At 53.2% G+C, this 135,630-nt stretch overlaps 9 protein-coding genes and 3 long non-coding RNA genes across 17 annotated transcripts; 3 read left to right on the top strand and 9 right to left on the bottom strand.

Annotated features, from left to right (window-relative positions):
- Positions 1–7,454: 7,454 nt before the first annotated feature.
- On the bottom strand, positions 7,455–21,961 carry LOC118165709. 2 transcript variants are annotated; one of them, XR_004750187.1, is made up of 4 exons: positions 21,382–21,961; positions 19,747–20,058; positions 9,694–9,770; positions 7,455–8,297 (listed from the first exon to the last, which is right to left on the bottom strand). It is a non-coding gene; the product is annotated as an uncharacterized LOC118165709 (long non-coding RNA). The 2 variants fall into 2 exon arrangements; XR_004750188.1 differs by lacking the exons at positions 19,747–20,058; positions 21,382–21,961 and adding an exon at positions 19,057–19,160.
- A 3,634-nt stretch (positions 21,962–25,595) lies between these two features.
- CNGA2 (cyclic nucleotide gated channel subunit alpha 2) lies at positions 25,596–36,572 on the bottom strand. The gene is made up of 7 exons (XM_035323924.1): positions 36,261–36,572; positions 35,950–36,060; positions 35,250–35,420; positions 32,801–32,908; positions 32,260–32,366; positions 26,141–31,572; positions 25,596–25,691 (listed from the first exon to the last, which is right to left on the bottom strand). The coding sequence occupies exons 1-6, from the start codon at positions 36,365–36,367 to the stop codon at positions 30,185–30,187; spliced, it is 1,992 nt and encodes a 663-aa protein (XP_035179815.1). The 5' UTR covers positions 36,368–36,572; the 3' UTR covers positions 25,596–25,691; positions 26,141–30,184.
- Positions 36,573–38,646: 2,074 nt separating this feature from the next.
- On the bottom strand, positions 38,647–47,256 carry FATE1 (fetal and adult testis expressed 1). 4 transcript variants are annotated; one of them, XM_035323932.1, is made up of 7 exons: positions 47,137–47,256; positions 45,136–45,391; positions 44,556–44,722; positions 43,830–43,921; positions 42,798–42,959; positions 40,492–40,570; positions 38,647–40,058 (listed from the first exon to the last, which is right to left on the bottom strand). In XM_035323932.1, exons 2-7 carry the CDS (start codon positions 45,323–45,325, stop codon positions 39,927–39,929), a joined length of 822 nt encoding a protein of 273 aa, XP_035179823.1. In that variant the 5' UTR covers positions 45,326–45,391; positions 47,137–47,256; the 3' UTR covers positions 38,647–39,926. The 4 variants fall into 4 exon arrangements, with proteins under 4 accessions (XP_035179823.1, XP_035179824.1, XP_035179825.1 ...); XM_035323933.1 differs by having other exon boundaries at positions 43,830–43,918; XM_035323934.1 differs by lacking the exon at positions 42,798–42,959.
- Positions 47,257–49,593: 2,337 nt separating this feature from the next.
- On the bottom strand, positions 49,594–55,915 carry PRRG3 (proline rich and Gla domain 3). Its single transcript, XM_035323937.1, has 4 exons — positions 55,848–55,915; positions 54,389–54,430; positions 50,718–50,878; positions 49,594–50,501 (listed from the first exon to the last, which is right to left on the bottom strand). The coding sequence occupies exons 2-4, from the start codon at positions 54,393–54,395 to the stop codon at positions 49,971–49,973; spliced, it is 699 nt and encodes a 232-aa protein (XP_035179828.1). The 5' UTR covers positions 54,396–54,430; positions 55,848–55,915; the 3' UTR covers positions 49,594–49,970.
- Positions 55,916–56,261: 346 nt separating this feature from the next.
- On the bottom strand, positions 56,262–57,616 carry RIPPLY1 (ripply transcriptional repressor 1). The gene is made up of 3 exons (XM_035323939.1): positions 57,443–57,616; positions 56,701–56,783; positions 56,262–56,615 (listed from the first exon to the last, which is right to left on the bottom strand). The coding sequence occupies exons 1-3, from the start codon at positions 57,605–57,607 to the stop codon at positions 56,351–56,353; spliced, it is 513 nt and encodes a 170-aa protein (XP_035179830.1). The 5' UTR covers positions 57,608–57,616; the 3' UTR covers positions 56,262–56,350.
- Positions 57,617–60,373: 2,757 nt separating this feature from the next.
- On the top strand, positions 60,374–61,427 carry CLDN2 (claudin 2). The gene is made up of 2 exons (XM_035323938.1): positions 60,374–60,391; positions 60,506–61,427. Exon 2 carries the CDS (start codon positions 60,626–60,628, stop codon positions 61,319–61,321), a length of 696 nt encoding a protein of 231 aa, XP_035179829.1. The 5' UTR covers positions 60,374–60,391; positions 60,506–60,625; the 3' UTR covers positions 61,322–61,427.
- Positions 61,428–68,761: 7,334 nt separating this feature from the next.
- MORC4 (MORC family CW-type zinc finger 4) lies at positions 68,762–84,102 on the bottom strand. Its single transcript, XM_035324219.1, has 16 exons — positions 83,829–84,102; positions 83,312–83,444; positions 81,958–82,175; positions 81,043–81,190; positions 80,407–80,569; positions 80,111–80,239; positions 78,498–78,617; positions 77,739–77,830; positions 76,605–76,703; positions 76,120–76,248; positions 74,477–74,551; positions 74,197–74,257; positions 72,579–72,760; positions 69,925–70,624; positions 69,425–69,708; positions 68,762–68,980 (listed from the first exon to the last, which is right to left on the bottom strand). Exons 1-16 carry the CDS (start codon positions 84,046–84,048, stop codon positions 68,827–68,829), a joined length of 2,907 nt encoding a protein of 968 aa, XP_035180110.1. The 5' UTR covers positions 84,049–84,102; the 3' UTR covers positions 68,762–68,826.
- A 67-nt stretch (positions 84,103–84,169) lies between these two features.
- On the bottom strand, positions 84,170–89,768 carry RBM41 (RNA binding motif protein 41). Its single transcript, XM_035325884.1, has 7 exons — positions 89,688–89,768; positions 89,465–89,581; positions 89,147–89,339; positions 87,140–87,344; positions 85,680–86,053; positions 85,081–85,228; positions 84,170–84,760 (listed from the first exon to the last, which is right to left on the bottom strand). Exons 1-7 carry the CDS (start codon positions 89,693–89,695, stop codon positions 84,603–84,605), a joined length of 1,203 nt encoding a protein of 400 aa, XP_035181775.1. The 5' UTR covers positions 89,696–89,768; the 3' UTR covers positions 84,170–84,602.
- Positions 89,769–90,662: 894 nt separating this feature from the next.
- Positions 90,663–101,395, bottom strand: NUP62CL (nucleoporin 62 C-terminal like). Of its 2 annotated transcripts, XM_035325670.1 has the most exons (13): positions 101,022–101,395; positions 100,172–100,314; positions 99,911–99,994; positions 99,090–99,209; positions 98,515–98,643; positions 97,350–97,445; positions 96,112–96,214; positions 95,827–95,971; positions 95,448–95,497; positions 95,190–95,324; positions 94,403–94,514; positions 93,531–93,597; positions 90,663–90,873 (listed from the first exon to the last, which is right to left on the bottom strand). In XM_035325670.1, the coding sequence occupies exons 1-13, from the start codon at positions 101,300–101,302 to the stop codon at positions 90,782–90,784; spliced, it is 1,557 nt and encodes a 518-aa protein (XP_035181561.1). In that variant the 5' UTR covers positions 101,303–101,395; the 3' UTR covers positions 90,663–90,781. The 2 variants fall into 2 exon arrangements, with proteins under 2 accessions (XP_035181561.1, XP_035181560.1); XM_035325669.1 differs by having other exon boundaries at positions 99,911–100,314.
- A 349-nt stretch (positions 101,396–101,744) lies between these two features.
- DNAAF6 (dynein axonemal assembly factor 6) lies at positions 101,745–111,307 on the top strand. Its single transcript, XM_035325671.1, has 6 exons — positions 101,745–102,014; positions 103,732–103,795; positions 105,247–105,352; positions 107,230–107,326; positions 108,094–108,179; positions 110,528–111,307. The coding sequence occupies exons 1-6, from the start codon at positions 101,919–101,921 to the stop codon at positions 110,655–110,657; spliced, it is 579 nt and encodes a 192-aa protein (XP_035181562.1). The 5' UTR covers positions 101,745–101,918; the 3' UTR covers positions 110,658–111,307.
- A 1,326-nt stretch (positions 111,308–112,633) lies between these two features.
- On the bottom strand, positions 112,634–115,705 carry LOC118166627. The gene is made up of 2 exons (XR_004750637.1): positions 115,306–115,705; positions 112,634–113,159 (listed from the first exon to the last, which is right to left on the bottom strand). It is a non-coding gene; the product is annotated as an uncharacterized LOC118166627 (long non-coding RNA).
- Positions 115,706–130,974: 15,269 nt separating this feature from the next.
- LOC118166774 lies at positions 130,975–133,600 on the top strand. Its single transcript, XR_004750726.1, has 2 exons — positions 130,975–131,021; positions 133,197–133,600. It is a non-coding gene; the product is annotated as an uncharacterized LOC118166774 (long non-coding RNA).
- The last annotated feature ends 2,030 nt before the right edge of the window (positions 133,601–135,630 follow it).

Here is a 135,630-nt window from a genome sequence, read left to right as displayed (position 1 = left end):
CACCACGGCACCAGAGGCAGGCACACCGCAGGCCGCTGTGGTGCCGAGGCAGCCATGTCAGTGCTCCCCAGAGACCTGCACAGGATCCCACAGAAGGGCCGGGGCCAGGCAGGGAGGTGAGCCCACATCTAAGTCAGTGATTTTCCTGTCTGGGAGAGGTCTGCTCATAAACAGAGCACTGGCACTTTCACCGATGGCATCAGCAAGCTAGGTCATTTTGCAAGGTTCCAGACAAAGATGAGGGAAAGTTAGGGAAGAAACAAGGGAGCGGGGAGCAGGCTGTGCTTCCCAGGTTGGTGGAAAAGGGGTGGGGGGCTAACAAAGAAACCAGAGCCTTGCTTTAATTCCCTGCCAGCCACCACGTCCACAAGCCTTTCTCTCCCAGCACAGAAAAGGCTGCTCACACTTAATCCTCCCCACACGTATTCACACCCCTCCCCTCTGAGCCTGGAGCCTGACTTGGAGAAGTGAAAACAGCCGCTGCAAAGTCAAAACTAAGTGGCAGCTTCCCATTTAACCAGCTCTAATTGCCAGCTGAGCAGACGGTTAATCTCCGAGAACGTGCTGTGGTATGGGTGTTGCTGAGTCCCCGTAATTGCTTAAGAGCAGCCATTGAGGACGCCGGGAATCGGCCAATTATTCTGCCTGGTTTTTTTTTGTTGTTGTTATTTTTTTTGTTGTTGTTATTTTTTTTGTTATTTTTCCCAGTGTTGTGAATTAGCAAAGAAGTTTCTTTGCCCAAAAGCAGCCAGCACAGGATCTCTCAGCAATTCAGTGGGGATGAAGAGATTATATCTGGGCTAATCCTGCGTGGGCAGGAAATGGGGGCAGCAGAGACCCCACTCTCAGCTGTACCCACCACGGGGAAGGGGGGTCCGCTGTGAAACCCTTCCATACTATTACTCTGGAAGGGAAGGGGAGGGAAGGCGGCAGTCACAGAGGTGACTCCCTGAACAGAATTCATCCCAGCAAGCCACTGCTGGCCCTGAGTACAAATCACATCCAATTTCCAGTTCCTCAATGGCTCTATTGAGCAATAAATCAGCTCAGCGTCCAAGCTGGCTGAAACACTCGAGCTTGCGCAGTTATCTTATTCAGCACTGAGAAGCTAAAGCCTTCTTTCTTGCCAAGGCCAGCAGGCTGGGGAGAGTCAACCATCCAAATCCCTTCAGAGCTCACCAATAAAAAATAAAACAAAATAAAACAAGCCAAAAAAAAAGACAGAAAGCAAGTCCCTGAACTGCAGATCACCTGCACATCTCCATTTGCTCAGCTATTCTTCTCCACACCAGAAGAAGAGATATGTTTGCCAACCCCTTTCCCAGCAGCAGCAGCCAGTGTGACTTTCCTGTTTCTGCCGTGAGCAGAGTGGTACAGACACGTGGCACTCAGCTGCCCAGGGCGCCCTTTGCCTGTCCCTGTACAGATGTACAATTCAGAATCAAGTGATTTTCTCCACATCCTGCAAGGGTCTCACAGTGAACTCCAGGCACACGTCCTAACCCAGCTGCAAGCCACAGCAACCACAGCATCTGCAGCTGTACCACCTCACATCTGTATGTGGTTCTCCTTCTTGCAGACCATCCCCCCTGTTCTTTCTGCCTTGAAGACACCAAGTGGAATCTGTGTAGGGAATCTCTTGGTGTCCCCTCTCAGCTGGGATGGAACTAGGGAGCTAACACTGACCCCCAGAACACAAATCCACCCCACCCTAGTCATGGCAGGCTGGAAGGCTCCCTGAGAGCTGAAACAAGAGAGGATGTGGGATGTCAGCAAAGGAAAAAACAGGGCAGAGCAGAAAAGATGACTTAAAATCCCCCAGTGCACCTTCAACTCAAGGAATGCCAGCTACAGTCCTAAAGCCATTATCACAGCAAATCGAGGAAGGCACCTTCGGTAGCACGTCAGATCTCTAAGCAACATCAAAACATGCCCTACAGATGCTGCCGAACCTTCAAGGCAGAGATGGGGGAGGTCCACCCTGCCAGGGCTGGGCTCTGCTCGTACCCACCAGCCAGCCCCCAGCAGGGACTCTGGGGAGCACGGCTGCCCTGGGGATGGGTCTGTGAGTGACCAGGGCTCGCGAGCAGCCACAAGCACATCTCCATCCCGCCTTGCATATGGATGCAGCAGAGACAGCATCAAATGATGGACCATGAGCACAACAGCAAGTGACAGCCTTCCTACGGGAGGATTTTGTGCTTAGCCAGCAAGGCCTCTGTTGTGTTGGAAAGTGACAGTCCTGGGGCTCCCCAGAAGCTCTCTGAGGACAGGAGAGAAACCAGGGGAACACAAGTGCAAAGGTCTGGAGGGCTCCCATCCCAAATAAAAGCGTCTCTTTACCCACAGCATGCCCCTAATCTCTGCATCCCCTCCTGGGCAGCCCTCTCCTCCTCCTGCATGTCCCTGGCACCCACCTGGCTCTGGGGCTGCTCACTTCACCCTGCAGACACAATGCTCCAAGAGCCATAATCAGCCCTGAGACACCTCGTGCATCCAAACCCAGTGCAAGGAGGAGGGAAATCATACATTAAAGAAATTAAATAACAGAGGGCTGGTTTTCCATCTGAAGTCAAATTGATCCCATCTGTTAAGTCTCTCCCCTCCTGGGGGAGAGCCGAGGGGAACCAGCCCAGGGCATGTGCTTGCCCTCCCTCCCCTCCAAAGCCACACAGCCTCAGGAGCAGTGGCTTCTCCTTTCTCCACTGCACACATTTATAATTTTCATGCTGACACAGGGACTAAGCACCCTTGCAGGTGAAGGTCCCAGCCCCACTAGTTACTCTGCGGTCTGTGCAATAGCCTTGGGATGTCTTCCACTTCACACCTCCCCTTGGCTCCAGAGAAACAAAGGGCAAGCTGTTCAGGCAGTGCTGAAAAGATCACAGAGCTTTCATTTCGCACAAACACGAAGCTGAGCCCAGCAGTAAAGCCTCCTCCTCCCCCTGCCCTGCCCAGCCCCGTGCCCATGCCACCTTGCTGCCAGCCTCCTCCCCAGAGGCAGCTGCACTCCAACACCGTCGCTCCTGGGCAAAAGGGGGGAGCCACGCTGGGGCTGCAGCAGTGCTTCCACAAGCTGCCCCTGCCCTCTTGCTGCCTCCTCTTGCCAGCTGTCCAGCTGTGGATATCACATTTGGCTGTCCAGGGGGAGAACCACTAAGCCTTCTCACAGCTGCTCCTCGTGCAGAAACCTTTGCACGGGGCAGCGTTAAGGCAGGCGACCATATGCTCCAGCACGGGGACAACGAGCCACTCGCTGCGATTAGCATCGCCGTGATGAACCGTTGTCATGACTGATGGCACGAGTACTCTGGGGGAGCGGGGAAGGAGCAGATTTTCACAGCAGATAAGGCCTAATGAGCAGAGAAATAACCTCAGCGTGCTGTGGGAGATTTACAGAGCTCCGACAGACATGTCCACCCTTGCAAGGAAGGAAACAATTGCAAGCAATAGCTGGGGCAGCACCCAGACGGCATTACAGAGGGGAAACCAAGACACGGAGAGATACAAAGCCAAGCAGTCACCCCTCCAGGGCACAGCACTCTTGTGCTGGGGAAAAAGGAAACTTCAAACCTCAATATTGGCCTTTGCGCCTTGCGAGCCCGTTCCCAACAGGAACCTCCGTTGCCCGATACTGGCTCAAGCGCACGGCACAGCCGTCCCCACTGCCTCGGGGGAGCTTCGCCATGGGAACTGCTGCCGAGCCACCTTGGATTAGAAGTTACTACAGCTCTGCCAGGAAGCCTGCCCGGTGCTTTCTATTTTTAGCTGCAGGCAGACCTATTCATATCAGTCACTGCTGAAACACGGGTCTTTACGCACACATTTGGTGCAGTAATTCAGGGCCGTGAAGTCAGTTCCTCGGCTCTGAACACGGCTCACCGAGATAAATAATAAACCTACGAGCCGAGCGCTCCCCAGCCCGGCGGCGATGCAGAGGGGGAGCAGGGCTGCACATCGCTGAAGGTGCTCCCATCACACACATTTCTTCCACGGGATCACACCACTGCTTACGTGCGGAGTGAGGCACAGGTCTGAATGTGATTTACCAGCTCAGGGCCGTAAACTGCAAGGGAAGCAGGAGAAATGGGATGAGAGACAGGAAGAGTCCTGAGGGAAGCATAAAGAGATTCACAAGGCTCCAAACTGGTGGTTGTTTTCCTGCTTTTTAATTATTTCATCTTAAAATGCTTTTAGAAGGGAAGTGCTTCATTTGTGCTTATCACAGGACAAGTGAAAAAGATGTCTCCTTTTACAGCTATTCCCTGTAAAAATATGCAGAGCAAATCTCAGAGGCCTGCAATAAGTCAAAATTTCTTGAGTAAACCAAGGCAGGGAGAAGATGTACACGCTTGGTGCTGGAGCTCCCAGTCAGCCAGCCCTCGTTCTGATGATGCTTTATTGTGCTTCCTCCCTTCACATGCATGAGAGCACTTGCCAAATCTAGGCAGGTAACATGATTTTAAAAACTTCAGAAGCCTTCAGCAGTGAGACTGCACACCTCCTTTCCAGGAACACTGCCTCTGCCCTCCATCACCCTACCCTCTGCCAGTGGAGGGGCTGCAGAGCCCCCAGAAAGCCGTGGCACCCACATCCCTCCACTGAGGGGGCACTCCCCAAAAACTGTCCCTATTTCTCCCTATGCTGCCTGCTGCTTCTGCTCCTTCTTGCCACCCTGCGTGGGACATCTCACCCTCTGAGCCCCTGGGCACATCGCCACAGGGAGGCAGTCACGGCAGGAGCACCGGGTTAAGCAGCATGGCACCCCACACCTCCCAGGGCAGGGCCCTCAAGTCAGGGAGCCTCTGGGTGAAAAGCTACAGATATTCATAATTAACATCCTTAATTCACAATTAACGTGCTGAAACTCTCAACAGGTCTAAAAGCCAGAGCAGAGCCATGCTCCTGCGCTGGGGGAAATGCGAGAAGCCCCATGAAGGGGAATGGGGCAACACCAACTCCAAATCCCCGTATTTACGGTGCTGACTTCTCTGTAGCTGTGTTGCAGCTGGTAACAAGATGCTGGTTAGCAGCGTTCCTCCTTCCCCAATTGTTTTCTGAGTGACAGACCAGAACATGTAAGTGCTCCCATGAGCTCCTAACTATAACTCCGTACTTGGGGAGATTTAATCAAGAAATCTTCTGTCTGATTTGATTCAATTTTTGCAGAAAATATTACCTGGAGCTTGCTAGCTATTTTGGGACTGAAATGGGCTTTCTTGTTACACTTTTACAAAGGAAACCTGAGCACATTGCTCAGCCCAGAGAGAGATCTTCGCCCTGCAGTGCCCTGGGAGGAGGAGAGCCCCAGCCAGAAACTGCCCATCGCCCAGCTGGCAGGCATTTGCCTTGTCCACCCCTGTGGATCTAACCCCACCACTTTCCACAGGAAGGAAATGCTGCCTAGAACAGCTCGCTGGGACTCATCCTACCCAGCCATGCTGCCGGCTCGCTGCTGGCCATAGCAGGCAAGAGCCCGAGGCACTTTGCTGCGGGGTCCTGCAGTCAGAGAGGTGTCAGGAGGGGGTCCCTGCTTGCACAGCCAGCCCAGTCCCCACCGGGACCCCGGGTCACTCAGCATGGGAATCGCTGCCAGCAGCCCCAGCCCTGCTGACCCGAGGTGTGAGCAGAGCAGATGGGACAAACGGACAAACTCTCCTCCCATCCGCGCATTTTCCAGGAGGAACACTGGCAAATAAATGGACAAAAAAAGCCCCAGAGCAAAACAACAAGGAGTGCAAGCGTATTAAGTCTTTTTCCATCCCCAGTTTATGCTTCAGCTGCTACCTTGAGACCGGCACAGAAAGCGACGTGCCGTTTGCTTCACGCAGCTCCTGGGACCTGCGTGGCACACTTTCTGCTTGGGTACCTTCACTTCTGGAGGCCATTAGGCAGGGTAATTTCACCAGTTCCTGAGCAAATGCCTGGAGGGATCTTTGCAACGCCAGTTCAGCACAGCTGAAATATGGAGGAAATGTTCGTTTGAATCCTAAAGAGAAATGTAATGACTGCTTTGTAGTAAAGCGCATTGAAATCAGGCCCATTTTGGCTGATCGAGGCATGATCTCATCAGCACTCTCCAAGAAGAAATACTTCTGATCCAGCGAGTGAGCTTAACACCTTTACAGAAGAGTTTTCATCAACTGACAACACCCAATTTGGGAAGAATTAGCTCACAGCATCGCTCAATCTCAGACTATAAAAACAAGTGCGTTTAATCTTTTTTTCTTTTTTGTTTGGTTTGGTTTTGGGGGAGGTACTTGCAGTTTGATGGGCTCTCCGCTGAGATGCCATCTGGCTGAACACCCCAGCAGAGGTTTGCCCTGCCGATTCGCTTCGCGGGGGGCTGTGACCCGCTTGCTCACTGGCACGTCGGTGCAAACAACTTCTGGTGCAGGTGCTGAGTCCTGAGCAGGGTGGCCAGGAGTGAAATGAGACCTTGGTAACACTGCCTGGGGAGCTGGAATGAGCCCCTGGAAGGGCAGCAGCAAGGCTCTGGGGCACCCAAGCCCACCAATACACCACAGAGAGCAAAGACAGAGCTAACTGTTTTGGAGAACAAGAACCAGGGCAAAAGGTGCCACCAGATCCGCAGCGCCACAATGAGGAACTCAAGGGAATCACTGGGCGCTGAGGAGAGAAATAGCAGTGGGGTATTTGTAGTGAGGTCCCCAGAAGGATGGAGAGGCTACAGGCTGTCTCCTTCAGCTCATCTCCTTCATACCAAGCACTCACAAAGGCTTCCTTCCTCTTGCCCCATCTCATTTCAGACCACAGCAGTGCCACCTGTGCCGAAAGAAAACATTGTAGGGAGGAGAGGGTAGCAGACTGTTAGAAGCTGGTTTTGCAACATGCAGACTTGTGAATACCCAACTGCATTTTGTTAGGGTCTGGCGGCCTTATAGCATTAATTAAAAGGAGGGAGACAGGACCTGCACCAGGACAAGCACGCAAAAGGTGTTTGTGGAGTGGGCCGATGTTATACAGCATGTGTCAGCAAAGGGAAGGAAACAGCAAACTGTCAGCCCTCCCCAGCACTGCTGGATGCAGGCACAGACTCAGCCTTGGCAGCTGCAAGCACTTGCCTGTGCTCATCTGTGGTTGTGTTCCTGTGTGGGATGGTATAGAGATGTTAGGCTATCAAGGGATTATGTATTAGCAAGCATTTGCCCTGAAACATGCTTGTGCTCCTGCAGAAACATATGCTGGCAGAGCAAGAAACAAACCCCAAGAAATGCAGCTCCCTCTGGCCATGTGATGGAGCACGGGGCCGGCTCCTGAGGGGCTCTCCCTGGTGCTGGAGGCTCTCCCTGGGCAGAGCACCCCTGTGCATGCCATCAGCATGGCAAGGAGGAGCTGGAGCAGGGGTCCCTGTGGATGAGCCTGTTCAGATGGCAGGCACGGTGCCAGCTGATGCCTCCAAACAAGGGGGTCCCAGCAAGGCGAACCCAGTCTGTGAGGTCAGGTGAAACGCAAAAACCCAGCTGTTTCCCTCCAGGAAGGAGGTTTCTTCACTGTCTGCCCCAGGCTGATCCTAAGCAAGCCCAATATTTGCCAGTGAGGAGTAAATGAGGAAAAAGAACTTGGTCCCTGGCATCTGCCTCCTCTCCCAGGTACCAGTGCCGTGCCGCAGCCACCCACCATTTCAGGGTCCCGACAGGGAGGGGGTGCTGCTATAGGGATATATTCTGCTCCCACATGCTGCTCCAAACAGCGCTGCAGCTGATTTCCCCTCAGTGATTCCCACCTGCTGTCCCCTGGTGTTCAGGGACAGGGGCTGCTTCATCTGCGTGGGACTTCTTCATCCCTAGCACTGACAATCCTCTGATACTGCTTGGGTTTCGTTCCTGTTGCTGTTGTTTTCAAACTAATCAGAGCCCTGGTGTTGTTTCTCATATCAAAAGCTCCCAGTCAATCTGATTTTCAGAAAACATAGCGTGTCTGGGGAGAAACCTGTAAAATATGGAGCACGCTCTCCATTTGCATCCAAATGTTGAAAAACCTCGTTGCTCCTCTATGATACATCATATCAGCGCTACTCCTGCCATGAAATATTCATGGCCATTTATTATGATGTGCTTTATTATCCCTGTAAAACTCTCCAGTGATCAGTGTCTCTGTTTGCCCAGCCTCCAGCCTGGATCGGTGCTCCTGTCCCTCCCTCGGTGCCAGCAGGGGCTGAATTCATCCCGTCCCCATCAGCACTGAGGCCGGTCCCGCTGCGCGCCGGGGGCTCGGGGCATCCCGGGCTGCTTCCCTCCCTGTGGCATCAGGAGGGAGACCAGGACACGCTCTGCCTGCAGTAAGTTGAAGGAAAGGAATGAAATTAAAACCAAGATTGACATCCCGAGCCCAGGGTGACAGGACACGGAGCAGGGAATTAAATGGTTTTACAGCTCCCGCCTGCGTTGGGCTGGCAGCGGGGAGGGCAGCAGGTCTCGCTACCCCTGCACCCACCATGCAATGCTAAAAAAATAAAAAATAAAGGGAAACGTTCCATCAGGACAGTTCTCAAATGTTTTATGGCAACTGCTAGACTCATTTTATCATGACCTACTAGGTGCTTTTCAAATGGGTGTCTCTCCATTTCCTCCCACGCCCCTCCAGGGTCTGGTGCCGGGAGAGCAGCCCTGAATTGCTCACACCCACCAAGCTGCTCCCAGCAATAAAGCAGAGGCAAAGGCTGAACCCAGAGGGAAAGTAGGAGAAAGGCAGGGACAGTTTCTGGAGCAGATGCAGTTTCTGATTCAGAGCAGTCCTTTATAGCAGGACACTTTATAAGAGTCCCATTCTGCAAACCTTTTATTCTTCCTGCAAGAGCTTGCTAGACCTGCCTTTTACGTGCAGAGGGGAGTAAAAAAGATCTACGAGGACGCTGAGAGTTCTGCTTTCATAGAGGCTGCAAAGCTGAATCTCAGTGGGGTGACCTTGATACAACCTCTTGCTTCAAACACAGCAAACAGTTCTGCGTCGAACAAACTGCTGCAGGAGGACTCGGGCTCCTCGCTTGCCAACGTCCTGGCACTGCTTTTCCCCAGAGCAGCGCCTTCCAAAAGCAAACTGCATCAGCCTCAGAAAAATAAATAAATCTACTTTCCACATCATTTCATCTTCTGATAACAGTAATGAACTCAGTCCAAGGCATTACTGGGAATTAATGACTGGCTGCCTCCTGACTCACCAGCTCTTCCCATGCTCGCATAAATTCCGAGGAGCCGTTATGAACCACGCATCAAAGAGGAAGCCAAAAATAAAGCAATTGTGCAAAGCCCTGGGATAGATACACAACATGCCAGTCCCACCTGGAAGCTTAGAGATGGGCTCCGAGAGGCACGTGCTCGCTCTGCCCACATGGGGACGGGACCCCAGCAGCAGCTGCAGGGCAGCTGGGGCTCCCATGCGACACACATCCAAGCTGCGACACTTTTCCAAAATAAGTTGAAAGCAGCAGACATCACCCTTAGAGAACTGCTCCTCTGGATAATTAAACTCACATTGCATGCTTTGCCTTTAACCTTTCTTTGTGGCCAACTCTCCAGTTTCACTGCGCTGTTGTCTAAGAGATTAAAGAGCCTCCCAGAAGCTCCCCCTGGATGTGGGTACTTCTGGACCATTATCACATCACCTCTGACCTTCTCTTAATAAACTAAAAGAAGATGCCTCATTACTGAAATTAAGCTTTGCAGCTCGTACCTGCTTGGCAATTAGAAAGCTGGGTACCTCCTGCACGCAAGGTCACTCGGACTTGTCCTTCCACCTCACACTGCTCTCTGCGGGGAGAAGAAGGGTTAAAAAAATTGACAAATGCTTGTTTAAATATCTAGATTTCTTGCTCTCCCAGTTGCAAATGTAAATTTGGATGTCACTAGCTCCAGTAATTAGATTTAATGAGTAAAGAGCATTCAGAGATTATGCAATACATGAAGTTCTCCATCAGAAAGGACAGATTAGATTTGCTGCACTTTTTGAAAAAAATATGAATTATTGTCATCATCTGTGTGTTGAACATGCCTATCCTGGCTGCTTGTCTCAAGAAAATTAACAAAATTAATATGTCATTTTGTTACCATTTTTTAAGCACAGTCCATGTGCAGGTTTTTATGTACCGGCGCATTCAGCTGGCTGAAGAGGCCGGCAGAGGTAAGGCTGATAATAGAATACATTTTAATTTGGAAAAAAATACAGCTGTTACATTAAACCAAAAGTCTGAGCAGATCCACTCCAGCCCACAGCCGCATTCATTTACTGTTGGGGCTCACTTCTGCTGGAGTCACACATCCAAACTACTCAGGCTCCAAGGACAATCACTGTAAAATACAGCCCAGTGCGGGAAAGAGACTTGTCTCATGATAGATTATCCCCAGGCGGAACTAGCACGACGCTCCAGGTGCTTGAGAAGACAAGCCCTGAAAAACAATCCTGCACTACAAACGCGTCCTTCTTCTCCGCCAGGCACCGGTCCTGCCCTTGGGACCCTTGGGGCAGAGTGGGACACCTGGGGGGCAGGGACAGCAGTCATCCCGCGTTGGGAGCCAGGCCACAGATGCTGCAGAGGCATCTCTCGCTAGCCCAGTAGCTGTGTCCCTCCAGGTCTTTAATTAAGGCAGCTTGGGCTTCCCAAGCGGTAGGGTGTGAAAGCAGCACCTCGTAAAAACGTCCCAGCCCCAATAACACTTCTAAATCAGCTTCTTGGGACGCAGCCGTAACAAGCCACATGGAGAAGCCACAGCAGCAAGGGGAAAGTTTTACTGGCTCTTAATTACGAGGTTTGGCACAAGTGTCTGCAGCTGGTGCTCTGGAAAACAGCGAGGAGGAGTGCTCCAGCACCGTGCCGCCGCCTGCGGCTGCTCCCCACGCCCCTGCACCTTCCCCACGGCAGACCTGGAAGGAAGGGCAGAGGGCCCAGGTCCCCAGGAATTTGGGTGGTACAGACGTGCACCCACCTCTGGGGCAGACGGGCTCTGTTACACCACAGAGCACACATCTGAGGCTCTGTGCACCCTCACACAGCTATGCGTGTTGGCACGGCTAGGGCTGCACACTACAGAGATGGGGACCAGAGGTGTCCCTGAGAAGCTGGATGAAACCCGTCCCAGCACACAGCCATCCTGCTCTGCCTTGTTCCCTCCAGAAACTCACTCCCTCATACCCAGGGTAACACATGGGCGCAGACACTGCAACACCAGCATCCCGTTGTTAGCTCTCCAAAGACCCACAAGCCAGCAGCGTCGGCTTTTTCTCTTTAGCAGATCTCTGATATTTTCCTGGTGGTGACCTGTGTATAATTAACTGAAACCTCCTGACATGCCAGCTTCTCCCAGGTTCCTCGCTGAGACCCTCTGAGAAAGGCCCCGCAGGTCAGCAGACTAAAAGCTGCTGATGTGAACAAGTCCCCAGACGGCGAACCTCACGATTAAGAGCTCTTTAACCCAGCTGAATCCCTGCCTGCAGGATCAAAGGCTGCAGCTGGAAGGCTGGATGCGTTCAGAAAGACATGGTTAATTGTGAGAGCAATTAGCCTCTGCGAGAATTCACCAAGTACGTGACGATTCTCTGTGCCTGGAAGTGTTTAATCCTCAGAGGAGATCCTTCCGAAAGATACGTCTGTGTTCAGCCGGGGTGGAAGGGCCTGATGCTGAAACGGCCCACTTTGTGCAAGAAGCCAGAAGAGATGAACAAAATGGTCCTTTGAGGTGGAAAATCTCTAAAATCTATGAAACTATTAATAGAGTGAGACATTTCCAGTGGGTTTGACAGCTAGATGACAAATCTGTGTTAAATTCCACAGGATCCAAAGAAACTCTACTCGGCCTCATTTTCTGATATCCTCCAAGGGCTTTCCCAATGGGGATTTTAGTTTTCTATTTTTTAGCCTCAAAATGTTTTTTCTGAACTGGAAAACTTCTGCAGCTCCACTCCGCTTACCTCCCTCTGCTCCTCCATCTTCTCCTGTGTCCCGGCAAATATGTGGGTGACCCCCCGGAGAGGTGGCAGCAAGGAGCTGTGGCAGTCCTTCCTTCCTATGGCATGGTCCTCCCAGGAGTTCACCTTGGCCACTCTTTCATCTCTGATTTTATTTTGTTCTTGTGGATGTCACAGAGGAAAGCCCCAGGAGCTCTGTTGTGCTGCCCACCAGCTGTGGAGCCACCCACCGCGTCAGCCCCTCTGCGTTTCCCCTTGCAGGTGGTGTTGCCCACCCCAGCCACCAACAGACCTGTGCTGCTCACCTCTGTGGTTTCTGCAAGCCACCATCACACCTCAACGTCCAGATCAGTCAAATCTGACTGGAGAAGGAGGTCTGAAGGACATCAACCTCCCACCTGTGTGATGAACATGGGTGGCTGGGCAGAGGGAGGAGAGACCCCACCTTGCACTTTTCCCACCTCAGAGCCAGGGCACAACCACATTCGCAGACACTGGAGAATCCCCCTGGCTTGCACATGTTCTGCTGCTCCCAGAGTAGCTTGGTTTAGCATCCCTTTTAACTCTGCCGTGCAGCTTTATCCTCCCAAATTCAGCGGGGGGCTGCAGCTCTCGGTGTCTGCTGCTGGGGCTGTGCTTCTCACGCTGCCTGCTCCTTCATCCGCCTCGAACAGTACAAGCAGTCGTGAGGCACGGTACATGATGCAAATGATTAAGAATTAATAACTGCTTCTTAGACCAATCATTTCAGCCAAGACTACTGAGAGTTTATTATTTTATATGTATGTTTTGAGCAAGATGACAGGTAATTGAAAATGTAGTATTACTCCCAGTTGTTCATCATCTTCAGTGAACTTACACACACACCCCCAAACATAAAAAACTCATTTCAGAATGCTGCATCCTCCCCTCGCCTTGCTTTGCCGTGCTTGCTTAGCAGGGAAATTCTTCAGGGAAGTCTGACTTACAAGTTTGTGCTGTGCCAAGATAACAGCCAAAAGGCGTAACAGGAACGAGCCTGACAATGCCTTGTTTGCTGGCAAGGAGATTGCACTCGTGTGCGATCACACCTGCTCTTCAGCACGAGGGGAAAGCAAAAACAAACCAAACACCATCCCTGTATGAACAGGTATAACCGTAAGTATACGAGCACTAGAAACGAGAGTACGCCTGAAGCATGGTGAGGCTGGCAGGGCCGTGCAGAGAAGAATGAGCTGTGGGTAAGTGAGAGAGGTGCCAGCCGCTGGCTGGGAAAAGGAAACCACAGAGCAAACACTCGGAGGGACCCCTCAGAGGTTAGTGGGGTGCTGCGGGTCTGCGGGGGGCCACAGATCAGGAGGCAGGGGTCTTCCCTGTGGGTATTTCTTCAGTGGGAAGCAGCAACTGAAAATGGAAGAAATGAGTGAAAAGCTGGGCAGGTCCACCAATAGTAATAACAACAACAACAATAATAAAGTTTAGGATGTGGAAAGTAAAAGCAGACAGACTCTGAATTCTGGTAGGACTTCCTGACGGGCGTGAAAACAGTACCCTGCACTATGGAAACCTGCTCCCTTATGAGGCTGCCAGGCCTTCAGAAAGCAAAGAGGTTAACAAAATAGAGGCAGGAGAGATTAAAAGGTTTTCTGTGCTTTTGCATCATTTAAATGTGTGCAGGGGACTGCATTCTTCCAGAAGTCCCACTTGGCAGAAGGAAAATAAAAACCATTTGGAGGATTTAACCCAGCAGTCCCCAATTTAATGCATATTTATAATGTGAAGTTTGTATAAGGCTGTAGAAAGCTTGGGGAAAAAAAATACAAACAGCAACCAATTTACTGGAAGAGGAGTAATTGGCAGAAGGATCCCAGGCTTGTTTTCCCTGGACATGCCTTTTGAAGATCTCACTCTTCCTCCTCACAAAAGGGACTTCCCCTCGTGATCACCCTCCGTGCCCAATTCAACGCGTCACACGGCGGGCAATGATGGCAAGGGGCTCTCTGCGGCACAGGGCAGGATTTCAAAAGCGTGCTGGCAAGGAAGATGCAATCTGGTGCCTGAGGACTGGCAAAATCTGAGAAATCTCCAAGCAGCTTCAGGGCTCCATGTTCTCAGACGGGTCTGACCACTGCCTGGGAGAGCAATCAGCACCTGCAGTTCTCTGTTCCCAGCCATCCTCGTGATGCTCCAAAGCCTTTGGAGAAGAGGACCTCTGCTAGTCCTAGGGTTTTTCCCAGTGCCTTCTCTGTGCAGATAGTCACGACCCAGAGGGGACTGTCAGTCCCCATCTCTTCCTACCAGCACTTGCAGATGGCAAAGCACGGAGCTGCCAGGCAGAAGCTTGCCTTGCCTACTAGCCAAGCCAGTGGTGCTGCCTCCTGAAACCTTGCCTTCCTCCTGCAGGAGATGTGTTTTTTTGGAGTTTCTCTCCTTTATTTCATCAGTTCCTGCCCCAGTGAAGAGCAGAGAGGAGAGCTGAGCACCAAGACACAGTGGTCCAGGAATGAGAAAACCACACACACACACACAGCTCCCTGCATGCTCAGACTGCAGCTGAGATGCTGGTTGTTCCTTGCTAACACATTGTCCCCTCTTGCCACTTGATTTCCTCACCCTGATAGCCCCTGCAAGATGTCCAGGGCCCAGGTGTGTGGTTCCCAGACCCTAGAAAGTGCAAACACCCTTCCTTTCCTCTCTTTTCCACTTGTACCTCCTTCTCATGGCTCCTACATGGCACTGAGCAAACCAGGAGTCTGCAGGAGGGGCCAGGCTGCAGCTGGTACAAATCAAAGCAGCATCCCTGATTCAGAGTGACCGAGCATCTGATACGAATCCTCCCACATCAGCGACACATTCCTGGGGACTCCAGGCCCTGCAGAGGAGGAGGCTGCTCAGAAGGACCCTACTGTCCCATTCGATCTCTCAGCCCTCTCCGTGCGACGCGCGCCCCAGAGCCCCAGCGGCAGCCAGCCTTGCCCACCGCTCCCAGCCACCTTGAGGACAGGGTCTGATCGGGCAGAGGGAGAGGCAGAGGTGGCACCCTGCCCTGGCAGAAGCACGGCACCCTGTCCCAAAGGCAGCAAGAGATCTGGGACCAAAGGAGCCTGGAGAAAACCATGGTGAAGGCTGCGTCCCTCCACCCATAGCTGTGCTCTTTCTTGTCCATCTGCCCGTCTGCTCTCCCCCTGGGCCATCAGCTGTGAGCAGCCAGTGCTGAGCTTGCAGGAAAAACATGTGAAATCTCAGGTGTGCTAAGTGACACCCGTAACCCAGGGCTTTCCCCAGCAGGTCCTCCTTGTCCTTCTCCTCCTGCAGGAACAAGGGGGGTGGTGGAGGTCAGGCCTTTCAAGCCAGAGGGCGGTAAATCCATGTAGCACTCACTCCATTGTCCAAAGATTCATGGCTTTGTTCTCTGAAGGTCAGCTCCGTTTGTTCTAGTCAATTAAGGATAATCTATGGCTTCTCCCTCTGCTCCCTCCCTGTCCGTATGCTCCTTGTCAGCAGGAGACCATTGGTCACAGGAAAGCCGGAGGTGCTCAGAGTCCCAGAGAGCCACAGCGGGAGGAGCAGGGGGAGGCAGATAGCTTTTCATCTCACGAGGGACTCCTGGGGACCCCAGAAAGGCTGGGGGCTGGTGGAGAGGAAAATCCCATGATGTAAATGCCCAGGAACCATCTGCAGCCCAGGAACAGAAGAGGGATCAGGAACCAGGGCACGTTCTCCATCCACGTTTTCCACGGCACAAGGAGAAGGTGGAAGAGTTCCTTTCCTCCCAGGCCCTGGTTGTCCTTGCTTCCTTTGTTAGCCGGCTTTGTTTGTCTGCTTTGTTTCTGAGCAGCCCTTGGGGCTGTGTTTTGGAGAGAGGGTTTCATCAGGCAAAAGTAAGGTACAAAGATGAGTTAATGAGAACGATTATTCAGTGACAGCTGCTGCCGCTCACCTCCTAACAAGTGTAAGGCACAGCCTGGCAAAAACAAGGCTTTCTCTGATGATTATGTGCAGGGGGATTAACTTAGGAAAGTTTGCTTAAGACCTGCAGTGATCTTATTGAAAATCTCGTCAATGAGCAGACAACTACAGGGGAAAAAATACCTTGTTTGGAGTGCAGCTGCTGGGAGCAGAGAGCCTGAGGCTGGGCTCGAGGCAGACCGGAGATGCGCGGTCCTTGTGCTGCCGTCCCTGGTTTGCACACCCTCATCCCCAGCACACCCCCACTGAAGGCAATGGCCCACCTGGGGCTCAGCAAGGCAGAGTCCATTTCCAGAAGCATTTTCTCCCCCGACTGCTGCAGCTCACAGATCAAACCCTCCGTCTCACACCCAAACCTCCCGTGCCACGAGCTCCCGCGATGAACACCGGCTGTTCCTCACCGCAGACAGTCTCCTCGATGACTACAGTCAGCTCCTCTAATGATTATAGATGTGTTCATACCCGAGAACTACTCTTCATCAGCTTCTCCACACAGGCATGAAATGCCCAAGCCTGGCACATAGCGCCTGCCATTTAGCGTCCCCATCAAGCCACAGGGGAACCAAATGGACTGGAAAACTGGCCCAGGATCCACACTTTCCTTCCAAACTGGCACCCCCTGAACACGGGACTCCTCTTCTCCTCCTGCTTTCCCCTCCAGCCCCCTGCCCAAGCTGGGCAAGCAGCAGTGCTTGGCATGGGTGCCTCTACCTGTGCAGCCAAGGCGCTGTGCACGGAGCAGGATCTGGTCCCCGCGGTCTCTGCCCTGGCAGCCCCGGTGCCAGCCTCAGCTCTGGCCGGACCCAGCGTGTCAGCCCATCAGACAGATGGCGAGCAAGCCCTGCTCCATCTCCCGGGGCTGTTTGGCCACTACAGAGAGCTGCCCTGGCCAAGCCGAGTTTGGCTGGCAGGTGTCTGTGCCCCAGACAGAAACGTTCTGGCAGGATGGGGAGGGAGAGGCCGTGAGCCGAGTGGATGAGACCGCGGTCCCCATCCAGGCCAGGGAGGAAGGCTTCCCCCCCACAGCTCTGGGCCTTCCTCACCTGGACACACCAACCCCAGTGCCCAGCAGCTCTTCCCTCTCTGGCTCCCATCCCTGCTGCATTTCAGGCATCGGTGACCCCACGCTCGCCACCAGCGCTGGCCCTGCTCCCTGGGCAGCATCCCCAAAATAACAGCCACAGCTCTCTGTGTTCTCCCCACTGTTCCCTCTGTGAAGCCCTCCTGCTTGATTCAGGCTTGTTCCACCTCCCCTGCTGACCCCTCAGCTCCGGGGTCATTAGCAGCCAGTGCTAATCAGCTCCTGCCACCGTCCCTTCCTCCTAATGCTCGCACGGCAGCTGCTCCGTGTCAGCCCCATCAGCAACGCTGATTTTCCAAAGCTGGCTCTTAGGGGCCTGCAGGGGTCTTAGGGCCACCTCTAAACACTGGTCTCTGCAAACCACCATCAGACTCTTCCCTTACACAAACCTGGAATACATCCTCGGCCATAAAACCCCCATACTCGTCCATGTTGCTCTGCTTCCCGGAGAAAGGCAGGAGCAGGATTACCGTCCTCTCAGGGGATGGGGAAACCACTGTGGGCTCCTGCACAAAGCCCAACCCAACCTTTATCAGCCCGCATTGAGGGCCAGAGGTCTGCAGAAATCAATGCTCTTAAAATGAAATAAGAAGCCTTGACAAACTTTATTTGCCGTCTCCGCTCACAGGCAATTAGAGGAGTAGAACACAAGGTCTGGTTTTATGTGATGTTTTTTTTTCCCTTTCTTTCTTTTTGCAGTTTGTAGCTCTTGTAGCACAGAGATGCGTCTTGCATGATAACTATATACAGGAAGAACCCTCACAGCACAAGAAGTCCAATCAATACCACCGGGCAGCTGGAGCCAAAAACATGACAGAAACGAGCTGGGAATTGGAAGAAAGTATCAGATACCATTCAAACCCCCAGGGAGCGATGAAGGGCCAAAGCGTGCCCTGCCCGGCTGAGCAGCCCCAGCGTGATGGGACTTGTGAGATCGGTGCCTGGGAGAGGAGAACTCGTGGCCACCAGGCACCACGTTGTGGGGGAGCGATGGGCAACAGCAGGGGGAATCGCCTGGGCACTGCATTGCTCCTGCAGAGTTTGTGCTGTCACTGGAGAAACGAGAGGAAGGGAGATGCCAGGTGATGGAGGGCGAGAGCAGAAACTGCAGGTGGAAACGGGGGCAATCTCGGGGGGATGGGGGTGGTGGGAGCCAGGGAGCTGGGGAGGCCCCCGCCGCCGCAGACAGAGCCGGGCGCTGTGTGGGTGATGGCAGCAGCCCGCCCCAACAAGGAGATGGGAAGGATTTATGAGCACAGCTATAATGAAAGCCAGTTATCCGTGACCATCTTAAATCTTGTCAGAGGGAGGATGAGAGGGGCCATCTCCGGTGTGCAGGCGGGAAGATTTAACGCTGTTGTTCTGCAGCATGGGCACGGAACAAGCCCCCCGCACAGGCTGCTGCTCGCGCTCCCGGAGCTGCTCGGGGCCGAGCAATGGGTGCTGAGCTCCAGCCCAGCTCCCACAGCCCTCACTAACTGCGGCATTGCCAGCCTGTGCTGCTGCTCATCCCGGCCACGGGAAGGAGAAAAGCTCTTGTCCCTGCCCTGCCCTGCAGCCAGCTCCCCTCGGCAGCACGAGGGGCATGAAGCAGCTGCCCCCCTGGCATCACGCACACAGCAGGAGCAAAGCCAGCACCAGGGGGCTCGCTCCCTGCACGGACCATCCCCGCTGCCCCAGTCCTTGCAGCTCCACCAGCTCCAGCCAGGGGTTGGTGTTTCAGCCGGGGGCACCAGGGCACAAGGGGACAGGGGAAGAGCAGCAGGGACAGCGCAGCCTCCGTGTGCCCAGCGTCCAGCTGCAGGAGCTGCCCGCGTCCCCCTCTGCCTAGCAGCCGAGCTGCGCTCTCCCGGCAGGGAAGGAAATCAGGTAAGCCATGTCTACGAGCACATATGGAGGGGCTGGGACGCTGCCCAAGCTTCAGCTCAAAAAAAAAGTGCACATCTTATGGTATAAATATTTTGGTTTGCCTCCTCCTCTCCAGCCCACAAGCTCCAGCACAGAAACCACAACAGCAGCCCTCAGCGCAGCCGTCTTGGCACTCGCTTCCCTCCGATCCCCACAGCCACCAACGTCTGCCGTGACAAAAGCCTGTGCAGTCTCACCTGGGTGTGTGCTATCACCCCAGCCCCGTGAGTGACCCCTTGCTGCAGAGGTGCTCCTGGCAGCATGGACGGCTGGGGGGCACCTCCTGGCCCCAGGCAGGTGCTGCTTGCCCTAAGGACCACGGCAATTTGCAGAGTCAGGGCCACGGAGATGGCAGGCTGCCTTGCAGCTCACGGAGCTCTTTGGCTCTTTTCATCCCCTCCTGAGCAGAAAAGAGCCGGGCCCTCTCCCTTTCCTGTTAGGATGGGAGCTGTCTTCATTAACAATCAGAGCATCTGCGGCTGTGTCCTGCCCTGGCTGAAGGTGACGAGGCACCAGATGCCACCTCCCAGCAATTGCTCCTCTGTGCCAGCCACAAAAGTTTCTGTAAAGGCTCAGGGAGGCGGGATAGGAATTTGGTGGTTTGGGAATATACTGATTTGATTCAGATGGCAAGGAGAGGACTTCCCGCAGGGGCTTTCTCCACTGATTCCTCGTGGAACAAGAGAAAGAGAAGGAGCATCTCTAATTAAATATATATATATATATATATTAAAAGCAATTTTTCACCAGCTTAATGGTTTTTTATTCTTGAGCCGGCAGGGGAATGAGTTGAGCTTTGTTGTGAATGCGCCCAGGCGGTGCCTCCCTCCCTGTACAGCCCAAAGCCACACACCCAGTGCACAACCTGAGCTGGGCTCTGCACTTACCTGGGCAAACATTTGTTTTGTGCTCTAATAGCAAGGCAGATGCGCTACTCCCCTGTGTAAACATCCACTCTCCAGACATAAGCACTTCCGAGCTGTGCAGCACTCCTCTGTTCAAACAGCCGCTTTCGAGGTGAAATCTGCTGCATTCTCCTGTGGCAACAGAGCCTGCCTGGGGCCGTCCCGGTCTCCTCTAGCCCACCTGTTTTCTTGGACGGGAGCACTCCAAGGGCGGCTGTTTATCCGTGCAAACACATCCTCTGCACGGGCATCCTGTGGGGTGCTCTGCTCCTTGCACCCTCTCAGCATACGGGGCTGCAAAACAGGAGGAGGAAGAAAAGGACAGTGAGCAGCATGGATATAAAATAATAATAATAAAAAAGTTAAAATACATACTGGGTATATATTTTTATATATGCAACAGATTGCAGAGGCGGCATCGCACAAGGTCCCAGCTGCAGTTGTTTTGCCCTGGAAAACTTTTTGCCCATGGCTTTTGCCCCCGTTTAAGGTCTATGGCAGGACCCGGGATGGGCAGCGTGAGTCGTTCAGCCTCCCCTGGGTGCTCGTTTGGACTGCTGAGGTGTTCTGTGGCTGCCTGCAAGGGGCTGGGGCAGGATTCGTGTTCCTGTTGAGATGTACATTCACAGAATACTGAATGAGCCCCCCAAAAGTATCAGCACTGGGAAGGAGAAGGCTCCTACACCTGCTATAGCACCTAGCCCACCCCGTGCCACAGGATGGGGCCACTGCTCTCTCTGTACACGTAGGGAAACTGAGGCAGGAAAGGTGACATGAATTGCCCAAGGTCACTCACCGTGGTGGCTCAGCCAGAGGGCTTCCTGAACTAAGGAGGGATAACGAGCAGAGACGGGCTGCTGGAGGCAGTACAGAACAGAGCTCGCTTAGCCTAGATGAAGCAAACTGGCAGTGATGTGATTTTTTTTTCTCTATAAATACATCTGGAGGGTAAACATCAGGGAGGGGAAAAAAGCTATTTAGGCTGAAGGACAATAGTGGCATAGGAAAACATCCATATTAATGTTTAAAGGAGCAAAAGAGCAGGTTATGGAGAGAAGGAAGGGAGGGACGCATGGCCTGAAGTAAGGGCAGAGGAGATGCAGGCTGTGCCCGCCGCATCCTGCCTGAGGGGACCCCACCAAGCTGGGGTCCACGCGATCCCCACGGGACAAGGTTACTTGGGAAGGCAAAGTTAGGCAGTCTTCAGCACCAGGTGGGCGGGAGGAAGGGGTGGCTGCTGTCCTGCTCCCCAGGAAAGTGCCTGGTCCCACACGGCTGATCCCTCCTGTCCCTGTCCCCCCAGGCCTCCCAGACGCACTGGCAGGCTCTGCAGAGAGCCAGGAGACCCCAGAGCCACGCAGGGACCCCACGATTTCACCCACCAGCACGGCAGCACCAGCGGATCCCTCGCGCCCTGCTACCTGCTTGGCTCAGAGCACGGAGCCAGACATTGCTTCCTCCCAGGAGCGAGCTGGGATTTCCATAACTGTCAAAAACAAGCCTTTGTTATTAGCCCTGTGAATTATTTATCCTATCATAATTAATGCAGGACTGTTAGCGACCGTGGCAGAGCTCCTTGGCTCGCCTGCCTGCAAACACCGCTCCACTTCTGCTTACCGTTTCAGCATTAAATATGCATCAGGACTGATGAACGGCTCCGGATCGCCGTGAGCCCGCCGGACAAAGTGCCCCGAGCACAGACACCTCCCTGGGGAAGGGCCACGCCGGGGGCATTTCCAGGCAGGGCAGGCTCACCCCCGGCATGCCCCCAGCTCCAGGTGGGGACACCTTCCAGCCCCCCTGCGCTGCCCCGGGTGCATGAAGAGGGAGCTGGAGTTCAGTTCCCTTCAGTGGTTTCGTGGGGTTTAAACCAATGCCCGGAGAGAAGGAGGGAGATGGGGAGGGAGTGTATCACCTAATTAACGAGAGGAAATGAATAGCTGCTCTGGAGCTGCTGAGCTCTTTCGCTCCTCTGCCACACCAGCCCTTAGGAAAAGAGATGAAGCAATACCAGAGCACGAGGCTGCCTCAGACTCGGATGTTTCCTTTAGGTACAGAGCCATGCTCAAAAATATCTGGGGAGCAGGATCCCATGCGGACAGGCATTATAGGATGCCTCCAGGACTCCCTGCCAAGCTCACCAGCCATTAGATTGGTGACAAACAACCAAATCCAGCCAATTCCAGGCTTGGTGCAATAAATGCCTGAATTCTTTCTGTCCCTGCAGGCTGTTTGCAGCCCAGCTCCACGAGATCCCTCCGAGCAGCCTTTCGGGGGCACTCGGGACCATGGCAGCATCCCAGCGTGGAAAAGATCATTCCGCAGGTGCGACGGGCTGGCGCTGAGACGGAGGGCTGAAAGGGGGCTGCTGTGCTGCTCCTGTCCTGCCACTCCGGGGGGTTAAAATGGGGAGAGAAAAAAGGAAGCATTAGCCGCGTATTGTGTGGGCTAATCCTGGCCCGGCAGTGAAGTGCACTTAGAGTGACCCTTCTCAAAGCCTCGGCTCTCTCATTCCATGTCTCTCTGATTCGAGGATCTTTCCGGCTGCAGCATCTACTTCTCTGTCAACAGCCCTCGGTGCATCTCACCTGCTATCTTTAGTCTCGGTTTATCGATCCCTCATTCCTATCTATCCATCTCATCCTTTTGTGCTTATTTCTGCCTGCCACTCCATTTACCGCAGTACACCTGTGCTGCTTTACAACGGGCAGCTCACGTCGGCTCCTGGGCAGGGGCTGGGAGCTGAGCAGCCCGCTGGATGCTCAGCTTCTCGTGGAGAACCCCCCTCGGCAGACAGCGCCGCAGCCCCTGGCTGTGCCCGGGCAGGGGATAAGCACGGATCAGGCAGCAGCAGCGGCGTCGGACCCTCTGCCCTGCTGTGGCACGCCTTATCGGAGGAGATTAGTCAGAGCCTTGATCCTAATGCCGGCTCCGAATCCGAAAGGCAAGCCATACCCTTGCAGATAAGGGCATCCTTGACAGCAGCAGCAGCTCTCAGCGCTGCCTGGATCGGGGCGCAGCAGGGCACAGCAGGGAGCAGGGAGAGGTGGATGGGAGAAGAAGGGCTGAGAGAAGGGGGAGGATGGAGGTGTGCCCGCAGAGCTGCTCTTTGATTTTCACCTTTCGTATCTGGAAAGGTGAACTGGGAAAAAGGGAGGCCAAGAACAAAGCCCTGTCGCTTACCCCGGGCTCGTTAAATCATTGCCATTAATGCAGGCTGTGGTCCACGAGTGGAACGGGGGGAAGGAGAAGGGTTCCATGAAGATTCATGCCTCCAACAAAAACCGTCCCCACGTTGTAGCCCCAGCACTTCCGAGCACCGAGGGAGCAGCCCAGCCCCGGGGTGTGCCAACGTCCCCACAAACTGTGGTTTTGAGGCCTTCTTGAGCTGCACGAATCGTTTTACATTCTGCTGTCATCCTACAGGGACCATGGCTGGTTTATGACCGCCAAAGTCCAGGGCTTTAGGAGCAGGACAATTCGGGGACCCAAACACTCACCCCCACTCCTGAGAGAACAGCAGCAGAGAAAGGGGGAGCGGGGCAGTAATTCAGCCTTAATTAGCCTCATCAAATATTTATCTGGTAATTTCCCTGAATTTGCAGAGAAAATTAACATCAATACGATTCATTGACTCTTCAAAGATCCCACAGCACAAAGCCCATCCCCTCCAAAAAGGGAGACCAGCCGAGCATGGAGAACTTGGGCAACGGGAGGTCCTTGGCATTTGCTCCAGCAAAGCCTCCAGAGATGCTGGGCTCATGCAGCAGGTGGGGTTCCCCTCCCCTGCACCCCAGGTTTTTGGGGACGTGGGGCTGGGAGGGCACGGTGGCACGAGCAGAAACCAACCCCCAGTGTCCCTCGCTGGAGCACGAGGAAAGCTCAGCGGGTCGATGCACAGCAGCACGGCAGCTTGCGTAGCTCAGTGGAGCTCTTGAAGGTCCTGGCCAGGGCTGGGTTTGGAGGCTGCGGCTGAGAGAAAAGGGTTTGCAGCCCAGCACTGCTGGGAGGGCTGGGAAATGCCAGCCCTGGGTTTTACAGCTCAGGTTCAGAGCAATTTGGGATGATCATATTCCCAAATTCCATGTAGAACTTGCCCTCAAAAACTCAGGATGCCGGATCCACACAGGATTTTACCAGGAAAAGGCTGAAAAAAAATATATTAAAAAAAAAAAAAAAAAGGGGGGGAAAGGGAAAAGGAATAAAAGCCAAGCACTTTGTGCAAACGGGTCCCTAAGCCTGAGCTCTCACGGACAGCACTCGCTTTGCCCTTCGTGTCTGACAGAAAGCAATCAAGCCAAGGCCAGCTCGCAGGGAACCTTTGCCATTGCTTTGCAGTAGAGAGATTTCCATAAACTGCTGGTTGGTTTGTTTTTTGGTGCTTTTTTTTTTAATTCTCCCATGAGACATTTTCCCTCAATTTGTCTTTCACTAAAGGTCACTTTTAAAGACAGCAGCCCACTGGCGCCCATCACTCAGAGGCTCTGACAAGCCAAAGGAACTGTCAGGCCACATTTTGCCTCCCAGCCACATTCAAGGTTTTGCATTCAATGTGTTTTTTTATTATTCTCCTAATGGAGTTCCCCCTCCAAGGCCGCTGTGCTATTGGAAGCCCAAGAGCATCAGCACCAGGCAGGACTTCACGTGGGAGAAGCCTTACAATTAAATTTATTCCCAGCGAGAAGCTACAGTAGCCGTGGGAAATCTCAAGGCTGGCATTTTCCAGGCAGCAGGACACAGGTGCTCAGGAGAGCATCCAGACAGTGGTGAGGCTGGCAGGGACCACGCGGGGCTGAACAGGAAGATCTGTGTTGTCCCAGGCGGGACAGGGGAGAGATTCGGGAAATGGTCGGACTCTGGAAGCCTTTTCTGGAGGAGGGAAGGTCTCCGTGTTCCTGCTGGCTGGGGACAAGGTCTCCATGTCCCTGTTATGTGTCACCTTATGTGCGGGGTCCTCCTCCATTGGTGGCGCAGGGACACCTGCCTGGGACAGCCATCAGTCGTGGAGCAGAGAGCAGGGAGGAAGGAGAAGGGATATTGCTGCAAGGCAAGGCAAGAGGATAACAATCACACCAGAGCCGTGGTCCAGGTGGCTGAGCCACGTCCCTAATGCAGCCTGGATCTGAGGCGGCAGAGGGAGGCTTTAAACATCTGCTAGGGACGAGCCTGCCCACGGAAAAGCGCCTCTGTCCCCATGCAGACAGCAGCAGTGTCACTGGTTTGGATCAGCCCCTACGAGCATTACACCACGCTGAGCCCCTGCAGCAGCAGGGCCCTTTGGTCCCGTACACAGCGATCAGCAGGATCCCTTTTTGGGGCAGAGAACATCCCCCGTGGCTGCTGGGGCTTCCCACCTGCAGACAGCACGGCTCCAGCCTCAGCATTACCCCAGCTCTGAGCAGGGCTGGAAGGATGCTGCGGGGCCAGGATTAGGCTCCCCCAGCTCCTCTGCTGTCCCCCAGCCCTTTGTGCTGCCCCCAGCCCCTGTCCCCAGACCTTGGCAGCCCCCTGTCCCCCTGGGGCAAGCAGCAGCGCCTGCTCGCAGCCCGTCCCGGGGAACCGTTCACCACAACATGCTGGCTTTTAATTTGCTTACCCGAGCAATAAAGCGGAAATGAGGAATGGCAGCTAATTAAAAGTATCGATTCATGTGGCATTCAAAGCTACCAGAGAGGGCCAGGAGGGATGAGGAGCCTGCGAGCAGGAGAGGGGACAGGAGGGCTGCAGTGCCCCGCGGGCTGCCCCTTTGCTCCCTGTGACTATTTACCGTGGGGAACACTCTTGTCCTCCAGCAATCCTGCTCTGTGGGGCAATTCTCCAGAACACCAGGTCTCTTCTTTGCCAGAGAAGCCCCCAGGATTGCCATTCCCCTAGCTCCGTACCAACACTCACCAAGCTCAGTGCGCCCTGCGTATTTCTAAGATTAGCTAAGGAAAGGTGGGCAAAATTCCTGAAATGGGGAAAGGCAGAGCTGGGCAGCGGCACGGCTCGCTCAAAGGTTACCGCGTGCAGTCCCCTCCGACCTTCACGTCTGCAAATTCAGCCAAAGGCAGCGGTACAGTGGCTGGGGAGGAGCTGCTGGGAGGCCAGTGCCGGCCTGTGCTGGCCTGTCTGGAGAGCAGGGTGCCTGCTGGAGCCTCGCCTCTCAATGGGAGCAGACTGTGTGTCTTAATTACGAGACAAGCGGAGTGCCTTGACAGCTCTCTGCCAGTGACGGAGCTATGAATAGACTCGGGAACACCTGCAGTCGCCATGAGGTGAGAAACAGCCGCGCTCTTGCTCCTCGTTACCCATGCCAGCACCTCCCCACCCCTGCATCCCGAGCAGCTTCCAACAGCTGGCCTCACGCGGTGGGAAAAGAGCCGACAACCAGGACTGGAAGCTCCCGGCCCCTCTGATCCCACACACCGAGCAGGTGCCGCACAGAGCAGGGCACCCAAGTGCAACACCACAGGACTCAGGAGGGTGATCCTGCGGGCAAGGACTTCTGTTGGAGATGCCCTTACAGCTCCTCCGAGGAGTGCTGGAGTTCCTCCCAAACTTCGTACCTTGGGAACCTTCTTTTCCCCGGCCAGCAGCATGCGGTGGGCCGAGGGGAGGAGTGTGTCGGGGAGGCATCCCGGGGCTTAACCTCCACTCCGGTGCCTTCACCTCCTGCTCACCCTGAGCTGCTGTCATGGCAACACAGACTCCGATTCGGGGAGGAACGGGTACTTCTGCTTGTTTAACCGAGGAGGCGGCAGCACCCCGGTGTTTGAGCAGGGAAGAAGCAGGGGAGAAAGCACAACAAAGGGCAGACCCAACCTCAGCGAAACAAGACTCACCAAAACATCTCAGGAAGTTTTCTCTCTTTTAAAAGCCTGCAGACACCCATCAGGGGCTGCAAACAACACACCCACTGCCCAGCACCACCAGAGACCCTTGGGCAGAGCTCGCAGCTTCAGGGGACTCCAGTTCAGCTGCGCCCCTAGCAGGCACAGCTCTTCATGAGCTGCTTAAGAAAGGCAAAAAGCAGGTGGACAGGAGGCAGGAGTCATCACTGCTGTGTCCTGCCAAGATGGCTCCATTTCCCTCAGCTCTGAAACGTGTCCTTACATTTCCCAGAGGCCCACCAGAGAGCTTTTTCTGGGTATCATCCAGTGATGATTGCTTTCCTAGAAGTGGTGCTCAGAGAGGAGGAGGGAAGCCCAGTGCCACACAGAGCATTTACGGTTGATTCACCTGAAAATCCCAGTCTTTTTCCTGCATCTCTGGTTGAGGCAGGCTAGGGCTGAAGATACACCCTCCTTTGGGAGCAGATTTGCAGAAAGCTGCAGCAGAAGGCAGGGGGCTCCCCGGGCTCGATGGCACTGGAAGGGGCAGCTGCCTGGCGAGGCACCCCCACTTCCCCTCAAGTCTGCCTTTTCTCGAGGCAAAACTGCAGAATTTGCTCCGTATTTGATGTCTCCCACCCACAGTGCACAACTGAGAAAGCCTCCATTGTACAGGGGATTATTTTTTGCAATGAGAGAGATCTAGAAAAAAATACATATTGATAATATAAAGCCAAGGCAGCTTAATGCACCACGGTGCAGGGGCAGAACTCTGCAGGGCTCTGAGCAGACCCTTGCACCCTCCGCTTGTCCCCCCAGGTGCCAGCCCGCAGGAGCAGCCTTTGGCAGCTCCTGTTCCCCATCTCCCGGCGAGCCTCACGCAGCAGAGGCTCGTGCTGAAGCCACCTGTAAAACGGGCAGCCCCAGAGCTGCATCTGCCGTGCCCCGTGTCCACCGCGCTGGGAATGCAGGCAGCCCAGAAGCGCAGCTGTGCCATTGTGTGCTTCTCGCCGGCATCTGCCTGTCCTGCTCACTGGAAAAATCATGGAGCTGCTGCTAATTTCATTAGCAGGCCCATCAAGCGGTTCATCAATCTACGATTTCCTGGCTTGCCGCCACGAGGAAAACAAGCGGGATCTGCTCTGCATTTGCAAAGCCATCGTCTGGGGTAATTGGTCTGAAGGCTTCGAGTTTCCCGAGTGGATTATTATCTCGGATTAAACCTGGGGAAGGAAGAGTTTTTTTGCCCTTTATTTATTTTTTCTCTCCCCTCCCACCGCCTCAGAAGAAGCCGGGACATCCCCCGAGCTGCCAGCAGCTCCCCAGGCCGGGGGCAGGAGCTGGGCACCCAGCCGGGGCTGGCTGCGCCCCCCAGCAGACCCTCCTCCCCTGCAGCAGAGGAGCAAAACCCCGGGTGTTTGTGCCCGCAGCCGGTGGCAGGGCAATGCCTGGGAGCTGCTGCCGGTTCCGCGGTTCACAGCTCCCTCTCCCGGCCCCGTGCCGGCATCCTCGGGCTGCAGCCCCGCGGCCAGCCCGGCAGCGCCGGGACACGGCACGGGGAGATCCCGGTGTCAAGAGAGGGAAAAGGCAGAGCAGGAGCCGGTTCGTCTCCAGCCCAACCCGCCTGGGTACCAATTAAACGGAAAAGCCTGACATTTCGGTGACGGGCAGCAAAGGAGTTTTGATCCCGCTCCACCTTCTAATGCTGGTAATTTAACCTTCCCTCGCCCAGCGATCCCAAAAGCAAGGGCGTTTCATTTTAAACAGAAAATCCTCACCCATAACTAAGAAAGGCAGTCTCATTTTGGAGGGAAAAGAAAGGACAAGGCAAATACTCACAGTTTTCCACCATGGGCCTTTCGGGGTTGATATGCTCCCACACCACCCCATTGTTTTAGCCAAACTATGGGCTGAGTATGGCCCAGAGCACGAATTTCCCCCAGATACCCTTCTGCATTGAACTTCCTTCTCCTTGTAAACCAGCCCACCCCATGGACCCAGCGGGCAGGAGCAGGAGGTCCCAGAGGTGTGCATGCAGTCACGGTGAGCAAGCAGGGAGGTTGCATCCCCCAGTCCCAGCACCTGCACAGCACCCATTAGGGCATAGGCACAGGGAGAATTAATGCTAAGGATGCTGTGCAAGGGAGTTTGCAGGGATTTGGTGGCCCTTCCTGCAGTGCGCTCTTGCCAACAAGTTGCTTGCACCACGGAGCCCATGGGGCTTTGCCTGGCAGAGCTTTGCCAGTGGCTGTGATGGTGCCAGGTTTTCACCCTTACAGGCACGTCCCCATAACTCTACCCTTCATTTCTCCTACAGTCAGCAACTGGCCTGCAAGGCCCCAAAACTCCCACCGAGTTCAAGAAAACCTCCTGCCGAAGGAAATAAATGTGTTCTGCGCTCTTTCCGAGCTACCAACGGTAAAGCAAATACGGGCACAGTTGGGTCCCATCACTGCTTTGTTCCTAAAGAGCGTGTCATTTCAGCCAAACCCTTCCTGGCACATCTAGCCGTCATTAGAGAGATGAGAGAGACAGTTACTGTCTTCCTTCTGCACATGGCGTAACAGACATCGTCGTTCAGCAAGGAGAGGTCTCTACCTCCGTATTGTACTTGTCATCTGAGTCCTCCACAGTCCAAAAGGAAATCACCCCAGCTCTGCAGCAGGAGGGCTCAGGAATGCTGTCCCCCAGGAAAGCGTGGTGCAGAGTACCCAGCTGCTCGTGCCAGGGCAATTGGACAGCTCAAGCACTGAATATAGCAGAAGGGAGAAGAGTGGTGGGCAGAGCAGCTGCCTGCCCTTCCAGCTGGATATCCATCCTCGGAGTAGGAGGTGGAGATGACCTATGGAGTCACGGTGACCCAGACAAGCTTCCTCATTTGCAGATGTAAGAGGCACAGATTGGGCTTTCTTAGCTAAGTTTGGGTGTCCTGCGGGTACGGAGTCACTCCGTGCGGACCGGGTGTCTGCCGGCACTCAGTGGAGATGCTGTATTTACATGAAGTGAGTTATAAAAGCCAGACCTAAAATGCCTTTGTAAATATTTGGCCTGTGATTTGGTCTCTCTCGGTGGGGTGGTTTTGTTATCTGCAGGGAATGCAGTATCTAGACTGCCTCCCCTGCCCTGGTGCAGACAAGTGGGTGGCACGTGGCAGGCTGTGTGTGCCGTGATTCTGATCTCCCTGACACACACGGGAGGGCAGCACATCCAGGTACACCCCCAGCAAAGGTCACGTCCCACCTCCTGTTAAGGCAAGTGGTAAGAGGGAATTGAGCTGGGCAGAGGCCATTTGCTAAGCTGGGAGGAAGTGGTAGCAGTGACATTAGCCATTCCCCTCTTTGTACTGATCCAAGCCCAAGGTCTCACATCAAGGCAATGAAAACAGAGACAGGCCTGAGGAGGAGCTAGGACAGACACCGGATTTGGAGCCACCTTCTGAGCTGCCACTGAGGCAGTGGCAGCAGCAGCGCTAAGGACCTGAGGGAAGTCCAGGCAACGCAGCCAGAGGCACTGCCATGTGAAATAACGTCTCACACAGGGCGAGACATCACCTAGCTGGCCTCTGCGCCCCTGCACTGCATCCCACCAGGTGTAGCTTCTTCCTTAGCCTAAGGCAGACTGTCTGAGCTATCCGAGAAGAAGTCCTCCAGATCCTGCTGCCTCAGCTGGGACTCCAGAACAGTGATGCGTTGCTTGAGCTTCATCTGGGCATCATTGTACTCTGTCAGAAGCCGGCCGAAGCGGGTGTGAAGAGTGTCCAGGTTCAAGGCCAGCCTGTCCAGCTTCTCTTCCACGCTCTTCCCTTCCATGCTTGCCTCTGCAGCTGACTCATCCAGCAGCCCTTCCTTGGTCAGGATCTCCCGGCCCCGCTCCTCCAAGACCTTTTTAGCATCAGGATACTCTGTGACTGCTTCCATCAGATCTTCCTTTGACAGGCAGAAAAGATCAGAGTAGCCCAAGCTACGGATGTTGGCTGTGCGCCTGTTGCCCATTTTGCTCCCTTTAATGTTGAGGATGCTGATCTCGCCAAAGCAGCCTCCCGCAGTGAGCAAAGCATATTGTGTTGTTCCATCATCCGCCACCACAGCCAGCTTCCCCTCCTTGATGATGTACATCTCTTTCCCGATATCTCCTTTACGGCAAATGTAATCCCCTGGGCTGAACACCTGAGGGCGAAGCTTCAGCACCAGCTCCACCAGTAGACCTGCCTCACAGTCCTGGAAAATCCTCACCTTTTTCAGTGTCTCCAGGTGAACGTTGATGGCAATCTCTGCCCTTAACTTATCAGGGAGATTCTTGAGGACTTCTCGTTCATCTACCGCCTTCTTGTTTGTCCACAGGTAGTCAAACCACTTGATGACTTTAGTTTCCATGTCTTTGCTCACCTTGCGGAACTGCATGTAGTGTTTAATGGCATCAATTTTTGCCTGGAACTCTGCCCTGGTGGCGTTCATATTGGATATCATGGATCCCACGTTCCCCACAATGGTGGCGAAGATGAGGACACCAATGAGGAAATCAAAGATCACAAAAAGGTATTCTTCATCACGCACAGGGGGCGGGGTTTCTCCAATGGTAGTCAAAGTCAGCGTAGACCAGTAGAGACAGTAGACATACTCCCGGGTGAGATACCCGTATTCGGGGTCTGTGACATTGGGATAGACCCAGCTGTCCTCCCCAAAGCCTATGGCCTTGGAGATGGCATAATAAATGCAGGCATTCCAGTGGATGATGACTAGGATGTAAAGAACCAAGTTGCAGATGCGGAAGATGTTGGGGTAGCTGGTTCTGGTCTCCGTCCTGTCAAAGAACTCAAACATGCGGGAGAAGTGCAGCAGCCTGTTGAATCGCAGTTCAGGACGATGCAACCCCACAGCAAAGTAGGCCAGGTCTGTGGGCAGGATGGAGAGAACATCCAGCTTGAACTGTAAGGTGTGGATGTAGTTATCCCGTAACTTCTTCGGGTCCTTAACCAGGAGGCCCTGTTCCAAGAAGCCTACCAGAAAAGAAAATAATAGAATGATCTTGGCTTATGTTCAACTCCTCTACTGGCTTTGTAAGTGCTTCTGATAAATATTTCAGGATATGCCATGCATATTTGTGCATGTATACAGTTATCCAAACATTACCAGTTGCAGTTGATCTACTCTATTTACAAGCTTTTGCTATCACACAAGCTCCTCATCTGGCAGAAGCCATGTAAAGCTATCACTTAAGGATTTACTCTGTTGCCATGAAGTAATAGGGACACAAAGGTTTCTTTCCTCCAGTCATGAATTACCGCTGTTCTGGACAGAAAGCACAGCCACCTGCCCCATTCCGAGAACATTAAATTCTACCATTTTTCCATGTAGATAATTCATTAGCTGAACTTGTGCAAAATCAGAGATACAGAGCTTCAACTATGCCTGAATACTAATAGTAATGTGGGTAATTTTGTACAATTATTCAAAGGTGAAGTTGAAAGCTAGGATGATTAATCTTTCATTCTGAAACTTACTCAATTTCTCAGATCTCTTAATTAGATTATTTCTCTGGAGTCTGCTTCATACAAGCGAGAGCCAAGGTAGACAAAACCCTCCTTCTAATGGAGCTGTAGATTAGGTCCCTCCCTTGCAGCTCACCTCCACCTTTAGGGCACTAAAGCAAAGCAATGGCAGGCCAGGAGGCTCTTCCTGCTTACCTGTGCGCAGGCGGATCACTATGTCCCCTATGTAGATAGTGTCTGAGATGTAGTCCAACACCAGCCAGAGGACAATGTAGGTCTTCTGTAGGTCACTGAAGCAAGCCCTGGAAGAGGACCATACAATGGGGCAGTGAGACCAATAAGTTTCTGTTACAGCTGAATATAGGCTGATGCTGGGGCTCATAACTCTGCAACAGAGCTTGGCCCCTTGTCCTTCTATTCAGAGAAGTTAAAACCGTCTTCTCTGAAGAATCTGCCACCCCTTGACCTGCATAAAGCAATGTCTTGAAACCGAATCCCAAAAGCTCTGCAAGCAACTTCACCCCAAGATGAGAGTCCTTTCCCGACAGGGACAGGTGAGGGATGCTCTGCGTTTACACACCGCAGTCACTGTGAGACTGAAGGTCCCTTTCCTTTAGGCACCCCCAGGTCCTCTCCCCCCTCACCAGCACCAGTTGTCTGATCCTTGCTTGAGCCACAACAGTCAGGTGATTAGGAGCATTAGAGGAGACAGGAACCCTACAATCTCCCAGCTCACCTGGCCACCAGCAAGCACCAGTTATAGAGGACAGGAACAGCAATGACAGCCAGCCAGCGGTAATACCAGTCCCCCGCAGGGTCTACCACAAAGATCTGCCATTTCTTCCTGGAAGCAGAGAGAAGGCAGAGCTGTCAACGTGTGAATAAAGGGCTAAACACAGAAAACAGGTTTGGAAGGAACCATCTGAGTCATCTCCTTCATCCTTTGCACTAGACTGGATCAAACATAGCTGCAGCTTGAGTGCCAGTCTGTAAGTTAAAACCTGTCCCAGGAGTGCTGTGCAAAAACGTCCGGCACTGTTTAAGTTCCTTTATCCCCAAAACAGTGCTTATTAACATACCAGAAGAGAAACTGCAGCATGGCAAGACAAGGCAGGTGGCCTACATGCACCTCAGAGACAGAGCCAGACAGATGTATGAAAGAGGGTGACTAGAAAACTTCTTGTTAGATGGCATCACCTCTCCCAAATGAGGTATGGATTGGTGCCAGACAGATCTGAGAGAAGAAGATTAATTAGAGCAGGAAGGAAAACATGCTGCAGATCAGCGGGAGCACCAGGAGGGGCTGCCCAAGCCCCAGAGCGGTGGCCGGCGTCAGAGGGCTGCCATCACCACAATGCCTGCCTGCAGTCAGTGCTCAGTCCGGGGTCCAGCCTTTGAACTGCTCCCAAGCATTTGATCCCGCTCGTCTTGGGGCTCTGAGATAAGCAGCATGTGCTCCCACGGCCAGATCTCACCGGAGGAGCAGGGGAACAGCAACTCTGCAGCTTGGCTGATAGGCTCGGCTGTTGCCACCTGCCAGGGCAAAACGCCTTCTCTTTCCATCCTCCCCTCACTTCCAGCTTTTGAACAAGTAAAACTCCCTCCAGCGCTAGGAAGAACGGCCCACTTGCCAACACATTCCCCGTGCTCACCTCACTGCTTCCAACAGCTTCAAAAGCAAAACCTCTGCCTTGAAGCCTCCCTCCCCAGTGGCACTCAGGCTGCCCGCGGCGTGGGGACCGGCACTCGGAGCAGAGCCAGCAGCGTTCCTTCACATGCACCCTGGGCACTGCCACAGACAAGCAGGTGCTTCAACCTTCCCATTGCAAGTGAGGAAAAAATGACAGTGTTCTGCTCAGATAAGGGTTGATGTTTTTTGAGACAGGGACACCTTGTTCACTGGGGCGTACAGCACCTGACACCAGGCAGTACTGTTGTAACACCACATCACAAGCACAAATAACCTCAATAACAGTGTTAGTCAGGTTGGTAATCTCAGCTCTAAATCACGGGTGCTGACCACAGCAGGCAGCTGGAGTCACTGACATTATGCCAGTGCATGCTCTGGCCACAGGGCTGGGGCTGGAAAACCCCAGACTAGCTCAGCACTAGCCCAGAAAGGGGGATAACCACCCTGATGGCTCTGCGCCCCGTTCTGCAGCCTTGAGGGCTCCCCGTGACGTGAACAGCAGCTCCATGCTCAGTGTTACGAGACCTGGGGCTCTTCTCACCCATTGCTCTGAGGACCAGGAAAGCAGCAGAAGTTGCCACCACCTCCCCAGGAGCTCATCCCAGCGAGCCACGGTGTTCTCCTTTCTGAATTTTGCAGGGCAGCACTAAATAACACAAACCCCAGTGCAGGGATCTTCATCCTATCCCTTAGGTGAAGCCAGGCTGGCAGACCAGTGGCATTTACTGGCTGTAAGGTGACAGCACTTGGCTCTGCTCTTGCTTCCCCCACAGACGCATCCTCAGCTCAGACAACACAGCTCCTCGCGAGGAGCCCACCGGCACGGAGCTGCCCTCTGATGGCACACTCAGTGCCTCTCCGATAATTAACAAGCTCCCCTTAACCTCGCAGGGCAGAGCACTTTTTTGTCCACGACTAGTAAAATTCCAGATACAAGGCTCAGATATTTTCCTCCTATAGAAAACAATCATTTCTTGGTGCTTTAATTACCATGTGTAATGGTAGGGTCCAGGCTAGTCCATGAGCTTTGCCCTTTAATTAGCCAGCAGAAGAAAAGCCAGGTTATTGCTTTTCACCGGGAGCATTAGCTGAGGAGATGAAAGGGCTGGATTTGAAAGGGCCTTTTCAGAAAGCTGCCGTCACAGTGTCTGCCCTTGGAGGTGGCGGAAACAGGCAGCAAATGCACTCCCTTCATCTCCCTTCCTCCTGAGATGATGAATGAGGCTGGAAAAGCCCACCGGTCTGTGCTCACTGGGGTCTCCTGGGGGTGACCCCACCTTCCTTGCCTTCTCCCCAGCTCCACGTGTGCACAGGCTGCAGGTACACCTTTTTAGGGACCCATGGCTGGGTTCAAATGCCAGCCCTGGTACTGAATTGCTCCAAGGTCAGGCAGGGCAGGGGGGCACCCTTCCCACGGCTGCCCTACCTGCCCCCATTTACCATCACTGTGGGGAGACCCTGAGCACCAAGCATGGTCACAGGGAAGGGAGCCTACTTTTTGCTTTTCTCCTCGGTCTCCTCATCCTCTGGATCGCTGCTGGCATCTGCAGCCACCATCTGGAGCTCCGGGCCCTGGAAGCGCTCGAGGAAGGGGTCAGGCCTCTGCTGCTCCTCGTGCAAGCTCTTGCTGGCCCAGTCCCTCAGCACCAGCACCAGCCGCACTATCCTGGGCAGGGAGAGAGGCAGAATCAGGAGGTGTCCATGGAGCAAGGAGAAAGCAAAAGCTTGTGAGCAAGGAAGGGGGCTACAGCTGAACAGGCCTTACATGCCTAATCATCATCTTTCTGCACCTTGCACTGGTGGGGTGGGCTCAAGAATATAGGAATACATTAAGGCAGCCCAGTTACGCTGGCAGAGTAACATGGCTCCTCCCCAGAGCCTGCTGCTGCTCCCTCGGGGACACAAGGAGTGTGTGGGTGATGTGGGCAGAGCCGGGCTGCCTCTAAGGGAAAGGAGCCCCCGGGCATGGTCCTCCCCATGGGCCCTGGGGCATGCAGCAGCACTGGTCCTTGCAACGCTTTAGTCCCACACAGCAGGAGGGGATCCCGACCCCACACCCCCCTCAGTTGTCAAAGCCAGGCACAAAAGGCCCAGGCTCAGCCAGGAGCCCACGCAGCAGCTCTCCAGCTTCCTCCCCGCATTCACAGGACCCGTCCCCGCACCCAGGCACCCAGCCCAGCTGCACACACGGGTACCTGGCCAGAGCTCGCCTGCCTTGGAAAGCGGGGGCAGCCGGCTGCTCCCCCCCGGCCGGGGTAGTCCCTCTCTGCAGCTCCGAGGAGGCCTCATCCTGGGTGGAGCAGGTCCTGCAGCGGGGAGAAGGGAGGGTCACGGCCATGCTGCATGTCCCCGTGCCTGCTCACGGCCATGCAGGACAAACCAGAGGATGCGGGTAGCCGAGGTTTGCCGTCACAGCCCTGCCAGTGCCCCCAGACCCATGCCAGGTCTCGGCACGCCCCGAGCTGGCCCTGCCCTGCCAGCACCACCCTGCTGTGACCATCCTGACCTGCTGGTGCTGAGCTCCGTCCCGTCCTTGTCAGGCCCGGCTGGGGCAGGCAGGCAGGGGCTGAGGGCGGCCGGGGAGCGGTGCAGGCCATTGCTCTTGGCCGTCATCCTCCCCACGAGGAGACCACGGGCACACGCCTGCGCCGGGGACCTGGAAGAGCAGAGAGCAGCCAGGAGCACAGGGAGCAGGACAGTGGTTCGAAAACCAGCCTGAAGTCCCAGCTCTGCCTGTAGCCCCTGAAAGGTGCTGTCCCCATCACCAGGGATACTCAGTCACCACCAAGGCACCCACCGCGAGTTCCTGCAGCTCTCCCACAGCACTGCTCCCACTGCCTGCCCCACGGCGAGGACACGGGGGTGAGCCAGGCCAGCCCCGTGGGGAGATGTTAGGCAGCAGCACGAGGCAGGCCTTGTGCGTACAAGACCATATGCAGCTGAACAGCAGCCTTTCTTCTGTCCAGTGCCCATGCCTGCACTGGAAATTAAGGTTTGCTCTTAAAAAAAAAATAACAACAACAACAATAATAAAGCACCTTGCTGAGGTTCCTGCTGGCAAGTGCTACCATCTGGTTTCAGAGAGCATCAGAGAAAGTCGACGTTTACACGCAGAGGCTGCTGTGGAGCTGTGAAGTCTGGGAGCTGATTTATCTAAGAAGTGCGAGATGCCCTGCGGGGCTTGTCTGGCCCCAGCATCACACGCACCCCTCGCACCCGCAGCCTGACACCCGCTTAGCACACAGACATGCACATATGGGAAAGTCCCAGCCCTGCCTCGGGGAGGAAGAGGATAAAAATCCCCCCCCCCGGGGGCACAGCTAGCCCTGTGCCCCGCAGCAGGGTGAGGCAGGCTCCTGGGGGCAGCAGGCTGCAGCTCCCACATGGTGTGCCCACGGGTGACGCTCTGCGTGGGCGCAGGCAACACCTTGCACACCCCAGCCCACGTCCCCGCTGCACTCACACAGCCACACGCACAGCACAGAGCTGGCAGCCCGCACACAGAGCTGCCTGCAGCCCAAGCCACCTCCCCAGGGTGACAGAGCCACCACCAAGACCCCACTGCCATCCACTTACAAGCCTGGCGTCCCTCGAGGCCTCCGAGGCTTCTCTGCCACCTCGCGTGGGCTAGCAGGGGTGGACGGGGAGCATCCTCCCCCAGGAGCCTCCCAGGCTGTCCCCAGTGCCACCCGTGCTCCTGCCCTTCTCCTCGACCCAACCAAGGGACCCGGCAGCAGAATGTCCCTGCGGTGCCCAGGGAAGGTGACAGCGTGTGCGTGTCTCCTCGCTACAGCACACACCCGGCCCCTGAGCTCCCTCGATGCCCTGAGCAGCTCACTGCACGTCAGAGGGGTTGGTAGCAGCGGCTGCGAACCCAGGGATGAAAGGGGAGGAGGGACACGCGCTGCTCAGGGCTGCTATGCTTCCCTGCATATCCCCTTCTCCCCTGCCACCCCTCCTTCCCTCTATCCCCCTACCTCTTGTCGTGCTGCGGAGTTTGGTAATGAAGAGCACCTTTCAGCAGTCTCTGCTTTCTTATGTTGTTCACAAAGCCGTTTTGATAACCAGATGGCAGAAAATTTGCATCCCCGAAGCCATAAAGGAGTTAATTTTTACCCTCTTCCACTTGCATCCAGCCATAGCCATGGGATTCGTGCACCCCAGGCAGAGCTGATCTGAAAGCACCAGCAGCCAGAGTCCCTTCGCTACCTGAATTTTACCTTTGCTTCCTTCAAAGTCTTAATTTCCACACACAGGAGAAAAAAAAAAAAAAAAAAAAAAAAAAAAAAGGACAGAGAAGGTCCGTTTGGGTCGGGGCTGCCGGCCGCGTTGCCCAGGGGGGGGGGGGGGCACATCTCCTACATCTCCTTGCTCTTGTCCCCATGTCACAAACCTAGGCACTGGCAGCAGCACGTCCCCCCTTCCCACCTCCCCTTTTGCTCCCTACCTGCAACCACCTCCGAAAACAACACGGAAACTCCGGGAGCCACTTTGCTTCTGTCTCTTTGGTGCACACCACGCACCTCCCTTGAGTGCTGTATTGCACGAGACGCTTCTTTTTGTACACACATTGTTGTGGCAGCCACCCTCGGGGACCCCCTGCCCTGCCACACGTGCCAACCCTGGAGAGAGAGGGAATAAATAAAAGCATCGCCCCCCGGCAGGGCTGCAGGTGGGCTCCAGATCCCCAGCTCCAGATCGCCAGCTCGCCCTCCTTCCAGCCCCAGAACAGCTGTCCCTGGGCTGCCCAGCCGGCGAGGTCTGATTAAACAAGCTCGCGTGGCTCAGACAGCCGGCACCAGGTCAGAGTCCTGCTGGCAAGGGAACGAACCTCACCCATCCCCACCCATCCGGATACCGGGATCAGGCTCCACGATGGCACATGAGACACGTCCAGCACACTGAAAGTTTATTAAAATGCACATTTTATGGGTCAGTGATTCCAGATTTAAACCAAGACATACACCTTATGCAGAAGTCATCTTCTACCCCTCCAGCCCGCCAATAATTACCCTCCAGGATCACACACAGTTTGATCACCTCCAAACACTTCCAGTCTGACCACGTCCCTGAGCTGCAAGCCACGGGAACCAGCTCAGCACCAGTAAATCCCGGTGCTCTCCTCGGCCCAGACATCAGCTGCAGGTTCAGACCTGCAATTACTTGTGGGGCACTTATTTATTAGTGAGCATCCACCTGACAGATTTATAGTCATGGATGCTTGATGCAGGCAGGAAAAACCCAAGCACCCAGGTCTGTAAATAAGCTATCAGGACACGTGGGTGACCTGCAGATCCAGCTACGATCATTTATAGGTGGCAGAGAGAGGCCCCCGTTGCCAAGACCTGTCCCAAGTACACAGGCACAGCTCCAGATGTGCTGCATGAACCACTGAGAGTCTCAAATTCCCCCCGAAGCCAGGTGTTCCTGGACACCAAGGAAGGCAAGAAGCAGCAGAGCTGTTGAACAGTGCTTGTTTTTAGTGAAAGAGCATCTGGGCCGAGACTTCCCCTCACCTCTCTTGTTGCACCCTTGCTGAAATCGCAGCTTGGCAGCAGACCTGGGAGTGATCCTGCCCTCTGGCACCAGCAACCTAACAAACACCTACCTGCTGCCCAAACGAGCGCTTTTCCACAGTCTGGCTGTGCTTGTGCTGTTGTTACGAGGTGTTATAATCCAGAGAGTCACCGTGGGGACGTTTCCCATTTCAGTCTCCCTGGGAAAAGGCCAAGCTTCTGGATAAGTCAGAGCTCAGCAGTGCTGACAGTCACTTTGGACCTGAACATTTGCAAACATGCTGCTGAGCAGCCTCCGGCGCCCTGAGAGCCCAGGAGATGGCGGCACAGCAGGGCCTGTAGGGATGGGAGCGCCCAGCTCCCCCACGTCCATCCCTCCTATCTACTCCTCTACCCCTTGTCTCACCCCACCACCCCCCGACACCCATCTCCAGCTGCTGCAGCACAAGGTCCAGCTTCAGGGTTTCACTTCTCCCACTGCTGGTGCTGAAGAGTGGCATCTGGTCATCAGGGCCCGAAGGACACGGGGCCTGCGGGGCCTACAGTGCAAAAAGCAGGTCAAGTTCAGAAGAAACACACGGTTTTACTGTTTGCAAGTAGGTGAGCAAGGATCCTCCCCTGCTCACGGTGGGCCGGGGAGGCTGGGGCACAGAAAGTCATCTCCTCAGCCAGAGCCACGTGTTGACGAGGCAGGCGGAGATCAGCACGGAGTAGACGAGGGCCTCCTTCTGCTGCCAGGCGTTGCACTGCTCCTCCAGCACACGCAGCCTCCCGGAGATCCTCATCAGCTGCAAGGAAAGCAGCGGGGCCATCAGCAGCCCTGCGGTACGGCACAGGAGGCTGGCGCAGGGACAGCGATGGAGGGAAGGAAAAATGGGGGCTGCCACCTCCTTCAGGTCCTCCCGCGTGGCAGAATTAGCAGCCCTACCTCAGACCAAGAGGGGATGCTTCAGGAAAAGGTCCTTCCCATCGGAAGAGTACCTGAACCATTCCCTGAAGGCAAGGTTGGTGGGGTTTGGCCATCTCCTGCAGCCCCTCAAGGGAGGGGCTCGGTGGGTCAACACACGCCAGCTCTCCCTGCTTTTCCATGAGCAGCACCACCCAGGGCTGGCTTGGCAATGCCAGCAAATCGAGCCTGAGCAACAGATCCCTGGAGCACCCTATTCCACCCTCTCGTGGCTTTCCCAGAAAACACCCGCAGCCCTCCACCCCCTTTCTCACCTGCTTTCTCATTGCTGCCATCTCAGCCGTGCCGACCTCCTCCAGGGAGCTCTCCGGGGCTGGGCCTGCCTCCTGGGAGCTGGGGGAGAAAAACAGAGATGCAAACACTGCTCGAGAGGTGCAATTATCTTCCTGCACACGTGGCACTGCCGCGGGGAGCCGAGCCATGCAGGCAGTGCATGCATGCCCAGGTCATACCAGCCGAACACAGCTTCAGGAGAGAGGAAACGGCACTTGCACAGCGCCGCCTGATTTCTTCTTAACCCCATCATGCATCTTTACACCCCTCCACCATGCACCCCGGGGTGATCACAACAGAACATACAGCACATGCCACAGCAGACAAGAGTAAAAACACATGCTTCTATTTCTTTAGAGGCCCAACAGAGAGAAAACATGATATTTACCCAGCATCCATTTTCTATATCCAGAGGAATTCACTGAGGATTGGATAAACCAGAGTTAGAGCAAGGCAGGCAAACACAGACCACATGGCCAATGCCAGACTGGAGGGATGGTGTCATTTACATCAGCGGGTGGGGATCCAGCTGGTGGGAAGCAGCCACCACCTGGGGGTGCCTATCTGAACACGTGCATCAGCGAGCAGAAAAGGGTCCTGTGTTTGCTGAGACAAGGATTTACCCTCTTCCATGACTCCCCCACAAGAAAGTGTTGCCTGCTGCCCTCGTAGCAAATCTTACTGGAAATACAAACAAGCATCCCAACTGTGCTACACTTCCTCCCATCCCTGCCAACACAGGGGCCACCCCTGGGACAAGCGGCTGCACTGGCCGAGGCTACGGATGAGCACCCCTGGAGACACAGCCTTGCTCCAGGGCCCACAGCACCGAGCCACAAAATAAAGCAGATGCACGGGGAAAAACCCAAATTGCCATGTTCAGCCTGGTGTTGCTGCCATCATAGGCTGGTGTTACATGAGCTCGTCTGTAAACCAAGGATCTCCCACAGGCACTCGCTGATACATCAGGGGTTACCAGCTGTCAAACACCACTCCTCTGGGGACCTCAGGAAGGGGGGAATTTATTCCTGTTTGCAACCTGATACCGATCTCACTGAAGAGAAGACAGAAAAGCATGCAGAGATCAAGGAATCTGCCTGAAAATGCATTTATGAGATAATGCCTCCACATAATGTAGCCACGGTATAGTACGAAAGTCACAACAGAAAGAAAATCCAACTCCCCCCAGCACAAAGCCATTAAAACTGGACACATTCTGCAGCTTTTAATTGAAAAATCCCAGCTGACACAGGTGAACACCCTTTGCAGCAGAGACTAGAAATTACCTCCCGATGACTCATAGCCTTCAAGAGGTCACTGCCATGGAAATATTCCAGTCTCCACCCAAGGCGAGAGTTGTTTTGTTTTGTTTTGTTTTAATACAAATTTCAGGATACACAAGTCAGCTCAATCAGTTTTTACTGCTGCTGTTGGGGGTACGAAAGAGACACCATATGCGTTTGAAATGATGCAAAGTACCAAGAAGAGGTGTTTCACAGTGCCTGGCTTCAAAAGGGAGATCGAGAGCTGGGGAGAGGCTCAGGGGTCACCCCACTGCATTACAGCAGCTCCACAAGTTACCTCCTGCCGTGGTACCACGGCTAAACCTCCTCCATGGCTGACAGGAGGAGGGAGAAGGTGCTATGCGGCCACTAACCAGACCAGAGAGCACGGCCAGACTTTGTTAAAGGTCACATTTGAAGATGTCCCTGCTTTTCAGTGTGTGCTGGCTATCACCTGGCAATGCCCACAGCTCCGCTCCAGCTGGGGAGGGAGGGAACGATGTGCCGGAGCGGTGCGGATGATGGATGCTCCCTCTCCTCCCTGTCTGCCTGGAGGTTTTGCTCAAGGAGAACTGGTGCTGTGAGTCTTCAGGAGAGGGTGTCGTGGTGACAGGATCTGTATTGGGCCGTTCGTCCTGGATTTTGATCCCCTTCCCACACTTCTCTCCATCAAGCATGCAGAAAAAGTAGCACCGACGAGCAGCTGAGACCCAGCAGTGTCACGGGTGATGTTAGGTCACTTGGGACAACCAGAGGACTGGTATTAAGCCAAGCAGGAGGTGCCAGCCCAGCTGGGTTAGCAGGGTGCACCCAGCCCAACCACACCAGGCACCCAAAGCTGAAAGAACAGGCAAGGAGAAGAGACCGGGGCAGCTGTGCGGGAGCATCCTGCCCCCGTGGCTCCCATGAGGGTTACGAAGCTCAGGCCTGGCTGCTGCCTCTGCAAGGCAAAGGCAGGTCTTTGCAGAGCGGCAGGGAGGTGGCTCGGGATGAGCCAAAGTCACCTGGATGGCGTCGGGTCCTGCAGGGAGCCCTGGACACGGTGGAAGAGCACCTGGCCCAGGAGGTACATGGTCTGGAAGATGTTCTGCATGGAGTAGATTCTGCCCGTCTCGGCGAGGAGGGGGAGCGGGGCGCTGCGAGTGGGCAGGGGGCACACGTCTGGCCTGGGGTGCACAAAAACCACGCCGGTTACTGCCTGGCCTTGTAGGGCGAAAGCAAAGGCTGGCAGGGCCCTTTGTCCCTACGACTGCTCCAAGCATCTCAGGGCAATGCCATCGGCACCCAGACCGCCACGTCAGCAGGTGGGAGAAGCCGCTCCAGCAGCCCAGGTGCAGAGGCAATCTCTTGACTCCTCCAAAGCCAGCCACGGCTGCACGGTAAGCAGACCTTCACCATCACACCTCTCCTGCCTCCCCCAGACAGACCTTGACTTCTTGACAGCTCTGCTCTGGATTAAGCTAAATAATTTTATGCACTGAATCCAGACCCCAAGATTTACAAGGAAAAGACCAACTTAAACCCCTTCCTGCTCACAGGGTACACTCAAAGAGATGAAAAACAAATGTGCTCTTAGCCCACCCTGGCTGTAAGGCACTGCAAGCTTCAACAGTCCATGCAGAAACTACATTAAGCCCTGGCACCAGTGCTGGAGCAGGAGAACACAACAGAAAGCACTGGGAGGAAGATGGGAAGAGCTGGAGAGACTGGGACCAGCCAAAGTAGGGGCAGCACCACCCTGTTGGCCCAATGACCAGGCAAGGACCAAGAGCGCTGCCTCGAGCTGCAAGTGGGGACACACTGTCCTGCATGTCTCAGAGGGCAGCACGTCACCCTGGGGACCAGCACAGCTGCCTTCCAACGCTGCCTGGCATGAATCTTTCCCTGCCAACACCAGAGGCTGCTTTCCAGCTTCGTCCAAGAGCCCTCATCTGGATCTGCCTCACCTCGGGGCACCAACAGGGAACATCAAAGCACCACGGACCCCAGGAGACGCCGCCCCTGCCCACCCCAAACTGCTCAGGGTTCGTGCTCACCGCTCGTGGCGCTGGCCCGGGCTGTGCAAGGCCAGCTGGGTGTAGTCACTCGGAATCTTCTCCCGCCGCGACCTGCTGCTGTTGTGGCCCTGTTGGCATCAAACACAGCTGCGTTAGGGCACAGCCTGCATAGGGTGAGCCCGGCCCCATGCCCCGGGCAGTCTGCGGGGTGAGGACCCTGTGAGCATGAGGGAAGTGATACATTCAGAAATGGTTCCTGAATTTTAGGGAGGTTAAAGCACTTGAGAAGGCAGAGCAGCAGCTCCAGCATTCAAAACAAGCCTTCCTCTACTCACGTCAGAGGCATCTCTTTGAATTAGTTTCCCACTAGGTTAAAATCTGCTTTCAATTCCAACACAACCCGTTATGCTGCAGTGATGAAACAGCTCCATCTTACACTTCATCCAGGAGAAACAGTGATTGAAAAGGGATTTCAGAAGTACCAGAAGGAGGTTGCAGGGGACTGCACCCACTTCAGCCCATCTCCTGCTCATAAAATGCAGTAGAAGATCTGGCTGAATTGATGACCCAGTGTGGGACTCTGTACTGATTATGGGGCAGAAACAAGTCCCTCTATATCCTTGCCACTAGCACCCTCTGTGGGGAGGAGGTAGCATGCTGGAAAATGGCTCTGGCTTGGGCCGATAACAGACCTCCAGAGAAAAACAACTGCTGGGATGCCCCCACCACCAGGACAGGCAAGCCCGGCTGCTCTCGATACAGTACCAGTCGTCTGCGCTTCTGGGAGCTCGGTCTGACGGCTACGTGCTGAAATGAGATCTCCCCTGGGGCGGCGGGCTGAGCTGAGGAGTCTGCGGACGCGTGCCACACAACAGAGGGGACCTTCCTTTGCTGCTCCAGCAGGATGGGCCTCAGACCTGCATCTGATATTTCTACAGAGAGGAGAGAGGGAAGCATTAAACAAACCTGAACGTGCCCTGTTGTCCTGAGGACAGGAGGGAGGAGAGATCCTCCCAGGTAGGAGAGCCTGTTAACACCATCCAGAGTTAATAGATGTACATCAAAAGCCACAACCCACAGACACGAGCAGTGGGACAGCCTGGAGAGGTGAGGACTGGAAAGCAAATGAACACACACCACTCCAGGAAAGCAAGTTTGGGGAAATGTTTTTCAAAGCAGGGCCATATATCTCTGCAACTCAAAGCAGGGAGTCTACCAAAGACCAAGAGGGAACTGTAAGAGATGCGGAAGGAAGGCTTTATAAAACAATCCTTCCCCCTAGAATATTAAAGAGCCTCACCAAACTTCAGCCACCCCAAAAAAAAAAAAAAAACTGGGACATTACCTGCAAGAGAGATCCTCTCAGGGATGTGCATCCGAAAGGAAGGAGGAACATCCTCGGCTGCGGGCTCCTCGTCCACAGGGCTGTAGCTGTCTGCCACCTTCAGCCTGTTGGGGACCTGCATCCTTTGATTGATGGCTTCGGTGAAGAGCAGGTCACAGCGGACTCGGTCCAGTCCCCAAAATGGCCACATCGTTTTTGTCTTCCTCAGATTGCTGCCAGCGCCTGCCCACGGCCACACAGGATGAACCACAGGGGCCTGGGGTTAAACACAAGGGGAAAGAAAGCTGAAGACTGAGAGCAAGCGGTAGCAAGCAGGTCTTCAAAACTGGCACCTGCACGGGGACAAGGCTCGTGCTGTAAGGCAGTTAAACACAGGCAGGAACAGCAATAAAGACAGCTCCTATGGGCTTTCCCTCCAGAAGTAAAGATTTTTGGAGACCTGGGAATACATTTTTGTGTTCACACACCTTAGAGGAAAAGCGAGGTTTTCTAAAAGCAAAACACATGCTTTGGTGATAAAATTCCAGGTTACCACAGGAAAACCTGAGGACTAAACTGTCTCCACACACGCTTCACCACAGGATCCCCTAGGGCTATATCCCATTCCCACACATCTCCTCTAGTGCCCGGACAACCAGAAGCTGAATCGGATGAACAGTGCCTGAAGCAGAGCTGTCGGACACCCGCCGCCCGCCCCGAGGGAAAGGAAAAGCACAGTCCCATGCCCCAAAAGCCCCCCCCCTTTGCTCCTAGGGTGAAATCTCCACCGCAGAAGGGGCTGCCAGCCCCCGCACAGCCCAGGCAGCCAGGGGAAGGGAAGTTCTTCCTCTTCAAAGCCTGGAGGGGGAGAACAGGAGGCGGCGAGGAGCTGGAGCGTGCAGGGGCCCTGCCTTCTTTGATCACGTCGGGGCCTATTTTTAGCACCCAGGTCTCTGCCGCCCGCATTTCCAGCCCACCAGGCCGCTCACGGCCGGCAGCGGCCACGGCCACGCAGTGCTGCCTCCTCCCCATGGAGCCTCGTCCCAGCACCCTGCTACCTCCTGGAGCCCCGTGGACCACAGCAGGCACGGCCCCGACACCCCGATCCCACCCCACGGCCGCATCAGCCAGGCCCCATAACTCCGCGTCCACGAGGGCGGCAGAACCGGCTGCGTGCCTGCAACAAGCAGCACTTCCAGCGATCACCTCCCTCTGTTCTCTCCTCCTCCATCATTAAAAAGCTTTTAATTAGAGACAGAAAGCTGCCCAGCGTCATCTGCGGCAGTTTCTGTCCCTGCAAGCCGGCTCTGCCCGGAGGGGCACTGCGGGATGCGGTGTCGGGGGCACAGCAGCCCCCAGTCTCGTGGGACCTGGCTGCCCCACAGGTCCCACGGGGGGACCTTAAATCCTGGGGCTGTCCCTAAAGGCACCGATCCCACAGGAGAAACCCGGGGTGCCCAGCCCCTCGGCCAGCTGCTGCAGCCCCAGGGAGCACAGGGAGTGGAGCAGCTCTGAGTGTCTAAGCCACTAGGGCCATAAACAAATAAAAGCTGTCAAAATCCGTCAGAATAAAGCGCTTAAGCGGCCGGATTTCCTCCTTTAACTTCCTTCAGAGCTTTCTCCAGCAGGAGAAAGCCCCTTTCTCCAGGGCCAAGCAGCCCCGCTCCCGTCCCAGCCTCCGTGCAGCGAGGAGGGGCTTCGGGCGGAGCCGGGCACGGACCCCCGGGGGGGTAAAACCCGCAGCGTCCCGGCCCCCCTGCCCAGCCCAGGCGTCCCTCCGGCAGGACTGCCCCTGGGGGGGGTCAGCAGCCCCCTGCTGGAGGCCGGAGGGGTCTCGCTTCCCCTTCCCTGCCCCGCGGAGGGGCTATGGAGGCCGCCCCCCCCTCCCCGGGCTCTGCCCCCCTGTGCCCGCCTCCTCCCGCCCGCCCCGCTGCGTGCCGGGGGCAGCTCGGGGCGGAGCTGGGGGGGCGCTTTTATTATTATTATGTATTTTTTTTTTAGCTGTTTAAGCGATTTCCCAACCTGGAAGCAGCAGCTCTTCCTGCCCGGGCGGCCGGCGGGAGGCGACGGCAGGCGGGACAAAGCCCTCCCCTCCTGGCAGCCTGCCGGGGCGTGCTTAAAGCCGCCGCCGGGCGCTGCTCGGCCGCCGCCTTCCCCGCGACAGGCGACAGCCCCGCTGGGCCCCTGGCTTCGAGGGAGGCCCTGCTGCTGGCATCTGTGGGCCGGTGTGTGATGGGCAGGAAGATGGCAGCCCTGGGGGCTGCCCCGCAGACCTTACCCAAAGCTTCTCTCCTGGTCCCATTTACGGACCCTGGGGAGCAAGCTCAAAACTGAGGGATAAAAGCGAGCCCAGGAGCCACGCCGGCCCCCTCCCGCCCCCATGCAAGCAGCACAGGGGTGTCTGCAGGCCAACAAGCCCGCACGTCCTCCCACAGGGCTCGGCCCACCTCGCTGTGGGACCCCGACCCGGCCCCATGCCACCACAGGAGCCCCCCGGTTCCTGTGAGGAAGCCATGGAGGCTGCGGCCGCCCGGCCTTGAGCTGTGCCCGAGCTAATCTCTTCTGCCTCTCAGTGGAGTCTGCAGCGATAAAACGATCCGTTTGGGATGAGCGGCGGTTGTAAACGCTGCTGAATGGGGACGGAGTGCGAGGCCTGACCATAAAAATCCAGTTTTGAAAGGGCTTAAAATAAATCCCACGCTGCCCTAGTCTTGCTATTTAAAGGGGATTATCTAAGAGGTTCAGGAGCGTGCAGAGGAACATCAGGACGAGCCGTGTGCCCGAATCCCCTCCCAGCCTTGGGGAAATCCCTCCACACTTGACCTCCCTCCCGGGGCCCACAGGACTCCCCAGAGCTGCACCCCCTGCCCGAGGAAGCCCCTGCCCCATGTGGAATGCCTGTCCCAACCCCACAGCTGCACACCCCGGTCTCCAACCCGTGCCCACCCCACAGAGGACCTCTCTGGGGCAGTGTCGCAAGGCCCAGGGGGACTTGGTGCCACCACCCCACAGCCGCCCCCATCACCCCGCAGAGCTCAGCCCTGAGATGCAAACCCACCTGCGCCCGGCGAGACACCCCCGTCCCGGTTTGGGGGAAAAAGTCACCCCGTGCCACTCAGACAGTGAGGGTTTTTTAATAAATACCTTTTTGCACAGAAATATACCAAGTTTTACAGAATACAAACTGCAAGGATAATGACTGCACATCAAAGACAGAGGATCCAAGAGCACCCCTCTGTCTCCCTCTGGTCTTTCCCAGCTCTGACCCTGGTGCTCGTGGCCAGGTCCTCCCGTAGCCCCCACACACTACGGCTGAAAGGCAGCGTGAAGGCCGGGGAAGGGACAAGGGGCCGGCAGCTGCAGCCCCCACGGGCTTGTGTCCTGCCCCAGAAACGGCCACACTGGGCTCAGGGACCTGCTGCGAGACATCGCTGGGACCGAGCGGGACACGGGCGGCCCGCGGACGTACAGCGGCCTTTTGGTGCTGGTGCAGACTGGTGCTGGGGTAAACCCCGCAGGGTGGCAGTGCCGGGAGCTCCTGGGCTAGTCTGGGGGGCTGGTGAGCAGAACCCCCTTCTCAGCCCATCAGACATTACTGGGAAAGGACAGCCCCATTGCGTGGACCCCAAAAGTGGCTGCCTAGGAATAGGGGGCACACTGGTCCCACAGCAAAGCACGTGGCTGTGCCCTGTCCACCAGGGCCACCGAGGGGTCAGGCACAGCAGGGTTCAGCTCTGCTCCTGTCCCACCAGCACCCCCAGCTGTGGCACGGTCAGATCTCAGCCCTCTCCCAGCACGCCCTCCACACCACGGCCACGGCCACCACATGCTCTGCCCACCAGAGCAGCTTGGAGGACAGTGGGGTCTCAATTCCCCCGCCTGTTCCAGAGGAAAAGAGCCCCAAAGAGAGGGCCAGAGAGGACAGAGAGGTTCGGGGCAGGCAGAGGGGAGGTTTGGCACATCTGCAGCCTCCTTGTGCCTGCACGCCACCTCTGGGGCAGGCACCAGACAGGCTGCCTCCAGGACGAAGGAGCATCCCCACTGCCTAAAGTCCTGCGAGCACCTTTAGTGGTTCCAAAGTTACTTACATCACATACAGGACCACCACAAGCCTTGCTCCCTTTCCAAAGGGATCTAGATCACAAAACACCTCCCTGATGGCTCCCTCCCCCTTCTCCGCAGGAAGGGATGGGCTCCCTGCTCCCACCAGGCAGCAAACGCGCACGAGGGAGGCGCTTTCTCCCCAGTCACAATGGGGGGGGACAGGCAGAAATCAGCACCACCCCGCCTGCATCCCCGGCTGTAGCGAGAGCACCGAGCAGCAAAACAGGGCCCAGTGAGGACTGCGGTCTCAGCACATCACGAACCAGCCCTGCTGACTTGGGCATGGCAAGGACCGACCCCAACACCAGCCCCACACATGCCTCGGGTCCGTGAGCTGGTGTGCGCGCAGGGTAAGGCTGAGCAGAGCCCCAGGGAGGCAGTGAGGCTGTTTTAATCGTGGGAAATGTTTCGTCTGAGAGCCAGTGAGGAAATCAAATGCACCATGGGGAGACCCCCGCGTTGAGCCAGGAACAAGCTGCTGCTCTGCTCCGGCTGCTGCAGCACTTACGTGAGCGGGGAGCGAGGCGAAGGAGATGGCTGGTAAACTCCAGAGCCATCCCCACATCCCATCCTCACCCTGCTAGGGGACAGCTGTTTTTGGTAAGGAGGGTAAGGCTACTGTGTGATGGCACCAAGTGACGGTACAAGTGAGAGGGGAGCCAACTGGCACCTGAAAGGGGTTCCGGGCACGGCAAGGGGTGGGTGGGTGAATGAGCATGAGTGTGTGAAGAGGCGATGGGGACACAGACCCGCTATTTGGCCGCAGTGGGGGCAGCAGCCACGATCTCTTCATATTTTGGCGGTGGGTCATTGTAGGAGATGCTGGTCTCCTCACTGCTGCTGCTCTCTGGGTGCCCCGTCACCTCCTCGTAGGAAGGCGGAGGGGTGGCACTGGACAGTCTGGAGAGGACAGAGACCGAATGCTCTGGCGGACAGAGGGTGCCATCCTGCTGAGGGGTGCCTCCTGCCCTGCCGTCTCCAGCCCCCCGGTTGCTCGCTTCTCGCTGATTTTCCCCTTGGCTCTGCGACCGCTCCCGGTACACCATGACCCTGGGGAGGCTGCGTCCCGTTCGGCTGGCCAGGTAGCGGTTCTGGGCGTAGGAAGGGCGGTGGCGGGTGGCCTTCTGCAGCTGGCACCTCCAGATGATGAAGAGGGCGATGACTATCAGCAGGGCCACTCCCAAGAGGGGCACCACCACGTACATAGCGTCTGAGCGCTCTGTGTTGTGCCCGGGGTCCTTGACAGAGTAGACAGAGTTGGTGTAGCCCTTCCAGAACTCCATCTGCAGCAGGAACAGAGAAGGAACCATCGTGTGCTGGCACACGCGACAAGCAGCCCCTGACCACCCCCCGGCCCACAAAAGAGGCAGAGGTTTTTTGGCTGCCTTGCAGCACCCTCACTGGGGCTGCGAGCCACTCTGCCAACATCTGGGCCAACAGTGGGAACCAGGTGTAAGTGCCTCACGCATCCACCGAGGAGCAGGGCGGCACAAACTCACCGTCTTCTCCTTGTTCTCGAACACCTCCTTGACCTCCTCATAGCTGCAGACCTCCTCGATGCACTCCCGCTCGATGGTGCCCTGCCGAATCTCCTCCAGGAAGCCGTTGGCTCGGGGAAAGCGCTTCAGGACCGAGTGGGCATTCCTGGCCCCCAGGAACACTGCAAGACACAAGGCACAGATGCTGGACGGAGACAACCCCACGCCTGGCCTCTGCCTGGCCAGGCTTCCCCACCTGCGGGGCTACAGCACGGGATTTAGGTGGAACAGGCGCCCCAACACCACCCAGCCCCGAGCTGCAGCTCAGGGTGCCCGCTGAGACAGGGCACAGCCAGAGGGGAGCTCCTGGGGGCTGCCCAGAGACACGCAGCACCGGCAGTGTCCTTCCACCAGGGCAGAGCTGGGGAGGAACACAGGCACCCCAAAGCAGCAGAGCCATGTGGCATTGCTACAAAGTCCTTGCTGGAGAAGTCTGGCCTCACCTCCTTCAGCTGGGAAGGGAAGAGGACCCAGGGCCAGGGAAAGCAGAGCGCCCAGAAAAAGGGTACTGAGTCCCCAGGCAGCTGGACAGAGCCCTCCAGGCAACAAGCTGCTTGGGCAGATTTGAGGAAGGCTTCTAGCATTCCCCAAGGGCTGCAGGAGAAGCATCCAACTTCCCCAAATCCCCAAGAGCTTAGCATTACCTCTCAGAAGAGGCAGGCCAGAGGCCAAGCAGATCTTCAGCAAAGCCATACCCCAGGCCCAGGAGCTGGCCACCACAGCCAGACCCAAGCAGTGACGTGGGGACAGCTCAGTCTTTAGGACACACGGGTCCTCCTGCGCTTCCAGGAGGGCTCTGGGAGGCGCAGGACCAGGCGCCCAGGAGGGCAGACAGCCTGCTGGAAGCTGGCACGCATGCTGCCAGCTGCTGTGGGGCCGTACAAGCACAAGGCTTGCCCCTGTACAGCCCCCAGAGAAACCAGCACGTCTTCTGCCAGGCCCAACAAGGGCAAGCGACCTCCACACTCAGGCAGAGCACGGGGATCGTGAGCCAAACACTGAACTGGCCTGAGCAACCTCTCCTCACGCATGGCATCACATTCTCCAGCCCTACTGCATCTGGGTGCGGAGGCCTCACAAACCTCCCTCTGCTCCCACAGCCTGGCAGACTCCAGCTCGCCCACATCAGCCTGAGGGATGTCCCACAGAGCACACGCTCAGAAAGCCAAACCAAGCGGGACCAGCGTTTGGCTGCCTGCAGGAGACAGCCCTTCTGACGGCTCTGCCCCCACATTCTGCAGGAGGGAGGCCTCCCTGGGGTGCAGGGAGCAAGCACCTACAGGACCTGCGGCAGTGCAGGGAAGGCAGGCGTGTTGTTGCCCAGAAAGCAGCAGCGCACGCAGACCCTTGCCGGATCCAACTGTTTGCAAGGCAGCGCTTCCCTAGCAGGGCTGACCACGCTCAGCTGTGGGCCGGCAGCGATCTCACCGCCTCCTTTGAGCCAAACGGATCCGTTCAGGTGGCTGGTCCACAGAAGCCTGATTGCCTCCTCCCCCCTCGGGCTCAGCCAGAGGAACCAACCCTCACCGCAGCTGCAGGACGAGGCGAGGGGACAGCTGGAGCCTCCCGTCAGAGCAGCTTGGCTGTAACACAGAGATCCTCCTTCTGCAAGGAGCTCGCTGAACGATCAAACGCAACGTTCATTAGCAGCCCTTCACCAGAGAGACTGACAGGTTTCCTTCTGCTTCGTCTTCCCTTTATCCCGCTTCTAAAACCAGGCAGCGAGGTGGTTGTGAGAAAATTTGTAAATGTCAAGGCAGGGACAGAGTAAGCAGCTACTACAGCGCTGTGCCATGCCGCGCCTGGAGACACCGTGCTCTTTGTGCTGTGTAGGTGCGTTTTCTCCGCTGTGATTTATTAATGGCTTGCTTCAGTGAGAGAGCTTGCAGAGGGCTGAGCCACCGAGGTGTGAATGAAGAACAGCATGAATGATGTGAGTCAGACACTTTCCCTTCAGAATCGACTTTATTATGCCTTTTTTTAAAAAAATAACAAGGACAACCAAAAAAAGCATCTTCAAGAGGAACAGAAGGCATCTCGCAGGAGGGCAGGGATCAGCTTGCCTTGGCTTTCCCAGTCAAGGAGCGCTGTCCTGGCTGAAGAGCGAGCAGGTTGGCAGGCCGGCCTTCTCTTGAGCCTCTCCAGAAATAGACAAAATTTTACAAAGATAGTATCCGTGCTGCAAATGTCCCGTCTTTCAGTGGAGAAGTCTGGCCTCACCTCCTTCAGCCTCTTTCCGGCTTCCTCAGCACCCCTTGGAGCAACGAGCTTGGCTGCAGATCTCCCTTGCAGGGCTCTCCATCCCCGCAGACACCAGTCCTTGAGCCCTTCCCTGCTTTGCTGAACTGGCCGCTACGACAGAAATAAAAACAGACACACAGACAGGCAGGTACCACGAGCAACGTCCCAGCTGAAAGCATGCTGAGGTGGAGGCACATGCCTCTTCCCACAGCCCTCACGGACCACGAAATGCCAGGAGAGCAGAAACTAAGTCATTGCTCCCTCCTCTCTTTTACGTGGAAAGTGCTCATAGCAGAGCAGGAAAACCAATGTCCTTCAGGAAACAAGAGCCGTGCAAACTCTTGTACGCAGCCTGGGTTCCCCAGCTCACACGAAAAGCCCAGCAGTGGCTGTACTGCCTCCTCATGCCTCTCCAAGCCTCCCCACACCAGTGGGAGCACCGGTGCTCGGGAAAGATTGGAGCTTTAGGCAGGGGGAGCAGGAGCTCGCTGCCATCCCCGCTAGGTTTCCTAAGGAACTGCTGGCCCCTGGTGGCAGGCAGGCTGGGCCATGCCTCGGCTCGGCTGCGCTGCCCTGGGGACACCCCCAGAGCTGCTTCCCTGCACGTGGATGTGTCTGGAAAGGGGCAGCCCGGGCTCGGTGGGAACGTGCTGACCACCACGCAGCACTCCTGCGAGTGACAGCCCCCCGGGTCAGCACAAAAGGGACCGCTCGGCAGGGGGCACTGCCACCGCACGGGACAGCTCCCAGGGACAGCAAGTGCTACTAAGCACCCAAGCTCTGGGAGGGAGAAAGGGCAGCAGGGTGCCAGCTGGGTACCCTCCTCGTTAGCACAAGGTTAAAACTGCCTTTTAGAAGCACTGTTTAGGGCAGAACCTACTTATGGTCTCTGCTGCCTCCCCCACCTAGCAGAGCGCAGATAACAAAAGGAGACATACCTGTCATCCCGGAGTCCTCCTCCTCCTCCTCCTGCCCAGCTTGGCCACGGCCTCCACCTTCACAGCTGGCTCCGGCGACACCCCGAGCAGACCCCGAGATCCCAGCCAGATCTCCGGCCTCTCCCCGTTCCCCACGGCCGTCCTCCTCGAGCTCCCACCACAGCGCCGTGCGCAGCCTCCGCGCAGGCTGCCCAGAAGAGCGAGGAGGGCGGGTTGAGCGCAGCCCTTCCCAGACCACACGCCGCTTTCCTCCCTGCACCCTCGCTAGTCTCAGCCCAGCTGAGAGAGGCACAAGGCAGGCAGGACCTCAGACCACGTTCAGGGATAACAGTCACGGCATCTGAGCCCCCAGGAAGGCACAGGCACCCCTTCCTTGTGAGGTGACTGCAAACCACTCCCCTTCTCCCCTCCAGCACCACTGGCACCTCTCCACCTGGAGCGGGGAACACTTACTTGCCATGCTGCCTCACTCGGCTACAGGGAGCTCCCACCTACCTGCAGGGGAAAAAAAACAAACAGGAGAGTCACTGACAGCTTAAGTTTCAGCCCAGCAGCCCCTGCAGCCCAAGCCCTCCACCACCCTGGGCCAGATTCATGCAGAAAGCAGCGTGGTATCTGCAGGACCCACAACAGCTGCCAGCCATGCGCTACCTCTTCTGAGAGCCCCGGAACCCCCTCTCCCCACCCCTGGCTGTTTGATGTGGCCTCTGGACGAGGGCAAAGTAAAACAGGCCCAAGCTGCAACCTTGTCAAGCTCCTGCCTTTATTGGAGTGCACCGAACCAAGGGTGCTCAGAAAGTGATGAGGACGCTCCAAGAAAAGGAGGCTCCAGAACAACCAGCACAGGACAAAGAGCGAAGGGGAGAGCCTCCCGTTCATGGGCCCAAGGCACACCCGACGAGGACACGCAGCTGGAAAGCGACCAGCGATGCTCTGCTGAGCACAGAACGCACATCTGGCACCAGAGCCTTCCCGTGCCTGGCACGCCTGCTGCCAGCAGCTGCCCGGGGCGGCCCCGCGGTATCTGTGCCGCGCCAGGACCCTGCCCCAGAGGCTGACATGAGCAAACTAGGAGGGGAAGAGCTGGGTCAGGGCAAATCCCTGCATCATCGGGAGATGGGATGAGATGATCCCAGGGTCGGATGCTGCCGGCAACAGGCTGGTGCTCTTCCCTTCCAGGAGCTCGATGCGCACAGGTAAAGCGGCCATCCTGCTCTGCAGCAACTTCACAGCCGTGCCAGTTCTCGCTCCTGCAACTCCTACCCACCATCTGCAAGGAGCACGGCCGGACTGCTCTCCCCACCGCTGTACTGCCAGCTGCGTAGTGGGGGGGGAAGGATTCGCCTCTCCTGAGGGCTGCCCGGCCGGGCTGGGGGCAGCAAAACCGCTCCGTGTGCCCAGGGCGGCAGCTCCCCCGCTGGAAAAGCACCTTTGGCACTTCAGAAACAGCACTGAGCTCCGTGAGAGGGAAATGAGCTGTGCGGCAGCGCGGGGTGCTGTTATGCAGGGGGAGCCTCGCTTGGTTTTCGTGCCTCGGGTTCTCACCGCGCCCGGGATCCCCCGGCTCAGCCCCGGCCGGAGCCATCCCCTCACCCCTTCGCGAGGAAACCGCGGCCCCGCGCACAGACCGGGCGGAGGGGGCTGACCCGCGCCCACGGTCACCCGAGCCGAGGGGCAGCAGCAACCAGGCCGCGCTCCCACCGCGCAGCGCTTCATTGAGCCAGCCTGGGGCGGCTCGCCGACAGCACCGGGCGCACCGCGGCGGGAGCCCGTGCACGCACCAGGCCGGCGCGGCGCCACCCTGGGCGGCGGCAGCCCCCCAGCACCCCCTGAGGGCAGCGCCTCCCCCCCTCTCCCCGCCGTTATCCCAGGAGCCTCCCCCCGGCCCCGCGCTCCCCCGCTCCCCCCGTACCTCATGGCGGCCCCGCCGCCGCCGCCGCCGCCGCCGCCGCCGGGCAGGAGGGATGCGGGCACAAGCCCCGCCCCCTCGCCCCCCTCCCCGCCCAATCGCGTCCGCCCGCACCGCCCCCTCCTCCTCCTCCCGCCCCTGCCATAGGTGGGCGGGCGGGCGGGGCGGGACTTGCTGCCGCTGAGGACGCTGGGAGTTGTAGTCCCGCCGCGGGGCCGGTGCGGGCCGCAGGAGGCGCTGCGGGGCCGCGGCCGGGGCTGGGTGCGGGCGGCCCGGCGGGGGGCGGCCTCTCGCGGGGGGGCGGGGGCGGCCCCGTGCGCTTTATTTATCCGCAGAGCGGCTCCAGCCCCCCGCGGAGACTGGCAGCACCTGGCCGGGGCGCTGGGCTCCCGCCTGCCCCTGCTGCGGGACGGCCTCTGTGGTGCTCAGAGCCTCCACCCGTCCTCCATCCCCACACCTCTCACGGCCTCGGCCTCGCCGCCATCCCCGTGCCCTCTGTGCCACCCTCACACCGGCCGGGCTGAGCCGGCTGCTGGCAGCCAGGAGCCAGCCCCCGTAACAGGCACAGCACCCCCAGTTTCGCCCTCCTCTTCCTCATCGTCCTCCTCATTGTCCTCATCATCGTTGTCCTCTTCATCCTCCTCCTCCTCCTCCTCCTCGCTGCCCGAGTCGTCGTAAAGGCAGAGCGTGGCCTGCACGGGGAAGTCCCGCAGCAGCCTCTCCCCCACGCCGTACAGATAGTCGAAGGACTTGGACCTGGGCCACAGGAGCCTGTGGGGGGAGGTGGGCGATGAAGGCCTCCCTCCGTTGCCCGCCGCCCTGGGGCATGGCAGGGGCACGGATGGCGGGGCCGTACCTGACCGGGTGGTGGAAAAGCGCCAGCGCCTTGCTGGGGTCGCTGTCCCCTGACACGTCCCGTGACACGTCGAGAGGCTGGGCCTGAGGAGACAGAGCCGGGGTGGGAGCTGCCCCGGGGCTCCTGCTGCCCCTCCTGCTGCCGCAGGGCACCGGCAGGGCGGGCGGCAGCAGGGGCATTTCTCCCATTTCTCTCCCATCCGCGCACAATTACACCTTACAGACCTCACAGCCCCCGCGCAGTGTCCCTAAGGGGCCAGACTCCTCCCAGCCCCGCTTCTCACTCCTCTGCCACGAGGATTTAGGCCCCTGCGCCCCCGCGAAGGCAGCTGGCACCTAAACCCCAGACAAGGGCCTTTTGCCAGAGTAATCTCCCCCGCTGTGCCCAGGCGCCCCGCTAACCCCCTGAGGAATGCCCGCCGGGCCGGGAACAGGCGTCCCTTTGAGGCCCCCACAGAGCAGCTGTGTTCGCTGCGGCTGGCACTGCCCCGGCGAGGCGATGTGCTGGGGGACGCGGGTGCCGAGGGTGTCCCCCGCTCTCCCCCCTCTCCCTGCGGACACAGCCACCCCTGTGCAGGCTCCAGCCAGCGCCGGCTTGGGCCAGAAGGGATCTCAGGGTGCGGGCACCCCCGGGGGACACAGGGGTGAAGGAGTGTGGGACCAAAGGCTGGTTTCCTCCCAAACGTGGACCCCAACCCTGCCGGTGGGAAAAGGGGAGCCCCAGCAGGGAGCCCAAAACTCACAGTGTCCGTCCGTTCCCGCTGCCGCCCGGTCGCCTCCTCCTCCTCTCGGGGCAGCCACGGTCTCCAGAGAGGCAGGGGCCTGGGTGAGGACAGCAGCTTGGTCACAGTGGCCGCGCTGGCTCTGCACCCCAGTGCTGGGGTCCCCACCCGAGCCAGGAGCAGCATGTCCTTCTCCCAAACCCATCCGGAGCCTGCCCGCACACCCCCTGCCACCCACCCCGTCCCCCCGCCATGCAGCACCCGGGGTACCTTCCCCTCTGCTCCAGCCCCGGGGCCGGGCGAGCACCGTCCCGGGGCACCGGGAGGCAGCGGGGAGGCAGGCGGCAGGCAGCAGCTTCCATGTGGGCAGCGGTGCGTCCCCTCCGAGGCTGCGGGCCCTTGGCGAGGTCGCCTTTATAGCCCTGCCCCGGGCAGGGACTCGCAAATTCTTCAGGGCAGGGGAGCGCGGGGCTGGGGGCAGCAGTGCGGGTGTGAAATTTGTCCCAGTTGTGTAAACAGAGGGCTGGGGGGCACCGGGAGCGGGGTGCTGGGATCTCTGGTGGAAAAGCAAAACACAGAAGGGAAAAGTTAGACACCGTTTGTGAGAAAATCACCAGGGGCACCGGGGGGGGGGAAAGGAGGAGGGCAAAGACAATTAACGAGGATGATTAAGTGCTCTTTGTAGCCATTTGCATAAGGGAGAGGGGATTTGGGGAAGGGATCGGGAGTGCTGGGGCATGACGGTGGCATGCGATGGGCACGGTGGGGGCAGCGTGATGGGCTGCAGCGGTGCTGAGCACAGAGCAACCAGGAGGTGGGTGGAGGGACGCTCAGGAGAGGACGTGGGGAAGACGGATGGCAGGGGATGCAACGGTCCTGCCCAGGTTTGTACCCCCCTGGCACCGCTACATGCCCTGCCCCCTGTACTGCCCCTGCCCGGGTGCTCGAGGCGAGGTGCTGCCGGCGGGCAGGTCACCTCCCGGTCCTGGGAGAGTTTCAGTTTGGGACAAGGAAAGAAAATAGCAAATGGTCGCTGCTGTAGCTCTGCCAGTGTCCAAACACCGGCCGGACCTGGCCTGGCTCTGAGTGCAATTTGTCACCGGGGGCCCTCCCTGCCCCTCTCCATCTGCGGCAGCCGGGGAGCGGGAGGGGGCACGGCGCGGCGCAGCCCTCATTACCGTCCCCATTTGCTCCTCATTTGGGCCAGGAGCCTTGTGATAACAAACCCTGTGGAGGACGAGCAGGGCCACGGAGTTCAGCCTGCCGGCAGCGGGCACGCAGCCCAGCACGGATCAGACTTGGGCACAAGATGAAACCAGCGCAGGCACCCGTCGCTGGGGGTGCTGGGGCGCTGCGGGACACCTCGCCTCCTGCCCGCTGCGCTGCCCCACGCCAGCTCGGGCTCCAGCTGCTCTCCTCTTGCCACGTCAGCTCCCAAGGGCTGCTGAGCCCTGCAGGCAGGGACGTCCCCGATGTGCCCCCTGCCAGCCGGGCATCGCCACCAAAGGTGAAGGTTCCCGGGGGCCCGCGGAGATGCAGGGCGAGGGAGGAATCTGGCTTTCTCTCTGCAGCCGGTTCTCCTCCTCGCTCTGCTCCCTTCGCCCCCCCCCCCACGCCACGAGCCCCCCACAGCCTGGCATCCCAAGCCACTTAGGCGAACGCCTACCCTGATAATTAACAGAAAACATGCGAAACAAGGCAGCCCAGCTCCCCAATCCTTCCTGATGCCGAAAGGGTTTAATTCTGATCTACAATAAGCCTCTGATCCGGGCTGAGATTTGTAGATGGATTTTGCAAAGCCGCCACGAACAACTCGCAGTCCCTGATCCCCGGATCCCCGGCCGCTCGCCTGGCCCCACCGAGCCTCCTCCGGTCCCGCACACCTGCAGCCACCCTCGGCCCCACTCCGCATCTCCAGCCGCCTCTGTAAGTACAGAGCCCTCGCCTGCCTCAGTTTGCCAGCCCCCCGAGGGCCCCGGGTGCTAATTTAGGAGCAGCAGCCCTAAGACCAAGCAGAGGGGCTGGTTAGCGCCTGGGAAAGGAGACAGAAGTCAGGGAGCTTCGGTAGCAGACGTTTGAGGTGCTGCAGGGGCTGCACCCTCAGCCGGCAGCTTTCCCAGGGCAGGAGGCCAGTGGCCGGGCGGCACCGTGTGGTTTGGCGTTTCGCAAGAACCGCACCAGGGGGAATTTTGAAACAAGCTGAAGGGAAAACAAACCTGCGCCTGCCAAACCCCCGCTGCCCGCTCCGAGCTGGGACGGAGGCAGAGCAGAGGGGCAGAAACTCCCACCACGGCACCAGCACCCCCGTGGGGAGCACACGCTGCACCCCACCGCGGGACGGGTCACCCTGCTGTGCCTGACGCGTTTCTGTCCTCTGCGGGCCTCTGGGCTCTCCTGGGGACACAGGTGTCACCGGCACCTGCCATTCCTCCCTGTCACCGTGCCATGGAAAAGCTGGCAGCCAAAGTTCAGCCTCAAGAGCTCATCCTCTTGTCCCAGCCCCACTGGAGCGCAGGGCGGGTAGGCAGCAGAAGGAGCTTTAAGTGAGCCCCGCAGGGAACAGGAGCAACCCCCCTCCTCTGGTGGGGAAGCCTGGGGGGGTCACCTCCCAGATCTCCACTGGCAGGTCCCAAACACACAGCACACAGCTGCAGCTTTTTGGCTTTTTCCCTCCGGACAGCGGAAGATAAGGATTAGCTGAGCCTGCAGAAGCAGCTCGAGGCGCGCGTAGCAGCAAGGAAATATTTCCATCCCGTACAACACGGGGGGCAGGGAGAGGCAGGTGGGGAGGCTTGCACCGGGAGACGCTGCTCTCCCTGCCCTTGCACCTCCTGGTCCCGTGGGAGATGGCCCCGCGGGGCCGGGCGGGCTCCCCATCCCTGCCCACGGCCGCGGCACCAGGGAGAGCTCTGGCGCCCTGCCCGGGCAGCGCTGCTCTGCCTCTGAAGCTCGCCTGGGAAGATAACAGAGGTGAAAGGGTGCTTGGCGCGGCTCCACAGGCTCGGGTCAATCGTTAATCGGGGAGGGATGGCTCTCCACTCTTGCAGGTAACCTCTCCTCCCCCCTGCTCCCACCCACGCGCGGGGCCCGCACAAAACTGGCGCCCGGGGGAGCGGAGCGAAGGCACGGCACGGCGAGAGGAGCCGCCGGCAGGGCCATGGGAAGGTAAGCGTGCGGGAGGGAGAGGCAACGCCCGGCCCCACCATGGTGTCCATGGGGCTTCAGCTGGCGGGCTACACCATCGCCTTCCTGGGCTACCTGGGCACGCTGACGACCACGCTGCTGCCCAGCTGGAAGATCAGCTCCTACATCGGCTCCAGCATCGTGACGGCCGTGAGCTTCACCAAGGGGCTGTGGATGGAGTGCGCCACGTACAGCACGGGCATCACGCAGTGCGACATCTACAGCTCCATGCTCAACCTGCCCTCCGACGTGCAGGCGGCCCAGGCCCTGATGGTGAGCTCCTGCGCCGTCTCCTCCCTCGCCTGCCTCCTGGCCGTGGCCGGCATGAGGTGCACCGTCTTCAGCCAGGGCTCGCCGGGCAAGGACCGCGTGGCGGTGGCGGGTGGCGTGGCCTTCGTCCTGGGGGGGCTGCTCTGCTTCATCCCGCTGGTGTGGAACATCCACGTGGTGCTGCGGGACTTCTACAACCCCATCCTGCCCGACAGCACCAAGTACGAGATGGGGGAGGCTCTTTACTTGGGCATCATCTCCTCCTTGTTCTCCCTCATCGGCGGCTTCATCCTCTGCGCCTCCTGCCCTTCGCGGGACTCGCCGGTCACCTACTCCAACGCCTACCCGTCCCGGCTGCTGGCGAGCAAGAGCCCCCGGCCCTCCGTCAGCCCGACGCAGAAGACCAAGAGCGAGTTCAACTCCTACAACCTGACGGGATACGTGTAGTGGCGGCGGGGCCCCTGCCTGGCTCCTCTCCCAGCTCCCCCGAACACCTGGGCTGGCAGTGAGGGAAGGCGGCGAGAGGAGAGGACGTGGCGGTGCCTCCCCTGCTCAGCCCTCTCCTTCATGTGTGCGTGCTTGGGGGTTTGACTCTGGTCACCCTGACTGCTCAGAAAGCCCAGCTGACAGTGAAGGACCCTGGATTTGGCTTCTGTTCCCACCTTGGTGCCGCCAGCCTGCAGGAGCTGCCCCCATGGGCCAGCTGGAAGCGCACCCATGGCTGCAGCCCCCAGCCCCAGCAGGGACAGTGACTCTGTGCCCCCAGGGCTCACCCGCTGTCACAGAGGGGTTTGGGGGGGATCAGGGCACCCCCATGGGCCTTGAATCACTGCGGGAGGTGGGTGGGGGCGCAGTGCTGATTACAAACTGATGTCGCAATAAATCTGTGTTTCTAGCTGGGCTGTGACTGAGCTTTCCTCCGGGACCAGGGGGCCAGGAGCTCCCCCAGTACCTCATCTGTCAGGGTGGGCTGTGCTGGCCTGCCCAGGGAGCCCCATCCCTTGCTCTGGGTCTTAGAGGAGACAAATAAAACACAGCAGGGTCTCGCAAGCGCGTTCTGAGCTCGGGGATCCTTGCGAGGGCTGGTTTGGGATGGGGAGACAGGGCCAAGCCCTCTCCATGAGCCCCCCGGCACTGGCAGCACGCGCTGTGCTGCTGCAGCCCCCCAGCTGGCGAGGGTCCGGGTGCGGGCTGCCAGCGGCACCGAGCAGAGCCACGTGTGCCAGGGCAGGGGAGGCAGAGAGGAGGGTGCAGGCAGCCCAGCACGGAGCAACGAGTGCATTTTAACTCCTGTGCCACCCCTGATGCCCGTCAGTCCCACATCCCACTGCCAGAGGCGCGATAACCCCTGCCCCACGGGGGTTTCAGTTCACCTGCCAGCCCCTCATAAAACAATTTAGATTAGGTCCTGGCAAGGAGGGCACCAGGTTCCCCACTGAGACGTCACCGTTAACCTTGCGCCAGTGAAACCGTGTTTACCCGTGGGGCTAACACACTCCCGATAACAGCGTGAGTCACGCTTTCTCCCCTTCTCCCCGAGGAAGATGCTCGCTGTCGGGGACCACGGTGACTTCCAGGCACAGGCCATTCCCCGCTCCCCACGGCCAGGGCACAGAGCTCATGCCCAGCTGAGCTGCTCGGTGCCGCCCTGGGGAGGGAGCCACGGGGTCACAGGGGCCGGGGGTGCAAAACGAGCACGAGCTGCGGCTCCGGACGGTGCCTCAGGTGAAGAAGGGGGGCAATAAAGTATTAACGTGCCCTTATCTTCTGAAGCAATAGAGGCACTATAAACGCCCGGCACACAAGCCTGCAGCCACACCTGGGCCACGGGCTGCAACCTGCCGGGACAGTCGCAAGAATTGTGTTTTCCAAGCACGTCACTCTTTCCTAACTTCCTCCTCAGAAGGACGCTTGCTCGGCCCCAAGCCTTCTGCAGGCAGCCCCCGCTGCTGCCTCCGCTCCCGAGCAGCACAGAGGGGCCTCCTGCCCTGGGACAGACGCAGGTGATGCCACCTTCCCCGGGCATCCCGCAGCACACGAGGCAACGTGTTACAAGGGGCAGCCCCGGCAGGCCGAGGTCAGCTCCCCCTGCCACCCCACAGCTGCCTCTGTTCCCTCCTAGGACAGCGGATCCAAAGCAGAAAATAATTCATAGAGGCTCTCTAAGGACTAGGTGCTGGGGGAGACCGTCTCTGCCCCCAGTGCAACCCAGGGAGGCACTCAGAGAGGAGAGAAGGGAGGGGAAGAAAATTGAGGCCAAGTTCCTGATGGGCCGAGGCGCTTGGAGACGGCCTCCGCATTCCTCTGCCCTCCTTCCCCCGGCTGCCTCCCGGCCCCCTGGCAGCAGCGGCACTCGTACCTCGCCTCCAAAGGCCTCCTGCCCTCCCAAAGCCTCGGGGACGGCCCTGGCTGGAGCCACACAGCCGGGACACCGAGGTGAGGCTGGTGGTGCCCAGCTCTGGTCTTAGTGGGAAGCTTGGCGGGTGAGGGCTGGTGAGGAACCAGCTCCTCCTGAGGGAGCACCTCCAGTCGGAGGAACAGCCGGTCCTGCGCCTCTCGGCTTTCCATATTCCGAAAAGTGAGCTTTCAGAGGAGCCTGAAAGGATCTTTTGCTCTTTACAGAAAAATATGAGGTAAGCAAGGCGGAACAAACTCCATGACACAGAGGGGAAGTGGACCTTTGGGTGCACCAGAGCAGACTCCTAGAAAGCACTTTCCTGGTTGAGGTCGAACAACAGCTCAGAAATTTATCAGGAGAGCTATAAAAACTGTTTACCTTGAAAACTCAGGTATTAGACCCATGAAAAGGACACAGAGGTTCGATCTTCATGACATTACATTAATATCACAATCACATTTTTCCATCATTTAAGTCTAATCTACAGCAGAGGAGTTCCAGGTTAGCGATCTCAGCAAAGCCAGCACACATGCAATCTGCAGCAGCAACAATCTTTATCAGCACAGCCTACACCAACTGAGCCAGCAAAACAAGCTTTATCAGCAAGGAGCACTCGTACGGGAGCGTAAATAGAAGCTACGCCGGGGACTTGACAGAAATATCACAGAATCACAGGATGGCTTGGGTCAGAAGGGACCTTAAAGCCCACCCAGTGCCAGCCCCCTGCCATGGCCGGGATGGCACCCACCAGATCAGGCTGCCCAGGGCCTTGTCCACCAGGTCTTGGACACCTCCAGGGATGGGGCACCCACAGCTTCGCTGGGCGGCCTGTGCCAGTGAAAGCAGGCTCATCTCCAGACAAAATCCATCCTGGAGAACTGGGAAGTGCCTGGAGAGGTGAAGAGAAGTTGTACCGCACCCTGGGCAGCTCCACTGCCCAGCTCTGGTTCACCAGCAGCGTGGCCAGAGGGTGTGAAACCTTTACATGAACAAGCCGAGCTGCAACCACGTTAACCAGGCCGTCATCCCAAGCAAGCCTGTTGTCTCCATGCTCAGGATACACCGGGACATTTGAGGGCTGCAGTCCAGGGGCACCCAGAAGCTGCTATAACCTAGGTCTGTACCTCGAAGACACCCAGCCCGAGAGGCAGCCGAGCCCCTCCAGGCTCTCAGCCGCGCTGCGCGACCCTGGAAGTCATCCTAGAAGCACAGGAGCCAAGGAGGCTTCACCGGCCCCGGGGCTGCCTCTTGCCTCTGCTCAGGATTTCAAAGAAGGGTGTGCTTCAGAGAAGCTTTTCCCACACCGGGGAACTAATCTTTCCTTGAGCAGGTGCCTTTTCTTCACAGAACTTGCAATATCCTCTCTATTTCTGGGATGTCCGGCTTGCTAAAAAAGGCTAAAACCAGGACAAAACCCACGTCACAGAACAGCATGACTACCCTGAACTTGTTTCCCTAGAAAACCTCTAAGTTTCTTCAGGTCATCAGAGCAAAGTCCCACAACACCAGCTGCACCTGACAGACACTCCCAAGGTTGCTACAAAGGGTGTATTATTACCCAAATTTTTAGCCCTTTTCCTTTTAGCGGGTGGGTGGAAGCAAGAAGAGAGCTCTTCCAAGCCACAGAGACACCCAAGAGGTCTGCAGCTCTTACAGAGCCGAGGCCACCACTGGCTCCACAACCTTGATGCTCCCGTGCCCTTTGAGCTGTTCCGTAAGGCTGTACTGGCAAGACCACGCTGCCCTTTGCCTTTCAGTTTCTCCCTGGCTGCAGCAGAGGCCAGGGGACAGCTGTCAGGGTGCAGGGGAGAGATCAATTAATCTCTGATCAGCCCTACCTTTCCTGCCCTGCACACTTCCTCATTGGCCTCCTGCTCTTCCCAACCCACCTCAGTGCAGCGGTGGTGCCAGGCTGCGAGGCCGCTCTCTCCATCTCCATGTTGGGGCAGGGGGCACAGATAAGAGGCAGCCGGTGGCAGGAATAATTACCTCCTTCTTCTCAAGGCCAGGAGAGCGGGCACCGCAGGGCTGGGGACCGTCCCCTTGTTGCGTTCCTCAACAAGGGCAACGGCCTCTGCTCCCGAGCCAAGCCCTCGGCAGAATCACGGAATTGCAGGGGTTGGAGGGGACCTCGGGGGATCGTCGGGTCCAGCGCCCCTGCCGAAGCAGGCTGAATGTCCCAGGGCCTGCTTGCACACACGGGTCTTGCTGTGCCTTACAGCCTGCTCCCCTGAACTGAAGTAGCCTCCCTCCCAGGTACGCTACGTAGTGCCTAGCATCCCATATACACCCCCGGCTTGTACGGCTGCAAAGAGCTGTTACTGCACAGGTCACCGGCAGGTGCAGCTAATTCCCCCAGCTCCGGGACTTCTGGCTGAGTAAAAGTCTGACAAAAGGAATAATCGTGCCCTCAGGCACTCCGATGGCAGCTCCGTCATGTCGGAGGAGACAAGTTCATCCTCGGCTGTGCCTGAGCGCAGCTACCCGTTCCCACTGGAAATCTGTGTAAAACAGAGGGAAGCTGCCCACAAAATGCAGCGCTGGAACTCCCATCTCACGGGTGGGACGGAACAAACCTCACCGCTCACGGCAGCGCGAGCCGAGGGGCAACGCAGCCCTGCCCTTCCCTGGCTCCTCGCACAGCTCCGAGGCTGCAGCAGGGCACCTGCATGCCTCCCACGCAGCGCAGGACAGGCTGGGTTCCCCCACCGAGCCTTGCCAGGGCTGCCTGCCGCAGCTCCAAGGCTTCACGAGACACGGCATGGTACTGACAGGGAGGACCTGGAGAGCTCTAGGAGGAGAAAGCTTTGCCAAGTGGTCTTATCTTTTGAGACGCTTTACTGACCTCCTCACCTGCAATAAGTATTTATCTGCACCACACGACTTAATTCCCCCAAACTATTACGGCATCGCAAGCTTTTGGCACAGGCGCTACTCAGTGTGCTTTCAAAGATGCAGGAGAGAAGTGCCAAGTTTCAAAATCAGGTACTTTGATATCAGCTTATCTTAAGGAAAATAAATAGCCGTACTGTTTGCCAAGTTACATCCATTTAGGAAATGCCCCATCGCGCAACCATTTTCTGTGTTATTTCCTTACTCCGAGTAAAACAAACCAGCTGAAGAGATGTCAGAGGCCCCCGTATTACTGTAGAGCCTGTATTTTGCCTTGCTGGTAATGCGAGACGCAGAGGTGAGAGTATGGAACCCGCTAACTGTTCACAAGCTGTTCAACATCTCTGTAGGCGCACAGATCTCTGCCGATCGATGCTTGCATCAAAGCTGCCCTTTACTCACCACCTCCTCATTCAGAAAAGCTCGTTCCTACCGCTAACGCCCAAGCGCCTTATTTCTGTGTGTCATGCAAGTACGGTCTCCGTTCCCTGGGTGGCAGGAATTAAACAGGAGCGGCTCTGAGCTGTGCAGGCTCTGCCACGGCTCCCACCACGGCAGCAAAGATCCTGGAGACAGGGTACAGCTGCACGTGGCACGACAAACATCGGGGATGTCTGTAAATAATCTCGTAAAGAAATAAGGTCAAGTAGTATCGGGGACAAACTTCAGATCCCAGAGCTAGCTGTAAGGGGATGGAATGAAAAAGATGCAAAGAGCAGCAGCAACTAGGATTACTAGCTAACACACGTGGAGATCAAGCCTAAAGGAGGTGTAGGCATTTCCCGCTTTAGCAGCAGCTTTGGAGAAGAAAATAAAGCTCCGTCTCTTCCCCTTCCCACGGCAGATGATTCAAAGGATGACTAGCTTATGGTACAAAACTTCCCAGCATGGCCAGAAGCATGACAGCTCCCCAAGATCTCTCTGGCTATGCAAAACAGCACTTCATGCAACTGTAAAATTAATGCAAGCGTCCCAAACACTGTGAAAGGCAACTTCGGTTCACTGTGATATCCCGGTGGAGATTTGATCTCTTCAACAGCTCTATTGAAAATTAAATGCCACGGGGGTGTTATCCTGTGGTTTGAGGACCAGCTGGCAAGATGTCAAAACAAAAAAAAAAAAAGCAAACATAAATGGAGATAAGAAACGCTGCCTTCAAACCATGAATGGAGGGAGATAAGGGAGCTACCTTCAAACTCAAGTGTTACCACCTGCAGTACTGACCTGAAAACACAGCAGACAGCTCAATCTGAAAATGTCAAGAGAGCTCAGAGACGCAGATCCGAGATCTGGAAACATGAGCTAGAAACAGAGCGGGATTCAGACAGAAGGACAGGAAATCAAACATTGTAGACACAGGCACCTACAGACTGTAGAAAAAACCCACAGCTGTATTGATAACATCCCTTCTGCCTGCACCAGCAACAGTGAAAGTAAGTTGTGCGGTACTGCAGGCAAGCCCAGCCGTAGGGGAAAAGGAGGCAGCCAAGTCCTCAGCAGGCAGGATGAGGCACGCTGTGTGCACATAGCCGGGTTGCTCAACTCCTGACTTTCAGGCAACACAAACCACATGACTGGTGACACCACCTGAGCAGTTTCTGTCATGTGGCCTCACGCCTTCGCAGGATAAATGAAGTGCTTAAGTCATGTCAAAAGAGCAACGCGGTGCTGGCCACACACACACGCCCTGTCCTCCAGGCCCACCAAGAGAATGTGCCCGAGAAGGACGGGTCCTTCAGCGAGAACAGGGAATGCGGGAATTTGAGAGGGGCTCTCCTCAGCTCCTTGAAGCCTGTCATTTAATACCTGCAGGAAACCACATTTGATTTGGGAAGCTCCTGAACTGGAGATAAATGCAGGCTTGAACAATATTGACAGACTACCACTTGCACTTGCCCTTCTTTTCTTCCTCTGAAGCATGCTGGAGGCAGGACAGGGAGCTACAGCATCCTTTGGTCTGTGTGACCCTTCTGCGCCATACCTGGCTGCTCTCACAACCAGCACCTGCATCATGTTCTCTGCATTCCCTGAGCCAAAAGGATGGTTGTGCTGCTGGCTAAAAAGTAGCCAAGAAAGCAGGCCTGGAAAGAAAGTTTAAAGGAGAAGCTCCCCCACAGGACAGCTACTGCTGAAAGAAGCTGCCTCAGCCACGCTAGCCCGGAGCCTCGCAGCTCTGACTGCACGCCCCAGCGTCACCATGCCACCAACTGTTCCCATAGCTACTACAGAGATAAATTTAGTGCAAGGAATCTTGTGTTGCTACATTATTTAACAAACAAACAGATGCACTCAGGAGGAAAACGCAGGCAGGGACCCAGTTTAGCTGCTGCGTGGGCTGATCAAGACCACGGACTCAAGGTCGCTTCCCTGAGTGCAAGGGCCCAGAACCACACCATCACGCTGCCCCCCGGCAGTGCCCGAGCCCCTAGCTGTGCTCAGAGCCGTGCCTGCGCCATCCCCACGGCTCACACCACCTCCAGGTTCCCAGCCCCCAGGGAAACCCAGCCTCCAGCGACAGAGAGCAGAAAGCAGGTCCTGTCGGAGCAGGGGAGGGTGCGGAAGAGAACCTCCTGCCCCACCAGAAGGACGACCGAGAGTACAAGTGAAGAAACCAGGGGTTTATTGATGATGTACAAAAGGCCCAGCAGCAGGAGAGCGATGACTACTCCTGCATGCGGTTTGCCTCCAGTACGGTCTTCAGGATCTCGTCCAGCCGATCTGACTCCAAGTCAGTATCCCGGAGCTCCAAGTGGGGGAAGATGAGCGACAGAAGCCAGCCCACATTCACACGCAGGTTCTTCAGTTTCTCCATGACACTGGGCAAGAGAAAAGCCAAGAGAGGAGTCAGAGGTGAGAGCCTGGATCTGTTACCTCCCATCACAGACACAGCTGCCACCTTCCCTGCTAGAAATACCACGTGCACTGGGGTTTCTAGCTCCATCCCACAATTATCTCTGTTACAGACCCAACACTGTGCGAGGGATCCAGCAACAATGTGCCACAGTGTAGCACTGACACTGCATGGACAAAGCACTTTTCTGTAAGGCATCTTTGACGCCTCGTCAAATTACGTGGATTCATCTGCTGATTCTACCTCCTCACAACAGCAGGATCCTCAGCTATAATCCCGTTACCTACACAGCGTGATGAGTATCGGGGAAGCAGTGTCCCAGGGAAACGGCAGCCCATGATTAGTCCTGCCCTCTCCCCCCACGTTAGGGATGATGGGGACTGCCAAACAGACAGCCCACTGTTCTGACCTCTTCACGTCGTCTTTCTCTGGGCCCCTGCGGGAAACCTGTGCCTCCCTGAGCACCTCCAAGTGCATCTCTGTATCCTTGAGTCTCTCCATCAGTTCGGCCTTCTCCTCCATGGACTTCGCCAGCTTTGCTTTCAGCTCCTGCAGCTCAGCTTGGCAGTAACCCATGTATTTTTTGCTCCAGTACAAGCCTTCCACCTTCTGAGGTCTGAGCATCGCCAGTTCCTGTTGGCTTTTCATTAATTCTGTATTCAGGCAACACTTCTCACGCTCAGTTTCCTCCACCTGAAATGCAAGGAGGGTACATGCACAGGAATGGTACCAATCAGCAAGATAAAATGAGTTTTGCCAGGCCTGAAGGAAGAGTTAAGAGTCAGCAGATCAAGGACAAAGCCCAGTGCATCCTTTATGAAGACGTCATGTCTCCTCCGCATTCCTCCATGACCCACCCTCAGTGAAACCCTCCCAGCCAGCAGGGATACAGAGCTGCATATTCGTTACCTTGCAATGAAGCAGATCCCTCCCTGCAGAAATGTTCTTCAGTTCCACAGAGAGATTCTCCACTGCTCTTCTCACATCCGCCTGCTCTGTTATGCCCTCCTGCTCCTGGGTGCTGAGGACCTGCAAATCTTTTCCTCCTCTGTCTCCATCACTGAGGTGTGGGGCTTCCTCCACCTTTGATCTGTGAAGTCTCTGCTTCCATCCAAAAGGGTAGAGCTGAATGGGAGCTCCGCCACTTGTAGCAGCGTTCAGAACAGTGACAACTGGCACAAAAGGTTTATTGTCTACGTCCTTTGTGCTCCTGCATGCATTTACACAAACACTCATGTCTGCAGGCCATCTTCTTGCTTTCAGTTTTGGCATTTTCTCTTTCTGCCCCCCTTGGATCACGCCAGTTGTCTTCTTATCTTCTGCTGAGCTGCTGGGCAACGCCGCAAGGCAGAATCGCTCCCAGCGTGACACACTGATAGTAAAGCTGGTGCCCAGCTGCTCTTCAAGCACACACGCGTGCAAGCTGCCACCTACATTCACATCCTCCTGTTTTCTGCACAAAAGGTTTTCCCTTTCTTGGTAAGGTAACACAAAGCTCTTCTGAAGAGAGGAAGAATGGGGGCTAGGAGAAGTCAGGTCTGGGGGTGAAACCACCACTATGTTCTCTGACTTCTCGGGAATTTCTTCTTTTTTGGTCAACTTGGGCTTGCTGGAAAACAAAAAAAAGAATGGGGGTGAGAGCAGGCAGGAGTGTCTCCAACTCATAGCACAGCTGACCTCAGCAGCTGCTGCACCTATCAAGCTCTTGACTGTGGGGATCAATCTTCCTCCTGGCCAGGTTTTTGCTGCCCAGTACAAGGCATCGCTGCTAAGGAAAACTCGTGGTGGTTGTCTTTCATACCAGTCTGCTCCTCATACTCCCTCTCTCCCCTTACAACTAGTAGCTATCATGCCCATTTCATGCAGGGACGCATCAGGCCTACAGAGCTGAACAGCTGAAGGATCCTGGCTCCCTGCTACCCAGCCCCACTGCCTGTCCCCCGTGAGACAGCAGTGGGGTTGAACTGCGGTCCCTGGAGAAAACAATACAGAAATGTGCTAAATGTCCTGTCTGAAATTCATTTGCCAAAGGCATTTCATTTCACGTGCCAGGCAGGTCTGTTCCCAGCGGGCTGCCCCTCCAAGTTTCTTCAGCTACAAAATCGTTTGGAGCATGTTTGGTCACAAACCCAGCCAGATCTTCACCTGTCAGCGCCCAGATGCCTGACCTGTTTGTAACAACTCAAGTTCAGGAAGGGAAAGGCCAGTCTGCTTGCGAGCCTGTGACATGTCCCAGGCCCTCTGGTGGACTCCCACTAGCGCTAGGCAAACAGATGACAGGACAGGTAACGTGGACGCAAGGAGGAGCTCAGAAAAAAGCCGAGTGGAGGGTAAAAGGGGTGTTGGAAGACATGAGCAGGGTTGGAGTGCAAAGATGTTGGTGGAGTTTGTTAGAGGTGCTCTGGAGAGCTTGCCTGGAAAAAGCAGTTCAGTGTGACAGCAGTGGAGAGACAAGAGGGGCCAGGGAACAGCTAAGACAGGAGTTACTGGAGTAGCAGAAGGCATTTGGCCCCACAATGAGAGGCAGCATTGAGAATTACTACTCTGAGCAGGACTATTATCAAACAATGTGTTCAAACCGGGTATAAACTACTGGGCTTCTCCCTCCCAGAGATCCCAGCACAGAAAAGCGTAACGTCAGCCGGATCCGTGAGGCACTAAAAGCTGCAGCAGGTGCAAACGATCCCATAGAGAGAGGGAGAAATGTGAAGGTCCACTTCACCGCATCGCAGCCATTCTCTAAAAACACCCCAGCAGCCCCCAGGCACTGCCCTGATGCAGGCCCAGAGGCCGTACAGGGAGAAATGCGGGACGTGGCGAGGCTGCCCCCGGCCCGGCGGGCAGCTGGGGCAGAGGCAGGCTGGCAGTGCCACCGTGTGGGACAAAGCCCGCATTGCTCCCTCCTGAAATGCACCACGTTTCAGCACTTCCCGGCAACATCACAGGCAGCAGAGGAGGAAGGGGGTAAGGAAGATAATTCGAAAATATAAAAATAAATAAATCATATCTCAAAAAAAACGACTTTAAGAGAATGTGAGAGTCAGAGAAATTATTTTCCCCAGAAACCTGCTTTCGTACTGGAAGCCATGAGGTCTTCAGCTTCCCTTGGACAGAAATATCCTCTGTACAGAGCAACTCCTAGAGCTGAATTCTCCGGCTCTGGCAGTCACATCAGCTGCCATTCAGACTGACCATGGGGCTGGAGAACTGCGAACATGGAAATTAATTTAAGTCCAAGGGGTGTGAAGGTGTTAGCACCGACACGGACAGGCCACTGGCTGAGTTCAAACTTGGAGGGGTTAAAACCATCAATTTGATCCTCCCTCTGTTCCTCCCTGCTCACCTTCTCTGTCGTGATACAGGAGGATGAAGGAGTGTTGGAGTCCTGCAAACCAGTCTCCCAGTAGGAGAGGACAGATAAGGACAAGATCCACTGGCTCTGGCCAGCACACGACTTCCAACAAACTGCACCTCACCGAGACCTTCCACGCTGACCTCAGAATGGATCCCAACAGAAGAAAGAACACGGGTGGGGCAGAAGCATGCAACCTATTGCCACTTACCCTGCTGTTAAGTAGTTGTCTTGCTCCCGAGGTCCATCTTCCCCCTGGACTGCAGTCATCTTTTTGCAAGGAAGGGAAAAGGCATCAGTCCCGTGAACATCCTTTTCCTCAGGCTCCACCTTCCCAGTGCAGGTGAAGCTGCTGGCTTTAGCAGGCAATGACACTGATGCAGGGGGTGACACCTGGGGAAGAAAAGGACTTTGAGAAGTGTAAAACAACAGCCTCAATACAGCAGCTGCACTGGGGGAAAGCAAAACTTAGGTTCCAAGAGGAAAGAACCACAGTAAGACAAATCAAGCCCCTTCTGAGCAGGTTCCACCAGACAGGTACTAAAATCAATACACCCCAGCAACAACTATCCCTGGGTCTCAGCCAGGAAGGATCAGTTTCCAGTCCCTCTAATATCCATTTGGCTACGAGGGGCTGGTCTTGTTCCCAACAGACACCACTCCAAGGAGCTCTGCCAGCTGCAACCTGGGCTCCTTGCAGTTTACCGACTCACGACAAATATGTGCAGTCACTGTCCACAAAGTGATGACTGCTCCCTTGCCACCCCGCTGTCCTGTACCGTGGAAGCACAGGTGGTGTTTCAGGCCGCAGAAGTGTATCTCCTTGATTTGGGAACAGCATGCCAGTTCCTCTGTGCTCTGACAAAGCTCTTGCTGCTGTGCAGCGAGAGCTGTCATGCTTATTACAAACATGCAACAGACACACTGCCTCTACATCCATGCACCTGGAATAACGTGAAACGACCATGTCGTGGAGGAAGCGTGAGCAAAGAGGAGAAAGAAGAACCCGATGCTACAACATGGAAGAGATGACAAACATGAGTGAGGACAGAGTTACTCCCAGAAACCCTCCAAGGCTCAAATGAGGGCAGACTCTATGATAGCGAACAAACTCTAATTTCCTTATGTGGTCTGTGCAGGCAAGTTTATTAGAGATGGTGCACAGCAGAAAAATGGTTTGTTGGAAGGAGGACGAGAAATCCCCTGTCCTTACCAGGTTTGCCCTTTCCAGTAAACTGAGAAGACTAGACCAGCGTGCACCATGAAGGGTATCTTTGGGAAGAAGGCACACAGAGGGACTAGGCTGGAGCTGCAGGCCTACAGGAAGACATCTGAACACTACGGTGAGTGTTGGGAGGGAGCTGTCCCTACAGGATGGCCAACCTGATCGCATGCTGCAGTGTCCAGAGCTGCCCGGAGAACCCATTCTGGGCAGCCGTGTCCAAAAGACAGTTCTGAAAATTCAAAACATCAGAGTCTTTATGTAACCAGTTAACCTGAAAACAGGAGAGGAGGCCACACCGAACCTGTCCTGCAACCCCAAAAGAAGCAGCAGGAAGCTTTCTGCTCTTTTTCTCCTCTTCCAGGCAGGAGCAGTAGGACAGGGTCAGGAACTGCCTTGGTCCCTGTTACTGTTAAGAGTCCGAAGCACTTCTAAGCTGTAGGCAGATAAAAGTTCTCATTTTATACAATGCTCCAACATCATGTGTTGGTGTCTCTCCTGTTGGGGAGAACAGCGAGGCAGGGGTAAGAACCTGCCAAGCCCTAAAGCATCAAGCACAAAGGCTTTCCCTGTGCTGGTTCCTGCAGCCTTCTCCCACCTGCTTCACCTGCTGTTCCACACTCTCCTCAGACAATGACGACCTTCTCTTTTTCTCTCCACTCTGCTCCCTAGAACAAAGAAGGGAAAAAAGCAAGTTTCTTCTTGCTGTCATACTGAGGAGTAAAACGTTCTTTTGCCAGGAGAAGAATGGGATAAAGGAGGAACGCAGCAGACATCTCCTACATCAGGACCATGGGCCACTGCTGCATAAGGGACACCCAATGCCTCCCTTTCCCCACTCCTTGCTCTAGGTGTCTGAGCTGCGAAGTAGAACTGGATACACTCACCGCTTCCTGCATTTCTGTCTGTAACTGGGGCTGTTCCCATCACTCTGTTCCAGTTCCTCGGGCACCAAACAGCTTCTACAACAAGAGCAGTCAACCAGTCAACCATATTTGAGTGTGTGAAAGAACAGGTTGACTCCCCTCACCCATCAAAAATCTCTGCTGTTTGGACAGCAACATCACTACTCCTTTGGGATTTCAGATAAAAGAGGATCAAGAAAATAACTGAAGAAGTTAAATGCTTCTGTGCTGAAACACTAAACGGAAAAGAGCCACTTGAATCACAAAATAACATAGATGAAGAGCAATAAAGTACAGACTATGAGATGGAGTTCAGCCCACTATATAGTATGCCAGCCAGTTCTGCTTCTGTTTCGAGCTGAGCAATGCATCATAGCCAGTGTGGGCAGCATAGACCACTAATGGCAGCTGCTTCAAAGGAGAGAAACTGTCACAGTCACGAGCCACGTGACGACAGTCTGCAGGAAAGCTCCCTCTGTGCCCCACTATACACTCACAGGGATGTCCTGAAGCACAAGGTACAAATTCTGCATACACAGGTTTTCAAAACCAATAAAGAGAAATGCATCACTTTATATATCACAAATATCACAAAAGCATCACTTTTGTGATAGTCACAAGTAGTGCACAGATGCTTTCACTGAACCGTTAAACACATTCTTAGCTCTCCCTCCTCAGGCAATACCACTAATTTAGAAATGATCTGTACACCTAGGCAATCCTAACTACTCCTTCCACAGTAACTTTCTTGCTTGCTCTGCTCTGCCACTACCTTGCTGTGTGATTGCTCACTTGAACCAGGTCGTTCTGAAGGCACTCACAAATCCCAGTTCATTTGTTTGGCTTGACAAAGAAGTGTCTGTCACCTGTAATCTATGCTGCTTCCTCTCCCAGATCACAGACTTCTAATGTATCAAGCAGCTTTACATGGAGCCACTCCTATATTAGCTTTCTCTGTTGAAAAGTGGCTTTATTACCTACTTTCTATGCCATAAAAACTTACCCTATCCCTCCAAAGCCAAATGATTTCCATAACAGTATTATGAAGGTTATCTTATTTATCTTTGTGGAATGCCAAATTTCAACGGATAAAGGCAGTTCAGCCATTTAAACTGGTTGCACTCCAGAATTTGTTCATCAGAGGAAAGGATTTTCCTTCAGTAAAATCTAGACAGTTGGTCTCAGTCCCAAGTCTATCAGTTCTTTCTGCTTAGCACTTTAGCTGATATCCTTAGCAAGGAGGCGAAGCTTTTTTTTATCTTCCAATAGGTCAGCAGATCTCAACGAGAAACCATATTTTGTTATTAGCGGGTTTAACATTTGGCTGTAATTCAATCAGTACATTTAACTAAAACCCACCCACTCCTACAGAAGTGCTTTTAATTTAAATGGCCAGCTTCCACTGCTCAGTCTCATTTCCTCATCAGGAAAAAGATCAGACGGTGACCATAGCAAGCATGTACTGAAATAGGTTCCTATCTTAACCTTGTCTGTTTTGAGAAATATATTCACAGGTATGTGGAGGGAAAGCAGGAACTCATGCGTGTGGCAGAAACCATTTGTATTTCAAAGAGTGTGATGGCATGGAGAAAAGTCACTCAGGATTCAACCTGCGAGTCCCTTACCTGTATTTGTGGAGGGGATGGAGATGACAAAACCACTTTTCTGGAAATGATGTAAGGTCAGTTCTGTCAGGGAGCTTCCTCCACTTCAGACACTCTTCACACTGTACCCATATCTGGTCTGGTCTGTCTCTGCAAAAACCAACACGCAGTCTGAGTATCTCAAGTGCAGAATAAACACCAGGAAAGGCTGCTCAGAATGAGCATTTACCCGATCCCAAGGCAATCCCAGCACAGCACGTGGAATAGTCTGGGGCAGCCAGCACACCTCTGCTCTCCCATGGACAGCCTGCCCATGGTGTGGTATCCCCCCAGTAACCACAGGGCCTAACTCCCCACATTTCAGTTCCCGGTAGGAAGGAGGGCTCCAGTCACCCCCTCACAGCCTCTGTCCCTCCGGGTGGCACATCCCCATCCCGCACTGGGTGAGGAAAACACGGGGCTTTTAATGCTGGAAAAGATCAGAGCAGTGGCAAGCAGGTCCTTACACTATTATGTGAGCTGCATCCGTGTTTCCCAAGTTCATCTGTTGTATCTTTGCTTTCCAATAGTTGTTGAGTTTCTGTCCTAGCACAGAGATCATCTGTCTGGAAGGAAGAACTCCGTAAGAACTCGGACAAATCCCCCTGGCACAATGGGCAGAACAAGGAACAACCAGGGCAAACACAACCTCCTTCCCCAAGACCTTGATTCAGACTTGCAATTCCAGGTTTTATGTTGACCCTACTTTGTCACCCACCCCACACTTGCCAAAAATGGACCAATATCACCATAAAATGTCAGGCCATCCCCAAGAGCTGCTCCACTGCCTCAAACCCCTCCTGAGCCCCTCTGGGGTGGATCAGTTTTGGTATTCAAAGTCACATACACCTCCCATGAAAACCAGAGCAAAACCTGGCCTCGCTGGGGACCCATGGGCTGCACAGCACACGGGGAGCCATTCCCTCTGGCCACAAACCTGCGGGTAACAAAAACATGCTAGACAGCATCAAATGGCCGTTCCACACCTCTGCAACTATGGAGGCCTGGCTAGACCCACCCCAATCAGTTCTGCACAAACCCACTTTGGCCTGTTCTGCCCCCATCTTGCTTAAAGTTGTCACGAGTTTTAGTTGCCACAAGTCCCCTTCCCCAGGCGCAGCATTTCCCAAAGTGCTGCAACCCCAGGAGAGCAGGGGCTGGTGCCCGGAGGGAGGATGTCGCCTCCTTCTGCTGCGCCCCTTTACTGGAGGCTCCCTGAAAGCATCCAACTTTATTTTTTTGGCTTTAGAGGCCTGTTCCCAGATTGGGCAGCTCTGCTAAAGTGTACATGATCACAGGCTCTGCTCAACTCTGTTTTGTTCCAGATAGAGTCCAATTGCAAGGCTGGACTCCTGTGGGGGAACACGCATGGAGGCACACAGACACTGTGCCCTTTCCTCAACCCAGGGCTCTATGTTTGCACCAGACTTCCAGGGCAAAATTCTCCATGACCTCTAGGCATAACAGAGAAAGTAAAAATGGTCTAATTTGGAGCTACTTCAGAATAAAGAGACCTAAGAATACGTGCAGTGCTCAGAACAAAGGCTGTGTCACAGAAAAGCCCTCTCCAAGCAGTGTCCCGGGGCAAAGGTCTGTCTTACCGGTACTCCTTGCTTTCTTCAAAGTCCTGTTTGTTGTGCGTTGGTTTCAAGAAGTTGCATTCAATTACCCCAATCACACCTACACCTTCTCCCTGCGTTGGGGGACAGAAACCAAGGGGAAGAGCTGCTTTAGCCAGTTCTGCTCACAGCAAAAAAAGAAAGCAGCCCTTTGAGGAGTGCAGATGCCCCAAATCCTGTGATACAAAGGTTGATGGCAACACCACGGGCTGTGTCTTGCAGGCCAACAGCATGTGTGAGGTACAAACCCCATGCCATAAAGGTATTTTGAGCATTTACTGAAGCTTTTTGTTCCAGAAAGCAAAGCACATGCTGGCTTAACTGCCAGACCAGACCTTTCAAGGCTAAGATGGCCATCTCCAAGGTGTGCCACAGCTCCGAGGTACTGTTGCAAGGTCACAGCGAGAGCTCAGTACTTCCCAGACAGCTTCCTGATGGGGTGCGGGCTATCCTGCCAGAGCAGATCACCATTTGGAGATCACCCTGGAGGACAGGCAGGCCTGCCTGTCCCCTGGTAGCACCTCCAGCCACAGCAGTATTAACTAGCAGCTGGACATTGCTGGTTAACTAAAACCTGGACAACCACCCGCTGTCCAGACACACACACTGATCTGATCTGACATCAGGTCCCTCAGTTCACCCCTGAACACTGTGCCATGTAGGTACAAGGCTGCTTTCTGCAAAGCCCCGTTCACCCCTCTCCCGTAGAAAAAGGGTTAAAAGACAAGTCCAGCCACTCACCTTCTTTTGGCAGCCCACCTTCTCGTAAGATCTGATGAGCCGGTTCTTATGGTACATCATGATCCCATAGTGGTTTTTGTTCTTGCAGCTGAATCCAAAGGTGATCTTCACCCTTTCGCTCTGAGGGAAAACATGTCAAGGAACAAAGAAACAACCAGCCCTAGAGGAGGAGTAGGGGATATGCACATGAACTCCACAGGAAGAAGTGAAGCACACCGGAGAGGCTGCAGGATCGAGCAGCCCACGCTGCATTCCTCAGCACACCACCTCCTTTCCTCGGGAGGAAAACAGCACTTGGCCTACCAACAACCACCTCGAGCACACCGCCAGCAATCAGATAAGAACAAGTGTAACTGACTGAAGGTGAGCTGGATACAGCAGTACCGAGTGGAGTCACTTTGTTCCTGCCAAGTCAAAATATGCTTTGGTTATAGCTTTAATAAAACCTCTGATAGTCATTCACATTACCCTGATAATAGAACAGGCAGAGCTGTGCAAGAAAGCTGCCTCTGAGTATATCACAAACAAGATAACTAATGACTAGTAATTTTATTTGTGATTAAAAGATAAGCCAACAGTGTTTACAAAGCGAAACAAGCCCATTCAGTCAGGGCTGCAGAAATCTTAACAACTAATAATGACACTAAAGTCCATCAAAGAAGGAAGAGCTCACCTTCAGCGGACTACAGTTACATGCACTCAGTTACAGACAGACTGCTCTCGGATAGGGAACTGTGGTGCTACAATTAAAAGATTTAGCTATCCTTTTTTGTCTAACTACACTCTAATTTGCTTACTTCTTGAAGTCCGAGTTCATGTCTTTGCAGTGTGTGTAGTCACCGTGTGCTTCTCAATACAACTCATACGTACACAGCAGACCTTAAACTCCGAATCGTAAGGAGCCGTTATTTCACACACATTGGCTATGCAAGCACAAAGCACCTTCGAAGCAAGTATCTAAGTAGAGAATTTAAGCAAATAAAGCCTTTTCATATTTGATCAATGTTTTCATATTAATGTAAGCACAGAAATTCGGGACCCCAAACACCAGTTAAGCACGTGGGAGGAAAGGGGGTAAAAGATGCTCAGACGTAATTCAAAGCAAAGTGAAAAGAAAAAATATATATGCAAGGTTCTTTCTGGGAGAGATTTGAAGGGAAAAGTTTTCTCTGCACTTGGCTTTGACTTGGGGATAATAGTCTGTGCTCTGTGGGCACTGTTCTCCAAAAGCACATCAACCTTTTAGAAGGAATATTCAAAGCAAAACTGACCAGGCAGGAAAAGCCTCAAGTCCTTCTCCGTGTCGTTCTGCCCTAGCACAAGACATTACCTCTGGGGTACGGCAGGAACTGGCTGACATGCAGCTTGACCCCTCAGCCTGTTACCCACTGCTCCAGTCGAAGCAGCCTTGAAAGCTCCCTTCTAAGCTTCACATCAGGACTTGGCTTCTCAAAGATGACCAGGAGCTGGGAAGAAGAAAATAATTCAGCCTCTATTCATTTAACTCTTGAGTTCCTCTACGCAATAGACAAGGCCTGAACCTAGCCATGATGCTGGGCTCAACTACCACTGTGTACTGAGGGAGCAATGCCAAAAGGCGTCAGGAAGGATACAGAGGATCTCGGCTTGTATAAATCGTACTCAGTGTTCGCCAAGCTTTTGGTGATCAGCTGAGCGTTCACCTTCTTCTGTCGCAGGATGATCTGCACACAAGGCTTCAGGTACAAGATACTGCAGTATGCCTAGGAGAAGGGATGGCACAACGGAACAGGAAGCAGAATTCTAGTCTCGTGTGATCTTTCCCAGGTGAACCCAAAATCTAGTTTGGATTTCATGGTTTTTGCAGCTCATGTGCATAACAAGCTCAGGGAAAAGCCGCCCAGCTCCTTTTCAGCCCTCATCAACTTACCCGTAACGAGTACTCCATTTCCGGGACAGGAAGCTCTGGAACCCTCTCCTGACAGCGCAGCCCCTTTCTCCTTGGAATCTGCGCACTGTCTGCAAGGAAGTCAGCTAACCGAATGTCGTGCTCATCTGTATCAAAATCCAGCTCCGGCTTCCCATCTTTATTTCTGAAAAACACCAGACACAACAAGAAGGACAATCTTCTCCAGCCATCAGCTCCCCAGTCTGCTCTTCCGTCTCAGGGTCCCAGGGGAATTTCCTGAGGAGCTGATAAACCAGCGTTATTTCACACGCCCCACGGATCTCATTAGTCAATTGTTTAATTAGACATTTCAGTGCGGAACACCACAGCAGCAGAACACTTGGAACAGTCTCGGTACACAGAAAATGAAGGTTTTCCATTGCACAGGTGTGACAGAGAACTAGCCCCATCCCTCTAACTCACAGCGGGGCACCCCCAGCACTCTGTCATCCCGATGGAGGAGGGGGAATCCCCTGCAGTTGTTCCTCCAGTGCCCAGACTGGATGAAAGCAGCCCGAGACCACCCAGGCCAAGGACTGTCCAGAAGCTGCCTCTGCTGTCAGTTCTTTCCCACGCTGTGGGGGCACTGCTGCCTCACCGGGCACCCCAGCCCCGTACCTGTGAATGTTCCAGATGAGGACACGCGTGCCCTTTTTGCCTGGAATGTCATCGAACTGTGCCAGCAGCTCCTCACGAGTGCTGAACAGGGTATGCTCCAGGATGGCCTTCAGGCTGAGCAGAGAGTCTTCAGTAACAATTATTTTCTCTAGAAGCCACACGGTCAAGGAGAACAGAGTCGCCCACTCCACCTATCTCCCTTTTGCCACAGGGGGACAAAAAATAAAATAAAAAATCAGCTACAGAGAGCTTGCCACAGGCCTGATTCCTCAGAGGAGCGAGACGCAACACAGGCTACACGAGGATGGTCTTAGAGAAAGACTGAGCCAGGACAGACACGGCAGCAGGATGCTCTGAAGAAAAACACTCACCAAGCTGCGTTATCAACGCAAGTATCAAGGGTAGAGCACAGACGTAAGGCAGTAACACCATGCCAGCTGGTAATGTACAAGCAGGGCTGTACCAGCAGTGCCAGAGAGCTGTGTATTATCAAACACCTTTAGCACGAAGGAAACACAGCCCAGAAATAAGCTAGCATTCCCCAGGCAGCACCAGTATGGGTGCAGGAAAGCAGCAGAGAGCATAGCTCCTGGGCAGGGCATGCATACATGGGTCTAAACAGGGGGAAAGGGACCGAAACAGGTAAGCCACAGGCTGGGAGCAGGACTGCAATGGCTTTCCAGGAGCCAGGTTAGCAGCAGATGCCCCCAGGCAGGCACATGACAAGTTCCAGCCCAAGTAGAAGGGAATGATGATGGATGGCAGTGTATTAGCAGCAAGGCCTGCTGCAGGGATTCCCCAGGTACAGCTCTGACTACAGTTACTCCCATCCCTCCAAACATCGTGGCAGTACCACCGCCCCCCGTGCCCCTTTGGATGACAGCAGCAGCTCAGCCACTCAGCCAGGAAGGATACTGTTCTGTTGGTTGAATGGCACCAGCGGGACGATCACTGCCTCAGCGTGTACACGCTCCAGGTAGGTCTGGGAGAAGAGCCCCACGCTGAGAGCCCCTCCGTTCTTGGTGAACACAACGGCATCCTTCCCCAGCCGCATGGAGCCAGACTGGAAGCCATTTCCATTCAATCCAGAGGTGGGGTGGTCTCTCTTCTCAGCCTTCTCTGTGAAACCAAAGCTGAAAGCATAGGAAGGATGGACTGTTATGTTGTGGATCTGCCACATCTCAACCTAGACCACTACATGTTTGCCCCAGAGCAGTTTTTAAAGCTTTGCTTTGCTCCCTTCTTACTGGCACCAGCTTTCTGCTCTCTTACCACAGATTAAAGATTTTGCAAGGAGCTTCCATCTGCTATCGCTGTATCTCATTCAGGTTTCCTGAAGCTTGCTGTCACCCTCCCCCACTTCGATTCACAGGCAAGTACAGAAAAAATTACCAAGCCCAGGGCATTTATTTCCTCCTTCCCACACAATACAGGGCAGGAAGGGGACACGGCCTGATTTGTTTTTATTTCCTGAAACCCATTTGCTTTTCTGAAGAGCTGTGGACTTTGCGTGTGCTGCATTTCAAGACACGTTAGCTTCTCTGCCTTGCTGTACTGGGTCTGGCTGGGATGTTAACTTTCCCTGCAGCAGCCCATACAGTGCTGAGAGAGCGGTTGTGGTGTTCAACTGCCTAGCACGGTAAAACCACCACACTTGCTCCCTCATGTTTTGTTTATATCAAATCAAATTGTCAGAGAAAAAAAGAACCAGGTCCAAACCCCTCCACTTCCAACCCTGAAATGAGCGTGCTTTACAGAGCAAGGTAGAAAAGGAGCAACTCATGAAGGAAAAACAAAGCCAGGACATTTTGTAGCAGCAGCAATTCTGGGACAGGAGACAACCATGGTTGGTGTGAGGATCACCCCCCACCAGGAGACACCCCTGTCCACATGAGCACTTCTGACAGACGCAGGAGAGGAAGGAGATGCTGCAGATGCAGGTGACACCTGGAACAGGGAAGCGGGGCTGACAGAAGAGCAACAAGGGAGACCTCAGGTGCAGGCTGGGCACCTGCCAGCAACACAGCAGCCTCTTAAAAACATGAAAGAGGCAGTTACAGGAAAAAACAGGTTTCTGCTGTCCTGTGACTGACTTCAGAACGCTCCTTCTGTCGGGTTTTCCTCACCACATGCAGCACCTAACGTCCTCCCTGCTTGTGCACACATTATGCAGGATGCTGACAATTGGAAGCCAAAGGCCAGCGGTGATGCTGACAGGAGAGAGAACGCAGCCCAGCAGCTGGATGTGGGGCTGCTTGTAGCTCGTTACCTGAGCATGTGGTGGAGCTTGTGAGGAGTCAGTCCTGCCCCGTTATCCGTGAAAGTTAAACAAAGGTGACCCTTGAGCTTCACAACATCAATGCAGAGAAGCTTAGCTGCCACACTGGGATCTGAAGCATTGTCTGGGGAAGGAAGAAATACGGGCAGTGACATGGTACTAGGATGGAAGCAGCATGGCTTATCGCCCTTCTTCCCTCCCAAACCCTGCCTGCCCTCCGGTCAGTTCCAGTGGGTCAGTTTCCCAACCGCACCTCCCAGCCACCAGGGAAGCAGGGGCGGCACGGGGTGGCACCCCCGCTAACCCCACTGCTGACAAGGGACATCTGTTCGGCCCCCGAGGCCGAGCGGCTGCTCCAGAGCCACAGGGCACAGGGGGACACCGTGACACCGGTGAGCGGCCGGGCTGCAACAGATGCGCCCCCAGCGGCGGGGTACGGGGGGTGGGTGACACAAACCGAGCCCAACATCACCGCCGGCAGGCACCGGGCTCCTCTCCCGGTGCTTACCGAGCAGCTCGGCCACGGCGCTGAAAGGCCCCGCGTGGCTGGCCCCGCAGCCCTGCAGGTAGCGGCGGGCAGGGCCGGCCATCGCGCCGCTCCCCCACGGCCCGCCGCATGCCACAAGATGGCAGCCCCCGCGCGGCGCCACCGTACGGCAAGATGGCGGCTCCCAGGCGGGCCGGCGGCTCGAAGCGGTAACTTCCTCCTTCCCACGGCAGGGAGACATGGCGGCGCCCAGCGCCGTACAAGAAGATGGCGACGGCCGGCGCCAAGCCACAGCGGGGGCTTCATAACGTTCCTCGCCCCTGTGTGGCTGCAGTGTCTTGTAAATGAGCACTCAGAATTAATACCTTATAAATGCATTTATTTACATGGCTTCCCCTCCCCTTCCTTGCCACAAAAGGCAGAACGCAGACACATAGGTAGAAGAGGAGGAAAAAACCCGCACAGACAGTGACAGGACTGTACATAGGAGGCCCCACGCAGCACAGGCCCTGACGAAGATCCTCGTGTGGCACCAGGGCAGAGGCAAGCCACGCTTCCTCAGCACCATTCCGAGAGGCCACATCCAGCCCCAACTCCCCAAGCCATCCCTGCTGGCTCGGGCTGGGACAGAGCTGCTTCTCCCCTCCAAAGTCCTAGATCCCCAGCTCTGTCCCTTCCCCACTCTGAGATTTACAGACTGCCACGTTAACTCCCAACTGTCCTTCGTTGTCCCAGTTATCACCAAGAAGCTCCCATGGTCCATGCAAGTCTACAAGGTCCCCACTCCTCCATCCCTTACTTGGCGGGGCAGGTCTCTCCAGCAGAGGAGCAGGGGGCGGCAGAGTCTGCCGCTGTCAGCTGCCCCTTGCTTTTCCCAAATTCAATCACCAGCGGCTTCCCCTGCAAAATGTACCCGTTCACCAACAGCATCGCGTCCTGGGCCGACTGAATATCTGCAAGAAAAGAGCAAAATGGGCTGAGATGACACAGCAGGTTCTGACACAGACGCACATGGTGCTCACACGCCGTCAGTCTGCACCGTGATCCAGTGCAGCGCTGGGGTTCTCCAGCTGAATAAATACAGCAGCAGAACGCATCCCCTCTGTTCTGATGAATCCTCCCCCAGCCCGGAGCATGACATGATATGAAGGAAAGGGAGCAAAGTCTCCTCTTGCTCCATGGAGAGAGGACTCTGCCAGCCGAGGGCCCCGTGGGAAGATGCGGCACCTTCAGGAGTCAGGGAAGAACCAAGAGGCAAGAGGCAGAGACTCACCGGGGAAGGTGATAAAAGCCTGACCCCTCATCCGGCCGCTCAGCAGGCGGAACTGGATCAGTGGGCTGTTCTCCTTCTGGAACCGAGCAAACAATGACACTAGGTCCTTCATCGTCACTCGAGGGCCCAAGTTCTTCAAATACAGCACCTGTTACAGCGAGATGGGGTCAGCCATGCCACCTCTGCCATGCCAGCAGGTGCTTTTTAACCCATTCCCAGTCTGTACACGTCAAACGAATGAATTATTTCAGCCACTCTGCCATCCCATACTTATAAACCATCTGCTGTATTTATAAAACAACACAAGCACCAGCTACCAGTTAAGCACAGTTTAAATAAGTCACAGCCAGTCTCCAAAGGGCTCGGAGAGGGAGAGGACATTTTGTCTAGGGACATGCCAGAGCCAGGAGGGGCTGTGTGCCAGCTGTGTAACCTCCCACTAGAGCCATCAGCCCCCTGCTCTCCCTTGGCAGGTAGCATCAAGCAAGCACCCTCCAGGCAGCAGCCGTGCAGTAGCAAAGAGGAGCTTTTGCTTGCCGAAGCGGCTTTAGAACATGCTGTCTGGGAAGGTGAATAAATCGTGGCTCATCTCCAAATACCTTGTTGGGCTCTCCAGGATGGTAGGAAGCAAACCTGGGTATATTTCGGAGTTCTTCCTCTGAAAGACGGTTCTTGCAGATCTCCTCCTCTGGCAGGAACTCTACAGGCTCTTTTATAGTCACAGGTCTTGGAGGGGACTGATGGGGCTTTGTTGCAGGAAGGCTGGGACTTTTTTCCAGGTCTGTCTGCTCTTCCTGGTCTGGAAGCGATGGCTCCTCGACCACAGGACGCTGTGGGGCCAGGGAAGGGAGCAAGCATGGGTCACCCTTGGTTGGCTGGACTTCTTCAGGTAGCTGCTTGCTCAGCAGCTCTTGGTAAACACTCTCCAGGTGAACCATGGGGTCCTTTTCATCTGTTATCCTCCGAGTGTCATCTAATCCACAACAGAAACACGGCAACGTGACCACCACCAAACATCTGCAGAACGCAGGCTGCCAAAGACACGGACAGGACCCCAAAACAGGAAAAACCCCGTTCTGAACCTGCCTCCATGCAGGTCAATTAAAATAGGAAGGGCAGCCCTGGCAGCCAGCACGTGCTGGTGTCCCTGTTTAGGACAAACCCACAGACAGAAGCAGCACCATCACTACTGCTTTGTGCAGTGCTCATTTCTTCCAGAGCTGACCTCAGCAGCTCATCTGCAGCCACGCTTCAGCACATTCTAGTGATTCCTTCACCACACCCTTGCTCCTCCTGCACGCACAGCCAGGATGTGCCATGCTACCTTCCTGCACTGTTACTTGGAATATAAATATTTGGTTTCTAGGGACATCCCGTTAAATTCCTGGGTATAAAGAAAGTCCATCCCACGGACTTACTGCATGGAAATGAGGGGGAAATCTCCCCGCCTACCAGCCTCAACTTCGCTGCCTCTCAGTTTTGCTAACTTCCACAACACTGACACCAAAGCAGGAAGAAGGGGACAGAAGATGCTGGGTCAGCTGTATTTTATAGGCCAAATACTGACCGAAGTGGTGTTTTAGGAGGTAGATGAAGTTTAGGAGTTCCTCCTCATGTCATGTTATTTAATATTGTCTTAAAAACAAATCCCAGTGGGTTCATGCCTGTATGTTTCTCCAGCTAAAGCAGACTGGAGCAGCTTTTACCAACTCTGAACAACACCAGACTCTCCATCCAGAAAGCCAAAAGAAAACACTGGCTTGGAGACAACACTGCTGAGGCGAGAACGGCGTCACGCAATGGTCAGGGTACTGGGAATCAGCAGCTGGTCTCCATTTCCACCTCTGCTACTGAGCTACCAGGAAGGGCCTTGATCAAGTCACTTCTCTTCCCTGCTCTGTGCCTTTGCTTCTCTTCTACCCTTGAAAATACCCCCACCCACATGGTGGCAAAACAGAACACCTTCAGGGACAGACTGCCAGACAGAAACGTGTCGGAATCCCACGCACCCGTCTCTCCCTGCTGGAGCAGAGACAGGAACAGCCACAGGCACACAGACCTTGGTGGTAGAGTGCCCGGAGGAAGGAGTGGCGGTCCGTGCCCTGGAAGAGGGCATTCTCGATCTCCATCTCCCGCCGGCTCAACTGCTTGCTGCCAGCAAACCTCTGGGGCAGTGCGAGGATGCGCTGACGCTCTTCCATCTTCTCCTGGATGGCATGGAGCCGGTCCTGCGTGGCCTCCGGGGCCGCTCCCAGCCCAGAGCCCTGGAAGACAGGCACAGCTTTGCTCAGGCATGGCACGTGCCTTCTCTTCAGAGGCTGGGCCAGCAGCCAGCCTTCACATTCTCCAGCCATGGGGCTAGGAACCATTCCCCAAACTGCAGCCCACCAAGAAGTCCTGTTACTGCAAGGTTAGGGTGGAAATACAAGCACTGGGAAAGCCTCCGTTCTTGAGAGAAGTGGAGAAACAGCCCCTGTTTCCCAGCCTTTCTGTTCCACTTTCCCTTCCCCAGCCTCACAGTGACATCCCTTGGAGGACCCTGTCTGCTGAGAGGTGGACCCCAAGCGTGGCACCTGAGGGAAGGTTTATGCTGAGGACTACATTCCTGATCAGCTTCACACAAGCCAGCTTTCAGTACCCATCCCGATCCTGCTCCTCAGACGCTGGGCTAGCCAGCATGGCTAAGACTAAATCTTCCTGTATAAAAAATAAACCTCATTGCATGCGGCCAGGGCACCGCTAAGATTCACCAGACTTGAACTTCCAAAGCCCAGTGACACACCCCAACACCTGGAGGGGCATTTCTGCCCCCACATCGATCTCTTATCAGAATGCCAAGGGCATTCTTTTTTGCTTGTAGCTGGACTTTCTTTTCTCAAAGTCAGGAATTCGTGGCAGATGCTTCTGTTTCAGACAAGGAATCAGGCTTTTTCCTTGCACTGCTCACAACCTAAAAGACCTTCCCACGGTTCTCTCTCCCTCCTTGCCTGGGCCAGTATCTGCCCTACTTCCATTCACCATTTCACAGCTTCTCTGGGGTACAAAAAGCTATTTATATGGAATAGCAATTCTGGGAAATCATTTGTAGCACTTCATTTTCAAAAAAGCTGCAATTTAGCGGCTGAAAATAACAGAAGCCTACACTTGATACCTTGCTGAGAGCTCCACAGGCAATCTGGAGTCCTCTGTCTCAGCTGATTCCTCCTTGGTGGAATCTTTTCACCCGGGGCCTCCACATACAAAGTTGCACATCTCTACTGGACTTGAGCTCTCTACATTTTCTTCTCCTCTCTCGAGCTGTAGAGAACGTACTCTAATGTCACTGGTTCCTTCTGTCAGGGTACTGTTTTCCATTCTATTCTTTATTTCTAAACACCCCAGAACCAACTTTATACCAAATACAACAAACAAACTTGAGTGAAAATATTTATTTTCACTCTTAAATTACCCAAGTTTAAATGCAGGCTCCACCGTGGCTGGATTTGCATTTAAACACCAGAGCAAGAAACAACTTCAGCTGCAGAGGCAAACCCATGACTACTGCAGCCAGCTTCCTGCTGCACACGGCTACTGATCAGGAAGAGGAGGAGAAGATGGGTGGAAGCCAAGGATCGGCCTGTTTTGCACCTTTTACTTTACCAAGTTAACAGCAGTACACCTGGCAGAATAACCCCAAAAGCACCTTGTCTCTGGGATGTGAGAGCCGCAGAGGCAGGGGAAGGAGACGACCTGCTTCGGTCCAGCCTTTATATCCTTCTTTCAGGCATAAGAACAGCTGAAGCAATTTGCTCAAGGCCATCAGGGTGGCCTGTGACAGGAATACAGCCAGGTCTCGCTGTGGTGCCAAGAACCAACTTTTCTTTCCACCACAGCTTTTAGCACAGACCCTTTAAACAAAGAAGACAGGCCAGAAAAAATACCTGATAGTACTGGCTACAGGCAAGAGATACGCGGAGTGGCTGAAGGGCTTACAAAGAACTTGAGTTTTCTACAAGGGCGTGGAAAAGGGTTTTCTACGGGGCTGGAGAGGCTTGGCCACGTCTGGATGGCGCAGGGCACGTCTCACCTTCCCCGCCGAAGCCCGGTTCTTCCAGAGCAGGATCTCCGGGTCCGAGAGCCCCAGCTCGCGGAGAGCCGCGGTCTCCTTGTCGCTCTCCTGCAGGGCCTGGAACTGCGACAGGGTGAGGGCACCTGCAGCCTCTTCCCCAAAAGGCTTGTAGAAAGCCGCGGGGGCGAAGCATCGCCGCTTGGACTTGCACCTGCAACCCGAAGAGGCAGAAGTGCCTTAGGGTCCCCAGCCCCAGCGAGGTGACACCGCTGCTGTCCCCCAGCGCGGCCACGCTTCCCTCACCCCCCCGGGCCCTCAGTCCAGGTGGGGACTTACTGCTCGATGGAGACCGAGGTGTCCAGCTGGTGCTGGAGCAGGCTCTTCAGCTGCCTCTCGCCTTCCGTCTCCAAGTCTTCCAGGAGCACCTCATCGCTGGCCAGGCTGCTGTTGACCCTGGGGAGCAGAGGCGGCGCTCAGGGGACACCCGCAGCCCCGCACGGTCCCAGGAACGGCGTGTCCCCCCCCCGGGTCCCGCTCCCACCCGGCCCGGCCCGCTCACCTCCGCATGGCCGCGGCTTTCGCCTCCCGCCCGGGACTCCAACTCCCGGCAGCCCCCGCGAGGGGCCGTGCCAGCCGGCGGAGGGCGGGCCCGCGCGGGGGCTGCTGGGAATTGTAGTGCGGGAGGGCCGAGCGCCGCCTGGCGCCCGGGAGCGAGGGCAGAGCCGCGGCGCAGAGCAGGCCCGAGGACAAAAGCGACGATTCCAATAAAAATCAGTGAAGTATTACAGTCAGGCGGCCCTTCCCTTTTATTTCAGAGAATAATTAGGTAAGGAAGACTGGGAGAAAAAGTAAATATAGAGCACATCAATTGCATGCCGTCAGCATTACAATTGAGGCAGCTCTGCTAAATACACGGTTACTCATCTACTGCATTAGTAAATGCACGATGGAATGTGCATAAATTGCATTGGTATTAAAATATCATTCATCTTAAGTCTTCACAGCAGATTTTCCATTAATGTTCTCTTCCACCCTTGTAACTGAATACATTCCACTACTAAATTTGGTACTATCTAAATCTTTACTTGAAAAATATCTAATGTTTTCCAACTAAAAATCCTGCTTACAGGAACATTTGAAGGCACAAAGTGAAAAGCAGCTCATCCAAAAACCATAGGAAACAAGGCCCACTTTCAGAAGTAGAAGCAAACTCTAGTTTGTGATATTGGGAAGCTAAATCTATCAGACTTCTACAGCTTCTTGTAAGGACAGTTATTCATTAAACCATCTCTATAAGGTTCTGAGTAAGTTTCATAAAGTTCTGATGGGAAATATTCGTTACAATTAAGTGCAGAGCTGGAGAGCTCTGCTGTGAAGTCACACAGTGCTCAAATCCCTCAGGCACAGCATTTTTGTATCTAGCAGTCTGCACGCAGCTATAGAGACCAGAAAACAAAGGCACATACTTTGAGCACAAACTTCATGCAGGCTCTCAGGGCAGAGTGGGTGAATTCCAGAAAGACACTGCAAAGAGTAGCTTTGGAATATAAACAAACTTTATTGCAACAAAAAGAAAAGCAGATCACAAGTTTAGACTTAGGTCCCCACCAACCTATTCCTATGTGGATATTAGGTTAATAACTTTTGAGACTTTCAATCAAATGTGATCCCAAAATTGCGCTCTTGCTCCTTGCGGCGGCTCTCACAAACCTTTGTCACTTCTTCCACCTTTCTCTGCAACAATGCTGAGGGAGAAAAAAAAAAAGTGATCAATCTCACAGTCATCCTAAAATATAACTGCACAGTTAAGGCTGGGGAAAGAGAATGAAAAATACTTTCAATTTTAACATATACTTGGATTTGACAGTGCACAGTGAAACAGGAAAACAAAGCACTGCTGACCTTCCACAGCCTCTACAGATTGTCCAAGAAGTACTGTGGCAGGGACTAGTAGCAAGCAGACTCCGGAAAAAAAACCTGACGTTGTTGACACTTCTTGCTGAGCCAGCTTGTAGTTTCAGGGCACAGCACCAGAGAGCAGAGCAAACCCCTCCTGAACAGGAGCTGCAAGCTGGTCTGCAGCTTGAAAGGAAGTAATTGCTGTATAAAGGAACTTCCCCTGCCCACCTCACCCTAAACTACTGCTGAATTATGCAAATTACAGGTTAGTCAATCTGTTTGAAGTATATACATACTTTCCTGCAGGATATACACAGCCATAACAAGCTTTTAGCTGTCAATATAGAAGAGTGCAATCATACAGAAGAGCCGAGGATCACTTGCAGTCGCAGTACAGATAACCTGTTATATATTTCCAGATCAGTGATCTGCAAATAAGCTACTGATTGACTATCAGCTTTAAATGCAGGAAGCATTGCAATATACAAAAATTCTTGGCACAAGCTAGAGCAATGTTTAATTTAATTTCAGGAAAGCTGATCAGAAGTTATTCAACAGGGCTACGGCATTATGTCAGTTTGTGGCTTGGAGATATTCCAGTTTAAGTTTTAATTTTAGAGTGTGCCAAACCCAGAATCTTCCAGTAACATATTAAACAACACATTGCAGTTTGTCAGTTTTCAAAAATTCACTATGCAAAAATGATCATGGCATGAAATGACAGTCTGCTTTACCACCTCAACTCAGAGCTCAGTTGTAACTAAGAAAAGAATTCCCATTTCTCTCAGAAAGAGGAAAAACTCAGAACATGGTTTCATCCAACTCCTCTTTTCACTGAGGCCACCTTATGGAAGGAACATCACGCTGTATCCGTGCTCAGCAAGTCCATTCATGTTCTGCTTCTGTTACACTGACAAGTTACCATTAGTTTGATTAAAGCGCCTCAGCTCCACATAATTCCTGAACACGTCAGACAAGTTAATAGCCGCTGAGTACACATAGGCCTAGAAAAGATCACCAGCTGCTGTAAGACAGCCTTGAAGGTGTTTCATTGAAATAAAACTGATAATACTGATAACACTACCTTTAGAACAGATGTCTTGCTTTTGTGGTGTTTGGTTTGGTTTTGTTTGTTCATTTTTGATTTAAAAAAGAATGTTAAGAAATGGATCTTTCCCAGGCCTACTCCTAAGTTACTAATGGCAAGAGCTGCTTGGAGGGTTAAGTTCAGAACTGCACCTCTCCCCCCCACAACGTACCATTTCAGTGCTTGCAATAACAGGAATTCTTCTCCTTGCCAAGAACTCCACAGAAACATATTAATTTAACTGCATTTTCTTAGGCTTTTTGCTTCTTATTTGAAGATAAACTGAAGCTGAACCGTTTCTTTAGAAAACGCACGCTTATCAGTAAAGATAATGAATTATGATTAACTGACAAGAATTACTTCAGTATAGAATGACTGAAAAAAAAATTATCTCCTTTCTAGTGAAGTTGAAATGAAGCAGATTGCTTTTTTCAAACATTCTGTAGAGTCAGCGTTCTGGTGCCAGAGGAGCTATACCAGATTTCATGATAAAGGCATGTCGGGAATGTGAAAGCTAGCATTTGTCTTCTGGAAGAAAAAGGCAAATTTAATCCAGACCTAAGCCAGCCAATAGTGCTATTTGAAAAGAAGTCGCTAGCATGCCTGCTTTCACCCAAGAATTACAGCAGGTGTGAACAGCACTGCAGTCAGACAGCCACAATTTGGTACTGGTGAGAGCTGCACTGCTTTATTCGGCAATGCCCTCCTGTGGCTGCTAACATCTGTTAAAAACAAAGCCACAGAATTCTCGAACCCTTCACAAGGACACAGTCCCTGTTTGAAATGTTCCTTTAATTGTTTTGTTTTCAGCGTTGAGCCCTGAAAGCACCATATTATAATTGAGTGAATCCAAAACAAGAGGTAACAGTAACTACACTACAAGTTTTCACTATAGAGCGCATTTTCTGCTCTGCATTAGTTCTCAAGCGATTGCTATTTTGACATTTCCACACTACTACTCCGGTTACCATGCTCTCAGATAAACACATGTAGATCAGTCCTGCCTTGATTTGGCTTTTCCAGAGTTCACAGGGGAATGTTGCTAACACTAACCTCCCCTATCTCCACCCCCCTCAAAACAAACATTTTCTTATTTCTAAGGGGAATGCAGGAACATTTCAGAAGTTGCCTCATTTTGGTGGAACAAAGGGTAAGGTTTTTCAAGTCCTCTGCTTTGCATTGATGCATTTCACATAGTAGTTTTTATAAAATACCAGCTGTTATCACAAATTACTTTTCAGCAGAGGCCCTCAAGGCACATTAAGAGAATTCAAGCAGAGAAGGGACAATGCAATTGAGGACGAGGATAAGATTCCTCAGTGATCTTCAGGAACTCACTAAAAACCAAGGTACACTTGCATACACACCACACGCTTCATATTTACCTTCCCCAAAAGCTGCAAAATGGACTCTCACCTGAGTTCTGGTCAATCCACTGCAATGAATCCATATGTGCATTCAAAATTTTACAGATCTGCTGAAGCTGAACAGAAAGAGAAGGTGAGAGCCATTTGTTACAGTACATTAAAACTAACAGCAGTAAAAGACAGCCTTCCTGTCCCCGTCTTCGGAGTACAGAAGTAACATTTCTCATACATACAACTCCACTAACACGGCAGTCATATTTGCTGTGCGTCAACTGTGCTAGCTTGCTTCTCCCATGACATCAAGAAAACAGAATTAGAGTATATGCCTGTGGCTTAAGTTTTAGCCAAATTCAGCCGTAAGATCCACCACAACATTAATCTTAGTCTTGAGGTGGAAGAAGTGAAAAAAATCAGAATGGGAAAAAACTCAGTGTGAACCACTGAAAGGAAATTTTTAGTGGAAAAAGCTTCATAGTAAAGAGGTGCAAGGAGTAACAAGATCAATTTAATACATATCAGGAAGCTAGCAATTCCAGTCTTGTACAGAAGTAGTATAGAAAGAGTTCAACAGCTACTGCATCTCATACAAAATTGTGGAGCAGGTAGAGGAATGAAAGTCAATATAGGTCTCAGAAACTAGTTATCTAGACAATAATTACACCAGAAGAGGAAAAAAATTCACACCAGAATGAGATACTTTAAAAGCTAGTAACACAATCGCAGACTAAGTGGGCAAGCCAGGCCGGCTTGCATTGTGTTGTAATGCAAGTCTTACCAGAAGTGAATGAATTGAAAGATAAAATATTTTTCCTAGCTTGAAACTAAAAACAGAGTATCCATGGAGCAAACAAATGAAGAGTTAGCACTGTTTAAATATCCCGTGACTCTTCTCCAGCATAAAAAAATAAAGCTTGGATTTACCGGGTCACTGGTGTCTGCTGGGCCTCCTGATGTATTCAAGTGCTCAATGATGTCCTTGAGATCTTGTGCCATACGCTTCAACTGAGCATCTATGTTTTCAGCCAACTTATAGCTGCAAAATGCAAGGGAACCTAGGTCAGAACATTTAAAGTGTACTTCGGCAGACCTACAACCAATCACACTAACTTCAGTCACTCAGAATTAGTATTCATGCCTCTTAACCAGGGCATGGCAGATATGGGAAGAGCACCGCAAGAGGCATTTTATTACACAGATGAAGTAACTCCTAATGTCTTTCACTCTATATTTGGAGACAGACATGCAGAACTGCTGAGCTCTTTCTGGAAGGTTCTGTCAGAATCGAACCACCTGTCCAGATTCTGCAAGATTCTTATCTCTTGAACAAAACACTTCTTTAATTACCCTGCTAAAATTCAACACTTATGCTTAGAAGAAAGCTTGAGCTGCACATAGTGCATTCTGTTCTCACTTTTATCACAGAATGATCATTAATTTTTAGAGATTATGCCTAAATTAGAAACCTTTCCCCAGACAGATGATTAGAACAACATCCAACAAAGCTCTTTTCATGCTCATTAAGGGGCTTCCAATTGCAATTCTCGTATTTCTAATGCGTAAAATCTAAGTTGCCACGCATAAAACTGGATTACATATTTGAAAAAGGCCACTGATAGTTATGTATTATCATGCATCCCAATTATACTTCTGATTGATCATCATCATATTAGTCTGTCTTAGCACATGTTCGAACAGATTTTTGTCTTACGTCTTTTCCCGTTCTTCATCTGCATGCTGCAAATGGATAGTCCCACTCTGTTCCTTCACAGACTCCTCCAGAGGGGTCAACAAGTCTTCAAGCTCTTTCTGCTGAGACAGAATGAAGTCTAGCTCCTGATCCAATCTGAAAAGAAAAAAAACTACAATTTAGAACAAGCTTAGAGGCTATATACATTCTAGAACTTCCACACAATGCAAAATGATGCAAATAAAATGAAAAAATCATCAAGCATTCATAGTTTCTTACCTCTTCTGATCAAGCTTCACTTTCTCTACTTCTCTGTGTAATGAAGTAATCTGTAAGCAGAAGACAATTATACCAGGAACACTCAGAAAGTAATCACATAAAAGAGAACAAGGGGAACAGAGAAAGTTAGTACCATAAAAGCATCTACTAGAAAAGCAAAACAGTTGCATGAATGTTTACAGATGAAAATTTACTAATGGAGATTTGGCAATAAAAAAGCCTAGAATAGACATGGTGAGTTTTTCAAAAGCATCCAGATATAATTTACATTTATCTCTTAAAAAGCAGAAGGTCTTACCAGAGGACTTGCTGCATCTGTGGCACAATGCCTTTAACAATCTAAGCAAACAGAATGAGTTCACACTGGATATCACCTTACCTTCTCTCCATTCTCTATCAGTGTCCGATCCCAGGCATTAACTTGTGTAGCTTGATGAAGAAAGTGTTTCTCTTGATCTTCCAGTTCTAGACTCCACTTATTTATCAAACTCTCAAGCTGGGCATAAGTCATCACTGGAGGTGCACTGAGAGGAAGCGTGAGACAGTACAGAATATAAAATCAAAAAAGTCTAAGTGCGGTAACTCCCTTTTCCACTTCCTCCAAACACCAGCATTAATACTGACTCTTGTCCCAGTCAGGAAATAGTTGTCATAAAAAACTCACCTGGCTGTTGTGGTGGTTATAGCAGTTGTAGAAGTCACAGCTCCAGTAGCACCCGTTGTAGTTAATGGCTTAAGATTCAAAGCAAAACTAGAAGCAGAAGTGCCTGAAAGAAGAGATTCAGGTCAAGTAACAAAAGAGAACATCCGGTATTTTACAAACTGAGAAGGGATCCAATTCACAATTCTAATGCAGTGCTTTATGAGCTCAAATGTCCCTTTAACAAAAAGCAAATCCTGGGTGTGTCAAGATGGAAATGAAGCACATCTTGACACAATTAACAATAGTGGACTGTAAACACCTGACTGCTAAATCTATTCAAAAGAGGAACTGCCAATCTGCACTTAACCTGTGCATTATTCGAAGAAACACAGCATAGCCAACACCCCTCCATCTGTGTTTCAGTATTAGATCTAAAATCTGTCAGCACATCCAGTTCCTGCCCTGAACCACTGCTGCTATAGTGCACTCTGTAGAAGATTGATTTCTGTTTTCACAAAGAAAGGGAGCATCTATCAGATGATGCTGTCAGCCAGTCGTACAACACTTTAGGTATTGATCTAAACTCTTCAGTCACTCTAGAAACAAGCTTTAGAAATACCTTGAGCTGAGCAGCATCCATATTGGTACAGTGAACACTGACAGGTAACTGCATCCCAAGAAGGATGCTCAGTCCTGAATCCTAACACTGTGCAGCACTGCAGATCTTCACACGAGCATCAACATTTAAATGCAGCACTTAGCACCGCATTTTTGGGAAGAAAAGCTAGTGAAATCCTATGCGTCTAAACTTAAAATGTAGAAAAAACAGCTTAACAGAGCAGAATCAAAAGATAAAACTCCCTAATAACATAAATTCCTCAAAACATAATTCTCCCTAACTTTCCCCACAAATCTTTGGCCTCTCCCTTCCCTTGTATCCCAAACAGGGAAAACTACAGCAATTTTGCATGTCCACAGACAGGCTACAGGAGGAGCAGCTATTCAGTCACTCCAGACTAGAACAAAGCCCTAAAGGCCTTCACACACACCCTGCTGTGGACAGACTCTCAGAAGCCATAAGTAACTGTGGACTTATGGAGATGGAAAAGGAGGATCACAGAAAGAAATATCATATTACTTCCCATCATTGGGCACTAGAAATTAGCACTGCTGTGCTGCTACACTAGCATGGGCCTTTACACTACTCCTAGAAGGAAGTCAGGCTTCCTTCTCTTCATCTTTTATCACCATCTGCTTACTTGTGGCTGTGCTCGTTGCTGCAGCTGTTGTTCCAGGAGCTTTTAAGCCAAATCCAGAAGTCCCAAGACCAGCTGTACCAGTGGAAGGGGCACCAACTGTAAACAGAAGACAAGCTTAAGAGTTTGCATGTCCCATTAAATACAGTTCCCCTTTGAAAAACTACCCTGCCTGTCCACCCACCCTCACTGGGTCTTCTGTTTGCATTAGCCATGATCACCGTTTACGTGGAGGATCTTACAGATACCACGTGGAAAGAGGTAAGCTGAAGTAAAAAAAATAGCCAGTTGCATTGTTGTTCTTATGATACTTATAGAAAATACTAGCTCAGCTGTCAAACTGCACTTCTCTTCCTTTGAATTATCTGACATTTAACTCTTAAACTACAACTGATTAATTAAAGATAATGACTAACAAAACTTCTGAAGCTCCCCAGGGGGGAGCATCTACTAAGCTTTCAGAGCTAGGTGTAAGGCAGTACTATTATATGAAAAAGTTGTAGTAACTCTGGTAAACGTTAACATTTGCTGTAGCTAGTCTCCATAATCAAAGGAAACCAAAGTGTTAACATGTCCTTGCAGGCTGAGAAAGGAAGCTGTTAGGACTCACTTCAAGCTTTAGCTACTGCCTTGAAGCTATCAGAAAACGGATACTATTTCCTGCCAAAAATAATTTTGCAAGAGGAAACAAGTCAATTATTACCAGAGGAGCTTGTATGTGTACAAGCTGTATGAATACAGTGTGTGTTTTTTTGTTTACCACACTGCACCTCCACTGTCACAGGCCACTCTGGTCTTTAAGTGTGAACACCTAATACAAGAGTCAAAGGCAGATGTAACCAGATTCGAGGCACTGGTCTGGGAAAGTGGCAGCATCGCCAGAAAGCTCAGTTGGGATATTATGCAGACAAAAATTCACATACAGATAAAATTCCACTTGCTGCTTTGCCCACTGAATCTAAACCGTGCTTTATTTTGTAAAAAATAAAAAAATCATGTGCCTTGCTTCTGAAGAAGTTTTGCTACAATTTAGAGGGAAGGCACCAAGCAGCAAGAAGAGCTTTGTCCCGTATTACCTCAGCAACTGATGCTTCACTACAGACAGCACTTCATCAACGGATGCTATTCATTTATTCCCCCAACACACCAGATCTGCACATTGACTCACGTGATAGGCCTGTGGTGGTAGATGAGGTCGGTGCTGAAGAACTTGCTATAGATGCAAACAAAGTAGGGCCCGTTGAACCAAGAAGGGAAGCTGTGGTGGTAGCCGCCGTTGTAGAAGCTGTGGATGTTACTACAAACAGAAAAAGTGGAGATCTTGTACAAGCCCTTGGGGCTTTCACATATTTCAGAAGAACCGCGCTATGAGTGGGACACAAATTTGCTTAATTAGACCACCTTTTTCATCGGTACAAGAGCATTTTAAATTATTTTGGATTTAAAATTATTTTTCCTGTATTCTGCTTCAACTCTCTTTTCCAATGTACCCTTTAATCTTGTAGTTCCCTTCCACTGCACTCCAGGAAGACGCCCAGAACAGGACATTGCAATGCAGAACGCAGCACACTGATCAAGCTTTATAGCTACATCCAATGTGCTTTCACAGGGTACCGATGCCATTGCAAGCTCTCAGTAACAAACAGCTCCAGACCACCTCCAGACTCCAGTTTAGAAAACCATACCCAGAAGGGCAACAGATTCACCAAGCTTGAGCAATCATTTCCTAAAATCTGTTCCTACCTCCCAGTTTGTTTCCAAAGGTCAGAGTGGGTCCCTGGCTGGTAGTAGCAGTCAGTGTTGCCGTGGGTGCACTAGTAGCTGCTGTTGATGCTGTTGAAGTCAACGATCCGAAGTTTAGACCTGGAACAAAACACAAGATACATAAAGAAAAGGGGAACCTTTTACTACAGAGAAACTGATCATAGTATTCAAGTCAGCAGAAGTAACAGTTTAAGCAAAACATTAATATTTAATGTAACAAATACTCTGCATTACCCAGCAAATGAAGTAGAGCTAGGAAGATTACTTAAAAGGCTTTAACAAATAATTTAATGCAGATGAACATCATCCTCACCGCACAGCCAATGGTCTTCCTTAAGAGGCCTGGACTATCACCAAGTAAATCAAAATCTGCAAATTGAATTTCTGCCAATTCTACAGAAGCAAACAGGCACTTGCACACCCTGCAGCACTCCTTCCCCGCTGCTTCGAGCCCTTTCCCCTCTCATTAGGAAAGCCACCAAAAGCATTTTTAGAAGGCATCAAATAGAGCTGGCACCTCTACATAACCTTTTAATATTATTTCAGCCTCACTCTTCAAACCCATCACGTAAGTAATACTTGTAAAACACCACTCAGCTTAGAAGCCTATATCCATGGCACTCAAGTCCTACCCACAACAGCCCAGACACTGTCAAAGCCAGACCAAGGTGCTATTCTGAGCAACTCCTCCATACAGAGACTTTGCTGCCCACCCTGATAGCCAAGAGGCAAGCTCATTAGTTCACTTATACATACAAACTCTGCCACAGACAGCTCATGTTTCAAGCCCAGGCACTCACCCGAGGACTGTCCCCCTAGGCTGAAGGGGGCTGCAGGCTGGGTTGTGGTTCCTAAGGTGGCCACAGTGGTGGCCGCAGCAGCAGGTGCTGCTCCAAAGGTCAACCCCGTGGGTGCTGCTTGCAGAGTCGTGGTGCTTGCAGCACCAATGTTGAAGCCGGTTGTTCCCGCCTGGGTCGTGGTACCGCTAGCGAAAGTAAAGCCTCCAGTTGTCCCAGACTGAGTGGTGGTGGTCGTGGTGGTGGTGGCGGTGATGGCAACAGCTCCAAACACAAAGCCAGTAGGGGCTGCTGCTTGACTCGAGGGTGTGCTGGTTGGTACAGAGCTACCAAACCCAAACCCCCCTGTGATCCCAGTAGCTTGAGTTGTGCTACTGCTTCCAAAGTTTAATTTGGGTGCGTTGCCCCTACAAAATAAAAAGTAGTGAGTCAGTCTAAGACATACATCCAGCAAACACTGAGTCAGCTTTCTTACGGACCATTTGCTGACAAAACAACAGAAAGCATCTTTGAAAGAGATAGGCACTCTACCAGGATCACATTTCTGTTTTGACAAAGACTGTATTACAAGTCCTGTCATCTGCAATACTGTTAAGTCTTCTTATATTGACACCCCCTTAATTACTTCTGCCTATCATTATGGTGTAAGACATTTACAGCGGTGTATTAAAGCTGTTTGTTCTCCCAGCTTTTAAGCATCTTTTCCACTTCCTCCACACAACCCTGTTCTTTTAGTTATGCATCACAACTAAACCCAATTTGAGCTCCCTCCCCACCACTTGTACGTAGCAGGTTTCCAAAATGATAAACCTGAAGAAACATTTCAAAGCTTGGCAGTTGTTTCCAAGGACAAAACCGCCCCACCTGAGCAAGGGGGCACTCTCAGCACTTCAGATTCAGCTCACAAAAGATGTTTTATATTAGGAGCTGAAGCCTTAGTCCTTTTTTCCCCACAACCACCAACGACTTAGTGGCAGGGTGAACTACATAAGAAGCAGGTCTTAAAGCCTGCTCCAGGCACCGGTACCGACAAGCAGCAGGCAGATCTCGCTGCTCGCAGTAAGCACGGCAGATCCTGGAGCAGGAAAGGGGGGCCGCAGGGAGGGTCGCTCACCCCAGCGGGAACACGCTGGCTGCCGGCGTGGCGGCGGCGGCAGGCGTGCCGAAGCTGAAGCCGGCGGGTGGAGCGGTGGTGGCGGGCGTGCTGAAGGAGAAGAGCGCCGCGGGCTGGCTGCTGGCGGGCGTCTGCGCCGCGCTGCCGAAGCTGAAGCCCCCCGACGGGGCGGGCGTGAAGGAGAAGCCGGCGGCCGTCGTGGTGGCGGCGGTCTTCGGCGTGCCGAACGTGAAGCCGCCGCCGCCGCCGGCCGAGGCCGAGCCGAAGCTGAACTGGTTCATGGCGGAGCGGCCTGCCGGGACGGGAGGGCACGGCCTCCCCGGCCCCGTCACGGAGCCCGCCCGCAGCACCCACCTGCGGCCAGGCCCGGCCGCGCGCACTGATGACGCGCTCCGCGCGTGCGCCCGGCGAATTTCAAGTCCACGCTCCCGCCCCTCTCGCCCAGCCTCCCAATCACCGCCCAGCTTTTCACCGCCTTCATTCTCTACTGGCTAAGCTCGCCGTCGGTCCTGAATCGCCCCGCCGGATTGGTTGGCTGGAAGAAACGGGGAGGGTGGTGGAGCGCGGTTGCTATAGCAACGGGGACGCGGTCCGGGGGCGCTGTGTGGGCCTCAGCCGGGCCGCGCGGGGGGCCCGCGGCGCCAGAGTTCGGCCGTGAGGTGGGGCTGGGCCCGGCCCTGCCGCGTTCTCTGCGGCCAGGGAGCCTTTCTGGGGCAAAACCCTGCAGTTTGCGTCCCTCACAAAAAACATGGTGTCCCTTTATGCACGTATTGCCACCCACAATATTTAAATCAAGAGCAATACCCCCAGAACGTAAAGCCCCTGAGGAGCGACAGTACAGCACAGAGCTCTGCTCCCGGCTCTGACCCCTGGTTTTCTCTGCCTAAAGCAGCGGCTATGGACTTGGACGGTATTTCCTCAGTCTCGTCCCTGCAGGCCCTCGCCAAACTGCTCGGTGATGCGCCTGACGATGATGATGACGGCGACCAAGGGGTGAGTCTGTCACAAGAACTGGTGCTTCTCCTGCGTGCTGCACCGCAGCCGATCCTTGTCAGCCACAGAGATGCAAACCTCTTTTTTTTTTTTTTCCCCAGTGTGAATAAAAACAAATTAAAACCTTAGAAGGTTTTGGAGCAACTGAAACAAATAGGAGATATTTTTAGGATAATAAGCTCATGAAGGAAGATGCTGTCCCAGGAGGATGGGGAGAAATTGTGACCAGAGAACAGAAAGGATATTCACTTTTTTCATCCTAAAGGAAATGAGAACATGTTGTTAGGAGAGCTATAGATACTTAGATTTCCACCTGCTTTTCCCTGACGTCTGTAAGAGGTGAAGGCAATTACAGTTAGGATTTCATATGAAGAAAAAAAAAAGTTGCTGCTCAACTTCTGCATAAAGACTAAAACATCCAGAGGCAACAGAATACATTAAATCTGTATCAGACATCCAAGAACTGTAGAGATAACTGATCACTGAAGTACAGTAGATATGTTGGAGATCATAGAATCGGTGGAGTGAGTAACCATTCTAGGATGATAGATCTCAATGGTTAATGAGAGAAATCTCTCTCTATTCTTTTATATTAACTCACCTCAGGACTAGAAGAAAATCACATATTTTGGAAAAATGTCTGTTTCTCCTGTAATATACAACTGCTGCTTTTATCTAGCATGTAGGTGTGCTGGGGAGAAATACGGGGTTTGTCATGCTCAGGGAGGGCCACAGCTACCAACAATCACGATGTGCAAGGCCTCAGTGAGAGCTCAAAACTTTGGCAATTCTGAGGATTTTCAACAAGTCGTATTGTGACATGGATAACAAACATTGGCAAAAGTCTTCGTGCTCCTCCATGACATGAGTTCTTCCAGGATCCAGCTGGCTGACCCAGCAGTTGTGCACTAGTAGTGGCAATGGGACTGTTTGGGGGAAAAGAGATGAATTTCTTGAAGTTTCTTTCAGTGGATGATAGATGTGGTCCATCATCCTCTAGCTACACTTCTTCTCTTTAATGCTCCATTTCCAAAGCTGGCATTGCTGCTGTACATCTTTGCAGTAAACATCCTGATTTTAAAAGAATTTGTTTACATCTTATTAATAAAATGAATGACACTTCAGAGGCAGAAATGGAAAATTGCCACAAGTGATGTCAATTAAATCTGAGTCAATCTGGGTAATTTGAAATCTTTATTTTGATTTAATTTAATGTTCTGTGCATATGAAGCACTTTTTATCAAACCAAGGAATTTCACTATATATAGAAATGCCTCACATTGGCCTATTAACACTAAATTGATTCATAATTAGAGGAAAATGTTGTTGCCTCATATGATCTCTACTGTTAAAAGGAATCTAAATGCTATGATGGGATTTGCATGTAGCACCCTCGCTTTCACTCAATATTTTCATGGCAGGCAAAGCAAGGCAATTTTGTCAAAATGCCATAGAAACTAATGCTCCAGAAGCACAGCTGGCTTTAACGCTACTTTTGGGAGGCCTGTCTAAACCCAGTTAGTCAAAGCTCCTCTCTGCAAAGTGAGAGTAAAAGAACATGTTCAGTGATTCAGGCTCGAAACTGGAAGAATTATTTTTTTTCTAGCAGTGATTTACTTGACCTCAGATAATGTTATACTTTCTGACATATATACTCATTGTTATGGGGCTGCTGTCTATGAAAATTAATTGGAGTTCCATTTGGCTTTTTTTGCAGCCACGCTGTTCTGTCAGTGCTATGACTCCTGGTAGCATTGGACCAGTAAAGAAAGAGGCCTGTGGTAAGAAGGAGTGTTTGTATGTCTTAGCGTTCAGTTGTGTGTTAGCAGACAGGAACAGCTGCAGTAAATTACCACAAATAGTTTGCTTCAATAAGTGGGTGGACCTTTGAGATGGAAATAGCTCCGCATTTTGATTACGCTAAAATTCTCTTTTTCCTGAAAACTTAACCACAAAGCACACAAAGAGCAGCAGAAAGGGTAACTCTAAAGGGTACCAGCCTCAAGTGGTGATAATAAACTGAGTGGAGAACGCAGCCTGGTCATGAGCTGGGGGGAGACATAACCGAGCAGCAAAAGGCTCCAAATAGGTACTCTCACAGAATTGTTATTGCTTACTTAGAGCAAACACGGAAGATGGACTTTTAGTACTCATCCTAAAGGATCTTCATGGAGTAAACTGCATGGAACTGAGTCTGTGCTTGTAGTGTTGAAGAGTTACCAAATATACCATGAAACACAGACATGTTACTCCCAAACGTTTCACAACCCTATTTAGACAACACATGAGATGAAAAATAAGCTTTGTTCAGGGCTGCCCTCAACAAACCAAAAGCCATTTTTCAGTTTTTTCCTTACTGCACCTTGTTCTTTGCCTTGAAACCCAGTTCAGCTAAACGCGCTGTCTGATTCCAGGTGTTCTGGCATCCTATAGAAAGGTGGACTCTCAGACAATGAGAACAAATACCTTGAAGGTTCATAAATTTGTGTCAACACCTTGAATTGTACTCAGGAGAGAAAAGAAGTCAAGTTCAGTCTTAGCAAAGTTAATGTGAAGTTCTTCCTGGAGCTAACAGTGTCACATAATTGGACAGCTTAAACCTGTAAAACAGTTTAAGAAGGACCAGGGTGAAATTAACAGGAAAGGAACTGTCATAAATACAACAGACTGTTTTTGCTTGGAATCCAGAAATAACCAGAGATTTTACTATAAAAACCTTCAGGTTGCAGATTTACCAGCTACCTAGAAAATGTATTTTTCATTGTAGAGTAGGTATAAACCATGTTATTCTTCCCATGGACTTTCATGAGTCTTCAGTACCTTATCTGTGCTGTGCTCAATAGTTAATGGGAAGAACTGGATTTATATGTGAGGAAGAGATCCTTTTGTAAATGACTCTTAAAATCTCACGTCAGGGACATGGGGAAAGATTAATACTTCATACTTCTACACATTTTGAAGGACTAGATATTTCATGCCTGATAGGACAATTTCCTTGACATAGAGGTTGAGTAAAGGAGATTTAAGGGAATAGAATAGAAAACATCCTCCCTCTGCAAATTCTGATTCATATCATATCGAGGGGAAGGAGATTGTAATCATTAATTATGTGGTGGTTTTTTTTTTGATACAAAGATTTTTCTTAAGTCTAGAAAAATGAAAGTTTGCTGAAAACCTAGAGAAACAGACATTCTATAAAACATGACGGTGTGATATTTCTCATCACTTACAGATACCTCTGAAGTGAAATCTGAAAACAAGAAAACTATTTGGAATACGGATGAGGTCCCAGAAGGATCTGAATTTGATGATACCTGGGATCCTAGAGAACAGCCAGAGTAAGTCAGTTGAGACAGCGTGCATGGGTTTTACATGGTTTTATTGGAAATACTAGTTAACTTCAATGTGAGGGAAAAATAGCAGTCTGAAAAGCTAGTCATGAAAGGGTAAAGGAATGATATCAGTGTTTCAACTAAAGCAGCAAGTGAGGAGGGATTTTAACTTCTCCCTTGGAAGCCTTCTGATCTCATAACAGAAATGTAGAGTTGGTTTTTGCTGTCATAAGATTATTTGCAGTGTCAGATACTTGTACCAAATGGGATTAGGAGGGGAAGGAGACCAGCAAAGTGATTTATTATCTTTAAAACATGCCAAGTTTGCGTGAAATACCTGGCTCTTCCTGCTGCAGCTGAAATGTGTTCATTTTTCATTCTCAAATTCATAAAGTACTCAAACTCATGTTTATATTTCAAATAATTAAACTCTTCAGAGACAAATACTACAGTAGGAAGGAAGGCTACATGCAGGCAGTTTAAACTTATTAAAATCTTGTTATTCAATCATAGTCTGTCAAGGGACAGCCTAAAACCAGTCTTTTATTTTGGTCGTAGAAATACAATGTTTTTGAAATAGATAGCGAGACAAGTTATGCTGTAGTTTGTAGAGGTCAGAAAGCCTTCAGGGTCAAGTAATTTACATTGAAGACTTCAAATTTATAATCGTTGTTTTCTGATGCACTATCCTGGAGTTTGGGATGTCAGAACAAATGCACTGAAATCCGTCAAGCTGCATATTGCACACCAGATTGTAGTCCAGAATCATCACTTTTCTCTGCACATAAGTCATGCCATTATTTTTTCAATTTCCTGATATAAAAACTGGACTGAGCCCAGTCTGAAGTTAGACTCAGCATTTCCAAAAATGGTTTGGCATTCAGCTGCATCCTTACATACTCTGGTGTGCTTGGTCTTGAAACTGTCACCTGTGAGGTACAGAACATGTTTTCTTTGCGTGGGGGCACAACAGAGGATTTTCTCATGCTGTTTTTGACCCTGCTGGGTGAAGTGTGGTCTTTCTCTAGCCTCAAGTAATTGTTCTGTGTTGCACAGATGAGAAGAGAATATAAATCTTTGTAATAGTTCATCAAATTAAATCATGGGAAAAGGCCCAAAAGGAAAACAGATGGTTAGAGGTGCATCCAGAGTGGTTAGACAGATTTCTCATTGACTTAGGAATTATTACATATGCACATGAACACTGGAGATGTGAAAAAGACTTTCCATACACTTTTTCTAACAGCTTTGAGCAGTGTCTCCATTTATTTTGCTCAATTTAGCAGGAGTAATATGTTCTAAATACATTCTTTTAGTTTGCATTTCCTCATTCATTAAATATCAAGTGGAAGGGAACATGTGATTCTAGATTTTGTAGGGTTCTAAATTAAACAAATTGATTTTGAGGGGAAGAAAATCGATGTTGGCCAAATGCAAAGCAATTAAAATTAGACAAGATAACAGTAGTGTTTTCAGGCTGCAAGAATAGGCTGAATGACAGAACAGAACACGTGTAATTGTGACGCCATCCTTTTCAAAGCCTTTTTTCAAGAGTTTTTGGTTGTTGACTAGTTGATAAGTATCATTTTCACTTGGAATGCATTTTCTCTTCCATGATCCTGCAAAGGCTGGTTAGTTAAGTAGACACAGCAAAATGACTACCTTGAAAGATGGAGTGAATGTTCTTCATGCGTCTTGTAGCTAACTCAGTCATGACTCTGGACAGAATTCCAGTACAGTTGGCTTGAAGGCTTGAAGGGAGACTGAAAAGTAGGAGGAAATGTGATATCAGCATTCATACAAAGGTTTATGGTCCCCTGAGAAATACAATCTCCTTCCGTTTCCTGCCTCTTTGGTATTAGGCAACTACTTCTCCTTTTCAGGTATGAGATTTTATTCAAACAGCAGGTGGGAACAGAAGATGTCTTCTTTGGGATGAGCAGGAAAGACCCTTCCACGGCCTGCTGTGAAGATATGGTGGTGAGCTAAACCTGTATCTCCCATCCTTTCCTTGTGCCCTTTCTCTGAAGATTTGTCTTCAATCTGTCCTTCTTCTTGAGAGAGAGTAGGTAAACGCCAAGGTGTATGGCTGTCTTTGGCTTCCTGTAGGATTTTCTTACAGTTATCTAAGCCTCTGTAGATATTTACATTTGCTAACCTGAGAAACTTGTGTATATCTCCTCGAGGACCTAGTGTATCCAAGAGAATCTGTGCTAAAGTGTGTGCCACACAGACTGGAGGGACATGAAAGTGACTCTAAAATGAGTTTTCATCATGGACACAGTTTTGGGGTGGAAAGGGACTGAGAGTTTTCATCAGTCTGCATTTATTACCATGTGTGAGTTAGCACAGTGCTACAGTACTGACAGTTTTTAAAGTTACAGGTAACAGATTCTGTCCCATTATATGATCAAAGACTTCCCTGCTTCATGACGGGTATAACTGCTGTACATTTTTTCTAGCTGAAGCAAGCTGTCCTTGGGATACACGAATCCAGAGGCTTTTGGTGGGTAAAGAATACCTGCCAAGTATACTATCAGCCCAGGATTTTGTAGAAAATTAAGGTATCAACACACATCACTAAGCTATTGAAAACAATTATCGCTTTGTCATATTTTCTCTAATACCTATTACCTAGTCAGAATGTTGCTCTGACACTAACATCAAAATGTTCATGGAGATGGTGTGTTTTATGGCTTGTAGCTCTGTATTCCTAATCACAGTTTTACCTCTGCCTGTCATTTCAGATTAAAATCAAGCTGCCAGAGACAAAGGTCTCAGACATCACATTAGATATCCAGGACAAGGTTCTTGACCTTCGAACTCCCCAAAAGTAAGTGGAACATAATTGATCGAAGTACAAGTAATATATTATTTCAAAGGAAGTTTAACCAAGCCTTCAAGAGAATGCTGGAAGTCAAAGGTAGAGACAAAGATGGGATTATTAATTACACAGAAGAAATAAACAACTATATTTCACCCTTATGTCTATAGTTTGCTAGCTTTAAATCTGTGATACTATTCAAGCAAAAATAGTTTTAAAACAATTTTTGGTTATCTAAGCAGTAAGGCTTCAAGGGCCCAAAATGTCTGGAAAAAAAAAACTGCCCAGTCTTTAAGGACTTCTTGGGAATTAGCTTTTTAAATACAATTTGTACAAATGAACAACTGAAGGCGCTCAAAAATGTGCAGACACTTTCGGGTGTTGAAACTCCGGAGATAACTAGGCATGGATGCAGACATGGAAATGGTACAAGGTTTCCCTGAAGAGATTCCCTTTGAGTTTGTTACAGGGCTAGCTATTTGAAAACTATGAAGATAACGAACTGACTGACTTATTATACTCAGGCTTCTCACAATCTTCCTCTATATTTCCCTTTGTGCAATTGCCCTGCCTGAGATGCACAGGTAATTGCCATGTCTGTTCTGCTATAAATTCTTCACAATAAAGTGGTTTTCATAAGAAAGCTTGACCCTCTACCTGCACCTTTCTGCACTGAATGGGATGTGGGAAGATTCATATGTGAATAGCTTCCTGCAAACCAATTCAAGGTGTGCACCACAAATTAAGGCCAAAATAATTTCTCTCCCTAGTGGACTAACTTCAGAAAAGTCACTTTTCTCATGGACAAAACCAGCCTGAATCAGTTACCACTTGCATGAATTTAACCTGAAGATGCAACAGTACTAAGAGAGTATTTTTTTTTAAAAGTTCTGGCTCTGAAACAGGTAAAGCAGGAGGAATAATTGCCCAGCTAATAACAAGCATGACCTGTAGTTACTAAAAGAGGTAGCTTAATGCAATACTGCAGATGTAGGAAAGCTTCAGCTTCCTTTTTCTTTTGCAATTCTGTCTTTTTGGTGACTCAGATCTGCCATTATCTTAGTATCCAGCTGTCACAAGCCTAGCAAATCAAAGTTTGTTGTAAATCTAATGGTTGCTTGGGTACAGCATGAGCCAGTGCTGCTTTTGTAAATTTAAGTGCAAATCGTCTCAATATGAAAGAAACAAATAAGGTTTCAAGCTCTCCATACCAAAAAACATTGTGATCTCACAGATCTATGGGAAAGCTCAAAGGAATAGTTTCCAACTCTGTAGTCCTGGCGTTGATTCTAAGCCCAGCTGATTTTAAGAACTTCCCTAAATTATAACAACTTGTTGCCTTCAGTAGGTGGGATGCAAAGATGTTTGGAATGTGCTGCTTTCATCTGTGGCTGCTATTACACAGATGAAAAGGTCTGGAAGAGCCACCATGATTTTAAACCCTAGTTTGAAGTAACCCCTATCCAAGCTGGCATGTTGTCCTCTAGGGCTTTATGGTGTTTGGCTGGGCAAATTTCTTTATTCTAATGTCTCCTTGGTTCTCTTTGCACTATCAAATCAGTGGAGGTCCAAGAGTGGCCAATCATTCATACCATTAATAGATAAGTCTGTGATAAAGAGGAAAGAGTCCAGATTCTCCATGAGCAAGTAAGCTTGAACTATTATTAGAGTTGAAGGAGTCCAGACGTAGACATCCTCATGGGGAGATAAACCAGAAGTACTGACAGACATTCCAGGAATGTCTGCCATAGCAAGGGAATGTCAAATAGCTCCCGAGTCAAATATCTAACCTTTGTGTAGTACAGGCCTGAGCCAAAGGTAGGGGGTGACTGAATTAGTCTTCAATGGAGGTTACAAAAAAGAATTTTGGCAGCTTTACAACTGTAAGTTCACTCTTGTAAATGTGTTTTGCAGTGTAGATAAATCTTTTGTGAAACTGGACTGTCCAGAATCTCCAGCTGTGCTAGTTATTTCTTATAAGACAAGCTCCTAAAGACACTTTCAGGCTTTAGGCATCATTCAGATTTTTACCACTGGGAGAGCATTATCAATGCAGCTCTTCGTCTGCATTTAAAATGCAGCATTGTGTATAAGCAAGAACAGTGGAGAGAGCTCACAATCCATCATTGGAAGCTGTTGTCGTAGCCACAGAGAAAAGAAAGGAAGCATTGGAAATATTCCAGGGCCTTTATAGCTGTGCATCAAGAATTGCAGGTGCTCCACAATCTATCATGAGAAGGATATAGTGAATGGACTTTCCTTGGTATACTGATTGGTGAATTGCAAGAATAACTTTCAATGTCATCTTAATTGCTCACATAGTTTGGAACATTAAAACTCAGTGTCCTCTTTTACAGGAAGCTGCTGCTGCATCTCCCTTGCCCCGTAGACAGCAAGAATGGTAAAGCTCGTTTCCTCTCTGAGGAGGAGATCTTGGAAGTCACCTTGAGGATGACAAGGGAGTTTGATTTCATCAATTTTGCCTGATGGGTAGAGAAATGGAGAAAGTTTTCAAACAGTAATCTCTAAATTTGAAGTAATCTCAAAATCTAAATGGTCCTGAAATAGGAGATTGTTCCCCTTGAACAGTCCAAAGGGAACATCCTTGGATAAATTCAGGAGGTCAGGAGGAAAAAAGATTCATTTATAGCACCCATAGGTTCTGTAAGCTGGGGCTGTCTGGCTCTTGCACTGATCTGGTTAGTATTCTGCTTCCTTCACTCTGTTACAGGCTCTGTGAGTTAGAAGATAGATTACAGATTCTGTAAGCCAGGGAAACTATTTTTTTGGTTATGGCTGATATGTAGCACAATGATGCCCTGGCCAATGACACTGGTTCTTAGTTACTGTTAGAAGACTTGCAAGTGATATTTGTTTGGCCTCCAGTACTGGCACTGGGACCAGTTCAGAACCCACTCTTAGCTATTTGGTGAGAAAATTAAAGTTCTTCAGGGATCCATATCCATACCTCCGAGGCTTCGTTACCCTGGCAGAACAAGGTAACCAACTACAACTGTATTGCTGAACAACTTGGCTCTTTTGAACAATTTTGACAATGTATGGTTCGATGTCATCTATTCACCTGCTGCCCCTCCAGCTATTCTTCTGATTTCTATTAATAAAAGAATATGCTCTAATGAACTGTTCCAGTTACCTTTCACTCTGCCTTCTCTGCATTATGTCCTGAGAGACTTCCTAAACGTGGAATGAGAGGAACTTTGCATAACAAAGTACCACTTTCTTAAAAGGCAGAAGTGCACAGGAGCTTTTCTTTTGGCCTTCGGGTCTAACCTAGAGCAACAGAGAAGGGTAACCATGATGTTACCAGCTTCTGGGCAAATACATTCACTTAACATTGTTAGTCATGCAGCAAGCAAAGATATCTGCTCAATGATTAAAGAGGTGAGGACAAACAGGACTTCTACTTTGATGGATTTTAAGTATGCTTAACTAAAATCTTTAAAAACAAAATAGCTTGGGTCCTGCATTTGCCTGGCATAAAATAAATAAATAAATAAATAAATAAGACTAGCTAGATTGTGTATAGTATCTATGCAGCTATATTTGTGACAGGAAATTTGTGACTGAGAACTGTAAGACAACTGAGAAGATGAATTTTCCGTGATGGATGAAAGACACTGATGGTGATTTTTTCAGATATGTTTTTGGTCAATTAGAATTTTCAGAATTTGTTTGTAATATACTTCCTTATAACTCTAGGATAAACTTAGCTGATGTTTGCATGCTTCAACCTCTTCCCTTGAAGTGGACCCATTCCTTGGGTCAGAATAGTACTGCTCAGCCTCTGCTTTGGTGTTAATGCACTGGATTGCATGGAAATGGGTACCTCAGTTGTTATGATTCATTACAAGCAGTTGGATATGCTGACAACACTAAGGGGCTACTCCAGTTTGTATTTGCTAAAGTTTCCATAAATTGCATTTGAACGTCCCTTATTCATACTCCACGAAGCCATGGTGGAGGGGAACAATGCAGATGTATGAAGAGGCTGAGATCATTCCTCCTGACTCAGTTTGTACTGCGTGTGGTTGCCAAGAAGTTACAGTAAAGCTGTTTCTTGGAAAAAAAGGTTGCCTTGAGGTCCCTAGACAATATGCTGTTATGCTGTTGCATTTTTTATGTACATTACAAAATGGAAGATTGACGCTGTATTTGTACACAGGTGGACATAACATTTGCCAAAGGTCATTCAGTAAGTCCATGGCAAAGCAGAGAGTACAGCTCTGCTCTTCTGAGCCCTATTCCAGTCCTCCATCCACAAGGCAATATTCCCCTTATGGTTGGATGTGGTAATTACCTAAGCTTTCAATCATAAGTTCTGCATAATTTAATGTTAGTGCTTGATACTGACTACAAAGGTGAGATTGGCTCATTGTGCCTCTTTCCAGTCCTTCTAATAGGAAATGAGAATGTGCCACACTGGTATTCACGTCCTGTTTTCTCCCCATATCTTTTTTTAACCTGGGTACATTTCATCTGCATTCAAGAGACAAAAATCTCAAAGGTACGTATGTTTTATAAGAAAGTTGGCTGCTGAATACAAATGCAAGGGAGGAAAATACAAACTAGTTCTGCCTAAAGGGAAGTTCTTGTGTATTTTGGGGCTTGTATTTTTTTTATCTGCTGGCCAGTCACTCTACACCCATATTCCAGGATACAATAGATCGTCCTCACCAGTCCGTGGGAGGAAGGCAGTGAGTTGGTGACGTAGCTGGATAAGGAGGATATTGAAGGGCAGGGCATGCTGAAACTGCAGTGTTAGGGTATCCAAACACAGGGGACAAGCTCATGAGAAGCCAGGCTTCATATTTTCCAGTGTTCAAAAGGACAAACTTTTGTACTTCCAAGACAGTAGAAACATCTGCCCAGGGGTGTGCAGATTGCTGTTCTGATCAGGTCAGCTGCCATCAACACCTGGAGATCCTCTTGTGTTCTTACTTTCTTTACATCAAGGAGACAGAGGCCACCCTAGAAAAAAAGTTTTTTTTTTCTGCATATCATCCCAAGAGGAAGGTGGTCAAAGGGACATGCAAGCTAACTTTCCCAGAAAACTGGGAGGTGCAGCCAGCTACAAGAGAGTTAACTTTTCTGCAAGTGCTTGAAGGCAGTTTTGCTTTGCTGAACTAGCTCTGGTAGAAATGCTTTTGAAGGGGATACAAAACCCCCTTTGCTTCTGAACATCAAAGCTATTGCCTAAGTACCACTCCAACACCTGCAGGCATCTTAATTAATCAAAATTATGAGCCCAGTTAAACAACCCAGCCATTAAGCCCCAGCCATTAAGCATCATCAAGCTTTATTTGGTTCCCTAAGAAACATCTTGATTAAATGTATTGCAGTTAACTAGAGGGTACTGTAGCTGTGGAAATGAGATAGAGGCTGTTTGCAGTAGCATTCCAATAAACTGCAGGTTGTTGTATCGCCTCGGTCATGCATTGCATCCTCCAGTTGTGGTGGCAGAGTCACTGCTCCCATTTTGACTTGCTCCTGCCTTCCATCTGAACCACGGTGTTGTGCTAAAGCGCACAGCCCAGCTTGTTCTGTTTCTGTTCTCCTCATATTCACTTTTGCCTACATGTTGAACTTCTGAGGTAAAGCTACTTTCTTCATTCTACAGCCTGAGCAACAGGAAAACTAGAGGTGTTGTTCCATACAAATGCCTGAGACAGAACAACAACTTAAATTTAGATTTTTCCCTTAAACACGCAGACTAGGTTCTGGACTAGCTTCTATCTTTCTCCAGGTAGCAGCATGCTATAGGCCTTGTATTTGTTTTAAAAGGAGAACTCCTTCATATTTTTGCTGTTCAGCATAAAGTTTGTAACCAGACTTTCTACCTACTTTTGTTGTGTGAAACACTGTTTTATCAGTATCTGCTTCCCACCAGATAAAGGTTATCTGAAATACCTAAGCTGGATCTAATAACTAACTCGGTAAACAGACAGATCTCTCACTCCCCTACAGCATATGGAGAAGGTAAGGAGACAAGATCAGTATCACTTCTGTCTTTCCCATCTAACCTTGGCCCCCAGTGCTCTGTGTGTGACTGGGCTCCTGGGGGCAGAACGGGCTTCCCAGCACCCCTCGCAGGAGGAACGCGAATACACAAAGCAAACCTTCAGTGAAGTACTGTCCCCAGGACGTCCCAGATTGTCTCATCCAGGCAGCAGGGGACTGTGCTGTCTGCCTGTCGTCTTGGCCCCAGGGAAGGTGCCTTGAATCTACTGTGGGTGGCTTGTTTCTGTCCTGTCATCTGCACGAACGGGGGAACGGGGGACAACTTCTCTGTTTGTCCCTCTTCACTCATCCTATCTTCTCCTTCAGGCAGATTTTACATTCAGATCGTGATGCCGAGCAGCCCCATTTTCCCTTTCCCTCCCAGTTATTTGTTCCAGTCTCATTTCAGGGCTCTCTGATCTCCCGAGTGCTTCATCTCACTTCCCCCAGTTTGTCTCACGTTCAGACTTGTCTCACCAGTCTCCTCACAGGTGGAATTCAGCACATCAGACCCTGGCTGGACATGCCAGACGTTGGCGAAGTGCCTGATCCACCTCTCCTCGCCCTGTGCAGGGCTGAAGCTTCGCTCTTCTGTGTCCAGTCCGTGTGCGTGGAGGGGTCACACAGCACTGCGGGGCAGAACCTGAGGTGCATTAGGCAGTTATATCGAAGGTCTGAGGCTGCAGGAGGCTGCAGGCCAAGGCAGAGCTGTGCAAGGAGCCTGGGCAAAATGGGAAGGGGCCCCTCTAACAAACAGGCTTCGCGTGGGTCTGTTCCTCAAACACGGCCAGCCCCACACCGCCCTGGTGCAAATGGTGAGCCCATCCAGAAAAAGCCAGACTCGTTCAGCATTTCAGCCTTTCCCAAAGCCTGAAAAGTTTCTTTTTGTTTCTTGATATGTCTCTGCGTGTCCCAGCAGGGTACTTAAAGAAGTTTTTGAGGTCCAGCCCACAGCAACGGTGACACAGACAACACAGGAACGCCTTTGGTTTTGGAATATTTCTCTCAATCCAATGAAATCTTTCACCACTTTGGCCTTTCTCAACTCAAGGTCTCCTTTTCATCTCTTTCCTGTCTTCGTGCACTCGTTTCTGAAGAGAAGATCATAGGAATTTACCAGTATGCTAGCTGATTCTGTCCACCTACAATCCTTGGAGACCATCTCTCTTTAATTATTAGCCTCCTTTGTGGATCCCAGCAGCCTGTCAGCTCGCTTCTGATGTTGATCAGTATTTTTTTTAATCCAAGTTATTTTAACTTGGTGGTATCACAAGCCAGGAAAGGTTGCTAAGGCAGCTCGGTTGCATTTGGCCGCCTGTCTCCCGCAGCTGCAAGGCAGAGAAGAAAATTCTTCTGGAAAGTTCTTTACCCATTGGAAAGCTGCATAAAAAGGGGAGGGGTAGAAACGGGGATGGATACGGTGGATTTGGTTAAATTTTAAGGAAATTACTCCTTTTTCTCAGGCTGAGGACGTAGGTGATGGGTTCTCCTGACCAACAACTTTCTACCCAAGGTTCCTGCAGCTCCATCCCTCAGGCAGAGCCCCAGGTGGCCCTGAGGCAAGCAGGCAAATACATAAAGGGGAGGCAGGGGTTGTCATCACCTGGGGCAGCCAGCTCTGCCGGGTCTCACCTGAGCTAATCTCAGTTACCTGGGAGTCAAAGGGCCCCATCCAGGGGGTTAAATGAGAGCAGAGCTAGCAGGGAGAGCCCGTGCTGTGTTCACGGAGGGGAAAAACAAAGGGGGTATGACTGCCGTGCAAGGAGCAGTAAGGTAGCTGGAAGATAAGTGATTTGTCTTGGTTTTGGGGCTGTCTGCATTGTTCCCGGGTGAGTCAAGAAGTAATTGGGTGATGGCCAGATGTGGGAAGCTCTGACAAGGTGAGAAATGTTTTTAGTTTTGTTCTGGGTCACGGGCATTGCGAGAAGGCTTGAGTGTCAGTGTGATTTAGTGGGCTGTGTGGCTTCTGGTGGCCCCAGGAAAGCACTGAATGTGCCACCAAGCACCACCCTCATCGTGATCTGCCTTTAGTACCTCGCCACCTGGCCTGGATGAGGGTGTATCTGTGCGTGGGGGGGCTCTGGAGGATGTGGGCACTGGAGGAAAGTCAGAGCTGGGGTCATGTAGAGCTGGAACTGTGTTGTAAGTCAGCAAGCAACAGGTTGAATCGTGTGTGGTGATGGAGAGAGACGGGGATGGCGGGGGAGTGAGGTGTGCTGGGCGAAAGCACGGTAGGGAGGGGAGGGAAACTGTCGAGGTTCCTTAAAACCACCATGCTGAAGGGAAAGGTCAGAGCAGACGGAGCTCAGGACAGATTAAGTACCTCTGTTAGAGTGTCACCAGCCCTAGAAATACTGGCCCAAGAGAAGCTGTGGAAAGGGAAGTGTGCTTGGAATAGCTATGAGGTCTCCAAGAGCAGCTGAGAGCTAAGGTTGCACAGATCTATTGAGTCGGGAACCCTGCCTCGCTCCAGGGTCAGCCCAAGGTGGCACACAGCAATTACTTTCATCAGCACGGGAAGAAAGGGGAAGCGGCGCGGGAGGAGGGGGAAATGTGGCCGCAGACCACAAACCCTCGTGGATGCTCCGAGCAGCCTGACTTTGTGCCGTCCTTGCTGCGGCTGTTCCAGGGTAAGCAGAGTTAAGTGCGTGAAGTATGTGGTGCCAGCTGCCGTGCTGCAACGCCGCTGCTGCTAGGACCGCGTGTGTGCCTTCTTGCCTCCGTTCTTTTCCCCATTTAGAGCACGTCTTGTCGTTGGGTGCATGTTTTGGTTGTATTTAATTAAAAAATAAATAAATAAAATAGTCTAAGATAAATGTTGAGACTAGTGTTGCTCTTATTCTGCAGCAAGGTGCTCCCTCCAGGCCAGGATGTCTCCTGGATGAAGAGCCAGGGTTTCATCATCCAGAAGGTTGTCCTGGGCCAGCACTCAGATAAGAGAGAGATGAAGTTGATCAACTGTTTGCTGTGCTGTGGGTCCTGAATGAGAACACCCTGTCTCTGCTGTTCTCTGTAACTGCGAATTCCCCAGCTTATGCTCTGTGGGTTTAAATAAGACCTCTGCTTCTATTTGGAAGTAGGATTTTTTGTTTTCCTGAATAAAACATCTTCTCCAATGCTGTTGCCCCTCCCCAAGCCATAGTCGAGCAGCATCTCAGGCTGGTTCCTTAAATCAAGAGAACTGTTTATGTCCTTGGAGGCTGGAATAATAACAGCTGAAGAAATCCATGAGACGCAGGAGGAATTCATTTGTAAGTTAATGAAGGCTGTGCAGTGCAGCGGAAGGATGGTCGGGGATGTTCCTGGGCAGCATTTTCCAAGCTAGATTTCTTTCTCTTGCTATTGTTCTCCCTTGAAGCACTGTGGACCAGCTTAAATACCACTTACATATGAGTTTATTATAGTTTTCCTTGTTCCAAAGATGCGCTCTGTGTAACAGCCAATGTCCAGCATTGTGGCAAAAATGGAGGAAAGCTCTCAAAAGAGAGAACCTGAGAACCTACTTGCTAGTTATAAGCCCTTTAAAAAGGAAAAGCAGGAAAAAAAGAAGAAAAAAAAAAAAAAAAAAAGATGGTTGAGTGGACAAAGTGTTGATGCTGGAGTTGGTGAAGCTTGGAGCTGCTCAGGTGCCCCAAGGCCAGCAGCTGAGGCCAGCCCTTTGCCTCCTTTCGTGGCATCTGGCCCAGGAGACCGGGCAGCAGCCCGCTGGCGTGGGGGCTCCGGGAAAGCAGCTTGTTCCTCGTCCTGCAGTCAGCTGCTGGCGCTGGGGCTGACAGCTGATGGTCGGTGTGCCTTCTGGGATGCGGAAGCCTTTCCAAGTGCAAATGGGCTTGTTTCATATCAGCCAGTGAATAGCTGCCCAATAATAAATTGGGCTCTGCAAATAAATTGATTCTTTTCACCCCTTCCGGACCAGCAGCACAACTGTAAAATTCAACTTGGATCAAAGAGAGGAGATAAAGACTCCGAGTCCTTCTTTCCTTGCCCAGAGAAACTTTCTGATGTTGTTTCCCACAACCTGAAATCCTTCATTCAGTCTGAGGCAAAATCATCTGGTCTGGTGTTTCTTCAACAAAAGCAAGGGAACTTGAAGACTGCGTTCTTGAAACCAGCAGCATCTGCTTTTCCACCAGTGTGATTTGGAAGTGCTCTTCTGGTGGGAAAATAGGATCCTAGAGTGAATGTTTAAGTTCTGCCTGGGCACTCGGCTGGTCGGAGCAGGCCAGTGGTGGCGTATGACAGCACTGCTTCTGCTGTGAGTCAGAAGCAGACTCGTCACCGTCATGTGGCTTTCCAGTCACAAGGACGTGTCTGTCCTCTCACGCTTACACTGCTGTGTCTCTTGAAGGAAGAGGAGCCTGAACTCGGTTCCGTGACTTACTCTGCAGCAAGACCTTCGCTATCCAAAGACGCAGACCTGCGTCTGCTTTCTGCTTCTGCTTTCTCTTTCTGCTTCTTACCAGCTTAGGTCTTAGATCTGCAACCCTTAGATACAGGCACGTAGATACAGGAGAACCTAACGCAGACCTTGGTGGCCAGAGCTCTCCTGCAGAAGCAGGCTACAGCTGTAGTCCCCATGGATTCTGATCCGTGATAGAGCCAGAACCCGTGCCTTGCTTTCCCCTGTTGTAGGAGCACAAGTGGGTTTCTTTTCCATCTAGTTGCTTCTTGACATGCAGGGTGTAAAAACATAATTCCAGCTAACACTGATAGAGGCGTAGAGGTCTCATAGTAATTAACCACCAAGCTCAGAAGTTACCGAGAGTGGGAGGGGAAAGGAGCTGCAAACAGCATAATCGTATCAGCTGCCTTTTTTTTTTTTAAGAAATTCTGCCAAAACAAATTAAATTGCTTAGAGAGCTCTGGGAGTGAGGAAACAAGACTGAAATTGCTTGGGGAGAAGAGATGGGCAGATCCGTGGTACAAGAACAGAGCTGTGGCCCCAGGTCAGAGTAGCTGGAGGTGACGTGCATAATGCTCGCAGTGACTTAGCAGACCTGAAGGCGCTGTTACAAAAAAGCACGTTGTTAGCCCTCCCGCTCCCAGCACCGGAGGCTGCGTGATGAAGTTGGGCACCCATATCTCTAAGTTGTCTGCAAATACAACTGTTAGCTGTAGTTTTTGTTTGGTTAATCCCTGCTCTCCCGTGGCTAACCACCTGCTTGAGCCTCAAGGGACAGACAGACACCCAGCAGCTGAGGCAACAACGGGAAATACTGGCTTTTATGTTCTCGGCGGTACCCCTTGTTTTCAGGGAAGGGAGGTTAGTGGGTTGGCTTGGATCAAGCTTAACGGGCAGTGAGGCAGCTACCTTGGATGTTCTTCCCCAGCAGTGTGCTGGCATGGCAATTCTGCTGTGCCTGCAGCCTCCCAAGGCGCAGCTACACCCAGTACTACAAATGCGGCATCCTAAAGCACAATGTTTTATTTTCGTCTCTGTTTTACGTTCCTGAGATCTGGGCTCCCGAATTCTGGCCCGACACTTGCTGCAGGCTCCTTCAGGTTGCTAAGGGAGGCAGAAATTCCTCCAGAAGTCTTAGCTCCCCATTCGCTGCTGCCATCTGAGCTCTGAAGCAGCGCTGGATTAAGATAACGACTAGCTGGGCAGAGACCAGGGCTGCCGCCTCGTTGATGCTACGCCAAGCGGGCTGCGAGCTTTCAATAAAAAGTAATTAATGGTAGAGCAGACTCCTGCAATCCTGCAGACTCCTTCTATTTCTGTTACCAAGTCAGGCTTCTAAAGGCAACAGGATCACAATGGCTTGACTTTCTTCTCTGGCCAAATAAGAAAGAGCACTTAATTCAGTGGCCTCGCATTTATCTTCTGCCCTTCATTAGCACCATCTGTCTCCCTTTGCCTGCTAAAAGGCTACTGTGCCTATCCTCACGGCCGGGACAATGCAAATATTGCTCAATTAGAGCGATGCTCCAAACACGATTGTTCAATTGCAATGTTAATTGAATTATTTGAGTTTAATTATTCCATCAGGAATTCTGTCAGTACAGCCGAAGTTGCTCGCTTTCTCTCCGGGCTAGCGGCACAATGCAGCATCTGGCCATTCGGGGAAGGGCTGCTTCTGCTCGGGTTCAGGCAGCCCTAATTATGCTGGGGAAAGTCTGGCACCGCTCAGAAATGATGCTCTCAAGTTCAGGGACAGGTGTTGAGGCTGCAGGGACCCTCTTGACTCAATGAGCTCCCAGGCACAAAAATATTTGCAAGCAGAGAACAGTGGCTGTTTATGCAGAAATAATTTTGCTGGAGAGCGGGTGTCAAAAATACTTGTGAGGGGTGTGTGAGTGAAGCAATCCATCCTGAGAAGAGCTGTGTGGCAGAAGCCACATAGGAGGACCAGTAGCACAACACGAGCACCTAGTGAAGGCCGCATACGTCCAGCAGTGCAGTTACAAAGGGCTGCTCACGGGCCACGTCTGTTCCTGAGCTGCTCGAGGAGAAGCCGGGTGAGAAGAGCTGGGATTAACAAGATGTGGACCTGTAAGCCCTTAACGCCTTTGGTGGGCCCAAGGCATAGGCACGCAGTGCACTGGAAGCTGCTTTCCTGCCTCCTTGAGGCAAAGGCAACTGCTGCCTCTGTCCCGGGTAGCACTGATCTCACATCCCTACACCCTGCGGTTGTGTCGCTGTCTTTGCTTTTTCTCAAGAAGAAGGTCATTGGGAGCCCTTGACTTGTCATGACTAAGAAGGGTACTTCAAAATCTCCTTACCCCTCCCTTCAACCATGAAAGCCTCCTTGGCTCCTTGTAAGAACAGCAGCATCCCTTTGGAGCTCTGACAGGAGGGGAGATAACCCTGTCCATCCCAGCAGGACCTCTTCGCCCTCTTACAGCCTGAGTCCTGCTAACACCCGTGCTCTGCAGCAGCCCAGGACTCGGGCTAGCACAGGCAGCCCTGGGCTCGGTGCTTGACGCCTGCATTGCACTCCGTAAATGTGTTCGGTATTGGCGCTGTGCTCAAGGTGCTGTCCCCTAAGGGGTGGACGTCACTGGGGGATGGGGGTGCACATCCTGCAGAATAACTGCGCAGAATTGCAAAAATAGCTCCTAAAAAGCCTCCAGAGATGAGTGATCCTAACGGCTGCTCCCGATGTCTCGGGCTTTGCATCCCCCTTGTGTAGCTGCAGAGCACTCGGGAGCTTGCTGCTCCAGACGCATCCGGTCCATTGCGTCGCACTGGTTGTTTGAATTTCCCAGGCTGATTTTTGTGTTAATTTCCATATTCTCCAACATTACTCTTGCGGGCTCTCTCAATCATCTCCATCTACATGCCCGTGTGCATACACACGAGTGCCTTTCTGCATCTCCAACCTGCAGCCTGGTCTCCGTTTGAGATGTTACCCTATCAGCATTATCTTCAAAGCACTGCCTATTTCCAATTTAACAGGGAATTGGATTTCTGCAGCCTGCAGTATCTCGGCATCTCTCCTCTCCGCACCCTCTCTGTTTTCCTGCCCGCTCTCCAGGATGTCTCTGCCATTCTGGCAGTGCCTCCTTATTTCATTTCAGGCAGGTCCAGTCTGTGAAGCTCAGGCTTTCAAAGCTGCTTCAGTGCCAGCGGGTGCACCAAGGCATCAGCTGGGGCTTTTCAGACGCACCTACGGCATCCCTGTGCTGCAGCTTGCTGGCTGCTCCCATGGCAAAATGAAACAGATCCACGGGGAGAGCAATAGCTTGCCACGGGGGAGCCTTCATCCAGCACCATCCTCTGCCTCAGGCTCCGGGTAGCCCTGGGAGCCCCACCTCCTGCTTCAAATTGGAGGGATATGGGGGGGCTCTGAATGTCACTGGGGACCTGGATCCTGCAAGCCACACACAGCCACCCCCGTGCTGGCTGGTGGGGTTTGTGGATGCGTGCTCACCACCAGAAGCATGAGGCAGGGGCGTGCGGGTACCGAGGAGGAGCCACCTCCCGTCCCCTGCCTGTGCCAGGGTGGGTTTGCCATAAATCCATACCCATTTACGTCACGGGCGTTCGGAGCCAAACCCTAAGGGTATTGGAAAGTGGCCTTCAGATGCGTAATTTTGTTCTTTAGGCTCTGACTCCTCATTTAATATTTCACAATCTTGGCAACGCGCTGCTGTGCCAGAGACACCCACAGAGGCCGGCTGGAGGTTCAGCAATTGACATTTACATTATTACGATGGGGCTCCAGAGCTCACGCTCGGCGAGGAGAACAGGACTGTTCCTTCCCTCGAGCTGAAAACACAGCGTCTGCAACAGCTCTCGGCACTGGCTCCGAGCTCCAGTCCAGCTGGTGGTTATAGATTTCAGACAGGAGTTAGGACAGCGCTGCGTTTGAAAACCTTGCCAGAGGTTTTCTTTAAATGGAAGTCTGGACTAGGGTAAAACCATCAAGAAATGTGTGGGCCCTCGATAAGTGTGCTCCTGAGTCAGATGATCCTGCTCTGAAGCACTTCCAGATCCTCTACAGACACTGGTTTAAATAATAGCCCTTCAGTTTGGAAATATTGGCTCTTCTTTTGTATCAAATAACATCGCCGTTACCGAAAGCGAGTGGGATAAAATTGCCTTCCTCATTTCTCCCCTTGTGTTGACTTTATGCATCTGGCAGCGTCTGCAGCCTGATCAATCTTCCCTTCCCTCGGACAGGCGCTTCCTTTTGCTGATGTCAGGGCAGAGCCTCCACGGGCACCGGCCGGGGAAGGGAGAGGAGGCCGTTCTGAACTGTCAGGGGGATGGATCCCTCCAGAGCAGGGATAAACCCGCTGCCTCCTGCAGAACAGGCCTGGCAGAGATCTGGAGATCCTCATGCTGCAGGCGCTGGCTGTGCGCTGCCCAGCTTGGGCACGTGCACCACACCAACCCCGAGCTGTGTCTCACCCCACACTAAGGAGCCATCCCTGTGCGGCAGCTGACGAATTGTCAAGGAAAGGGCAGCGCAGGGCTGGCAGGAGGGCTGTCCCTTGCCACTCCTCTTTGCTCTCCTACTTTATGAGCCTCCTGACCCAGGGGTGGGCTGCAGGATCAGCTCGGGAGGAGGCTCGGACCGCAGATGGACACGTTTCCTCACGTCAGGCTGCAGGAGTCCCCCCGGCACGTGGCAGAAGCACGCAGCATCCCCCTGCGCTCGCCGGCGTCTAACCAGCACTGCCGCCTGCTCCTCCTCAGATCCCTTCGTCCCCGCCGTGGTTCGGGCACCGTCTCTTCTCTTCCTCGCTGTAGATGATTCCTTTCATTCTCTTCAAGAGGCCTCCCGTTGCCTCTTAAATCTTTTCACTTCTGCTCATTTAAATACTGAAGCCCACTCCGGAACCTGATGAAGCTGGATACGGCGAGGTTTGTGTCCCCGAGGGACGCTTTAGTCCTCACTCAGGAGGCGCTGGGAGCTGGGGGCAGCCGGAGCGTGCTGCCCCATCAGCTGAGGGCACGGGCACGGTCCCCAGTGACCCCACAGGGTATGGAGGTGCTTCGACGGCCGCTGTGCTGCTCAGCTGGCTCCGGCGTGAGCCTTCCTCGCCCTTTGGGGCACAAACACCTCTCCCAGTGGCAGGGCAGGCTGCCGGCACAGCATTTCTGGCCCCAGCACTCTCTCCCTTGTGCCTCGCTGCTGCCCCTCCTGCAGGCTCGCTGTGTGCTGAGCGCGATGGGGAGGAATCTTCCTCGCCAATTAGCGCTTTTCATGCGGTTGCAGCCGGGCGCTCCCTCGGACGCCCAGCCACCAAAGAGGTTTTACAGCCGCGGCAGGGGGAGCGTAATCTCCATTCATTGCTTTATTAGTGCCGTAACTACTTCGGGCCGCAGTTACCTTTAATTACTGGCTCTGCTGGGGCTGGTTGTGCCTCTTTCAGCGAGCAGTTTGGAAGTCCTTGCTCCCAAACGATGAAAGCACTTACTGTCACTTATCCTTTAAATCGGAGCTAATATTGAGCCGGCTCCTTGCATTCAGCCCGCTTCTCCGCGCCTGCACAGAGAAAAGCCGTGCAATCATGTCGTCCGCAGAAGTGTTTGAAAGCTGCTCTCCAGCAGTGCCTCTGCACGCTGCTTTGGGACGGGGCATCAAGGTGGACATCGTGTCTGCTGGCATTGTCTTGTCGTGCTGTTAGGAGGCTTTCTTCGCTTTGTGCATCCTTACAGAGCGAGAATGTCTTTGTTACAGAATGGGAATGTCGTTGTTATAGAGAGAAAATGTCTTCGTGTGCGTGAAGTGGGTATGGGAGAGGCGGCTGGTACCCCAGGGCGGGAGGGGACTGCAGGGGAGCTGCTCCCCGAATGCTGGCTGTGGAAGAGGGGTGCTGCTCATCCAGGTAAGGCAAAGGACCAAGGGCTGGTGTTCCTGGCCCTGTTGTGACACGGGGCACGGCTGCAGCATAAATCCCAGGGGAGGAGCGTCAGTGAAACACCAGCACTTGTGCAGCTTCATAGCGGTGTTAATCAGGGAGCCTTTGGAGGTAAGTGGGAGTCCCGAGGCAGAGGCAGCAGCAGAAGGAGCTGGCTGGGGGTCACCTTCCCTCCGCACGTCTGAAACAAGCCCTGGTCCCTCCTCCCCGGGAGCTCAGCAAGGCGGCAATGTGTTCTCAGGATGCCCAGGGAGCAGGAAACTTCTGGAAACATAAGCCAGGAAACAGGCTTGTTTGCAGTGAAATCATTATTCCCTGGATTTAGCAGCAGCTGAAGGGAGCGGGAGCAGTCCTGGCATGCCCAGCCTGTTGTTTCTATTTACGCACAGCCCCGGGAGCAGGAAGCACAGCAACAAGTTGTCCTCAGCAAACACGGGCTCTGCCAGCGAGAGCCGTGCTCTCGTCAGCCCTGCAGAGACCGGGGCGCGGGCAGGGAAGCGGTCCTGCTCCCTCCTGCTGGCCGCGGCGGTCCCATGGGACGCTGCAGGGGGAAGCGGTGCCATACTGAAGGACGCAGCACCTTCACCCATCCTGCTTCTTTCGACCCGGGGCTGGGGCTGCCCAGGCAGGAGGTGGCTGCACGGAGCAGGAGGGTGCTGATGTGGTGGCACAGGAGGGGTGCGGGGACAGCCAGCGGTGCCAGGCGGCAGCTGGGGACAGCCTCTGTCACCCTCCTGGCAGGAAACCTCTGCCTCTGTGTGCTGTTACCCCACCCGTGGCAAAGTCACGGGCTATGGAGGAGGGTAGGTGTTATAATAACACCCCTCGGTGCTTGCCAGGCGTGGAGGGAGATGAAATGCGCCGTTCTCCAGGCTGGGGTTTCCAAATGCCATTAAGGGAGCAGAGTGTGCTCCAGCCCCAGTGGCTGGGCACTGGCAGCTGGCAGGGGAAGGAAATAATTGATTGCTTTCTCCCCGTGATCCAAAATGGTTTCGATGTCAGGCCATTCATTGCGGTGGCTGGAATACTAACACAATTCATTTGAGCTGCAGCCCCGCAAACGGGTGGCTTTACTAATGGCTAATCCGGGATGATGGATGGGCTGGGGGGAGGCTGCTGCTGAGTAAGGAGAAGGCAGCGGGCGGGAGGGACAGGGGAACAGAGGGGACAGAGGGACAGGGGAACAGGGGACAGAGGGACAGGGGAACAGAGGGACAGGGAGAGGGGAGTGGGCAGAGCAGCCCAGAGCACCCTGTCCGTGAATTTTGGTGGAATTTTGCCACCTGTTTTTGCCAGATCTGGCAGAATGAAAGATTAGCAGAGAGATGACAAGCCCTCTCCCCACCCCTCCCTTCTTAAAAATTAATTCATTTATTTTTTTAATTAAAAGCACCCCAGGGGCTGCCAGCATTCTCAGGTAAATAAAAGGCAAAGCTGAATGCGAAAGAAAAAGCAGCAAGAAACAATCAGATCGGCAGTCCCCGGGAGACAGCAGCCGTGCTAATTAGCAGCAGGCAGGGGCTGGCACCTTCCCGAGCACGAGCCCAAGCTGGAAGGGGGATTTGCTCCCTGCGGGCCACTGCCTGCTCCCAGCTCCACGTGGTGCTTGGGGAGCGTTGCTCCTGGTCTGGCCAAAGGAGAAGAGGTGACCTGGTGGGGCGGCTTCGAGGAAAGGGGACCCTTTGGGGGTGCTCTGGCTGTGTCCCACCCGCAGCTGGTTCCCCAGGCATGGAGGGGCCGTGCTGGGCTCTCCCCGAGCACCTTTCTGGCCAAAAAGCAGCCTCCATGCACAGACGCCCATGAGCAGATTGATCTGAAATGGTGGCAGATCAGGAAGGAGCCTCTCAGCTATCGATCACCTACTGATTAGCTCTCGGTATTCAGCCTGTAAACAAGATTAGGGTGTAAATCTAAAAAGGAAGCAGGCAGATGATAAGATTCTGCTCATTTACAACAAGCTCAAAGAAGTTTTCCCCCTTCGCCCCCCTCCAACTTTATTAAGAAGCCCAACAAAATACCCTGGGGACGAGAAGGAAGAGAGAGGAGTGATTCAAAGGGAACATCAAAAGGCATTTCCATCCATGTTAGCATGGAAAGCACCAGGCTCAGAGCTGCTCCCAGCCCAGCACGGCGGCTGCTCCGAGCATGGCAGCCCCGGCCAGCTCCTGGCCAGGACTTCTCCCCCTCCCTGTCAGAGAGACCCCCACCCGTGGGTTTTGTGAGGTCTCGAGCGAGTTGCTATTTCGATGCCAATCATTCTGAAGTGTTAGATCAGGAATTCGATGCCATAGTCTGTTCTCACTCCTTTCAGCCCGTCTCCGTAAAAGAGGAAAGCACAAATGCGTTGCAGCTAAAAATAATGCGCTCCTCTTCCTTCTCCACGCTGCTCTCGTGCTGTTTCGGGCTCCTAGCAGTGCCCTGGCTCTACCAGGACAAACCCAAGGAGGCTGTGGCTTCATGGCAGGACATTTCAGTTGTGCACACTTTTGCCAGCACTGGAGGCATCTAGTGGTGTCGAGCAGCAGAAATGACCCCAGCTCCTGGAGTCATGGGAATTACTGAGAATTTTTAATCCTTGAGGAACCCCAGACTCTTCCCTTGGACAACCACAGGAGGTTTCTCCCTGCGCCTGAGCGGGGCTTTGGCAGCGGTGCCGGCGCGCCCACGGTGCCAGGTGCTGCCCGCCGCGGCGGCAGGCGGCCCTGCTGCAGGAACCGGGCTGCTAAATATCACGGGATTGATGTGGAAACCACGACTCATTCATTTTTAAATACCAGCTCTTGGATTCTTATCCTCCGCTTCTAGGTGTGCATCCCCGAGCCTCTCCGGGTATTTATGAGATCTTGAAATTTAATCCGTAAAGAATATATTAAAAATACAGTTCTTCACGCCGTTCCCTGGTTTCAGGGGCTGAATTCCGGAGGAAGGAACAAACATCACGAGACACACGTGGTGAGACGGGGAAAACCCACAGCACTGCACACAGGTGGGATCGTTGTGGTAGGAGCCCTGGGCTCACCCGTTTGGGAAAGTGACTGCCCTCGTGCTTTCATGGCCTTTGGATAGCTCCCCATTTCCCCCTTTTTTTCCTCTGTTAAAAAGAGGAAAAAGCCTGCACATCCTCCAGGGTGAGGTGTTCTGCTTGTGGTGCACAGACCCGGGGCATCCATGGATTAGTGCTTGGGGTAAGGAACGAGATAACACGTTGAAAGCCTGTGCGTGCGTGGGGTGAATTTCTGGAGGGGCTTGTGCCTCCTGGGGAAAATTCAAAGGCATCTACAAATCCCCTCGTGTGCTGTTCTAGCTGCCGAGGGATGGAGCAGCCCCCGAGGCACAGCATCACTGGCTTGAAGCCCCAGATGTTTGAAGGCATAGCTGAAGGTCGCTTCCCCTCCGTACATTTTCAGGCCCACCGCCTCATCCATGCCGGGGAATGAGTTGATTTCCAGCAGCCTGCCCAAGAGCACACCTGCTGCCCGAGGATCAGCTGTTACACGGCCCCGATGCTGCAGTGCTGGAGAGGTTTGGGAGAACAAGCTGCAGCTGCACTGCCCCCGCCAGAGCCAGCTTCTCCAGCTTCCAAACTGGCTCCAACCACCGGCCAAAATTCACACCCGTGCAGAGAAAAAAATGCCAAAGAGGTGAAAATATGGGGAAAAGTTATAAACAACTCCAAAAATGACTGCTTAGAATAGAAATAGGTGTGTAACCATGGCTTCGGCTCTGCAGTGCCTGCCTGAAATGCAGATGCCTGCCACTGGCTCTGCTGGGCTGGACCTGGAGCCTGAGGAAACCGCTCCAGCCCTGGGGCTGGGGGCAATGCTCTGGCTGGGGACAGGGCTGGCGTGGCCCGGACGGTGCCCTCAGCACAGGGAGCAGTCCCTGTGCCAAGAGGGGTGGAGGTGCTCCTTATGGAAGCACCGGGGTATGAGTGACCCCAGCCCCGAGCTGCAGGCTCCGGCCAGAGCCTCTCCTGGGTGATGCTGTTCCCACTATGCCACGTGGAATCCATCCTCCCGGGGCAGGCAAAGGCCGCTCCTGTCCCCAGCCGTGTCCCACACGTCCAGCTGCCACCAGCGCTTCCACTCCTACGGCGTCCCCACCGTGGAGGGATTTACAGCACAGGCGGGGATCCGGAGTGCGAGCGCGCGCCGAGAATGAGAATTCAATATCCGAATGCCTTCGGTTCCTTCCTCCAAATAAATCACGGCATGACTCTAATTATTGTGCTTGCCTGCGTACACACCGGCTTAATACAGAAAATGAGTGTGGAGGATTTATTACTGCCGATCCTTGATCTTTCATTTTTGATATTAAAACATGTTTAATTCATTGCAACATAGATTAAAATGAGGAAGGCCGCAGACAGGCGCTCGGCTCGCGCTGGGACAATTTGGTTGCTGCACTGCCCGCGTCGGGAGCTGGACAGTGCCTGCCCCTCCGCCCCTCCCCGCCGGCTGCGAAGCCGGGGCCTGGTTAAATCATATTTCATTTCGCCACCGCGCTTCCCCTGGCTGTGGATTTGTGGTTGTTTGGACAGCAGTACTAGAGAGGAAGCGTCCTAAATATATGATCTCCCCCGGACAGGCGGGTTGCTGCAGAGCTCGTAACCTCGTTGGATGCAACAGGAGTTGGAAGTTTGGGGGGGGTTTAAGCTGTCCTGACCAAACGGCCATCCCTGCTGCTATGAATCAGCTCTCGCTTTCAGAGCGGTTCTCCTCCGTGCTACAGAAGCCCTTGGCCTTCGGGCCCTGTTTGCATCAAATCTCCAACTATCGGGAAAGTGTTTCCAGCACGGTCTGGGAGCGTTCTTCGGATCCTGAACATTTTTTGCCCATTTTTCTTTTCCAGGCAGCACCGCTGCGTGGTTCTGCAGAGCGACATCGCCCCGGCCCTCACACGGGGCCCTGGCAGCTGCCTTGGTGGGAGCAGAGCACCCAGCAGCAGTATGCCCGCAAGCCTGGCAGGCGGCCACCAAGCCAGAAACCCCACGCAGAAACATCAGCGCCCACCGTGAGGGTGAAGACATGTCCAAAGGCTCAAGGCGCCGCTGCAAGAGGCAGCACTCCTGCCCCGGAGCCTTGGCAGCTCCAGCAGGGTGGGTGCCCCCCCCCCACGCCTTAGGGTGACCCGCGCCCCCCTCGTGGAGCCGCTCCGGCAGCCCCCAGCTCCTGCCCCAGCTCTGCCCCGCGAGCCCAGGGCAGAGCCCGGGGGAGGACAATTGAAGTCTGTGGCTCTTGCTCTGCTTCAGTGCCTTCTAGTCAATAGCATGTCCCTCTGCAGTACGTATTTCATCTTTGTGGAGCTCTGCCCCCGGCCAGAGCCCAGCGCCTGGGTGCACAGCATCCAGCCGGGGCTTTGCTGCATCCAGACCCACACCCCTCAGCCGTCCGCTGCCAACAGCTGCCCTTCACCCCGTGTTCCTGGGGCCTGTTAAAGCACAGCTACGTGTGCCATCACCCCCAACAGCATCTGCCACCTGCAACCCCCCCAGCCCTTCTCCATCCTGAGCCCCAGCCCCTGCTGTGCCCCCTGCCCAGCTCTATCCCTGCCCTGGCCTTCCCCCGGTGCCTGCGTTTATCTGGGGTTGATTTGTGCTGTGTTAAGACGTTCTTGTTAGTACAGAAGGAAAGAGGTCTGCTGTGTGCCCACGGCCACTTTAGCAAGGCGGGATGAGGGCAGTAAATAAGGTTTCACTTTATTACGATGCCTGAAAGATCTCAAACGAGACCAGCGAGCCGGCAGAGCTGCAGAGCTGTCCTCCGAGGGGCAATTGCCCAGCAGCAATCTGCCAGCCCAGTGCTTTGCTCTCGATTTATCTTTCTGCTGAGCCACGAGATGATTTCAAGCTCCTTGTCCGGCCTGGGGTGGCCATGGGCAACACCGGGGTCCTGCACGGGCCGGGGCAGGGCAGAGGTGTCCCCCAGCAGCAGAGCTTTAGCACAACAGGCAGCAAAGCTGCTCCTGGGGGTCACGGGTGAGCCCTCAGCCCCTTCCAAGCCCCGTGACAAGCTCTGAGGGTGTCACCAGCCCAGGTTGCTGCTGGACAGAGGTGACATGCTGCATGCACAGGGTGGCACAGCCCTCAGCTGTGTGACAGCTGTGCTCAGCCACACAACAGGCTGTGAACTTCATTTCTGGGGCTGGTGGTTCTTCACGGCACATGTGAGCAGTTCTGGTGGCCCTGAAAACAGCCAGGCCGGCAGCAAGGGCTGATCCCCACGGCGTGCACACCCTGGGGCACGCGGGGTGCTGGAGCCAGCCCCGGACACATGCTCTCTCTCCCATAGCATTAAGGCAGGAGCAACACACACCCCAGCCCTTGCAGAGCTTAATTCATCACTCTGAAAGGCAATGCCAGGTGCCTAAAATTAGACTCCCACCTCCTAATTTAGGAGCTTCCCACCTCCTAATTTAGGAGCTTTAGGAGCAGGGAAAAGCAGCCTTTTCCCTGCTTCCCTTCTCCTCCCTGGTGCTGCTGAGCAGCCAGAGGCCCCCAGGGAGGTGCTCTGCGTGCAGGTATGTTGCAGCTACCCGGCAGCACCCCCTGTGAGGTTCCCAGATCCTCCTGTATCCCTAAGGTATCCTGCTGGGGAAGGAGGAGCTGCAGCGGGGGGGCCCCTGCCTGCTGAGGGCTGGCAGGCTGAGGTGCAGGCGGGATGCTGGGGGCTGTAATGTAATGCTGCCTCCTGCCCTCTGCAGCACCAGTTAATGGATGTTACGAAGGCTTTGCATCCCCAGGGTGTGCTGGTGGAGGCACCTCAGCCTGCTGCCCCACGGGGTGTTGCTGTTACCCCACACTGGAGCCCCTCTAGGCCGTCCCTGGGCTGGGGGACGCACAGAAGCGGCCTGACCCCTCTGTCCTGGGGGAGATGCCCCCTGCAGCAGGAGTGTGCTGGGGATGGCCAGCAGCAGAGACCCAGCTGGGCCACAGCCCATGTAAAAGGGGGCAAAACAATGCCTCTGTGGGCCATGAGGGTGCTCGCTGTGCCAGGACCTGCTGCCCTGTGCCCTGAAGGAGGCATTGCCCAGCAGCTCCCTGCATGGCACCAGGGCCAGCAGCTCTGCCTGTGCACGTTTCCCTGTGCACGTGTGCCATTAAGAAAAAGATTAGAGTTCCCAGGAGCTAAAAATATCCACAGGCAGCAGGGTTTGCACGGGAGGCAGTACGGGGAGCTGGGGATGCAGAGCAGGAGGTGTAATTGCGCTGCCAGCTCCCCCAGCAACAGGGCGCAGGAGCAGGCAATGAACCGAGCCAACCTCGCGGAGGGAAACCGCTGCCGAGCGAGCACCCCTGGGCAGCATTTGTCCAGCTCCTGCTGCCCTGCTCCTCGTCGGACCATGGTGGGTGCTGGGGGGATGCATCCCGGTCCCACGGGTGCCCTGGGGGGCAGCGGGGAGGTGGCAGAGCAGCACCAGGCGCTGCGGTGCTGGGGTAGCAGCAAGCCGGGGGGAGCTGCGGGGGCCTGCAGGCTGGCAGTAGCAGGGCTGCTTTCGAGTATGGAAACCTCTGGTGTTAAATGGAGAGAGTGAGTGCAAACAGACTCTAATTACCACAGCTCCTCCGGAGCCAGCTCTGCCTGCTCTCCTCAAGCTGTCAGATGCTCTCTAGCAAATGCCTCCATCTCCTGTTCGTGGCCAAATCTTTGTGTATTCGCTCTTCCAGATCCAGCCTCTTCTGCTCCACCACTAGTTGAACAGCCAGGAGAAGGGGGGGGAAAAGGGAGAAGTGAGGAGGGGGCAAGGCTGGGAAGAGCAGGGATGGGGCCGTGGTGGGCTCTGCTCCCCGGTGGGTACATGATGGGGCTGCTCCTGCACTCGCTCACTGATGCAGCCACAGCTCCTCAGTGTTTCAAGCTGTCCTTGCATGGCCACAGTCCTTCTGTCTGCAGTGACGGTGCCAAGGGCCTGAGGGTGTCGAGTCTCTGTTCAGTGCCCCAGCTGGGAGCAGCCAGATCCTTTTTTTGGTGGTATCAAATGCCACTTACCCTCCTTGCCAAGGGAATGCCTGCTGTGAGCACTGCTCAGGCTCCTGCCCTGGGACTGCGTGGCCACCAGCCCCTGTCCTACAGCCACACACCAGCAGCACGGGGAAAGGGACAGGCACGGAATTTGCTCTTCAAGCTGCTCTGAGGTCTTCCCATCCTGGCATGGTGAGAGCACCTGGCAGGGCTCTGATAACCCCAGCGTGCTCCTAACACAGCCTGGAAGTAAAACAAAGCAAAGAAAAAAAAAATCCATGGCAACAGGCCCAATTAGCAAAGGTGCTTATGCTGCTGGCTCTGAGAGGGGACAAGTGGCAGCCCGGCTGCTCTGTGCAGATGGACCAATTCAGCCAGGTAGCGAGGCACAGAGCACTGCCGCTTCCCTGCTCTGTAATCGCTGCTGGAGCAGGCGGCCACCATCCCTCAGACCCTCCCGGGGGGCAGCACCCATGGGAGCGCAGCGAATGTGCCGCGTCCTTGCAGGGGCTGGGCTGGGATGTGAGACCCCCAAGGATAACATCCAGCAGGTTCCTTGGAAGTTGGCAGCTGGGGGGAAGGGAGGAAAAACATCTCTGTAAGGTTAATGGCATCAGGTGAGCGCTCCCTCCCAAAGGGAGGTTGACCTCAGGGCCGAGAGGTAGATCCATCGGACCCTGGGCGTCCTTGGTACCTGCCACACTGCTGGGTTTCTGCTCTTCGTTTAACCCAGACCTCAGTGACTGCAGCATCCCTGCGCTGGGCAGAGTGTGAGGTGTGGATCCAGAGCTGTGCCGGGCTGGACCAGAAGGGCTCCCAGGGAAGAGCACCGGGCTTACATCTCCTGCATACACCCTGCCCCATCGCCCACCCTGCCATAACAGCCAGGAGCACCTGCTGCCCTGTCCTCAGAGCCGTGCAGCAGCCTCGCCACAAGGAACAACGTGAGGCCAGGCACAGTTTGTGGGGCAGCAGCTGTCCCCTAGATGAGCTACGGCCGTGGGTGAAAGGAGGATAACTCTGTATGGGCAGTCACCCGACTTCTGCTGCGAAGTTGGGGCTTTGCCTCCAGCGAGCTCCTGCGGGCGTGCAAACTTGCGCTGATCTTGCTGTGTGAAGAACGCTCTTTTTCCAGCTCGAAGGGTTGTTTTACTGTAATTGCAATGCATTCCTAATTACGTGGTTAATTGAGGCCTTTGGGGACCGAGGAGGAACGGGCTGGGCTGAGGGAGGCGTTAGAGGAGAGGGGCTTTAGGCACGCAGAGAGGCAGGAGAATGGTGACGTGGAGGCTGGTGGCCCCGTGCTGTGGCTGCTGGTGGACGTTCCTCCTCAGGACCCCACTCCTGAGAGCAGGGCAGAAGATGCTACGAGGCACCCCCTGACTCTGCCGCAGCCACCCTGCCTCATGAGTCCCTGCACCCCGTGCGTGCCCCAGGTCCCCAAAGGCAGGGGACTTGAAAGCCTCCCACCCTCGCTGCCTGGAGTGCCCCTGGGCAGAGCAGAGGGAGGAGGCACAGGGAGAAGCCTCCTCGCCTTGAATTTGGTGGTGCCGTGCCTCCTGGCTGGGCTTGCAGCTCCCCTCAGCATCCCCCATGGAGGAACATCCCCAAAGGTCCCCCAGCGGGGTGCCCTGCCTGCAGGGGACAAACCCGCAGGAGGAGGCACCGGTGTCCCCTGCGCTCTGCCCTCCCCGCAGCTGGTGAGCCTGTTGCTTACATAAACTGCTCACTCCCAGGCGCTGATAGAGCTGTTTGCTTCCCACCCCACTGGGCTCGGCAAGCTAATTTTATTTTTCCCAGCCTTAATGGGATGTTTATTCCACAACAGCCTTCCCACGACGCCCGGCGGGAGGGGCTCCGAGCCCTCACCCCAACAGCGCTCTGCTGAGCCCTCCCCGTGCTGCGGGGCCGAGCGCTGCCCCCCACATCCAGCCCCGAGGGCTCGGCTGCGTCTCTGCAGAGCGAGCCCAGCTCAGGGAGAAGCACCCCGCTCACTTGTGTGGGGCCTGGGGGCTCCGCAGCCGGCCGAGCGACGACACCAGTGGCTGCCACACAATTTTGGCACAGGTCTAGGGAGCCACCACGAGTGTCACCTCCGTCCCCTGGGACAGGGAGCAGAGCAGGTGGCTGCAGCTCGCAGGTGCCAGCTGCCCTGCCCTGTGGCCGTGCTTCTGTCCTGCAGCACGAGGTGGGGCTGGGCCGAGCACCGAGCCCTGCCGTGTCGTGACAGCGCGGCTCTAACCAGGCGACGAGGGTTTGGCTTGACAAGTGCCGGGCTTGTTTCATGACAACTGCCAAGCAGCCATCAGGTAGTCGTGATTTCTCCTACTCGCTCTGGCTTGGAGCCATCTGGAGGGACGGAGTAGGAGGGGGCTGCTCTGCTTTTCTTGTAGGGGAGAGAAAGCCCCGCTGCGCGCAGCCCCGTCCCCCTTGCACGAGGTGACTCTCGCTGTTCTCCACACCTCCTGTCCTCGTCTGCTCCCGGGGCAGTGAGGCTGTACCGGGGCCATCCCGGGGCCCGTGCTCCTGCAGCACCAGCTGTCTGAGCGGTGTTTGTGTGTGTGGGATCCCTGACGCATCCCTGCCACGTGCTGGCATCATCTGCAGGGCGCTGTGCCTGCCGGCACGGGGGTGCTGGTGCCAGCGGCCACCAGGCACGTCCTGCTGGGCATCCTGAGCCAGCTGCTGCCAGGAAGCCAGGCCCAGGCTGCCCCACACCTCCGGCGCTCTCACCTGCTGCTCGCAAAGGGGACGTGGGAAAGGAGCGTGTGTCCCTCCTGCTGTGGGGCGGGGGGAGTCCCCAGCAGGAGGGTGACAAAGCAGCTAATTAACCAGCCGCTAATCCAGCACGGGGCAGGAGACTGGAAGGAAGGACGGTGAGCGTGAGGAGCTAACCTGGCAGCCGCGTGGGTGCTGTGCCAGTGAGCCACAGCCACGGGGAGGCCTGGGGGAAGGACCTGCAGGCTGGCAGCGTGTGCGTTGTTCTGTGTCGGATCAGAGAGGGGCTCTGCATGAGCAGCGCCTGGCCACGTGCCTCCAAACGCGTGAGGGGGGCAGAGATCATCGCCCCAGAGCAACCGGCCAGAGACACCAGAGGAAGTTTTCCACCTCTTGTGCAGCAGGGATGCGCCCCTCTCGCTGCCTGCAGAGCAGCCTCCCAGGAAATA

Source organism: Oxyura jamaicensis, chromosome 4 (assembly GCF_011077185.1).
Source record: "Oxyura jamaicensis isolate SHBP4307 breed ruddy duck chromosome 4, BPBGC_Ojam_1.0, whole genome shotgun sequence".
Lineage (NCBI taxonomy): Eukaryota > Metazoa > Chordata > Aves > Anseriformes > Anatidae > Oxyura > Oxyura jamaicensis.
Note: the sequence above shows the minus strand (reverse complement) of the source record. Positions and strands in the feature narration are given on the sequence as shown.

What these genes read in the sequence shown, in the direction of transcription:
- MORC4 (XM_035324219.1), bottom strand. Translation starts at nt 84,048, where the DNA reads ATGTCTCCCTGCCGTGGGAAGGAGGAAGTTACCGCTTCGAGCCGCCGG. An exon ending in AAATGGAGTACTCGTTACGG is followed by an intron (nt 80,240 to 80,406) that starts GTAAGTTGATGA and finishes CCCTTCTCCTAG; the next exon opens with GCATACTGCAGTATCTTGTA. An exon ending in TATACAAGCCGAGATCCTCT is followed by an intron (nt 78,618 to 80,110) that starts GTATCCTTCCTG and finishes GTTTTCCCTCAG; the next exon opens with AGCGAAAGGGTGAAGATCAC.
- FATE1 (XM_035323932.1), bottom strand. Translation starts at nt 45,325, where the DNA reads ATGTGGCCATTTTGGGGACTGGACCGAGTCCGCTGTGACCTGCTCTTC. An exon ending in TGAGAGGATCTCTCTTGCAG is followed by an intron (nt 44,723 to 45,135) that starts GTAATGTCCCAG and finishes TCCTCTCTGTAG; the next exon opens with AAATATCAGATGCAGGTCTG. An exon ending in CAGGACCCGACGCCATCCAG is followed by an intron (nt 40,571 to 42,797) that starts GTGACTTTGGCT and finishes TTTCTCCCCCAG; the next exon opens with CTCCCAGGAGGCAGGCCCAG.
- DNAAF6 (XM_035325671.1), top strand. Translation starts at nt 101,919, where the DNA reads ATGGACTTGGACGGTATTTCCTCAGTCTCGTCCCTGCAGGCCCTCGCC. An exon ending in ATGATGACGGCGACCAAGGG is followed by an intron (nt 102,015 to 103,731) that starts GTGAGTCTGTCA and finishes CTTTTTTTGCAG; the next exon opens with CCACGCTGTTCTGTCAGTGC. An exon ending in GATCCTAGAGAACAGCCAGA is followed by an intron (nt 105,353 to 107,229) that starts GTAAGTCAGTTG and finishes TCTCCTTTTCAG; the next exon opens with GTATGAGATTTTATTCAAAC.
- CLDN2 (XM_035323938.1), top strand. Translation starts at nt 60,626, where the DNA reads ATGGTGTCCATGGGGCTTCAGCTGGCGGGCTACACCATCGCCTTCCTG.
- NUP62CL (XM_035325669.1), bottom strand. Translation starts at nt 101,302, where the DNA reads ATGAACCAGTTCAGCTTCGGCTCGGCCTCGGCCGGCGGCGGCGGCGGC. An exon ending in TACCACCACAGGCCTATCAC is followed by an intron (nt 97,446 to 98,514) that starts GTGAGTCAATGT and finishes TTCTGTTTACAG; the next exon opens with TTGGTGCCCCTTCCACTGGT. An exon ending in CAGCAGACACCAGTGACCCG is followed by an intron (nt 93,598 to 94,402) that starts GTAAATCCAAGC and finishes CTTTCTGTTCAG; the next exon opens with CTTCAGCAGATCTGTAAAAT.
- PRRG3 (XM_035323937.1), bottom strand. An exon ending in TCGAGAACAAGGAGAAGACG is followed by an intron (nt 50,502 to 50,717) that starts GTGAGTTTGTGC and finishes TTCCTGCTGCAG; the next exon opens with ATGGAGTTCTGGAAGGGCTA.
- RIPPLY1 (XM_035323939.1), bottom strand. Translation starts at nt 57,607, where the DNA reads ATGCTGCTCCTGGCTCGGGTGGGGACCCCAGCACTGGGGTGCAGAGCC. An exon ending in AGCGGGAACGGACGGACACT is followed by an intron (nt 56,784 to 57,442) that starts GTGAGTTTTGGG and finishes CTGTCTCCTCAG; the next exon opens with GCCCAGCCTCTCGACGTGTC. An exon ending in CTTTTCCACCACCCGGTCAG is followed by an intron (nt 56,616 to 56,700) that starts GTACGGCCCCGC and finishes CTCCCCCCACAG; the next exon opens with GCTCCTGTGGCCCAGGTCCA.
- RBM41 (XM_035325884.1), bottom strand. An exon ending in ACCTCGGTCTCCATCGAGCA is followed by an intron (nt 89,340 to 89,464) that starts GTAAGTCCCCAC and finishes TTCGGGTTGCAG; the next exon opens with GTGCAAGTCCAAGCGGCGAT. An exon ending in ACCGGGCTTCGGCGGGGAAG is followed by an intron (nt 87,345 to 89,146) that starts GTGAGACGTGCC and finishes CCTGTCTTCCAG; the next exon opens with GGCTCTGGGCTGGGAGCGGC.
- CNGA2 (XM_035323924.1), bottom strand. Translation starts at nt 36,367, where the DNA reads ATGACGGCCAAGAGCAATGGCCTGCACCGCTCCCCGGCCGCCCTCAGC. An exon ending in GGCAGGCGAGCTCTGGCCAG is followed by an intron (nt 35,421 to 35,949) that starts GTACCCGTGTGT and finishes CTCCCTGCCCAG; the next exon opens with GATAGTGCGGCTGGTGCTGG. An exon ending in TGGTGCTTGCTGGTGGCCAG is followed by an intron (nt 32,367 to 32,800) that starts GTGAGCTGGGAG and finishes GTCCTCTTCCAG; the next exon opens with GGCTTGCTTCAGTGACCTAC.